The 142878-nt window shown below is 44.6% G+C and overlaps 2 protein-coding genes across 23 annotated transcripts; both read left to right on the forward strand.

Annotated features, from left to right (window-relative positions):
• The first annotated feature begins 439 nt into the window (after nt 1–439).
• On the forward strand, nt 440–36693 carry NOD2 (nucleotide binding oligomerization domain containing 2). 18 transcript variants are annotated; one of them, XM_023636953.2, is made up of 13 exons: nt 444–566; nt 5614–5785; nt 6941–7407; nt 14184–14289; nt 17277–19092; nt 22750–22833; nt 23039–23122; nt 25357–25440; nt 27321–27404; nt 27914–27997; nt 29821–29904; nt 33290–33373; nt 34834–36693. In XM_023636953.2, the coding sequence occupies exons 3-13, from the start codon at nt 6949–6951 to the stop codon at nt 34904–34906; spliced, it is 3042 nt and encodes a 1013-aa protein (XP_023492721.2). In that variant the 5' UTR covers nt 444–566; nt 5614–5785; nt 6941–6948; the 3' UTR covers nt 34907–36693. The 18 variants fall into 18 exon arrangements, 15 of the variants coding, with proteins under 15 accessions (XP_070117914.1, XP_023492721.2, XP_070117904.1 ...); XM_070261803.1 differs by having other exon boundaries at nt 450–566; nt 5614–5798; XM_070261804.1 differs by having other exon boundaries at nt 453–566; nt 5614–5758.
• A 7431-nt stretch (nt 36694–44124) lies between these two features.
• On the forward strand, nt 44125–114564 carry CYLD (CYLD lysine 63 deubiquitinase). Of its 5 annotated transcripts, none has more exons than XM_070261816.1 (18): nt 44130–44231; nt 44827–44906; nt 51070–51721; nt 52990–53292; nt 55613–55718; nt 85720–85818; nt 87383–87499; nt 94425–94804; nt 95672–95837; nt 96769–96910; nt 98193–98315; nt 100049–100140; nt 100968–101034; nt 105361–105493; nt 106282–106390; nt 107212–107330; nt 107605–107821; nt 109414–114564. In XM_070261816.1, exons 3-18 carry the CDS (start codon nt 51218–51220, stop codon nt 109596–109598), a joined length of 2862 nt encoding a protein of 953 aa, XP_070117917.1. In that variant the 5' UTR covers nt 44130–44231; nt 44827–44906; nt 51070–51217; the 3' UTR covers nt 109599–114564. The 5 variants fall into 5 exon arrangements, with proteins under 5 accessions (XP_070117916.1, XP_070117917.1, XP_070117920.1 ...); XM_070261817.1 differs by having other exon boundaries at nt 44221–44308; XM_070261815.1 differs by lacking the exon at nt 44827–44906 and having other exon boundaries at nt 44125–44231.
• Nucleotides 114565–142878: the final 28314 nt, after the last annotated feature.

The following is a 142878-nucleotide window of genomic DNA, read 5'->3' on the forward strand; positions in this document are numbered from 1 at the left end:
CAATGGAAAACCAGCGTCACTTGCTCGGAAGAATAAGAAATCATAAAACGAAGCGAACTTAATTTAAGGGGAAGGACTGGGCCGTTCAGCGTCGGTCGGACGTCGCGGCAGGTGGGCGCCCCTCCTGGACCGGCAGAGGTGCAGACAGGAGCCGCGGACGCCCCCTGCCCTGGCGGAACCGGTCCCGCCCGGGAGAGGCTGTTCGGGACCTCACAACAGCAAGGCTCTGGAGGCCCGCGGGCGCGCTGACCGGTGCTCGGAGGCTCTGGGTCCCCGCGGCTGGAGGGGGCTCTCGGGACGCGGCTCACCGGCCACGCGGGCCGGCCCCGCAGCAGCCCGGCGCTGCCTGCCCCTCGGCCGGGCCCGGGGCGGCTCGGGGCGCGGGGCGGGCGGTGGGGGTGTGGCCGCGGGCGCGGGGCGGGGAGCGGGGCGGCGCCCGGGGCAGGGCCAGTCCGCGGCCGGGGACGGCGGGGCGCGTCCAGCGCCAGCACGGCCGGGCCAGAGCGCAGTCCGAGCCGGAGTCGCGGCGCCGACCGCGTGGAGGACTCGGACGCTGGGGACCCGCGGTGAGTGCTCCTGCGCCTGGCGCGGGGACGGCGGGGAGAAGGCGCGAGTGCTCGGACACTTGGCTTCGGAGCCGTCCGGGCCGCCAGGCTTAGGAAGGGGCTGCCTCGGTTGCCCCTCGGGGAGTCCCAGGGTCTAGATGGGAGGTAGAACGAAAGGGGGCGTCGGCTTAGGGAGAGCCTGCCTCGGTTTCCCCGTGGGGAGTCCCGGGGTCTAGATGGAAGGCAGAAGGAAAGGGGGCGTCTTGAGGATGGGGAGCACCCTGGCAGGCTACGGCTCCGGAGAATGAGGTGGCTTGGGGATGCGGGCGGAACTCCCAGGCCCCAGGAGCCTTTGAGGTCAGGAGAGAGCTGTGATTTGGGGTGAGGGGCTGTGGAGGGAGAGCCTGCGGGATGAGAAGTCCTGAGGCACCTGGCCGGCCTGGGAACGAGGAGGCCAGGCTTCAGATCTCCCCCAAGGCTACTTGCTGTGGAGTCCCTTCCTCTCTCCGGGCCTCGGTTTCCTCATCTTTCCCATACCTGTGAATAGAAGGGTGTGAGAGACTGCCTGGATGACCTCTAACCCCATCAGCGACCTTGTAACTCCTGGCGGTCTCCTGCCTCCTCCTCCCCCTCCGTGGGTGCCCAGACCCCTCCTCGTCCCTCAAGCCAGACAGGCCCACACCAGGGGCTGCCCAGTGTCACATCCTCTGTGCCTTTGGCCCTCTTCTATGCCCGGCATGTTGAGAAGCAGCCGTCTGGTTCTCCTTGCTTTCTAGCAAATTAAAAACCCACCAAATCCCCTGGGGAGGGCCTCCCACAGCTGGACCCCTGGCACTGAGTCTGCTCTCGCTTCTCTCCCTCTTTCTGAGCCCTTAGCTTCTCCCTGCCAATGGCCTTGGTCTCCCTGTGGGCTGTTCCTGGCCATAGGGTGCTTGTTCCATAGAGGGCAAAAGCCTGTCGTATCACCCATCCCCGGCCCCGTGGTGAGGAGGACCTGAGTGACGTCCCATGGTCTCTGCTCTCCTGTCCCAGTCGCTCCACCCCTAAGTTTGTTGCTTACTCAGATCCCCTTTGCCAATCTGCACACTGGGATCTGAGACTGGAAGGGACCCCACCCAGCCCACCTCCTCCCCGCACAGTGCAGGACGCCTCTGCTGCATTTGCTCAGGGACAGCGAGCTTGTCTCCTTTGTGAGGTGGCTGTTCAGTGTCCTGTGGCTCTGGTTTCATCCAGCTAAAATCTGTGCCTTGCAGATTCCGCCCCTTGGCTGCATTTCTGCCTCCTGGGAACTGCAGAGTAAAGTCATTCTTTTATTCCTTCAAACAATCTTTATCAATGCACTGGGTGAGACACTGGGAATATTGCAATGAAAAAATCAGACCCAACTCCCTGCCCGCGTGGAGTTCTTACTCTAGAAAGGAGTGGGAAGCAGTCAAATAAGCAAATATATGATATGCCGGCTGGTGGGAGGTCCTATGGAGAAGAGTAAAGCAGGCAGGAAGGATGAGGTGTTGGGGTGGGTATTGCAATTTTATATCGCATAGTCAGGGCTGGCCTCCCTGAGATGGTGACAACTGAGCAAAGCCTTGAAGGGGGGCGTGAGCTGGGGGCAGGGGGACAGTGCACTTGCAGAGGGAAGAGCAATGCAGAGGCCTCCAGGCAGAAGCATGACGGACAGGAGCAGGTCTGGCTTGTTCTAGGAACAAGGAGGAGGACAGTGGTTGGAGCAGGGTGGGTGAGGAGCCCATGGGGGATCAGTAGGAAACGAGTGCAGAGAGAGAAGGGGGGATCTGGGGGTCAGTGCGTGGGACCTCGAAGGTCACAGTGAGGGTGGGGTTTTCACTGAGTGCGATGGCAGCAGATGGCAGCAGCGAGGAGCAGAGCCACCTGCTCTCACTCGGGGATAGCAGGCTCGGCTGGCTGTGGTGGGAGAGTAGACTGGAGGACGTGAGGGCAGAAAGCGGGGGCCAGCGAGGGGTTTGCTGTTGTCATTCTGGGGAGAGCCCATGGGGGCTTCTACCCGTGCCCATGGCACAGAGGTGGTGGAAACATCTCAGATTGTCAGATTTGGGGTATGTTTTGGAGATAGAATCCATGGATTTGGCTGCGAGAGAAGAGTGGAGTCAAGGTGGAGTCAAGGTGGAGTCAAGGACGACTCGGAGGGTTTTGGCCTGAGCGTCTGGAAGTTTTGAGCTGCCGTCAACTTCAGGCATCCACATGAAGAGGTCCAGTAGGAGCCGGGTGAGGTTTCGTGGAGAGGTTGGAGCCGGAAATAAATTTTGGGCGTCCTCGCCCTGTAGCTGATATTTAAGGCCGTAAGAGCCAGTGGGCTCACTTAGGGAGAGTGATACGGAGGAAAGCGGTCTGACCAGGGACTTACTCCCAGTGTGAGGAACCAGACAAGGAGACAGTCAGGGCAGCCAGTAGATGGGTGGAGAAATCAGAGGGCTGGGCTGTCCTGGATGCAGTGCGGAAAGTGCTCAGAGGAGGAGGGAGGGAGTGAGTATGACAGCTGCCTTTGACAGAGCAAGCAAGACGGGGGCTGAGGACGAAGCAAGGTGGACCTCACTGGTGACCCCGAGGGAAGCCACAGAGGCCGGGTTGGCAGGGGGTGGGAGGGGAGGTCTTGAGGACAGCAGTACAGACGACAGACAAGGAGTCCGGCTGTGAAGGGGGGCAGAGAAATGAGGTTAGGGCTGAAAGGGGAAGTGAGGGTAGAGAGAGGGCTTGACTTTTAGAATGGAGGGACGTCTGCTTGTATGCTGGTGGGAAATGCTTTCCCAGAGGGACTCTGGGTGAAGGGGGCGAGAATGGACATGGCTGCAGGAGGTCGGGGGATGGACCCAGTGCCCCAGGGAGGCTCGGCCCTGCTCAGCCGGGACAGTGCAAAAGCTGGCCGTCCCTGGGCCTCCCTCCGGCTCCTGTGTGCAGGCGCCCAGTGGACTGAGATTTCACCACTGAAGCACATTAACTGGCTCAGGGCCCCAGAGAAACCAGGCAGGCTGTGGTCTCAGGAAGGAAGGGAGTGTCAGGGCTTGGGGACAAGGGAGGACCCACGTGGGTGGCCCCTTCTGCTGGGCCCTCTCCTTCAGCAAGGAAGTGCCCCTTTCTTCGCATGGATGGGCTTCACCTTCCTGGAGGAGAGACTGTAATGGCTCCACAAGTGTAGTAACTGACGTGGAAAAGAGACGGCAAGGTGATAGACTGACGTATCTAGTCTGAAGAGGGGGGTTCTGAGCAGGCGATCAAGGGCAAGAGGCAGGATTTCAGGGACAGTTTTCATGAAATAGGTGATGAGTGGACATCTCTTTTCTCTCTTTCCCAATTTAAACTGAAGCAGGAGAAACTTAAGTTAGATATAATGAGGAACTTCCTGAGCAGGTTCGTGAGGCCAGCAACAAGGCCAGATCCTCCCCACTGGCTGTTTAAGATGAGAAGGGACAATGCCTGCTCAGAGACAGGGGCCTGGCCAAATTGGTCCTTGGGGATTCTCCTTGCTCTGAGGTTTCTGGGAGAAGGCCAGGGCAGAGATGGAACTTTCTAGCTGCTGCTAGGAAGACAGAGTTTCAAACCTTGTGGCTTGGGCCCGCCTCTCCCTCCTGGTGTCCACAGAACCCTGATGTCGCTGGCTTGGGTGTGTGGGGCCCGAGCATCCATTGGGCTGCCCCAGACTTGGTGTGTTCAGGAAGGGCCTGTTCACTCACAGCTCATCCCCTTGTGGGCGTGCACGTCTGTGGGCGTGTCTCAGGTCCCAGCCTGGTCTCTCAGTACAGGTCACAGTGGATGCACAAGGCTTTGTGCCAGAACTGCTGAGAATTACTTATGTCTGCACAGCTGGTTGGCCAGCTCTGGCTGCTGGCTCATCCTTCCGGGGTTTCCCCGGGCAGGAGGTAGGGTCTGTGGGCAGATCTAGGCCTGCCGGTCCTGCGCCTTTGCCTTCTTGCTCAAGGCCTGCCCGCCGATGACTTGGCCATCTTGCTCTGCCATGCCTAATGAGCTCTGCTGGAGGGCGGGATGCTCCAGGCTCTCCCAGTGCGGAGGAGAGAGCAGCTGTCGTCCTTAGGGATCCCCGGGGTGCGAGAAGCCAGCACAGTCCTGTCTCTTCCTAACTTTCAACCTCGTTAATTCCTGGCTATGCACATGCCCTCCGAGCGTTGGGTCAGAAGGAGAGGACTGACCCCATTTCTGGGCTGTTCCCGTTTCCGGGTGAGTGGTTCTTTTCCCCAGGACCTGGGTGGGGGGTGTGGTGGAGCCGGTGTTTCCACAGCTGAGAACCACTGCAGGGCCAAGCCCAGAGCTCCTGCTCCCCTTTCCTGTTCTCTCCTCCCTCCTCCCCACCTCTACCCTCTTGGCTCCTCGGCTTGGCGTGGGCACAGAAGGCAGCCTGCTTGGCTGGAGAGAACTATTTTAGTTCCTGGTTTAGAGTGCCGTCTGCATCGGGGATGCTCTCCCTCCCAAGCTGCCAGACACGCAGGTGACCTTGCTGCCTCCAATTCTTTTTGTTTTTTAAAGATTTTATTTTTCCGTTTTCTCCCAAAGCCCACCGGTACACAGTTGTGTATTTTTAGTTGTGGGTCCTTCTAGTTGTGGCATGTGGGATGCCGTTCCAGCGTGGCTTCATGAGCAGTGCCGTGTGTGCGCTGGGCCCCTGCCTCTGTCTCTTATCTGGCCAGCACAAGGCCTCCAGCCTGAGTGTTGGCAGCATCCTGAGTTGGAGATTTCCCCTTTCTCTTACCTTGGCCGGCATATGAGGGTGGCACAGAGTGTTCCAGCCTCTTCCCTTGCTCAGTGGATTTTTGATTCATGAACATTCCCGCTGTGCCTCCCCTGGGCCCAGCCCTGTGCCAAGCTTACGGATGCCAGGATGAATAAGACCCAGGCTTCCACTCGGGCCAGGAAGGGAGTGAGACACGTAAACAAGAAATAGGAAAGAGGCAAAATCCCCAAGCCTTTTGGCGTCTGCTCCCTTGAGTGTCTTGGAATGTCCCTGTTTTGTAAAAAGCGGCAGATGTTTCTCCTTTTTCCATGCCCACACTCTCACTTTCGTTTTCTCTGGGCGCCACACCAGCCCACATCCCTGGACCCTGTGACACTCGCAGAACAGAACCTGCTGAGCGACTCTCTGCTGCTTGGAACCCTCCCAGGGCTTGGAGCTCCGAGAGATCGAGTTCCCTCGAATCCCCAGAACCCGGAGTCTGACGGCTGAGGCCTGTGTGAGCCAGTGGCAGAGACGACAGCATGTAACGTGTGGTGGTGAGGGGGTGGGAGGGAGGTGACGCTGGGGGGCAGGTGGGAAGGGGCAGTGATAACTGGGGGCAACACACCTGCAGCTTTGAGACGGCTTAGCTTGCACGCAGACTTTTCTTTCACCTGGGTTGGGATCTTTATAGCCATGTCCTGGGTCTGCCCCTTGTGGTAGTGGTGGGTTCCTACACAGGCCTGGGCTCTGGGCCCCTGTGCCAACCCAAATATAAGGGAATTGAAGGCATGCATTCTGGTGTCACCCTGCTTGGGTTCAAATCCTAGCTCCACCTACTGTAGCTGTGAGCCTTTGTACAAGTCACTTAACCTCTCTGTGCCTCAGTTTCTTCATCTGTAGAATGGGCTGATGGTAGCACCTACTTCAGAGTGGGGGGCGAGTTGAATGAGTTCACATGTGAAAGCGCTTAGAGTGGTGCCTGGCACACTGTGTGCGCTAAGAAATGTAGCCATTATTGAAGAGAGAGCTGCTGTAGCCCCAATCCAGCCAGCAGGTTAAGGCCCCTCACAAGGCCTCAAAGAGAATTAATTCTCTGCTTCCTTGGGAGACATTGCTCCTAACGTTAGCTCCATATTTTGAGCTTCTTAACTTTTTAAACTTCTTAAGCCAGCGATGTAGCATGGATGTGGGAGCCAGGTCTTTTTTTTGTTTTTGAGGAAGATTAGCCCTGAGCTAACATCTGCCGCCAATCTTCCTCTCTTTTTTGTTTTTTTGCTGAGGAAGAGTGGCCCTGAGCTAATATCTATGCCCATCTTCCTCTATTTTTATATGTGGGATGCCACCACAGCATGGCTTGATAAGCAGTGCGTAGGTCTGCACCTGGGATCCAAACTGGTGAATCCCAGGCTGCCAAAGCAGAGTGTGCGAACTTAACCATGCGACACCAGGCTGACCCCGTGAGAGACAGGTCTTGATTTAACTCTTGGCTGCTTCAAATTTTCTGTGGGACCTTGAGGCAGTTTTTTGACTTCTCTGGGCCCCAGTGTGTACATGTGTACAATGGGGAGCTAGGGTTGTGTGATGTCTAAGGGGAGAGCTGTGGCCAGCTTGGGCTCAGGGTGGGGCTGACTTTCGGCCTCCACTGCCCCCGCCTGCTTCCGGAGCAGTCCTGCCCTGACCTCACTCTCCTCCCCAGGTTGTGAAATGTGCACGCAGGAGGCTTTCCAGGCGCAGAGGAGCCAGCTGGTGGGGCTGCTGGTCTCGGGGTCCCTGGAGGGCTTCGAGAGTGTCCTGGATTGGCTGCTTTCCTGGGACGTCCTCTCCTGGGAAGACTATGAGAGCCTCAGCCTCGTGGGCCAGCCCCTCTCCCACTTGGCCAGGCACCTCCTGGACACTGTCTGGAAGAAGGGTGCTTGGGGCTGTGAACAACTCGTCGCGGCTGTCCGGGAGGCCCAGGCCGACAGCCAGTCTCCCGAACTTCCTGGGCACTGGGACCCCCACTCACCCCAGCCAGCCCAGGACCTGCAGAGTCACCGGCCAGCCATTGTCAGGAGACTCTACAGCCATGTGGAGGGCGTGCTGGACCTGGCGCACGAGCGGGGCTTCATCAGCCGGTACGAATGTGATGAAATCAGGTTGCCCATCTTCACGTCATCCCAGCGGGTAAGGCACTTCTCTCTTGGGTAATCAGAATTCACCAGAAAACGGTGCTTAGTCACGAGACATGTTTGTCTTTGTGAAGTCAGCCCTGTCGGGAGACCTGGGTCATGCGATTCCTCCTCAAAAGGTAGCCAGGCCAGTAGAAGTTGCTCAGGACTTTTGGTATCTTACCTCTTGTGATGATAGAAGGTGTTGTGTGGGGGCCAAGCGTGGATTCTGGAGTCAGAATGACGTGGCTCAGGGCCTGCTCTGTGTGGCTGCTGGCTTCTCTAGGGACACTCTCCACCCTTCATCTTTCCTGTTCCAGTTTCCTCACATGTAAAACATCCATAAGGCTCTTGGGAGAATTCAGTGAGTTGATCTGTGGGACACTTAGAACAGTGCAGTGCACAGGGAGCTCTCCTCAGCGTGACCAGCGGCTGCTGTCAGTTCTGTTATCAGTGGCAGTCTGCTTGTACACTTGCATTGCCGTCTGTTCTAAAGTAACAGCTCAACAGATCATAACAATTCATTGAATTAGACCTGTATTCAGCAGTTGTTGTAGCGCCCCGTGTACTCCCATAGTTTGAACACCCGCATAGGATTTCCCATACGAAATCGCATTAGATCTTACACGTTCTGAGTTAGGATGTGACTGCCTCTGAAAACACCGTTCCATGAGAACGGAAAAGTGTCCACTGGGTATTTTTGAAACTCTTTGTTTTATTTTCCCCTAGACAATGACCCTCAGGCCTCCTGTGATGCAGCAGGAACGGTCATTAACATTCCACTTCATAGACTGGGAAATTGAGGCCCAGCAAGGTGGTTTGAGTAAGCTCACAGTAGTTAATGGGAAGGCCAGGGCTGGCCCTGGTGCCTTGGTTCATTCATTTATCATTAATTTCTTCATTCATTCATAGATGCCTTCTATGTGCCAGGCTCTGTCTTAAAGCTTATTGTGCTCTGAGTGCCTTGCACATAATAGGCACGCAATCAATACTTGTGGATGAAATACATGAATTACTGAGTGAATGAATGAATGGGAATTACATTGCAGTGTTAGGATGAGCTGGGTTGGGGGGCTTTCTAGTTTTTATTTTTGTCTGTTTTGAAAAAAATTTATTTACTGTCCAAGTGAGTTTAGGTAAGCCTAGGTTGAGACTGATGGAATAAGCCAGTCTGTCTTCAAGGCCATTTTAAAGCCAGCTCAAGGTGGCCAAGTAGTTAGAGAGCAGACATGGTGTGGTCTGCATGTGAAAGCTACAGTCACACACTGAGCACCATGTCTGTGAGCCTGGCCCTGTGGGGATTACAGAAGACGTGTTAGTTATTGTACCTACCTTGGTATCTTTTGTGATCTGTTGGTGGGAGCGAATCAGCCCACATGGGAAGTTAAAGGGTTGTGTCTTACCCTCTTTGGTCAAGGGCCCAACAGTGTGGTCTGGTCTGGATGCTCTAAGGGGTTTGGAGAAGATGGCCTGGAAGCCTGGGGCCCAGGGGAGCCAGGGCATGAATGGAGGAAGTGTTTGGATTGAGGAAGAAAAGAAAATAGGATGACTGATGAGTCAAAGAAGAAATCATAACAGAAATCAGAAAATATTCAGAACCAAACAGGAGTGAGAATATGATTTATAGAAATTACAGGATACAGCTAAAGTAGAACATAGAGGGAAATTTATAACCTTAAATGCTTATAGTAGGAAAGAAGAAGGGCTGTATTTTGATGAGCTAAGAATCCATCTTAAGAAAGGGCTAGGTAGACAGCAAAAGCGTTGAGGGCTGGGATGGAGCTGAGCACGTGGAGAGGATGGCAGACGACGTCTGAGGGTTATAGGGGTTTGTAAAGGGCCTGGGCTGCCTGAGGTTTGTGTCTGTAGAATCAGGGCTCGCCGAGCCTCCCTTGAGCTCTGGCGTTCTATGAGTCTCTAACTTAGTAGCTGAATTTCTGATTCACTGTGGGTGGCACTTGTGGTATACCCAAGTAACGTATCTCCCCAATCCAGGACTGCCATGTATATTCTCGTAATAATTTCCTATAAAGAGGTGATTGTCATGGATTGTGGGTTGGGGACTAAAAAATGTTGTGGAATGAAACAAAATGCAAGTAAAAGAACGGGATCCCTAAAATGCCCGTGGCTGCTGTTCACTGAGCAGCTGCCTCCTGCGTGCCAGGCCCCACGCTCAGCCCTTTCTCTCATTTAAGCCACACCTCAACCTGCCAGGGTGTCGTGTGGCTCCACTGTTTCTTAACCATGAAGAAGCTGCCCAGTCACCCATCGGGGAAGTGGCCCAGCTGGAATTTGAATCCAGGCCTGTTTGTCTCCATAGCTCGTCCTCTTCTCTCTCTGTCATGAAATGTGAGGACTTCATGGGGGTAAACTTGCTCTGCTGGGCATAACAGTTGTTAGCAAACCTGAGGCTCGAACACCAGCTGTAATACCAGCTGTCCATCTGACTCGTGCAACTGCTAAAGTTGATAGGACTGGGGTGTCAGACTGAATCGTTTGGCTCCTTCACTATATTAACCCAACAGGTTTAATGTGGGAAAGGTACTGTGCCTACAGAAAAGTGTATAATTTCATGTTATGGCAGAATCGTATTCCCATCACCCAGGTGAAGAAATAGAAAGTCACTAGTACCTTACTCAATTGAAACTACTAGTGTAACAAGTAGCCCAACTGTTATGTTAATCATTTGTTTGCTTTTCTTTATAGTTTTAACACATTATACAATAAATCCCCAAACAGTGTATTGTTTTGTTTTGAAAAACTGCACAGCAAGCACAAACATAGCTGTGTCCGGAAAGGGCAGTGTTGCCTTTCCTTCTTGGATGAAGGCTCCCAGGAACAGGGAAGCTGGACAGGGTCTCAGGGTCAAGGTCGGGCTTTACCTTCTCGGGGAGCTTATAAGGGCCCCTGCTGGGAAGTCAGTGGGCAAAGTCGATAGTGAGTCCTGGGAAACAGAGGGCTCCCCACAGCTGGAGGATCTGGTGGGGTGGGTGCGAGTCAGGGGCCGGATGTCGAGCAGGAATACGGTCAGAGGAAGTGGGCTGCTCTGTACGTTCAGCTGTAAGCTTGCCAAAGGCTCTTCCAGCTCCCAGGCATAGGGCAAAGCCAACCCTCTGTGGGGTGAAATGAGTGTCCTCAGCTGATCCAGGGAGCAGGGGTTGACAGAAAGAATGGTATTAGCCATGGTGCAGACAAGCCAAATACAGATAAAGCTTAGAGCCAGGCCTGTCTGGACATCTCATGGGTAACTGCCTTCAGCACGTCTGTGTCTTGGGTCACACTGGTCCAGTCTGTCTGGCCGGCGGCCCTCTACTTGTAGTACAGAGCTGTCATCCTGAGATTTCCCTTTCTAGTCCCCCTGCGTTGGTTCTCCTGTTTCCTGAATACCGTGTCTTCTTTCTTGGTTTGTTCCAGTTTGGTGGATCACGTCCTCCAGTCACTTCTTCAGAGTGAATGTATGGGAGTTAAAATGTCTGAGCTCTTACTTGAAAGGTTTCCTAAGGCTCAATCGATAGTTTGGCTGGGTATAAAATTATGGGTTGGTCATCATTTTCCTTCATAATGTTGAGAGTGTTACTCCCTTATCTTCTCTCTTGTAGAGAAGAATTGCTGGAAGGATTCCAAAACCATTTTGTAACTCTTTCCGGAAGCTTACAAAATTTTATTTTGGTCCCTAACATTCTGAAATTTCACAACTATGTGCGTGGTGTTCTTCCATTGTGCTGGGCACCCAAGAGGCACTTTGCACCTGGAAACTCATGTCTTCATGTTCTGGAAAATTTTTGTGATTAGTTTATTGATGATTTCTTCCTATTTCCTCTCTTCTATCTTTATGGAATTATTTGAATTTTGAACTCCTGGACTGATCATCTAATTTTCTCCTATTTCTCATCTGTTTTCCATCTCTGTGTCTTTTTGCTGTACTTTCTGTATGATGCCCTCAACTTTATTGTTAAACCCTTGAGTTTTTCATTTTGCTGTCATTCTTTTAATTCCAAAAGCTGTGTTTGAATGTTCCTTATTATAGCATCCTGTTCTTGTTTTATGGATGCAATATATTCTCTTACTTAAGGATCATAATGATAGGGTGTTTTCGTAATTGCTTTTCACCCTGCATAACCTTTTTATCCTACAAGTTGCTTTCCCCTCCCCTACTTGTTTGGCTTATATCTCCCATATTAGATGCTTTCTTTGGGCTTATGATAATCCTTCGTTGTCTGCTCATGACTGAAATAGAATACTTTAAAACTTACTGGAAACTCAGAGCACGCAGCTGAAGCTTGTCTACTTTGAGTTTCACTGTAGAAATCTTGGGAAATGGCAGTGTTTGTGTCTTTAGACCTTTCCTCCTGGGTTGGTCAAGTTCCCGGTGTAGACTTCCCAGCCCTCCCACCTAGAGGTAAAGGTCTGACTGCCAGAGCTGTGGAGCCAGTGAGTGGGAGAGCTGGGCAGTTACAGTCGTGGGATGCTCAGCATTCAGTATTCACTTTGCACATGGTCTTTGTTTTGGTGAGGAAAGTTGGCCCTGAGCTAACATCTGTTGCCAATCTTGCTCTTTTTGCTTGAGGAAGACTGTTGCTGAGCTAACATCTGTGCCCATATTCCTTTATTTTTTGTGGGACACCACCACAGCATAGCTTGATGAGCAGTGCTAGGTCTGTGCCTGGGATCCAAACCTGTGAACCCCGGGCTGCCGAAGCGGAGCATGCAAACCCGACCACTACGCCACCAGGGCAGCCCCCACACTTGGTCATTTAAAACCTCTGTTTGGGGTATGGTCCCCACCTCCTTCATCTGTACCTGGTACCTCACAGTCCAGGGGCTCTGTTTTAGCTTTTCCAGGATATAACTCTCCACGCTTTGCCATGGCAGGGCAAGCACAGTTGCTAGTGGCTTGGCGTGTGTAAGGGCAACTGGAGATCCGTTTCATCAGGCACTCTGACTCAGCCTTCCTTGGTTTAATCATTTCCTTGGTTCCAGAGGTCCCTGGTGCTCTTAGTTCTAGCAGGCTTTGCAGATTCTGAGACACAGATTGTGCGGTTTTCAGTTTTCCCATTGTTCCTTAGGATTGGGCGTCCTGGACTCTTCTAAATCTGTTACTATTCGTTCATTTGGCAAGTCCTGGATCACCAGTTCAGGCACTATTCTAGGCATGGGGGTTACAGCAGTGAACAAAACAGACAAAACTCCTTGTCCTGGAGATGCTAAGATGCCAGTAGGGAAGAGAGACAATAAGCCGGAGGAAGTGAATCACAGAGCGTGTTGGAAGGTGGCATGTGCTGTGAAATAAGTAGAGTGGGTTTGAGAGGCGCAGGGGCGGGGGTACGTGCTCGCCTATTAGAGCCGTCAGGGAGTTCAACCTGAGAAGGTGAACTCTGAGCAAAAACCTGAAGGAAGTGACGGAAGTAGTCATGTGGCTAGCTGGGGGAAGCGCATTCAAGGCAGAGGGGACAGCCAGGGCAAAGGCCCAGAGGTGGGGGCCTTCTTGATATTTTCAGGAAACAGGAGGCTGGTGTGCTGAGTGGCATGAACAAGGGGAAGAGGAGTGAGAGGTGAGGCCTGAGAAGTAACCAGGCTCCAGATGGTCGCAGGTGGGACTTGTCTGTTGGGGCCTTGTCGGCTACTGTTGGGCCTGGGTTTCTACTCTGAGAAATGAGGGAAACATTGGGACATATGTAGTAGGAGTGGTGTGATCGGGCTTTTATTTTTAAAGAATTACTCTCTAACTGTGGTGTTGAGAACAGATGGTGGGGACAGGGACAGGCACAGGCAGCCCGGTGATGCAGCCTTTGCAGTTTTCCAGGTGAGCCATGCTGGTGGTTTGGACCAGGACAGCAGTAAAGGAGATGATAGGAAGAGACAGGGCTCTCCTGCTGTGCATCCGCCGTGGTAGACACTGGTCACTTGTGGCTGTTGGGCACGTGAAATGTGGCCCGTCCACAATGACATTCTATTTCAAAGACTTAATACGAAATTACATGTTGATATGGTAATATTTTAGCTATGTTGGATTAAAGAAAATATATGATTAAAATTAATTTCATCTTTTTTTATCTTTAATAATGTGGCTATTAGAAGATTCAAAATTACACACGTCTTGCACGTATCTCGTTATATTTCTACCACGCAGTGCTGTTCTGGATCCACTCTGAAGGTGGAACCAGCAGGATTGGCTGGTGGCTTGCAGAGGAGAGGCTTCAACGATGACTCCGAAACTTTGGGGCTGAGCAACTGGAAGGATGGAGTTGCCATCAGCTGAGATGAGGAAGGCTGTAGGTTTGGGGTGTGTGTACACTTGGAGTTTAGTTTGGATATGTTAAGTGGTGGTGTTTATGAGACATCCAGGTGGAGGTGCCGAGTACACGGTTGGATGTGCACATCCAGGGTTCAGGGGCGTAGCTCAGGTTGGAGTTGGGAACACGGGAGTCCTGCGCAGAGATGGCGCTTCATCCAGGAGACTCAGTGAAATCACCTCTCTTCCAAATGATTTCCAGCTTCTAGGATTGTTTTCCCTACCCTCGTAGGTTTGTAGGTTTATGTCTTTTTTTTAAGTAATTTGCTCTTTCAGTGGGTTTTGGGAGGCAGCCTGACTGGATGTGTGTGTTTAAGTATTCATTTCACCCCCCAGTGCTGTATCAACTTCTTTAAACCCGTCCTGTTGTTTGGATGTTTTTCTGGTCTTTTATTGTGGTGGAAGAGAGAGGCCTATGAAATTGTGGTAATCAGTAGAAACCTTCCCACACCTCTCTATCATCTTTTCTGGAAAAATAATGGCTTTTGCTTTCCCCATAGGCAAGAAGGCTCCTCGATCTTGCCACAGTGAAGGCGAACGGACTGGCTGCCTTCCTTCTACAACATGTTCAGGAATTACCAGTCCTGTTAGCCCTGCCTTTCCAAGGTATATATATATGGTCTTCTCAGCTCATCAGAAAGGGAAAGAAAAGCCATATGGATTTATGGTTAAGAGCCAAAACTCCGGAGTGAGACGTGTCTGTTAGAATCCCGCTTACTGGCTGTGTGAGCCTCCGTTTCCTCATTTTAAGGATAACACCACTGCCGTCTCTCTGGGCTACTGGGAGGATTAAAAGGATGAACATGTGTGATAGGGGTTAGCTTTTATTACTTCCCACACTGCAGAGTGATCACTGAAGCTGCCTTGTTTTGAGGGCTAATACAGGAGTTCCTTACGAGCCAAACATTATCTGTACTGAAAAGATGTGCATACACCTTTTGAGACAGGGCTGGTATCTCTTGATCTCTGCAGTTCAGCTGCTCACTATCAGAAACGCAAGGACCGGGGCTGGCCCCGTGGCCGAGTGGTTAAGTTCGCGCGCTCCGCTGCAGGCGGCCCAGTGTTTCGTTGGTTCGAATCCTGGGCGCGGACATGGCACTGCTCATGAAACCACGCTGAGGCAGCGTCCCACATGCCACAACTAGAAGGACCCACAACAAAGAATATACAACTATGTACTGGGGGGCTTTGGGGAGAAAAAGGAAAAAATAAAAAATCTTTAAAAAAAAAAAAAAAAAGAAACGCAAGGACCAAATGGATTTAGATAATGTGGGATCTCTCATTGCACATGGTCACAGCCGGAGTCAGGACTGAGAGAGGTGGATGGCACAGCCTGGACATCCAGGCATCCTGCTGGGTGCTTTGTTTACGCTATCTGTCCTTTGCCTTGAGAAGTAGGTATTGTTTTCTCCACTTTGCAGACGTGAGAACTGAGGCGGGGAGGTTGAGTGACGAGGTAGGGGTGGGGGGGGTGGGTCTGGTTTTGGACTGTCTCCACCTCTGCTTTCTCTTTTCTTGGGAGGAGAGCTTGTCAGCTGTAAAGAGAGGACGCAAGCCTGGTGCTCTTCCAGTCTCGTTCCCATGTCACCGTAGGGAAAGCTCAGTTGCTGGGGGCCCGGACCTGTGCGGGTGCTAGCAGGTGGATTTCTCTCCCTGGGCCCTGCCCTCTGGGCAGTGGGCATACCTGTGGGAGGGATGGCTGGAAGCCAGTGCGCAGCGCCTGGGTGTGCACCCTCTCACCCGAGGACAGCACGCAGATGTCAGTGCAGGGCAGGGGTGCCCGGCCTGGCCCTTGGTTAATGTCCACTCTTGATCTCATTGAGCACACCTGGCCGTCCATGAGTCATAGCATCGTGCTGTGGTACCAGACTCCCCAGGGTGATGAGCTGAGCGGTGACGACTGACATATGTGTGTTTGTTTTCAAAATGAGAGACAATTTTTTTTTCTGGAGAATTTTGATATTATTAGTGATGGCTGGAAAACCTGCATTGGAAATCAGGATATTGGAGAGGAGACAAGCTATTTTGTGGTCTCCGTTCAGTGCTCCTGGTCTATCCAGAGGGCATTAAGAGCAATGAGCATTGTCAGCCCTGGGAGCAGGAGAGGAAATGCAAGCACAGGGCACGTCCTTTGTGTGACTGCAGATGCAGCTTCCGTGTGCGCAGAGCTCTCTGCAAGAGTTAGCTGTTCACCTTAGGGCTGAGAACAAATGTACAGAACTTGGTTGGGGGCAGTGAGACCGTGGTCATGAACCATGCTCTGAGGTCCCACCACCCTGGACTCTGGACTACCACTTCCCCATTTCCTAAAGGGGGAACCAACCCCTGACACAGGAAGTGGTTTGCTCATGTTGGCATTAGGGTGATAAAGGAAAAGCAGCAGCCCTGTGGACACACCCTCCTCATGAGAGCTCAGACTGCAGACGATTGTGTGAAGAGGATGGGGAAGGGGGTCTTGATCAGGGGACCTTGGCCAAGTGCCTGCCCTGGGCATCCCGGTGACCCTGAGGCCATCCAGTCCTGGCTCCACGCAGATAATCCAGGATAATCTCCCCATCTCAAGGTCTTCAGTTTAATCACCTCTGTCTAGTCCCTTTTGCAAGTAAGGTAACATATTCATAGATCATGAGGATTAAGATGTGGACATCTTTGAGGGGCCCCTGTTGTGCCTACCACACTCACTCATAATAATGGTAATAAACACCATTTTCTGAGAGTCTGCCATATATCAGACATTCTTCTAAACTCTATTTTATCTCATTTCCGCCTGAAACAATCCTTCAAGGTATGAATTGTCCCCATTTTTACAGATAAGAATCTGGGGGCAACTGGGGCTGGCCCAGTGGCATAGTGGTTAAGTTCGTGCTCTCCGCTCTGGAGGTGGCCCAGGGTTTGCCAGTTTGGATCCTGGGTGCAGACATGACTTATCAAGCCATGCAGGGGCAGCGTGCCACATACAAAATAGAGGAAGATTGGCACAGATGTTAGCTCAGGGGCAACCTTCCTCACCACCACCACCAACAAAAAGACTATGGAAGCCAGAAAGGCTTGCCTAAGCTAATGGCAGACCCAGGTTTCAGGCTCGGGTCTGTTTGCAGAAACTGGGCTCCTGAGCCCTTAAACCTCCTGTTTCCCTTTACAAAGATGCACCTGAGGCTGAGTGGACTTATCTAAGGCCATTTAGTCAATATGGCAGGACAGGCATCGGAATGCAGGTCTTGTGACCCCAGCCAGGTGCTCCTCCTCCTCTCCAGCCCTTCCTGATGTAGTAGTTACAACAATGCCAGCTAGCGTCTTTGGAGCGCACACTTTGTGTTGACACTGAATGAAGCATTGACATGCATTATCTTAATTGATCCATGTAGAAACCCTATAAGGTAGGGATTGCCATTTCTTTCACTTCACAGGGAAGGAAACTGAGGCATAGGAAGGTTACGTGACTGTCCTCAAAGTCCATGTGAGTGGAGAGCCAGACTGGCACCTGCTGGCTGTTCCCTCCCATCTGTATCATCACATTACCCCACGCAGCCCACTCTCTGGTCAGGTCCCATCTTCCCCCCGGTCCCACATCATCTCCCTCTTCTGTCTTCCAGATGCCGCATGTAAGAAATTCATGTCCAAGCTGAGGACCACGGTATCTGCTCAGTCTCGCTTTCTGAACACCTATGATGGGGCAGAAAATCTTTGCCTGGAGGAAATATACACAGAGAATGTTCTGGAGATCCGGACGGAGCTGGGCATGGCTGGACCCCCACAGCAGAGCCCTGCCACCCTGGGCCTAGAGGAGCTCTTCAGCACCCGTGGCCACCTCAACAAAGATGCGGACACCGTGCTGGTGGTGGGCGAGGCGGGCAGCGGCAAGAGCACGCTCCTGCAGCAGCTGCACCTGCTGTGGGCTGCGGGGCGGGACTTCCAGGAGTTTCTCTTTGTCTTCCCGTTCAGCTGCCGGCAGCTCCAGTGCCTGGCAAAACCACTGTCCGTGCGGGCACTGCTCTTTGAACACTGCTGTTGGCCTGACCTTGGCCAGCAGGACGTCTTCCAGTTTCTCCTTGACCACCCTGACCGCGTCCTCTTAACCTTCGATGGCTTTGACGAGTTCAGGTTCAGGTTCACGGATGGCGAGCGTCACTGCTCTCCGACCGACCCCACGTCTGTCCAGAATCTGCTCTTCAACCTTCTGCAGGGCAACCTGCTAAAGAACGCCCGCAAGGTGCTGACCAGCCGTCCGGATGCGGTGTCGGCATTACTCAGGAAGTACGTGCACACGGAATTCACCCTCAAGGGCTTCTCGGAAGAGGGCATCGAACTGTACCTGAGGAAGTGCCATCGCGAGCCTGGGTTGGCTGACCGCCTCATCTCCCTGCTCAGAGCGACCTCAGCCCTGCACGGTTTGTGCCACCTTCCTGTCTTCTCATGGATGGTATCCAAATGCCACCAGGAGCTGTTGCTGCAGGGTGGGGGGTCCCCAAAGACCACCACGGATATGTACCTGCTGATCCTGCAGCATTTTCTGCTGCATGCCTCCCCACCAGACTCAGCCCCCGGTGGTCTGGAACCTGGCCTGCTTCGAGGCAGGCTCCCCACCCTCCTGCACCTCGGCCAGCTGGCTCTCTGGGGCCTGGGCACGTGCTGCTATGTGTTCTCAGCCAAGCAGCTCCAGGCAGCACATGTCGACAGTGAGGACATTTCTCTTGGCTTCCTGGTGCGTGCCAAAAGGGCTGTGCCTGGGAGTGCGCCCCCCATGGAGTTCCTGCACATCACTTTCCAGTGCTTTTTTGCTGCATTCTACCTCGTCCTCAGTGCTGACGTGCCGCCATCCTCCCTCAGATACCTCTTCAGTTGTGGCAGGCCAGGCAGCTCGCTGCTGGCCCGGCTGCTGCCCGCCATGTGCGTGCAGGGCTCGAGGTGCAAGGAGGACAGCGTGGAAGCTCTGCTGCAGGAGGCCGAGCCTCACAACCTCCAGATCACAGCCGCCTTCCTGGCGGGACTGTTGTCCCAGGAGCACCGGGGCCTGCTGGCCAAGTGCCAGGGGTCTGAGACTGCCCTGCGCCAGCGCCAGGCCTGTGCCCGGTGGTGCCTGGCCCGCAGCCTCCACAAGCATTTCCACTCCATCCCACCAGCTGTGGCAGGTGAGGCCAAGAGCATGCATGCCATGCCCGGCTTCATCTGGCTCATCCGGAGCCTGTACGAGATGCAGGAGGAGCGGCTGGCACAGGAGGCTGTGCGTGGGCTGGATGTCGGGCACCTCAAGCTGACATTTTGCAGCGTGGGCCCAGCCGAGTGTGCTGCCATGGCCTTTGTGCTGCGGCACCTCCGGCGGCCTGTGGCCTTGCAGCTGGACCACAACTCTGTGGGCGACGTTGGCGTGGAGCAGCTGTTGCCTTGCCTCAGCGTCTGCACTGCTCTTTAGTGAGTGCTGCTGGGCGATGCCGGCTGGGCACGGTGGGGATGCCACCATGGAGGCGCCGGTGCAGGAGCACCATGCTGGGATGCCCTGCCACCCTTTCTGTGCAGCCCGGCCCGGGCCCCCTCTCCAGTGTGGGTGTTAGTTTAAACAAAGGATAATGATGGGCGTAACTCATTGAACGTCCTATGTGATGGTCGCTGCGCTGGACGCTTCCCGGAATTACCCCGTTCAATCCCCACAACCACTCTGGGCTGCAGCAGAGACATTCTTAACCCCATCATCTTAGATTTGAGGCTCAGAGAAGCGAAGTAGCTTGTCCAGGGTCACATAGAGCTGGGATTCACAAATTATGCCTTTCTGGTTAGAAGCCCTGCTCCCCCCAAGCAAACTGTCTATGGACGGGCTTCAGAGGCTCCGTGACAACCTTGAAGTCACGTGCACAGTTTTGTGTAATATGTGTCTGTATTAGGAACGACCCCACATCAGAGGTGACGAAGATCCCAATGAGATGGGAATTTCGGGACCCAAGAAAGAGAAGTGGCTGCAGAGTTTCGTCTGCACCTTTATTCCCTATGTAGCGCTGTGTCCAACGAAATCTTGGCATCACCCATGCTACTTTCTGCCCCCTGTTGGAAGGTGTGGGGTCCCCCCTCTGGAATGTCGGTGCCCAGCACTCGGGGGCCTCTTTCCATGTCTTGGGCCGGGTGAGGGCCGAGAGCGTGCCCAGGTGTGGCAGCCAGCTCGCCACAACCTCCCAACTTCTTGTCCAGCCTTGAAGGGGGATGTCCTGCTCCGTATTTGTAACCTCTGAGAAAGCAGAGGTTGTAGCTTAAGGTTAATGTCTACTCACAGCTTCCCAGGGCTTTTGGTCCTCTCCGGGTGACCTTATTTGACCCTAAGCAAGGGACTTATCTCTCCTGGAATATATTAGGATGACATACCTTCTCTAGGCCAAGGCAGCAAGCTTTCTTTTCTCAGTGAAGCAGACACGCAGATATCTACTAGAGACTGTGTGGTGACCTTTGTCATCTCTTACATAGGGACCGTGGCCATAAGTTTATAAATATGTAATAATAATAATATAATCTATAACATATAGCAAGTTAATGTGTCTATTATATGTAGTTAATACATATGACAAATATGAATATATCAGGGGAAACAGAAGATACACTTAAATCGGGTGATTTGAGAAGAGTTTAACAAAGGACTGTCTACAAAGGCCTGGGCAGGCATTAGGAAGAGCAGAGAGGACTGGGGCAGGGTGCTGGGGCGGGGTGGGCGGGGTTGTTCTCCTCCTGGGGCCTGGATGGGCAGGGAAGGAGTAGTCACTGGCTGCGAGGAAGGCATGGGGTGGCAGCCGCCCCGAAGCGGGGCCTGGGGGAGAAGCCTGGCCCCTGCTCTCGTCTCCCCTCCTGCCTCTGCCAGGGCCTTCTGCTGGCTTGACTAAGCAGGGGGCCAGAGTGGGTGCCTGTCGCTGCCGGTGACGGGAGTCCGCCCCCCAGGGCTGAGAGCCAGGCAGAGAAGACATTTGAATGTGCATTTTTCTGGATAGAGGATGCCTGGTTCTCATAGGGGTCCTTGAACCCCAAGAGGTCAGGAACCGCTGGCCTGGCTGCTCCTCACAGAGCCTTCCTGAGAATGAATGGATCCTTTCTCCTCGGTTAGGAAAGCCCACGGGACTCCCACGGCGTGTGGAGCTGAGGGCCTGTCTCTATTTTCAGAGAAATGCGAGGACGGTCTGGCTGTAGTGCTCAGAGTGTGGTGTGCAAAGGGGCTCGTGGAAGGCGGCTTCTTGGGCCTTTCCCAGCAATTCCCATCCTGTAGGCTGGGAGCCCAGGAATCTATGTTGTTAACCTAGTAATTCTGATACAAGTGGTTCAGAGGCCACGCTGTGAAGATGACTGGTCTGTGGGCACCAGCCTCCTGTTCCGTTAGCAGTTAAAGTCCTCGACCACGTTCCACTGCTCTTTACCCTGCGCTGTGGGGGAGGGGAGGCAACCGTGAGGCTGCTGAGTGGGCCTTTCCTGTGTGTGAGAGAGGGACGGAGACAGAGACAGACCAAGACTCAAGACAGACAGTGGTGGGGGGGCCGCACAGAGAGACTGTGGGAGGCGGGGAGGGAAGGAAAGGGGAAGGGGGGCTGGAGACAGGCCGCTCCTCACACACAGTCCCGCCCAGCTGCATCTCTCCCACTAGAAGTGTTTCCCTGACAACCGAAACCCTCAGCCTCCAGGAAGCCCCGGAGACAAAGTGTCCCTCTATAGGTTTCTTTAGACCCTGGCTCTGTCTCTAGGGGGATGGCGTTCAAAGTGTTGTGGCTGTGACCCATAGTGAGTAAGTAAGGCATGTAAAGCTGAAACAAAGGCTTCAGAGAATGACTTTCCCTTATTCACTCTGATACACTCTGCTCTCTTCTGTCCTTTTTCTGTTTTAAAAATGCTGCTCAATACCTTCAAAGTTGATTTCATGACCCATCGGTGGGTTATGAAATCTGACCTTAGAGCCCAGAGAAGGCCAGAAGGAGAGCCACACAATGCCATGGTTAAGAGTAAGCTTTGGGGCCGGACCACCTGGGCCCAAATCCTTTAGGCGCTGTGCAGCCTTGGGGAAGTCACTTCACTTGCCCTGCCTCAGTTTCCTTCTGTCTAGTGGACGTCTTCATAATCCCTACTTCATGGGCTTTGAGGATTAAATACTATTACTCTTGGGAAGTGCTTGGGACAGTGCCAGCACATCAGATGCGCTGTCCATGTGACCCATCATGGTTACAGGTAGCTTTTACCTGGTGCCACGTGCTCACTGGGTGCACTGTCCGGTGCACTGTCTCTAAATCCTCACCTGGCCGGTGAGGTCAGCAATGCCATCCTTCCCTTTCGGCAGATGAAGGGACCAGCAGATAGTATAAGTGGCCACTCAGGATGGGCACTTCCACTGAGGGAGTCCGAGCGAGCCTGAGCTGTCACCTTTATCACTTAAACCCCCCCCAAGTTTGCCTGAAGGGGAAGACCATGCGGACCCCACGAGACGGTATTTCAGGGGCACTTTCAGACAATCTTGTCATTGGGTGAGTTTTAGGAACGCTGCCCCAAGAGGAGCATCAGAGGGGACCTGCTGGGCGGGATCTGGCCTGCAAGAGTGATGTCATTGGAGTGAAGGGCTGGTCAGTGGGGCCTCACTAGCCGCAGCTTGCATGCTGGTTTTCCAGTTTTGGCTGCTCTCCTCTAGCTGGTCTGCCATGTGCTCGCCTGGACAGCGGTCACCACCACTGCCCCCAGGGGTCCCCTGCCTGGTTCCCTGGCACCTTCATGGGCATCAGGTGCTTCCCACCTCAGAACCTTCTGCGAGGCAGCTGTGATTCTCGTGTCCACTTTGCAGAGCTGGAAACTGCCTCGGATTGGGGCGCTGACTCCCGGGGGTTCCGTGTCTGTCAGCAGGGCTCTGGGTCCCCAATTCCTGAGCCGTCCCCCGTGTAGTGTGTGATGTCAGTACCCTGCCAGGGGTGGAGGGAGTCTCCCCTTTGCTGGGGTGCTCCGTCTTTGTGGTGTTTCCCAGAAGCACAGATGCTGGCACTTTGCAGACGAGTAAAAGTCTCTTTTGGGGTTTTGTTCAGGATCTCATCAGCTCGTTTTCAAATTTATTTATTTTGTCTCTTTTAGCTTGCGAGATAATAACATCTCAGACCGAGGCATCTGCCAGCTCATCGAACGTGCCCTTCACTGCGAGCAGCTGCAGAAGTTAGCGTAAGTCAGGCTGGCCATGGACCTGGGGCCCAGTGTCCCCAGCCTCACTCTCGGCCGTGCCTCCTGGGGTGGGGCATTCGGGAGGCTGGAGGGCTGGAGGGTGCCGGCTGACTCCTGTCCTGAGGGAACAGGCTACCAGGGGTTTGGGTGGTCACTCTCCTTGTCCATGCTATCTCCATGTCTCCTCTTTCATGGAACTTTCTAGTCTGTTCAACAACAAGCTGACGGATGGCTGTGCACACTCCATGGCCAGGCTCCTTATGTGCAAGCAGAACTTCCTGGCCCTCAGGTGAGCCCAGGGCTTCCCTGCTCCCGAGATTGTTTCCCACAGCCAAGCAGTCGCTCTGCTCTGGGCCCTGGCTTGCCACTGCTGGCTCCTGCTCTCCCAGCTGGATACTGGTGGGGTCTCCTTTTGAGCAGGGTTTGCAATGCTATGACTCCCCAGCAAACTCCCGGAGCGCTCTGCTGAGGGCTCCCTGCCCTTTGACCTTTAGTCTCCAGGGCTGAAGAGGGTTCTAGGCCCTTTTCCTTCCCTGTGTCTAGGAGTATCACAAACTCTCTGGGCTTCCCTGGTGTCCATGGAGCCCGTGCTGCGGGGGGAGGTACACGCCAGACACTTGCCACCTCAGCTGTGACAGCAGTGGCCGAAGAGCTCTCAGGAGGCCCCATCACTGCTGGCGGGTGCGGGGTTCCACGCAGCCTGGGAAGTCTGTGCTTCCGCTCCTCCTCACTCTCCTGGCCTCAGCGGGAGCCTCTCTCCTGTCTGACACCATTGCATCCCTGCTCCAGCGGGTCTCCACGTTGGCCTGGCTTCTCTTTCTCTCTGGGATATTCTTGCCTCCTGGATTCACGAGGCAGTAAAAGAAGACAAAGTGACGAGCTGCTTCCATCCATTCTTTCTACCCACGGGGCTGGGTTTGGGCATGGGAACCGCCATTTTTAAATTGTTGACCACGTAGCTCCGTCTCAGGCGGGGCTGCTAAGGCCAGTGCCAGAGGTGCCATTCTAACCAAGGACTCTCTTCTGCCGCCACCACCGGCTCCCCCAGACTCGCAGACCTGAGAGTGGCTGTGGCCAGACCTGGGCTAGCCCAGCCCCCTGGGAGGGCTGTGGGCAGCGGGAAGGTGCTGCACTGGGAATTCGAGGCCTGGGGTTTTGGCTAAGAGAGCATCGTGGTTGAGAGCATGGGGCTCTGGAGCCAGATGGAGCAAGGTTTGAATCCTCATTAGCTGTGTGACCTCGGGTCAGCCCAATGTCTCTGTGCCTCTGTTTTCCCTTCTGTAAAATGGAGACTAGTGGTAGCTACCTCACAGGTTGTTGTGATGATTAAGCCAGTTACTCTACGTATACACAATATAGTGGGTGCGTTACAGGGTGAGCTCAGTGGCTGAGAGAGCGAGAGTGAGTCACATACGTTCTCAGTGTGTTTATCCTATTTAGTCCAGCCTCCCAAGGAGGCCTTCGATGTGTAACACATTTATTGGGAAAATGCCTGTGAGGGGAAACAGGGAAGGGAGCCGCAGAGGTGGGGAGAGTCATCAGATTGCTGCGCAGGGCTGACCCTGAGCGAGGGAGAGAGGAAGGGAGCATCTGAGACTTCCCTGCCTTTCTGAGAGAGTATGGAAGGTTGCTGGGGAGGCCTCCAGCGAGTCTGCCCGGCGGAGGCATCGCCTGTCTCCTGGCACTGGCTGGGGGCAGGCTGTGGGAGGCAGGCCCTGGTGCAGAGGTGGCAGTGAAATTCCCAGCACTGCAGTCACGAAAGCTGGAGGTCTGAGGGGCTGACACACCCCTTCTGGAAGGGGATGATAATGCTGCCCTGTAGGAGTGTAGTGAGTGGGAGTGGCTTAAAGGATGTGAAAATTCTTTGAAAAGATGAAGGCGTGTTATTATTCCAGGAAGCCTGAGTTTGTGGGTGAGAGTTCTGGGGATCTCTCCGAAGCTCTCTGAGGTGTCTGGATTTTGCTGAAACCCCCTCCCCACCCCCCGCCGGAAGGCTCAGGAGGATCCCTGCCTGTCTCTGAGCCCCTGGGCCTGCCCCAGGCTCTTTCAGAACAGGTAAATGCTACCTACAGTGGCAGTGGATCCTGAAACGCTGCAGGGGGCATGCGGGAGTCTAGTGCCAACAGACCAGCGGACGCTGAGACAGGAAAAGATGTGACAGTGAGTCACTCGTGCTCCCCCGGGGGAACTGCCTCCCGGGACAGCTGCCCACTGTGCCTCCTGCTCTACTGGTCGCACTGCTTTGCAAAACAGGCTCCCCCACTCCTTTCCCTCTGCTGTGGAACACGAAGTCGCGGGAGCCAGTGCGTAGGCTCCCCGCAGCCCCCAGCACAAGCAGCACACACTGTGTCTGCTGGGCAGCGTGAGAGGAGCGGATGGCTCCTGTGTCCCAGAGAGGGCCTCCAAGCTTTGTTCCATGTTTCTCTGACCAGGCCACACCTTCCCCACCAGCCCAGGCCTTGAGAGCACTGATGGTCCTCATGTCCTGCCCCCTTTCTCAGCCTCCTCTGTCTTCCCTTCCAGGCTGGGGAATAACCACATCACTGCCGCGGGAGCCGTGGTGCTGGCCCAGGGGCTGAGAGCCAACACCTCCCTGCAGTTCCTGGGGTAGGTTGGATTCCGGGCAAAGGGGCCGCACAGAGGGGCTTGGCGCTTGTGACGATGTAGGGGCAGGTGAAACCCTTCCGCCAGAGGGCCCCAGAGGCAGCCCGGGCTGCAGTGAGGAGGGCAAGGCAGGGAGAGAGTGGGTGGCCCTTGGCTCCCTCGGTGCTTGCTTGTCACTCGATAAACAGGAAGTTCAGGATGTCTGGGTTGGGGGAGGGCAGTGCCCACGCAGTGGCAGGAAGCGTCTGGTCCTCGGGGTGCTGGCGCTGTGATTCTCACCTTTTTCTGTGCGTTCTAGCCACTTGGGAACTTCTGAAGAATGCCTTTGCCTGGGCCCCACCCCAGATGAAATAAATGAAATGCAAGGCCCAGGAATCAGTAACTTTGAAAAGCTCCCAGAGGCTGTGCAGCCAGGGGTGAGACAGGAGGGAAGAGGTGGAAGTGGGGAAGGCTGGAGACTGGAGCCAGGATGGGAGGGGGCTTTACCAGCCCCTTCCGAGCTCTTGCTTGCTGCAGGGCCTGACAGGGAGAGGAGGGGAGTCAGACACAGGTGGGAGGGTAGTCCGGCAGACCGCAGGGCCCCAGAGTGGGGCTTCCTCTGTTTGCTGGCCAGAGCAACTGCTCGCCAGGGTGCCTCCCATGCTGCCTCCTGCAGCCCCTCTCCTGTCCAGTCTTGCCCTCGTGTGAACTGGGATCCATTTGACAAGAACTGGGGGTTTCAGAACCCGAGACTCCAGGAAGACAGAATAACCATATGGCCCAGGTGTTCCAGCCCATTTCACAGGCAGGGAAGTTGCCCACAAGCTGAGTTTGAGCCAGGAGAGTGTTGCTGGAGAGATCAACACCTTTTCCCAGCTGCACTGGTAGCAGCAGAGTCTAGAACGAGGTGGGCCACAGCCTCACTGAGCACTTTCCTGCTTGAGGTCACATCTGGCAGACCTGGGTCTTTATCCTTAGTATTTATCAAGGCCCCTGTCTGGGCCAGGCACTGTGCTAAAACCCCAAACACTATCATGTGATACAAACTGTTCTGTAACTTGCAATTTTTTTCTTAACAATATATAGACATCTTTTCACACCATATGACCTCATTTTTCAAAGACTAGCTGCTTAGTGTTCCACTGGTTGGATGTCGTAATCTATTTAACTGGTCCCCTGTTGGTGCACACTTAGGACGTTGTTTGCTGTTACGGCATCATGTCCCTGGAGCACAGAGCTCAGTAAATATTTGCCTGATGGATGGGAGTGCAGGGAACGTCCTGGGTCAGCTCTCTCGCTCGCTCGTGCGCATACCTGTGCAGGCTAACTTCCCATATGGAAAATACCTGGTCCCACGGTGTGAACTGGGCTCCCCCTCTGAAAAGGGATGTTTCCAAATTACAGTAGGTCGGAGGAGGATGACCTCCAGGGTGAAGGAGCTGGATACCACGCAGGAACTGGGGATGTTAAGAAAGAGCAAGCAGTAAAGAGCCGGCCGTGGGAGAAGAGTTAGACTTCCGGGTGGTCCCAGAGGGTAGTTAAGGATTTGTGGGTGGCAGTTACCAGGAAGCCGATCTGACCTAAATGTGAGGAAGAATGTCACAACCATGTGAATTGCCACGGAGAGTGAGGTCCCCGTCCCTGAGGGTTTGTGCTGGGTGGGCCTCTACTATTCTGTAAATCTAATTTAAAGCAGTTAAAAACATCTGCGTGAAATTTGGCCATCCCTCCGAAAAAAAGGAGGCAGGTCTACTTTGCTGGGACCTAGGAGCCCCATTGAGACCTGTCTGGAATCGAGTGGTCCTGCCCCTCTGACTGGGACCCTAGAGAGGAAGGACATTGTTAGCGCCTGTCTAGAACATGTGCTCACGGATGCTCTCTGTTGACTCCGTTGGCCTTTTCAGGTTCTGGGGCAACAAGGTGGGTGATAAGGGAGCCCAAGCCTTGGCTGAAGCCTTGGGTAATCACCCCAGCTTGAAGTGGCTCAGGTAAGCGTCAGTGTCTGTCCTGTAATTGTCATGGGGGAGCCAGCATGAGGAGGGAGGGGCTTGAGGAGCTTGGGCCAGTTTCGAAGGTCCTTGAAGTTCAGTTTTACCCTCTGTGTTAGGCAGTGAGGTGAGAAAGAACGACCATGTCTTTGGAATTGGAGTCAGGACACTTGAGTCTTTGTGGGTGACTTTGGAGATGATGTCCCTTCAGCTCTCAAGAGTCTTGGTTCCCTATCTGTAAATTGCAGATCTTGGGCTGGATCAGATACATTTTATCTCAGTGACCAACTCCAGTCCATCAGAGGTGGCTGCCCAGTACACCATGTTGGGAAGGATGCTAAGCTGCTTCTGGGCTTAATGACAAAGAGCACTGTAATCAATTAGTGATGTCTGAAGTGGAGCAGCTGAGGACGTGGGGCTGTGTGCCGCGCATTTTGTGCTTCGTGGGTCAGCTTGTCTCTGAGGTCCCTCCCTGCTCTGGCACATTTTTGTTCCTTGGTTACATCCAGCCTGGTGGGGAACAGCATCGGCAGTGCGGGTGCCCAAGCCTTAGCAGTGATGTTGGAAAAGAACGTGGCGCTGGAAGAACTCTGGTGAGTTTGGGGGAACCCCTTCTCTGGGAGGCAGATAAGAGCCTTTCCTCCTCCCCTGGCCTCATCGCGGGAGCAGTTGTGTGGATAAGACAAGGGCGGGTGATGGAGCAGGTGGGTGATTAAGCTTGTCTGTCTGTGTCCTGAGTAGCACGAAGATTCTGGAGCTTGACATATAGGCGGTAACTCTTTTGATTTAATTCTGTGTATTAGTTTGTTGGTTTGTTTACTGCTTCCGTGTGGCATAACGGTTGAGAGCAAAGACTCTCGAATCAAGCAGGCTGAGCTTCAAGGCCTGCTGTGATCTTGGGCAAGTTAAATAACAATCTGAATCTCAGGTTTCTTTCCTGCAAGATGAGGGTATGAATGCTTCCAACTATAACACACTTCTGTGGAAATTAAATGAGGTAATGAGTGTAAAGAGCTTAATATAGTGCCTGGCGTATGAGTAAGCACTCCATAAATGTTAAATTGTAATAGTATGACTACAGCATTAGTGGTGTTACTACAGTATTGGTACTACAGTATTAATAGTACAGTACACGGCATGACTACAGCATTAGTCGTATTACTACAGTATTAGTACTACAGTATTAATAGTACTGTACACAGTATTACTCCTACTATTGCTGCTGCTGTTGGTACTACAGCTACTACTAGTACCATGACTGCTAGTAGTGTTTTACTATTTCAGAGTGAAGAGGATGGCCAAAGAACAGTGGGGATTAGAGTCAGGGTCACCTTGCAAGGTGGAGTGGAGCTTGGGGGAAGCTAAAAGATGAACCACGAGTCCTATTTACACTGTTGACCCAAAACTTATTCCAAGTTTTCCACGCTTCCGATGCCTCTAATCTAGTCTTCTTGTGACATGTTCTTGGCAGTTCCAAATTATATCAGGGAGATAAAATGCTGAGTTTTTCGGAAAGCAGAAGGGCCCTGAAACCTATGAGCACTGTCACCGATGGTGTTGTCCACGGGCCTTGGCTGTGGGCAGGGCTCACTAGCTCCGCTTTGACCGTTGATTGGATCCTGACTGGATTTTGCCACCTGAATTTCTTGTTAGAGGAGTACCCTGCTGTGAGCGTCTCAGCTATGACTAGAGTGGGCTGCATGTAACGGAACCTCTGTCTACAGTGGCTTAAGCCAGTCAGGATTTAGTTGCATGTACAGGCAGTCTGGAGGTAGGCAGCCTAGGGCCAGTGTGATGGCTACACAAGGCCAGCAGGGGTCTGGACTCTCTCTCTCTGTGCCATCACATCCTCAGTCTGTGGCTTCATCCTCATGGTTGGTTGCCTCATGATCACAAGGTGGCTGCTGCACTTGCAACACTACTTCTATATTCCAGGATTCAGTCTGTATATCCAGAAAGGGCAAAAGGCACAGGCCAGCTGGCTCTCTCTCACTTAAAGGGCAGTTGCTGGAGCCCCATCCGTCAGCTTCCCCTTTGTGTTAATGGATGTGGGTGTCGCTTGGCCAACCCTGGCTACAGGGGAGAGTGGGAAATGTAGTTTTTCACCAAGCACACGGCTGCCCCAAACAAAATTAGGCTTCTATTAATAAGAAAGAAAGGGAAAATGGATACCGAGTCACGGGGACATGAGGGAACTTCTTATGCAACGGAGCCCTGGGGCAAATTCTTTCCCAAAGATGTCCCTGGAATTGAGAACCCTGATACCGTGTTTTGTCTGTTCTCACTTTATTTGTAAATGTAGGGTTTCAGATGTGGGATTTTCTAAATGGGGGGTACGTGGGTTCATCTTGATTGACATCACCTTTTATAGTGGACATTCCCATATCCATTGGGCTTTCCCTCTTGTTTTTGCCAGTCTGGAGGAGAACCATCTCCAGGATGAAGGTGTGTGTTCCCTTGCTGAAGGACTTCAGAGAAATTCAAGTTTGAAGGTCCTGAAGTAAGGAACCGTAAGCAGGAGCCGGGACAGTGCTGACTGGCCTTGGGAGGGGGGTTTCTGCATCAGAGATCTGGGCAGCTCCCCAGCCTGCCAGCTCACACGCGGTGGCCTGGTGGAAAACAGCTGGTGTTGTCTGGGTTCCCCGAGCGCAGGCAGGGACGCCAGTGCAAGTTGTTTCCTTCGAAGGTGATTCCAGCCAGCACTGGTGAGAGACTAGTCAAATGAGGTGGGGAAGGGAAGGGAACCAAGAAAGCGGGTGTCATCAAGCCAGTTGTCACTGAGGGCAATGGACTCGTCCTGCTGGGGAAGCACAGGCGCCCCGGCCCAGCAGGGTGTTTATCCACCCACTGCCTGTCCTTCGCATGTTGAAGTATGCTTGTGGGGTTGTCAATTTTCCAGCACTTCCGGTTTGCCCTGTGAATGGCTGAGCATGCTCCCGGGGTCCATAGAAGGGTCTCAGGCAGAGAGTAGAAGTTTTCCCAGCAAGCAGCTCTCGGAGTTGGAGGTGCAAGCTGAGCGAACGTGTACAGGTTACGGACCCCCTCTGCTACAGGGCTTGCAGAAGAGCCCCTCCCCATTCCAGGGGCCTCTCTGGCTCGGGAAAAAGAGCTCCTCTTCTGGTCATCTCCAGTGGTTCCTGTTGTGCTATGCAGGAGTGCTTGCATTTATTCACGTGTGCATTCATTCGTTTGTCATGCGCTCATACATACATTCATCCATTTGTGTATTGATACAAGAAATGTTCCTGGAGCACCCACTCTGTGCCAGGCACTGACTGAGGCACCTGGATAGAGTGGTAGAAAAGACAGAGCAGGCCCCTCCTCTCATAGCTCTTGAATTCTAATGAGATACAGATAATGAACAAGTAAACAAATACACAGGTAATTTCTGTTAGTAAGTCATGCGTCGTGCAACAATGTTTTGGTCAACAACGGACCACATATACGATGGTGGTCCCATAAGATTAGTACCATATAGCCTGGGTATGTCATAGGCTATACCATCTAGGTTTGTGTAAGTGCACTCTATGATGTTTGCACAATGATGAAATCACCTAACAACACATTTCTCAGAACATGTCCCCGTCATTAAGCTGTAATAAGGGCTCTACAGAGAATTTGAGAAGGTGTGACAAGGAGGACTGGAGAGGGTGGGCTGGCTGCTGCTTGGGCAGGCCTCTCTGAGAAGGTGGCATTTGCTTTGGAAACTGAATGACAGGAAGGTTTCTGCCCTGCTGAAGTCTCAGGGAAGCGCATTCCTGCTGCACAGAGCAGCACATGCAGAGGCCCTATGGCAGAAACGAGTTTGGAGGTTTTGAGAACAGAAGGAGGGCCTGTGTAGTTGGACTGTAGTGGAGAGTGGAATGGGGCAGAGGTGGGGGACAGGCCACATGGGCCTCAGAGCCTTGGAAAGGATTTCAGGTCTATTCTAAGGGCATTGAGAAGCCTTTGGAGGGTTTTAATGAGGGCAGTGACATGATCTGATTTGCATCACAAGATCTTCCTTGCTGCTTTGTGCAGAACAGGTGGAAGAGGGGCAAGACGGAAGCAGGAAGACCAGTCAGAAGGCTCCCTCTGTCTTCCAAAGGAGAGAAGGCGGAGACTTGGCTCTGGCGGATGGCAGTGGAGAAAGCTGGTGGGAGGGGGCAGGAGCTCGTGAAGGTCCTGTGGGCCCAGGGGCTGCAGGGCTGGACAGTGGCAGTGTTGGTGAGGAAGTGATCCGGGACCACTGGTGGGGGACTCAGCGGGCAGGGACCCATTCCACGAGGAGAGGGATGGCTGATGTGAGCAGGAAACCAGCTAGTAACCCTCACAGGCTTGTGTCAATGCTCTTTGAGGCTGGCACCACACCAGCCACGGTGCCAGAGGTCCCATTTCACAGAGACATCATAGCATCATCAGATGGCTCCTTTTGCTAGAGGAGGCTGGCATTTGCCCTGGCAAATATGGCCCAAGGAAAACACCCTCCTTCAGAGGCAGGCAGACAACTGCCTCTGGGAGAGCATCTGCTTTGCTGCCAGCCTGCCATCCACTCTGGCAACACTTGTTTGTGCTGCTTTGCAGGGCCTAGGAAGTTGCCAAATGTTTGGGGAAAACACTTCCAGTCATCACATGGGTGACAGTGGGCCGAGAGGCCCGGGGGAGGCCGGGATTTGTCTGAGCTGGGATGCCAGGCTTGGTACACAGGGGGCCTTTGGCAATACTGGTTTATTATTGACCAGGCGTGGACGTGGTGAATTTGTCCTCCTTCATTGTCACAGATTTACCGCACCCGACCCCCATGGTTGCCAGGCAGTGGCAGCAGGAGTTGTCCCACGCTGCCTTCTTGAGAGTCTTATATTTCAGCATCACTGAACTATATCATCCCCCACTGTTTCCCCATAAAAATCGAGCTCCTCATATATCTTAAAAAAGAAAAAAAAAAAGATGCCTACGTGCTTCTTTTTCCAGGCATAGTCATTGCCAAGCATTGGTTATGAAGCAGGCTCTGGATCCTGGCGGCCTGGGTCTGCACCCGAGCCCCCCGTTACGTGTGCTTCTCCTTGGACTTATGCCTCAGTTGCCTTGAGTGTAAATGGGGATTCTAATGGGACCCTCCTCCCAGGGCTGTGCGCGTGCACCGAGGTGACGTAGGTGATGAGCTGGCACGTAGTAAGAACTCAACAAATATTGGCTGTTGTTATTGTCGGCATTGCTTTGTGGTCAGCTTTGGAGAAGTTCCTGGAATTGTGGAGGTGGAAGGCAGGGGGTAGGGATTATCTAGAAGCCCACGCTCTGAGCCAAAGAACAGCATGGGGAACTGCGGCTCTTCTGCTGCTGCCCGTGACAGTGTGCCATCTCCCTCCCATCCCAACTTCATATTCTCCCTAATCTGTGCCCCGAAGGCCTCCCAGATGAAAATGTTACTGATCGTGGACTGTTTTCTATCAAAGTACAGCGTCAAGTGCTTTCGAATAGGCCATTCTTTAATTCTTATACTCCATGACGTGGGTACCCTTTCAGGTCCATTTTACAGATGAGGAAATTGGGACTAATTTGCTTGAGATCAACAAGGAAGTGGTATAAGCAGGATCTGAACGCAGGACATCTGGCACCCAGGAAGTAAAATGCCTGTCCTTGCCCGCCATGCTGTATAACATCTTCCCAAGGGAATAGCTACTGAATTAGAGAAACACATCTGGTGAATGGAGGAGAAAGGGGTGCATTTCATCTTAGGCATTGAGCCTTGTGGACGAGCTCATTGGGAATCTCGGACAGGAGAGGGGCAGGCCGGGGGGCAGGTGGCGTGCAGTGGGCCAGTCAACTCCCAAAGCCTCCTTTAATTGGACAGGCTCAAGAGGAGAAGCGAGCATCCTTGAGGCTCACCATTCCATCTTCCTCTCCAGGCTGTCCAACAACTGTATCACCTACCGAGGGGCAGAAGCCCTCCTACAGACCCTTGAACGGAACGACACCATCCTGGAAGTCTGGTAAGGGCCCTGGGCAGGCCTCTTTACTTCTGTGAGCCTCAGTTTTCCCATCTGTAAAGTGCGGTGAGGAGAGAGAGGAAGTTGAGCATTTCTAAGACCCCTTCCAGCTCTGACATTCCGTGGTTTTCTGCATGTGATGGATCTTGTTCTCTGTCTGGGAAAGCTGTCTTCACATCTCTAAGCAGGGACCAATTCTTTTATTTTCAAATCATGAATTCAGAAACATCTCTGTTCTAGTCAATAGTGTGGGAAGAGGGATGTGGTTGAGGAGTGAAACAGAGAAAACTCAGCTCCTGCCCTCCTGGGCATTACATCCACCTTCACGGGTCGAGGCTGTTGTGTCAGACCGTCTGCAGTTCTGGATGGAGGCGACACGGTGGAAACGGTTGCACAGTGTTCCCAAATCTTTATAATTAAAAGCCATATTCCTTCGTGTATTTGAAAAAAGCTTTGAGTCACAACTTCAAAGATTTATCCTCCTTCTTTCCATCACTCAGATGATAAGTAGAAATTTTTCCGTTGGTTTAACATGGTATGAGTGAATGTCACTATATGTGTTTCAGGCACTGGGCTAGAAAGCAGTATTTTAAAACTGGGAGATTCCCTATAAAAATCTATATTTTAGGATTTTCTCAGAAAAACTGGCAACTCTGGACCACCATTCAAAATGCCAGTAATTAAGTAGAGGAAGGCCTGACTCCGCTGAGCTGGGCAAACCGGCTCAGGCTGACCACAGACCTGCCCAGCTGATTGTTTTGGTCCAGGTCCCGTTGGCTGCTGTCTCTGACCTGCCTCATCCCTGGAAGCTTGCGTCCCCTGCTATAAATACGCAGACTTGTCCCTCCCTCAGAAAGCATATCAAGGCAGCAGATATCAAATAGGTAGATATCAAATGATGAAGTCAAAAATAAAGACTTCTAAAAATCTGTCCTGTGATGGAGAGATGTTTCTCTGTACAGTTGTGTAATCCCTGTACCCTGTGAGATCCTCAGGTCCTGGGCAGAGTCAGGATATTTTTTTAAATCCATTGCACAGTCCTGAGGAATGTCACCTTCTGTATCCGGGCGGAGGAAGCCAGCATCGGGTTGATATTTTAAGGGTTCTGATGTTATTTGCTGCCTGTTGGTGGAGCTTGGGAGGCATCAGGACTTGCTCATTGCATTCTTGACAGATTCTGCTGTTGCCTGAAAAAGAATCACCGGCCTTGGGGAGTCGGGGCCGACTGGGCCACTGTGGACTCTTTGTGCCGAGTCACGGAGCCTTGTTTCATCCTGCACGATGATTCATGAGCCGCCCCAGCCGGCAGAGGGTAAAATGAGCACAGACTTCCCTTGCAGGAGGGCCGCAGCTGGGCCCAGGGTCGAGCCGTCCAGGCACGGGTTTAGAAAGCAGCAGTGTCCATTTGAAAGCGCTGCTCTGATTCTGCCCTCACTCCCAGCTCTTTGCTTCATTCCCTTTAGGCTCCGAGGAAACACTTTCTCTCCGGAGGAAATTGAGAAGCTCAGCCACAGGGACGCCAGACTCCTGCTTTGATGTCTCTGGGCCAGTGTTCCTCTCACTTTGTTTGCAAGCAGGCCGGGGGTTTGGAGCCCAGCGGCTGGATTCCATCTGGCAGCAGCCGGTTCTGGCAGAGGAAGGAGCATCGGCGCCCTTCGGAATAGACTTTTCCACAGCCTACCTTTGCCATCGAGTTCTTCCCGAGATTCCATCCATGGGAAATAGCAGAGGGGCAGCCCCGGCTACGTCATGGGCTAGCCTCCTGCTGATCTGGCATGGGTCCGTGGGCCACGCATGGTACTGAGCACCTCCTGGGGTAGAGCCCTGGGTCCACGTGAGAGGCTCCTTCCTACTTCCTTCACAAGGAAGCGGGATTCAGGAAGAAACTTTCTGCCATGTCTCAACTCATGGTCATCCCTCACAGCTGTTCCCCACATATGGTTCCTCCACTCATCCTGGACCCCGCACATGGCACTTCCTCTGTGGTTGAGGATTCAAAATATTGGTGTCTTCGGCTTTGTTATTTCCCTAATAGCCACGCCCTACCCCCTACCCTTGTTACCCAGAGTGGGAGGGGCTATAATTTACCCTGCTTTCCTTCCTGGTATTTAAGACATTATTGGAAGGGGACACGCGGCAGCCATTTATTCCCCAAGATAGTCTAGATTTGCAGGAAAAATATGACCACACTACAGCTGGTATCACACGTGGACTTTTATTTCCAGTAAAATCAATTACTCTTTGGTTAAGCCTTTGGAAGCCAACCCTGGTGGTCTAGTGGTTAAGATTCGGTGCTCTCACTGCCGTGGCCTGGGTTTCCCAGTCAGGGAACCACACCATCTGTCTGTTGGTTGTCACACTGTGGTGGCTGCGTGTTGCTGTGATGCTGAAAGCTGGGCCACTGATATTTCAAATACCAGCCGGGTCATCCAAGTGGACAGGTTTCAGTGGAGCTTCCAGACTAAGACAGACTAGGAAGAAGGACCTGGCCACCACTTCTGAAAAAATTGTCCATGAGAACCCTGTGAATGGCAGTGGACCACTCTGATACGGCGCCGGAAGGTGAGAGGATGGCGTAGAAAGACCGGGCAGGGTTCTGCTGTGCTGTCCAGAGGGGCGCCAGGAGTCAGAATCGACTCACTGGCATGACTACAATAAGCCTTTGGAAACAACTTCCCTCCAAATGTAGGCGTTCAAAATTAATCTGGGTCAGAATCTTTTTTTTTTTTAAACATTAGCACCTGAGCTAACATCTCTTGCCAATCTTCATTTTTTTTTTTCTTTTTCTTCTCTCCAAAGTCCCACAGTACATAGTTATATATTCTAGTTGTAGGTCCTTCTGGTTGTGGCATGTGGGACGCTGGCTTAGCATGGCCTGATGAGCGGTGCCATGTCCGTGCCCAGGATCCGAACTGGCAAAACCCTGGGCCACCGCAGCGGAGTGCGCGAACTTAACCCCTTGGCCACGGGGCTGGCCCCTGGGCCAGAATTTTGAATGGCTTCACCAGCTCTCTGGTGGATGCCTGTGAGCTGAACTCTGACAGCAGATTTCAAAATATATTCATAAGAGACACTTCAGTTTTATTTGTGCCAGAATGTTTTAGGATATAAAGTTATGGATCAAAAGTTTACAGGGGCAAATTGAAGGCCCTCCTTTATAAAACAACTATTTTTCTGGATTTTTCAAAATGATGCATGTTGAAGCCTTTGTAAACTGTCAAATGCTGTACAAGTGTTATTATTTTAAACATTATTCATGAAAACTGGTTAATGTTTATAAACCACTGTTTTATTCTCCCAAGATTATATTTTTATAAAAAACACGACTATGAATTTTGTGCTGTAAATAATCACAGACGAGAAAACCACTGAGTCACCCAAGCTATCTTCATTGTGACCGAACATTTTAAAATATTATTGAAACGTGTCAAATCTTAGAGCACAATTTTCTACTTGAAGGGAGAAAAATGATGTTTTCGACCAGATAATTTATTGCTTAAGGCAAAAGCAGTTCTTAGAAATAGGCTTGCAATCAGAACACGTTTGGCTTCTGCTTAGAAAAGTCTGACCTAGCGTGATGTTTTGAGCTGTGCTGGAGCCGCATGTTGCCCAGGCCAAAAGGCTGCAGTAAATGGGAACAGGCCCCTGGGCCTCCCCTGACTCTCCAAGTGGCTCAAGGAGTCTTTTACCAGAAAGATGGAGACGATTTGGGAAAGCTTTCCTCAGCAAGCAGCCTCCTGTGTAGGCCTTGTTGAAATAATTCTTAGCTGCATTTAATGAGCAACGGCTCAGGTGGCTGCTTACCTTGAAAGGTTTCATGTGTGCCTGGCTCCCTAAACGGCGTGGCATCTCCCCGGGCTCCTGCGTGTGACCATGTCTATGCGGTCTCTTTGTTGGTGGTGTGAGGTTCTGTGCAGACCGTTGCTCCCGATAGAGAAGATCAGGAGGAAGACGGAGAGGCTTCCTGTGAGGAGTAAACACAGAAGCCTATTTGCATGGCACCATCTCGGATTGTAAATTCATCTTCCTTAAATTCAGTCAGCAATCTTGTGTTAGCCAGTTATGTGAGGATAATCGGTAGATGAACAAAACAGACACGGCCCCTGGGCTCAAGGCATTTATGGTGAGGGGAGAGGGAGAGGCAGGCAGAGAACAAGTAAACTGGAAAATATATGAAATAAGGTCCACTGTGGTAAACGCTAAGAAGGAAATCAAGAGAGAGGGAGACCTTCAGATTGAGGGTTGGTCAGAGACAGGTTCTGTGAGGAGGTGACAGGTGAGCTCTCAAGGATGAGAAGGGGCTGGCTGTGTGAAGAATGACAGGGAGGGGAAGAAGCTGTGTGAGGACCGGTCACAGGAAAGAGCCTGGTGCGTGTGGTAGGCTGGATAACGGCGTCCAAAGATATCCAGGGCCTAGTCTCTGGAACCTGTGAATGTTGCCTTATATGGCAAAAGGGACTTTAAAGATGTGATTAAGTTAACGATCTTGAGATGAGGAGATTATCCTAGATTCTCTGGATAGACCCTAAATGCCACCACAAGCGTCCTTATAAGAGAGAGGCAGAGGGAGATTTGACACAGAAGAAGGTAATGTGGCCACTGGGCTGAGATGCTACCCTGAGGGCTTTGAAGGTAGAGCGAGGGGCCCATGGGCCAAGGAATGCAGCTCTAGAAGTCGGAAAAGGTGAGGACACAGGTTTTCCCCTAGAACCTCTGGACGGAGTGCAGTCGTGCTGCCACCTTGGTTCCAGCCCATTTTGGACTTCTAGCCTCCAGGACTGTAAGAGAATAAATTTGGGTCATTTTAAGCCACCAAGTTTGTGGCAATTTGTTACGGTAGCATAGCCAACAAATGCGTTTGAGGAGAGCTAAGGGGAGAGTGTTGCCAGATGGGTCTGAAGAGGTAGGTGGGGCCAGTCACGAGGGGCCTAGTTGGCCATGGCAAGAGTTTGCTCTTGATCTTAAAATAATGGCAAGCCATTGGAGAGTTCTAAGCAAGGGGGATGCAACCCAATTACATTTAAAGAAGATCTTTTTTGTCCTGAGTGGAGAAGGGACTGGAATGCATAGGGGTAGGGGTAGGGGGAGAGAAAGTAGGGAGACCACGTAGGACCACCTAGGAGCTACTGCAGGTGAGAGGCAGTTGGTGGCCTAAGGTGGCATCGGTGGAGGTGGAGAGAAAAAGACAGACTCCAGAGACAGTCTAGAGGTAGATTCCCAAGGGTTTACAAATGGATTGGATGGGACGGAGGAGGGAAAGGGAGGAACCAAGGATGACGCTTAGATTTCTGACTTGAGTAACTGGGAGACTGGAGAAGACAGGGAGGAAACTAGTTTGGAAGTGGGAGGGACTTCTGTTTAAGATTGTCAAACTTGAGACACCTAAGTGGAACTAACAAGTTATGGTGTGAGTCTGGAGCCCATGAGAAGTCACCACCGGATACAATAGCATGGGTGTCCTCAGCATCGAAAGAGGAATGGGGTCCTTGGGCTTGGAGGACATAATCCAGGGGGAGATTATGGAGAAAATAGTTCAAGAGGGCCCAGGTGAGAGGGCTGCTGAGATTCTGATATGTGAGGAACACAGGTTTCCTAACTTGGGGAAGTCCAGCAGATCCACTGAGAGCATTCTAGGCCTGTGCAGGTAGCCCGTGACCCAGGACTCTTAAGCTTAAACTTCTCTGATAGAGAGGTTTTCTGGAAGGTGTGTGTTCAGGGCCAGTGGCTTATCTGGGAGCAGACAGACCCTAGATTTGTGGCTAAGAATATATGCAGGAAAAAAGGTATCAGAGCAGAAGAATTTTTTAAAGAGCCTCATACTTTGATTACATTCACCATCATCCTAGAAGGAAAAAAAAATGTCAGTCTGAGTGTTTTCCCCCCGTAGCGTCCAAACCAGATGCTGAAATGAATACACCCCACAGAAATGTGGGAGGTGAATCGTATTCCGAGCAAGCTGAGTTGAGACTACAGCATCATTTCCTTATTGCACCAACACATCTTACCGCCTCCCTCCCCACTCAGGGGATTGGCGCAGCCCAGGGGGTGAAGCACACAGAAGTCAGGGTACACACTCTGGAATGCCCACACATGAGAGAGTGCGTGGCCTTGGGCCTGGGTGGCAGGTTACAGGTGAACAGCAAGGACATGAAGGACATCGGGGACTGGTCTGAGCATTTGGAGAATTACATGGGGAGAGACAGCAGCTGTGCAGACTGGCAATCCAAGTCTTGGGATTCCCCAAGATACCGTTTTTCTTTTTGCTCTAAATTTAACCCCAACCTATCATCGCTTCCAGAAAAATCCACAAATCCAATCCCCTAAACGTCACCCCTCCCCCATCAATTCCCCTGAAAATCCTTCCTCTCAGGAGGGCAGCAGCTCTTTTTCATTTGCAACTTCTTTCTTGGCACCTTCAGTTCCACCTCTCCCTCCTCCTCACCTGCTCTCCCCCACCCCCAGGAAGCAAGCGGCTCCTTTGGGGCCCACCCCTGCCTGGATTACTGCATCAGCATCCTGACTGATCTCCCTGCTTCTGCCCTTGACCCTTGGACTGAGCCTGTTAAAACATAAATCAGATCAGCCACTGCTCTGATCTAGGCTCTCCAGGACTTCCCATCTGGCGCACAGTGAAAGTCAAGCTTCCATGCAGGCCTGGACCACCCCTGTGTTTTCTCTGGCCTCCCCTTTGCCACTCACACCCCCATTCTCTGCAGTCTGGCCACACTGCTCCTTGGCTGTTCCTTGACAATGCCAAGCACACTGCTGCTTCCAGACCTTTGCGCCCGCCTATTGCCTCTTATGGGAACACTCTTCTCTAGATAGCGGTATGGCTGGCTTCCTCATTTCCTTCAGGTCTTTGCTCAAATGTCACCTCATTGACGGAGTCCTTCCCCAAACAATCTACTTAAAATAGCAGTCCCGACCACTCTCCTCTCCGCAGCCCTGCTTCATGTTTTCTTCTCAGCATGCACTACGTGATGTACATGTGTTTCTTCCTTCATCTAGAATGTCAGCTCCAGGAGAACAGAGGCCATGCTCACTGCAGTGTCCTCAGGGTCTCGCAGTGCCTAGGGCATGGTAGGTGCCCAAATATTTGTCGACTGAATGGTAGGTGCCCCTACTTAAAGGGGGCAGATTATAATAATGGATCATCTCTTTCCTGACACTGGTATCATCTCCTTCCTAAGGGGGGAAGGTTTCCTGGGATGTGGGGTCATTCCTAACGTATCTACTGCCCAAAATGGGATTCCAGATGTGGCGCAATGGTCCCAAGGAAGAGCATTAGACCCTTTTTCTGTGTGTGTGTGTTTTTCAAATCACATAGAAATCATTTGTCATTGATAACAGCAAATAAACAGGAGAGCATGGATTTATAGTTCAGTGGGATTAGTTTAAAGATGATTAAGGTAATCTCTTTTATCTTATCAAAAAGAGCTTTTAGGTGGCTGGAGGCAAAGCTCCCAGACAGAATGTTCAGTTGCACCTGGAATTTTCCCTCACTAAGAGATAAGCCCGCCCTGGAGACAGAGGACTCTCAACTCACCCATTGATTGATGCACTGGGCTGGACTGGAGAAAGCCCTGGTATGGTGCCCCGGCCTGCGGGGATGCTGGCCACTTAGCCCCGTGGTTTAGAGTTCACTCGGAATGTGCCCATTCTCAGGAGTGCTGGGAAAATGGTGGGAAGCATGGGAGACTGGATGACCAACTGGAAGTTGCCATTTACTGAGACGGGGAGGGCAGAAGGACAGCAGTGGGAGTGGGGAATATCAGGAATCCACTTTGGCTGTGTGCAGTGGAGGTGCTGAGTAGGCAGTAGGGTATAAAATAAACTGAATTTGGTGAGGCGGGAAGTAGGAGGGGGCCTGTGGTAGCCATTTGAGAAACGGGGGGCAGGGTCTGATTAATAACCATGACCAGTGCTACTGAGAAGGATTTGTTGAGTCCTGACTAGGTGTAAGTTGTGGGTCCCCACAGGCTCCCAGGAGGTTCCCAGCTCCTGGGGGAGAGAGCTCCATTCCATTCAATGGCTTTTGGTTGGGCTCCTGCTTCTGCAATGAGAGAACTATGCCACACGGTTTAGAATTGCAATTAGCTACCCTGCCTACAATCCTTCAAACGGTTCTCACCACTCTTGGGATCAAGACCAGCACTTGGCCGTGGCTCACAAGGCCGTGCCTGACCGGCCCTTTTGCACCCCCATTTTCTGTGCTCTGCCTCTTTCAGTTCCTTCAACGTGTCACGCATGTTCCTGTTCCCTCTGCCTGGAGTGCTCCCCCTCACCCTAGACCACCAGCCACCTTTCCTACCTCCTCTTAAAGGTGACTTCCTCAGACAGGCCTCCCTGAGTGCCCAGCCTCCCCCTGTGTGTGCTCAGAACAGCACTCCTTCTGAGGCTAACTCTAACCTCAGTAATTAAGCAGGGGATCGGGTCATTAGTTGTTTAAGGTCTGCCTTCCTTGCCAGAGGGCAAGGGGGCATCTGTCTTATAGCTGCTGTTTCCTGGTACCTGCTCAGTAACTCAACCACCGGTCATGTGAACACAGGGCCAGGCAGAGTGGAACAGGCTGTGGAGTGGTGGGCACACAGAGGTGAGCAGCGGGGCCTGGAAGCATCTGGAAAGCCCCTTGGAAGAGGGTGGACTTTGGCTGGGCCTTAAATGAAGGGAGGATTTGGAAGGCAGAGAGGATGTGCGTTTCACTTGGAGAATCCATTTGAAGAGCCGTGGCTTGAAATCAGGAGAATCAGGGTCTCGGCTCATCTCCTGGGTGAATGGGGACAAGTTATTTTGCCTGTCTGGCCCTTAGTCTCTGATCTGTAAAATGAGAAGCTGGCTTATCAGGGACTGCAAATAATAGCACCATGACACTGTTCCCCCATCGCACCCCCTGGCAGACATCTCTCTTCCCCGTGAGCCTGAATACAGCTTCAGAATTGTTTTCAACACAGTGTTCTAGGCAGCCATTACCAATTGATAGGAGACGGTGATTGACACAAGCCCTGTTTATCAGGCCTGGCTTAGAAGAATATCTCTTGGATGAAGTCAGGCCCTGACACTGTCTGAATCAGGGAATGCGTGACAGGAGGACTGAGCAAGGGATCTGATCACCGCTCAGCAGCACCAAACGTCATCATCAGAAAGTACAGAAAGTTGTTTTAGATCAAGGGTGGCAAATTCAAATACCTTCAGGGGTCAGTAGACAATGTAAATGAGAGAAGTGGGCCAGGAGGATAAAATAGGGAATGGTGAGGAGTGTGGCAAACCAGAGAGAGGAGAGTACTGACCTAGTCTAAAAGGATTCAAAATCTTCCTCTCCCACTCTGTTCTTCTCATTCCTCCTCCTTACTGTGTGCGTTAAGGAAAAAAAAGGTTTCAGGCTGAATTTTTCTCCTTGACAGCCGGACTGTGACCTCAGAGTCCCACTGACTTTATTGGAGAATCCAGATCCCGAAGAGACAGTGTTGCCCAAGGCCACACTGCCAGCCACGCCTGCTGATGCCCACTTTATTGCTTTCCACTGCAGTATGGTCAGGAGGCTTGGGAAATGGGATAAGGATGGACTAAGGAGGGACAAGAGCGGATTGAGGCTGAGGTTTTCAGAAGATGTCCATTTCATTCTGGGTGCTTATAGAGAGAGGTGGTCTGTTTACTACCACTGTTAGTAATCACTCGTGTCGTGTTTTACATACTCACTGGTTTAAATTCCCCAGATCTTCGGAAATGTCACTTTCCACTGGGGAAGTTTTCCCTCTCGTGATTAAACACACACACACACCCCTCTTCCTCCCTCAGTATTAATCACCTTCTCCTATAATTGGTACTTAAAATGTCAAAAGAGAAGGAATTAATTAACGGGAGTATCCAGTGCAGCAAGGCATGCTGCAAGGCTCTGGGACCGATTATAAAAAGCACTTCCTTAAATATTTTGAGCACTTTTGGGAATCAGAAACCTCCCTTCTAATTGAAAGATCCTTAACTACACCCCAAGTTCTGGCTGGTGGCCAGGGGTGCACAGCTGAACGAGGCGGTGGTTTGAAATCCCTTCTTCACCACCCCAGGGAGACCTCCCTCGGAACCGGGATGGGAAGCAACAGAGGGCCAGAAACAGCAGGGTTCCCAGGCCAGATCTGAGAAAGAGAAAGAGATTTAACACGTCTGTGCTGCTGCTGTGTGTCAGGAGCCTTACACTCGGTATTTCACAACAATCCTGTAAGATAGGTGATTCCATTATCTCCATTTTACGGATGACAAAATCGAGGCTCAGCGTGGTTCTGAGTTCTCTACGTCACGCGGTTACTAATTGGAAGCGCAAAGACTTCAAACTTAGGTCTGATTCTAAAGCTTTGCTTTTTCATGGAATCCTGAAATCCTATTCCCAGCTCGAGTCTGGACTGCTCCCCAGCCCAGCCCCAAACTCAGTCTGCGCGGGTTTGACAGCTAAGCCGAGAGCTGAGCCCGGCCCCGGAGGCGCAGCGGCGAGCAACCGAGCGCCCCGCCCCGCTCGGGCGTCGACCAATGGTACGCGGCCCCCGCAGTCGGCCGTCCAATCAGCCAGAGCTCTCCGCCCCCACCCCCGCGCCGCCTCCCCGCCCCTCCGCTTTCCCTTTGGCTCGACCGAGCTTGACCGAGCGGAAAGTCCCTTCAGTCCGCTCCGGGCCGGCAGCCATTGGAGGAAGGTCTGTCACAGGGCGGCCCAATCAGAGCGTGCGCAGGAACGCAGCTCGGGCTGCGATTGGGTGGCTCGATGGGTTGCCCCTCCGCCCACGCTCCCTCCCTCCCCGCGGGGCGGCTCGGAGGCGGGGCAGGTGGGGGCGGGCCCAGGTAGCAGGTTCGGCTGCGCGGGGAACGCGCATCGGAGGTAAGTAGTAGGGCGGAGGTTGTGGGGCGCCGGACGCGGGCTAGCGAGGCCGGGAAGGGGCGACGGCCGCCCCCGAGGTGAGCGAGCGAGCGAGCGGGCGGCGCAGCCGGCGACCGGCGGCGGCTCGGGTTCCGCGGGCGCCCCCAACCCCGGCCCTCGGAGCCTGGAGCCTGGAGCCGCGGCGCGGCCGCCGGGCCCTCAGCGCCGGCCCGTTAGCTGCGCCGGCCCCAAGGCGGCCCGGCCCGCGGGGCCCGAGCCCGCTGACGTCAGCCGGGCTTCCCCCGGGCGTCCCCACCCCCGGCCTGCCCGGAGGGCTCCCGAGTCGGGGAGCGGGGGCGCCGCCGCCGGACCTGCGCGCAAGAGGGACGCAGAAGAGAGCCCTGTCTCTCCTCGGCCCCCTACAGCTGGGGAAACTGAGGCACGGGCCGCTGGCCGGCCGCCGACGGCCCGGGATGGCGTCAAGAGCCGCGGCCGCAGTGTGTCACCTCGGTGCCGGGGGCGCATCGACCGGGCGGTTTGGGGTGTTGGCGGCTCCGGTCCAGGAAGAGCTCGGGGCTCTGGCCGCGTTAATGGCGCGTTCTGCTTTTTCTTTCAGTTTCCCCTTCCCGGGGTGAGGATGGCTTTACGCGACAGCCGGGAGTCCTTTAGTTGAAAGGTGCTCTCTGTTCACATAAGGTACTCTTTCTTTTCCTTCTTGTTTTCTTTATTGCCATATTAACGATCTGTGGGGAGATCGCGAAGTCTGGGCGGAAGACAGTGTTTCTGAGTTTGGTTCTGCGCTGGGTCAGCCGCCCGGTTCTTCGTGTTCTTGGCGTCTTTTCTGTTCCACGCCGCGCATTTACAGGTTTCAGGATGGTGGTCACCTTCCAGCCGCCCAGCCCTCCAGCCTCGGCCCCGTCGCTCCTGCCCCTTGCTCTCCCCGGTCTCCCGGAAAAGTTGGATCCTTAGCTGGGCTGAGGAGCGTTCCCTGCGTTGCTTTTATTCCGGCTAATAGGGATCTTAATAAGATTGTTCCCTCTGCAGTCATTGGCTCCCAGAGGAAAAATCCAGGCCTTGAGAGAGGGTGTTCATTCAAATGTTGCTTTTCTGCACACCCCCTCACGCCCCGAGTGCATTGAATGGCCCTAAGAATTTAGCCTGCCAGTTCCCAACGGGGAGTGGGTGGGTTTGAACTAGAACAGTATTAGGAGAAAATGATTTGCTGGAAATTCTTGTTAAAGTTCATGTGCTGTGAATGTTGATAACACCCAGAACGTTCTCTGATGTTCTGCTGCAGAATTATACAGTATCCATGCGAAGAAGTCTTCCTTTGGATGGTTACTTTTGTGAAGAGCTGATAAGACCAGGGCACTTGTTATATAAAACAGCAGACGTTCAGCAGCAATGATTTCTTGTTGGCATGCCCGACGGAGCTGTGATTTTGTTTGATTTAAGGACGTCTTTAACACAAGAAGAGAAACAGGAGTAATCATCATATTCATCAAACTATTAGTATTTCGTTCCTGATTTTCACACTGTGTTCTTAACTTTGTTGAGGTATTTTCATTGGTTGTACAGAATTTATAGGCATCAGACATGGTTTGAGGATCTAGGGAGCCAGTTTCAAATGAATCTCAAATTGTTTTCATAATTGTGAAGTTTTCCTTATTTGTTTCTTCTTATATATGTAACGATGAAGTGGTGTAGAAATTGACCATGATTTATTTCATCCAGAGAATTAGAATTAGTATTTATCCAGAGAATTAGGTAAAAAATCATTAAGTACTGTCAACTTCTGAGTCTTTTTCTTTTCTCTTTTTCTCCTTTTAACTTGCAAGAAGCTTTTGGTCACTTAAACAGTTGGGATAGGAAATGAAATTATGGCTTTCACTGTTGTCACCTGAGTTCAGCAAGTCATTCATTGGTTTCTCCTGAACTGATGGCCTACCATATTGTCAGGCACCGGTGTGGGCGCTGGAAACAAAGATTAAGGCCTTGGGGAATTCACAGTTTGGAAGTGTAGTGGCCAGGTTTAGCTTTATCGAGACAGCAGTGTTCATAATTTTCTTCTGACATGAATATGCAGATACGGGAGCAGATTTTTTTTTTTAACCTCATACATCCCACTTGTTTCAGGGACTGAATACTCATGTACTTGGGTCACAAGTTAATCTATGAGGAAAATTAAAACTGTCTCTTTTCTGGTCATGGATTCTCTGTATTTCTATTCTTCAGCTTTTTAGGAATATGACAAATTGCTTTTTTAGTAAGAGATATTCTTTCTTAAAATGGTAATTGTGCCAGCTCTCTAGAAGCGTTGGGAAAAAGTCCCCCTGTGTCTTCTTTCTTTGGTATTCACACTGACCTTCCTACCTCTTTGACATTTATAATTAGGGGCAGTATTTTAGTATTGTCATTTTTATTCTGAGTTAGATAGCCTCCTTTGATTTTTAGAACAAGTCAGATTATCTCAGGAGATGCAAAACATTTTTGAATTAGATCTTTGTTTTCTGTATTGAAGTTCTTTGAACAGTATCTTGAGAATCAAAATGGCATTTATCTTCTAGATAGTTAACTGTTGTCAATTTTATGTATCTAATACTGTTCCATTGTACTGTAATCTTTTAGAACATAATTCTGACCTTTAATATTTTTGTATCAAACTTATTTCTTGATCGTCTTCTTTTCTTTGCACTGGCAGGAAACTGGTATTTGTTCCTTCAACACTCATCTTGGTTTAATGACTTTATTTTAATACAATTAAATTCTCCTTTACTCATAATCCAGACCATCAACAAGCTCAGATAACCAGATATATTTTCAAATCTATGTGACCCTGAACTGTTCCCTCATCTCTAATGTGCTCAAAAGAAAGGCCTTCTGTTCAATATGGTTTTAGGGTTAAATATGTTATTGTATTCCCACTCTTTGGTAATCTTCATTTAGTACTTATAATAATTATCAGGATATTCATAACCAGTCAATCTTCCAACCTAAAATAAGTAGGATGGTATTTAGTTGAATCATAAAGTGAAGTATATTATTAGAGGCAATTTTTAAACAATGACCTGAAAAGTAGTAAGAGAACACAAATGAGGGCAGCCATCGTATCTTAAATCTTCTGTATTTTTCAGTGTCTTACGCTGTGCTGAGTGCATAAAAATGCTAAACAAAATGATAAACCTTCTTGATTGATAAAGAACTCATTGACAGTTGATATAAATCTTTCCCATGTAGTCTGCAGTCAGTTTTTACTGCTTGGGGCTCTTAAGACTTAGTTTACCTGTTGTGTCTATCCCAGTGAAAGAAGAATGTTGGCATTATATTCATTTCTGCTGTGGGAGGAAAGTCTCTTTATTCTGCTGTATCGTCAGTATATTGAAATATTAGTGATCATTAAATTTAATGTCTTGTATACGTCTAGTAGAGCCATGAAGTTCCCCATTCAGCTTTCTCTGTCAGTTGCAATGAAGAGCATCAGTTGTTAATATGGTAGTTCCAAACCTATTCTTTCTAAGAGAAGAAAGACCACATCCTTTTTATTTTTGGACAATGCTTTTTAAATATTTTATAACTCTTGCTCTGGCTGTTGTAGTTGTCTCACGTGATCCATCCTGTTATTGAGTTTAAGCTCTCTCCCTCTTGTGCTATTGCGGGTTAGAAAAAGGTTACTGCTCCTTGTAGAGTTCACTTTAAAATACGGTTTTTGATAACTATTGTTAAATTGCTCTCTATCTTTTTATAAACCAAAGTAGTTAGATCAGATTTTGTTGTGGACTCTCTCTTGGATGACTTGCAAAAAGCACTTTGGTAGTCCAATTCATTTAAAATACAGTGACCTAATGCATGACACAGAGTAATTTGGTTTTGTCTTGGTAATATTTCATTAGCACTGGTTGTTCTTATTGTAAGTTGTGACGTGAATTGTTAAGCTGGAGAACCAATAGAGTAGGAGTTCTTGGCATATAATAATTATTAAGATGTAAGGAAGTTATTAATTTTAACATTTGAAGGTATAATTTTTAGGAATTAAAAAATTTTTTATTTTCAAAATAGAATTGCCATACTTTAAAAACAATTTTTGGCCAAAAATATTTAAATAAATTTTAAAGAGAACAAAACATCAACTCAATTTTTTAGAAGCTGCTTTTTGACCATCTCAACCTGCCGGGAGCAACCAAAGGAATGTCTATGCCGTAAAGTCTGTGTGCTTACTCCCCAAAGACCTGTTCAGAATTTATGGATTCCTCTTTTTGTTGTTAGTTATTGTTATTGTTGTTTTGTTTGTTTTTCTAAACACTCAAACGTGTTGTCATCACCTGGCTTCTCAGAACTGGTTAGAAGCAGTCGGTTGGAAGGCCGCAAGGTCATAAAAGGAGTCAGATGCACACTGCAGGGAACTGCGAAAATGGCTGAGTGCAGGGGAAACTACGGGTGGAAAACCTACAGAAAGCAGACACCAGAACTCAGAAAGCACAACGGAAAGCCTTTTAACCAAGTACCAAACACCTTTACATACTGAGAGTCATACATAATAATTTATATCTATATGGATAATTCAGTGATCAAGAAAAAAATGAAGCTATTTCCTTGTTGAGAGATGTTGACATTTAGAAAGAATTTTATTCAGAAATAGCAGACAGTTCATTTTGGTATTTTAAAGAGAGAGAGCCAAATTGAGGGTTTGGGTCTGTTTGGGTAGCCCTCATAAGGGGTTTTGCTTATATGGTACCAAGATAGAGGTTTCCACAGGTGTCTTGTGTAAGTGGCAAATATAAATTGATCCTATTCCTGCCGAAGTAGACAGTGCCCTCAAGTGGAATTAAGACAAACATATTATAAAAAACGAAAAAAAAAAACCCAGAGAACCACTTTATGCTAGCTCTGCCCCTGCCCTCGCTAAATGGTGCTGGTGCGCAGATATTTCAGTAAGGGTCGTGCGAAGGGGTGCCAGACTCTTTACCCTGTCTTTGGTGATCTCCATGTCTCAGTTTGGCTTGTCGAGGGACGGACTTTTAAAAACTGCGCCTTTACAGGGTACCTCATTATCAAGCAGCGCATTCTAAAAGAAATGCTGTTCTCTGTATAGGTTTGCCAGATTATTTAATTATTAATTTAAATGGTTAAACTGAAAATTTGGTTCTTTAGTTTTAGAAGTAATTGTTTTTTAATTCCAAGAATAAGATAGATAAATATGATAGTGCGATCAACTGCTGCTGTTACCCAGAATAATGGAAATGGATACCTCTGCCTCCAAGAAGGATGGAATAAGTACCGTATTTTGAAACCAGATAGCCACAGTTCGGTGGCTGTTGCATAGGAACTCTTGTTTTCAGTGAGATAATTAATTAATGAATTTTAAAGTCTTAATTTGAATTAATGAAATTGTATAGTGTTTTTCCTTAAAGATTGGCACCTGAGCTGACAATTGTTGCCAATCTTCTTCTTTTCTTTCTTTCTGCTTTTTCTCCCCACATCCCCCCAGTACATAGTTGTATATTTTAGTTGTGGATCCTTCTAGTTGTGGCATGTAGGACGCCGCCTCAGCATGGCCTAAGGAGTGGTGCCACGTCCTTGCCCGGGATCCAAACCGGTGAAACCTTGGGCTGCTGAAGTGGAGCTCGTGAACTTAACCACTCGGCACCGGGCCGGCCCCTGAAATTGTATAGTTTTTAACCATCAATTAAAGTAGGGTTGAGAAGGCTATTTTAATTGTGAAAGATTAGTATTCTTGTAAAAATTTTAAATAAAAATTTGAAACTGAAAAAGAAATCATCTTTTGTACATTCCTTTCTAGTATACATGGTTAAAATTGTGGTATGAAAACATTTTGTTCCATACTATACTGCAATTCTATTTCCTTGTTACATAGTGTGAGTTTTGATGGCTACAAAATTGATATTTAAAGATATCTTTAGTATAATCAGATTTCCAATATCTGATATTTATGATTGTAAGAATTTTTTTTTTTTAAAAGATTGGCGCCTGAGCTAACAACTGTTGCCAAGCTTCTTTTTTTTTCCTGCTTTTTCTCCCCAAATCCTCCCAGTACATAGTTGTATATTTTAGTTGTGGGTCCTTCTAGTTGTGGCATGTGGGACACTGCCTCAGCGTGGCCTGACGAGCGGTGCCATGTCTGCGCCCAGGATCTGGGCCACGGAAACCCTGGGCCGCCGAATCAGAGCACGCGAACTTAACCATTCGGCCATGGGGCCGGCTTCTGATTCTGAGAAATTAAATGATAGCTATGATTGATGTGATTAACATTTGCCTATCTTAAGGAAAAAATGTATAAGATTAAGGAAATGAAACTGAGTCAGAGATAAAATGTTCCATTTTCAAAATATGGCGCACAGATAAATGAATTGTGGTTAACGTTTCAGAATGTGATTTTATGATATTATTGATAAAGATGTTTAACATAATAATTATAAGTTTTTACTTAAACTGCATGTACAGAAACAATAGCCTTTTTGATGTATGTGTGTTTTGCCCAAACACAGCAGCTTATCCATTTAAGTTAGACAAGGATCTATTACAAATGCTACTGTTTAAGGTTTAAAAATGTCAGAATATGTATATAAGGTTATGTTTTACTAGAATTTGACTTTATAAATTTTGGTGCCTTGGGAACAAACATTAGTGTATTGTCTTTGAAGATACTTTACAATTGGATCTCCTTAACTGAACATGCAAAATTATAGTAGATACAAGTAATATTTATCTTTTAACCTTTTTAGATATTTTTGGAAGTATTTCATTTGTGTGTTTTTGCTAGTCGAATGAGATTTTCGAAAGTCTTTAACCTTAATTGTAGCTCATGAATGAAGTGTAAAGTTTCTGTTTGCTTGTCCTCCAGGCGTTTTGATTTGCTGGTTTTTTACAGCATGGACACCAAATTGCTAAAAACTTGCTTTGGAACTGCCAGTGAATTTGTCTTTTGCGGTTTTACTACAAACTTAGTAGTTCCCTTTTTTTTGAGTTAATATTTTGGAGTTAATATCACAATGAGTTCGGGTTTATGGAGCCAAGAAAAAGTTACGTCACCCTACTGGGAAGAGCGGAGTTTTTATTTGCTTCTTCAAGAATGCAGTGTTACAGACAAACAAACACAAAAGCTCCTTAAAGTACCCAAGGGGAGTATAGGACAGTATATCCAAGATCGTTCTGTGGGACATTCGAGGATTCCTTCTGCAAAAGCCAAGAAAAATCAGATCGGATTAAAAATTCTAGAGCAGCCACATGCAGTTCTCTTTGTTGATGAAAAGGATGTTGTAGAAATAAATGAAAAATTCACAGAGTTGCTTTTGGCAATTACCAATTGTGAAGAGAGGTTCAGCCTGTTTAAAAACAGAAACAGACTAAGTAAAGGCCTCCAAATAGATGTGGGCTGCCCTGTGAAAGTGCAGCTGAGATCTGGGGAAGAAAAGTTTCCTGGAGTTGTGCGCTTCAGAGGACCCTTATTAGCAGAGAGGACAATATCGGGAATATTCTTTGGAGTAGAATTACTGGTAAGTTCGATAAACCATTTTAGTGAGCTGTGTGTCTTTGTGTTTGTGTGTATTTGTATCTGCACATTTTTTCCCCTTTTAAATACAAAATAAATTTTCCCAGAAATCGTCTGTAAGTTTTATAATATTCATCATCCTTAGGATTTACTTTCTAATGATAAATTGAGATGATCCAAAGATGACGCATTGAAATCTTTTGAAAAACTACCCACCACAGTAGGAAGTACAAATAGATCACGTAATTATTGAAGACTTTCGTGTCTTAGAAATTTTAACATTGTCTATGTTAAAAATGAACTCTACCTATTGTAAACTAATTAATCACTTCACAAAATTGCTAATTGTCTTGTGACATTATCATCTGCATGTTTCTCAGTTTTTCTTAATGTGTGCTATTGGGTAATACAATTTGGATGTAAGATTTTTTTTTAATGAGTAGCATCAATTTTGACTTGCTTTTAGTTGTCCCTGATAATATATGTGAAAATCATCTTAGAATTTATTCCTACTGAAAAGAGAACCAAGAACTCTGTGATACGTTTCCAAAATTAATATTAATTCTCAAGAACTTAAATGTCAGTTACATTTTGACGTTCTTGCAAATAGAATGTCATGCCTTGTTTGCATCTTGGTTTAAATTTAAAGCAATAATTGTAAAACAAGTGGAGATTTGAATCCCAGCGAGTCCCTTTACTAGCTGGGTTGCCAGGTTAGTTAACCAAGCTGCTTCTCTAAATCTGCTTCCTCATCTGTAAGATAGTGATACTAGTACACGGCTTGCAGTGTTTTTGTGATCCATTGATTCAGGTTCAGCACGGTGGCTGGCTCAGAGAAAGTGCTTACCAAATGGAGCTATCATTACTGTCTTTTAAAGTAAAGTTTTCTTTTTATGACAGAATTACTGTTAAAACACAAATTAGAATCCAGCCCAGCTCTCTCACAGTGGAATTATATTTGAAATTATCAAGTAATTTTACTTCAACATCAGATACAACTTCTTCCTTATTTTTTAAACACCCTAAATCCAAAAGCAACTGCTAATAATTATATTTCTTGTGTGTCATTTAGAATTTTTCCAGTGATTTCCCTGAAATTCCCTGAGTAGATATTTTATCTTATGGATCATCTTTATCTGTCTGTCTGTCTTATCTATCAATTGATATTTCTCTCTCTCTTCCTCTCTCTCTCTCTCTGTCTCTCTCTCTCTCTGTCTCTTTCTCTTTCTCTCTCTCCCTTTCCCCTCCCTCTCTCTCTCATTTGAAAACTAGGACGAAGGTCGTGGCCAAGGTTTCACTGATGGGGTGTATCAAGGAAAGCAGCTTTTTCAGTGTGATGAAGATTGTGGAGTATTTGTTGCGTTGGACAAGCTGGAAATCATAGAAGATGATGACAATGGATTGGAAAGTGACTATGCAGGTCCAGTGGACACAATGCAGGTTGAACTCCCCCCTCTGGAAATAAACTCCAGAGTCTCTTTGAAGCTTGGAGAAACTATAGAATCTGGAACAGTTATATTTTGTGATGTTTTGCCGGGAAAAGAAAGCTTAGGATATTTTGTTGGTGTGGACATGGTAAGAAACTTTTGTATTATATTATCTTTGTGACTATATCTCTTAGTTTTATGGCCAATTTAGATACAAATTAAACACTTTGAATATTTAAAATGGACTAATTTGGAGTATGTAAAGAATATGTTCTAATTTATCTTTAGTGAAGGAACACTGCTACGGGACAAGAGTCTAGATGTAGAATTACATTTCTTCTTTTTTCCAGTTTGAATAAACTGGAATAATGTTTTCAGTCTTTAAATTTGCTGTGTGATAGCTGACCAGTAGACAGAAAAAAACCCACCCAAATACATTACATGATGTCTTATTTTTCTTTATTTTGAAAGGCTTTTTTCTTTTTTTGGTAATCTGTGTTTCTCTTTTTGTAATATTTTGCAAAATTTTATTGACTGATCTGATTTTAATGAGTAGTGTAAAAATCATATGCAGAAAATACCTGAGCAGAGGAAAAGCACATTGCTTTACAGGAAAAGACAATTTGAATATTTTCTTAGGATGTAACTCACTCAAAAATATATTTTTTTTACTGTGGTAAATTATATGTAACATAAAATTTGTCATTTTAACCATTTTTAAGTTTACAGTTCAGTGACATGACGTACATTCACATTATTCTGCAACCATTACCCATCCATCTCCAGAACTTTCTCCTCATACCAAACTGAAGCTCTGTCCCCATTAAACCCTAGCTCCCCATTATTCCTCCCTCAGCCGGCAGTCTGCTGGAACCAGTATTCTGCTTCTTGTCTCTGGGAATTTCCCTATTCTAGGTATCTCATATAAGTGGAATCATCCAATATTTGTTCTTTTGTGTCACTCATTTTTAATGTTACCTTATAATCATATTTGTTAATAATGGATACATTCCTATATGGCATGTTGAATGATACCTGTGGAGTTAAGAGAAGGAGAAGGAAAAAACTGAGAACATTATAGATTATAATTATAGATTGGAAATATGGACAAGAACTTGTTAGATATAAAGAAGGAGATTCACACAGAATTATTAAACACTACAATGAGTTAGGAGAGGATGTGAGTAATAGACTCTTGTCCTCACGATGTTTTCAGTGAGTACTCACATCATTTTAGTACATTTAGTTTTATCTATTCAGTTATACTTTTTGACAGGGTCTGAACGTTCTAGCATAAGTTTCTGTTATCCTGTGCTTGGAAATTCTATTTGATACCCATTAGTTAGACAAACATCGCTATGTTGTTCAGACAAACATCTACCATGTGAAAAGTTAGAGCCAGAGTAAAACATGTGAGTCCCTCAGGATAGCGAACAATAGAGCACACCTTGAAACCACTCTTCTTTAAATATTCAGTATTTGTTTAGAGGAGAGATTGTGGGCTGGTAGAGGGATTGGAGAAAGAGGACCACTAGCCATTGGGGTTAGTTTCCCCTTGCCGCAGGTCGTTTGGGCCCTAAACTTGGTTAAAGCCAGGTGGGCCTTCCCTTCCTAAGCTGATAGACTGGGGATCATGTTGTTTACTGGGGCAGGCTGCCTAGAGGTTTGCCCCAGCAGCCCCTTCCATGCCTCTGTCTGTCTGCCAGCTAGCTTGTGCAAGTATTCATTCCAAACCTTTCTACTGTACTCCTGGAAAGGAATGTTCTGGCAAATGCAATATTCTTCATCTTCTCTTTCCAAAGACATTTAGCATGTTGTACTTGGTGGTGCTTAGGGCAGTTGTCTGACTGTCACATCTCTTAATCTTGCTCCAAGAAAAGCACTGTGCTAGTTGGTGCTACATTGGAATATAAGATAGTTAAATATAAAAATCTCCATTTTGGAGGGAATTCTTACAGACCCATAAAATGACGAACAATTAAAAAATGGACTTTCCAAGTATAGAAAGGCGTACAGGAATTCAAATTGAAGATTTAAGAGCTCGGGGAATATAAAGGAATGATTAGAGCAAGCTAGGGTTAATTAGGGTCAGGTTTCTGGGTGAAATAATGTATTATTAATAAATCTTCCCATGCAGATGGATGTTATTATATAGACTGATATTTGTTGTCCAGTAAAGTATGACAAATACTTTTGACTCCTTGCTCATCTGTGGGTTTACTGTAGTTGGTTATTCTTGGATCTCATTTTTCCAAAAACAAAAACAAAAACAGAGATGAATAAACATAAACAAAACCCCTTATTACTGTGGCAATTATTCCTGATATATTCTTTTTTTCTTTTAGGAAAAATGGTTAAAATTTACCAATGTAAATGTTTTGGAGGATCCTTTTATGGAAAATACAGACTTTTATATTTATGCTTTATTGGAGAGGGTTTTAAAGTTTATTCTATTGCTTAACTTGTAGGATAACCCTATTGGCAACTGGGATGGAAGGTTTGATGGCGTGCAGCTTTGTAGTTTTGCAAGTGTTGAAAGTACAATTCTCTTGCATATCAATGATATCATCCCAGGTATGTTTTCTTTGTGTTTTATATATTAATAAGGCAGAGTTTCTAGGATGTGTTTTGTTATGAGGGTGTAAATATAAGCTTCAAATTGCGTTTTTGGAACTTTTCTATTATGGAAATGTTATTAAATAGAATATCCTTTCTTACCCCCAAATGAAAACAATACTTAAAGATTTTTATTTCCAAAAGTATGTGAGTATGGGTTAGTATTTATACCTTTTCATTCACTTTTTCATCACCTGTCCATTCTAAGTGGGGAAAAACCCCTTTCTGATAATTCGAAGGGTCAAACAATGTGATGAGCTGCCCCCTGTGTGAGTGAAAGCCTGGTGGGGACTGGGAGCCCTTAAGCAGACGCTGGTCGGTCAGTAGAATCTAATGCACTGTGGGCAGGATTCTTGCTGGATGCCCTACGAGATCCCTTCCAGTTTCGAGACAGTGTAATTCATCAGCCTTCATGACTCTAGTCAGAAACAGATCATTTCAACTTTACATCTTAAAACAAGTCAGAAGCAACCTTTTGTTTTACCTCAAACAAGAGCACCTATTGGCTGCTGTCAACTAATGAAGAAATTCCTATTGGTAGCCACATCAACAGTACCTTCCCCCTGCTCTCAGTAGAATTCTAATTATAGGCTAGTCAATTAATATTATGTTAGTCATAAAACTAACAGAGGCAACCAGAGGTGGTGATTCGTATTAAGCATTATACAATTATGAGTAAATGTCAGAAAGCTTGCATTCAGTAGCCACAAATATATGAATCCTTGAATTAGATAACATCTACTTTTTTACATTCTTGACAGACTTATTAGGAATGTCTTAATTATCCCCATCTTGCTGATAAGAAACTGGGGCTTAGATAGGGCTAAGATTGCCTAGGATCAAGTAAGTGGTGGAGCCAGAATTCAGATGCAGACCTGTCTGATTATCAAGCTCTGCTCTTTTCAGTACCTCCTCACCCCACATCCCGTGTGTGTACATAGGTTGTGAAGACCTGCATAGAAAAACATCCTTCTCAGCCTCGCATGTATACTTGGGAATATTGTTTCCATGGAGATGTATTTTGTCTCTAATTCTATAAAAGCTGAATTTTACTATAGCAGGGATCACAGCTGAACAGAATGATTTTTTTCTTCCAGTGTTTTTCCGTTATTGCTAATTTTGACACAACACTTTTCGGTTCCCCACAGGTCGTTTCAGATCCTCAGTTTCTTTTTTTTGTAAAAATAAAGAGGCTAATACTAGATGATCCTTAAGGTTTCTTCTAGCTTGCACTGTTTGCTCTTCCTGTTTTCCTGTTGGCTTGGCAAGTAAGAAATGCTTGTTTTGCTGAGTTAGTAAATGCTTTCTACTTTAGCTTGTAGCTTTACAGAAAGAGTACATTAATTTAATTGGAGGCATGGGATCAAATTACTTAGACTTTGTAAAAGTCTAACATACTTTGCTTTTCTTGATTTCTTTAAAATGAGTTTTTAATTTCTTGCAAATTGGATTCATAAGTATTTCTTTGCTTCCTTTTGGGAACTAATGGTTTACATTTAGGGGAAAGCATATCTGTGCTTGATGTTTTATCTAGTAATATTTAGTTTACCTTTTCATGCTTGTTTTTGGAAAAACACAATTTATGATTTTATGTATCAGAATACTTTTTGGTGTTATAACAAATGCTTATTGTTTAAAAAGCAGCTTTCGAAAAGGTTGTTCCTTCATTCAAGTATTATAAAGCCCTTACTTAGGCTTCTTTTGGGTGTTGAGGATGTATATGGTAGAAAGCAAAGTAGATAAAAATTCTCCCCGCATCGAGCTTTCATTCTAGTGAGCGGAGGCAGCCAATAAATAGGTAAAATATATGGTCAATTAGATGGTGGTTGATGGAGAATGATAAACAAGGTAAGGGGGAAAACGGGGTGCTGGTTTGGGGGATGGGATTTCCTGTTTTCTCTTGTGTAGTCCCAGTGAGCCTCTCATGTGGTGGCATTTGAACTCCTGAGAGGAAGGAGATTTGAGAGTGAACCACGTGGATTCCGAGGGAAGGCCTGAGGCTGCACCTAGCTTGGCTAGTTTGAGAAGTAGCAAGGGATTCCTTGTGGCTGGAGCAGGTCGAGCGAGGGACAGGTAGTGGGAGCTGGACCAGGCAGGGCCAAGGGGGCTGGTGTATGGATTCCTGGCTTTTGCTCTGCGGGAGATGGGGAGCTAGAGGTGGGTTGCGAGCTAAGGACGTGTTACCTTAATTGACGTTTGAAAATGATCCCTCGGGCTGTATGTCAGAGGGCAGGAGCCGGGAGACCAGGGAGGAGGCTGTTGCAGTTATCCGTGCGCTAGATGATGTGGCTTGATGGGGGGTGTCTAATATGTTGTTTAGGTTAACCTGTTTTTAAACCTGATGTAAATAGAATCATACTGACTGTCTTCTCTAATTACTTGCATCGTTTACTTAAAATGTATTTTGAGATTCTTTCCTGTGGATGAAGGTATTAATGGTTTATTCACCCTCTCTGCTTCATACTATATTTCATTGTGTGAATATCTCACGATTTAATAGCCCATTGTATTGTTAATGGGCATTTGGGTTTTGGGTTATTTCCATAATCGTCTTCAACACTGGTGCTGATTAAATTTTTTGCCAATATGATGCCTGAGAAATGGTGTCTCAAGGTGGTTTTAATTTGTAGTTCCCTGATTAAAAGTAGGATTGAATAACTTTTCATATGTTTATGGAACATTTGCGTCTTCTATTGAATAGCCGTTTGTGTCTTTCTCATTTTCCTGTTTATTGATTCATGAGTTCTCTATTTTAAAATTTCAATAAAATATTTTTCAACATTTTATTATGAAAAGTTGAAAGAATTTTGTACTCAATATTCCTATTTCTACCACCTAGTACAATAAACATTTAATTGTACTTTATCATATATCTATCCATCCGTTATCCTTGCACTAATCCATCTTGTTTTTTTATGCATTTCAAAGTAAGTTACAGGCATCAGTACACTTCCTCCTAAATACTTCAGCATGCATATCATTAACTTGAGATAAGTATTTAGGTTTTTTTTCTTTGAGATAAAAAACATTTCATAAAATGAAATGCACATTGTATCATTTGAGTTTTGACTAATGCATATACCCTTGGATTTAGTAACTATTAAGTTACTAAAATAAGTTTTAATAAGAAATACATTCACATATCTCAAATCAAAATAATAAAACATACAGTGGAATGTCTTGTTTCCATTCTTATCCCGCTACCTCATTGCCCCCCACTCCGTCCCTTGCCTCCCAGTAGTAACTTTGTAGTAGTTTCTTGTATATCTTTCCAGAGTGTCTTTTTACAATATAAATACGTATTCTCCCTCCCTTTTTATGCATAAAGCATAGTATTTACGCTATTCTGCACCTTGCTTTCTTCTCTTTATATCTTGGAGCTCTTTGTGTGTCTGAATAGAGGGGTTCTTGTTTTTTTACAGTGTATAATTTTCCGTTGTACTGTAGTTCCATAATTTATTTAACCAGATTCCTATTGATGGGTTTTTGGATTGTTTCTAACTTTTTACTATTACAAACAATGCTGCAGTAACCTGTACGTATGTATTTCCCACATGTGCTAGCATATTTATAGGATAAAGTCCCAGAAGTGAGTTGTTTGGTTAAGAAGTGCATGCGTTTGTATCGCTCTAGATATTGCTAAATTGCCTTCAATAGTGAATATAACAATTTATATTCCTACAAGCAGAATATGAGGGTGACTTTTTTAATAATCTTGCCGTGAGAGTATGTTGTTAAATTTTTTTCCCAGTCTGAAGGTGAAAAATGTATTTCAGTATAGTTTTAATTTGCATTTCTCTGATGAATGAGGTATGAACATCTTTTCATGTGATTAAGGGCAATTTGTATTTTTCTTTCTGTGAACTGTTTATTCATATCATATGTGTTATCTGTTTTTTGAATTGGGTTATTGTTCTTTATTCTTACCAATTCTTTATGTGTTGAGGAGGTAAACTTTTGTGGTATGGGGTGCAAATGTTCCCCACTACTCAGTCTTCATTTGTCATTAGTTTTCTGTCATTTTTTAAATTGTTTATCTGGTTGTCCTCATGTTTTAAAATTGTGGCAAAATATACGTAACAAGATGTACCATTTGAACTATTTTTAAGTGTACAATTCAGTGGCATTAAGTACATTTACGATGAAGTGCGGCCGTCACCACTGTCTCTTTCCAGACTTTTTCATCATCTCATGCAGAGACTCTATACCCATTGAGAAATAACTGCCCGTTCCTCCCTTCCCTCAGTCCCGCTAACTTCTGTTCTCTAATTTCTGTCTTAAAAATTTGCCTGTTATGGACACCTCATATAAATGTAATCCATACAATATTTGTCCTTTGTATATGGCTTGTTTCATGCCATCTTTTCACTTTGCTTTAGGTGTTTTCTGTCATGCAGGACTTTTTTGTTTTTTTGTAGTTGAACTTATCAAATTTGTTAATGGCATCTGGGTTTTGAGTCACTCCAAGGTTATAAAGGAATTTCTCCATATTTTCTTAGTACTCTTGTGGTTTTATTTTTTACAAATATATCTTTGATCCACTTTTATATGTCATATGATGTGAAATACGCATCTAATTTAGCTTCCACGCCCCTGCCCAGATAGTTACGTAGTTGTTCCAACATCATTTATTAAAAGTCCATCTTTTTCCGAGTCCTTTGAGATGCCATTTTCATCCTAGGAAACTTCCACGTGTCCTTTGGTGTTTTTCTGGACTTTGTTTTTGTCTGCTCGTGCTTCAGTGCCACATTGTTTTAATGATTCTTCACAACACGTGTTAATATGAGTACCAGTCCCAGCTCGTTGCTCTCAATTTCCCTGCTGTTCTACATTGTCTTGTGAAAGTCTAATAGTTTTGCCTTTCACGTTTGGTCTGTAGTCCATCCGGATTTGATTTTGTGTGTGGTATGAGGTGTACATACCCAGTTTGATCGACCGTGCTTGCTGTGCGTAAGTCAGGTTTCAGCATATGTAGTCTGCATCTCTTTCCGGGCTCTGTGCTTCCCTGCACTATGACCTAGAGGTCTTCATTATCAGGGCTCCAGAAGTCGTCTTGATAGTCGTCAGAGTACATTTCCCTTCTGGTTCTTTTTCTTAATGTCCTGGCTGTTGTTGGCCCTTGACTCTTCATTGTAAATTTAACAATCACTTCTGAAATATTATTAGAGTTCCTTTGGGATTTTAATTGGAATTGCAGTTAATCTGTAGAACAGTTTGAGGAGAATTGCCATTTCTATTATGTTGTAACCTCGAATACATGAAAACAGTATAGCCTTTCATTTATTTAATCTCTTTTTAGTAAAATTTCATACTTTTCTCCATTTCTTGCCTGTGTTCTGATACATTTAAAGTAAAACATATTTTCTAATAGTTTTTTTATAATATATAGAAACTGACTTTTTTAAAGAAACAGCTGTTTTGGGATCTAATTCACATACCATATAGTTCCCTCACTTAAGCTGTATGATTCAGTGTATTTTAGTATATTTGCAGATATGTGCAATCATCATTCCAGTCAATTTTAGAACATTTTCTTCTCTTCAGAAAGAAACTCTGTACTTTTTAGCTATCGCTCCACTATCCCTCTACCCTCCTTAGTCCTAGGCAACCACTAATCTGTTGGCTGAGGAAAAAATCACTGCAATTTAAACAGCAGATATTTCTTCGGGCAGTTGGAATTTGGGAGACACAGATTCGGGTAGAAACCTAAAATGTGCTCTGGGAAGACACAGGTGGCAAGGGTTTATAAAGGAAAAGAGCGAGACGTTACCCAGGTTGTTCTGCTAGATTCGTGATTGGTGCCGGCAACAACTGTGACTTCTTGGCTGTACGTGGTTGGTCACTGAGGCCATCTCTAAGGCAAAGGTTCTTATCTATGGGAGTAAGCACATTTCTTGAAAGAAGGTCAGGGTGACAGTAAAGCACAGTTTAACAGTTACATTTCATCTGGATAGAGACATGCGTAAGCCCCGCTTCCTTAATGGCCTCCCAGCTCCATTTTAGAAGTCTTAATATATGTTACTCCATTTTGCTATCACTGTCCACACTACTTTCTGTCTCTGTATGTTTGCCTATTCTGGAATGTATAAATAGAATCACATAATATGTGGTCTTTTGTGACTGGCTTCTTTCACTTAGCGTAATCTTTTCAAGGTTCATCCATGTTGTAGCATATGTCAGTACTTCATTCCTTTTTATGCCTGAATAATATTCCCTTGTATGAATATATCATATTTTGTTCATTCATCTGTTGATGGATACTTGAGTTCTTTCCCTATTTTGGCTATAATATATAATGCTGCTACAGACATTCATGTACAAACTTTTGTGTGGATGTGTGCTTTTGTTTCTTCTGGGTATATATCTTGGAGTGGAATTGTTGGGTCTTACGGTAAATTCTGTGTTTAATCATTTGTGGTACTGCCAGACTTTTTTCCACAACTGCTGTTCCCACCAGCAGTGTAGGAGGGTTCTGATGTCTTCACATCCTTGCCACCGCTTGTTATTATCTGACTTGTTGATTTTAGCCGTCCTAGGGGATGTGAGGTGATATCTCAGTTGACTTTTTTTGTGGGCTGGGTTTTGTTATAAACAATTTTATTAAAATCTTTTATTCACAGTTTGTCTGTAGATTACTTTTTAAGTGACCAGTCATATCATCTGCAGATACTAACAGTTTTGCCGCTTCCTTTTAATTCTTCTATTTTAAAAATGTAGTTTCTTATCTTACTGTCCTAGCTAGAACTTCTAAATATAACATTGAATAGAAGTGGTGATCACAGGCATGTTGGTCTTGCTCCTGATCTTAAAGGGAATGCCTTCACTAGCAAGTATGAGGTTTGTCATAGCATTTTATTGTTGCAGCTGTCATTGGTCAGGTTAGAGAAGTTACCTACTGTTCCCCATTTTCCAAGAGTTTTATCACGCTGTTTTTGTTTTGCCAAGCTGTTTTTCTTTATCTATTGAGATAATCCTCTATATTTATTTTCTTTTAATCTTCTAATTTTCTAATATTAAATCAACCTTACGTTACATATACATATATATATATATATGTATATATAAATCCAACTTCATCATGATTCATATGCTGCTTTGTCTGGTTTGCTAATTTTTGCATGTTAAAAGTTTTTTTTTGATTTAAAAATTGCATATATTTAAATTTAAAAAGTCTTTTTCTTGTGATAAAATACACATAACATAAAATTTACTATCTCAACCATTTTATTTATTTATTTATTTTTTGTGAGGAAGATTCCCCCTGAGCTAACATCTGTTGCAGTCCTCCTGTTTTTTTAAAATTTTGCTTGAGGAGGATTAGCCCTGAGCTAATATCCGTGCCACTCTTCCTCCGCTTTCTATGCAGGATTCCTCCACTGATGAGTGGAGTAGGTCCGCACCCAGGATCTGAACTCGCGAACCTGGGCTACCCAAGCACAGTGCATGGAACTTTAACCACTTGGCCACGGGGCTGCCCCCTCATCTCAGCCATTTTTAAGTGTACAGTTCATTGGTATGAAATGCATTCGTAATGTACAACCATCCATATCCATAACTCTTTTCATATTGTGAAACTGAAACTATACCCGTTAAACAATACGTGCCCCTCCCCAACCTCCAACCTCTGGCAACCACTATTCTACTTTCTGTCTCGATGATTTAGACTACGCTAAGTACCTCATATAAGTGGAGTCATACAGTGTTTGTCCTTTGATGACTGGCTTATTTCACTTAACGTAATGTCCTCAGGGTTCATCCATGTTGTAGTATATGTCAGAATTTCCTTCCTTTTTAAGACTGAATAATATTCCATTGTGTGTGTATACCACATTTTATTTATCCGTTCATCTGTTGATGGACTCTTGAGTTGCTTCCATGTTTCAGCTATTGTGAATAATGCTGCTATGAACCTAGGTGTACAAATATCTCTTTGACCCTGCTTTCAGTTCTTTTGGGTATAGACCCAGAAGTGGAATTGTTGAATTCTGTGGTAACTCTGCTTTTAATTTCTTGAGGAGCTGCTGTACTGTTTTCCTGGTGGCTGCCCCCGTTTGCGTTCCCATCAGCAGTGCACAAGGGCTCCCTTTATCTACGCCCTCACCAGTAGTTATCATTTCTTGTCTTTTTGATGATAGCCATTCTAACTGATGTGAAGTGATATCTCATTGTGGTTTTGATTTGTATTTCCCTGATGATTAGTGATGCTGAGCACTTTTTCACGTGTCTGTTGGCTCTTTCTGTGTCTTCTTTAGAAAACTGTTCAGGGGCCGGCCTGGTGGCACAGCGGTTAAGTTCGCACGTTCCACTTCTGCGGGCTGGGGGTTCGCCAGTTCAGATCCTGGGTGCGGACATGGCACCGCTTGGCAAGCCATGCTGTGGTAGGCGTCCCACATATAAAGTAGAGGAAGATGGGCATGGATGTTAGCTCAGGGCCAGTCTTCCTCAGAAAAAAGAGGAGGATTGGCAGCAGTTACCTCAGGGCTAATCGTCCTCAAAAAAAAAAAAAAAGGAGGAAAACTGTTCAGTTCCTCTGCCCATGTTTTAATTAAATTGTTAGATTTTATTTGCTATTCAGTTGTATAAGTTCTTTATATATTTTGGATATTAACCCCTTAATTTGTAAATATTTTATTCCGTTCTGTAGGTTGCCTTTTTGTTTTAATGATGGTTTCCTTTGCTATGCAGAAGCTTTTTAGTTTGGTGCAGTCCCACTTGTTTATTTTTGCTTTTGTTGCTTGTGCTTTTTCTGTCATATTCAGGAAATCACTACTGAGACCAACGTTAAGGAGCTTTTCCTCTGTGTTGTTTTCTACGAGTTTTACAGAGTCAGGTCTTAAATTTAAGTCTTTAGTCCATTTCAAGTTTGTTTTTGTGAGTGGTGTAAGATAGGAGTCCAATTTCATTCTTCTGCATGTTGTTATCCAGTTTTTCCAACACCATTTATTGAAGAGACTATCTTTTCTCCATTGAGTTTTCTTGGCTCCCTTGTCAAATATTAGTTGACCGTATATGTGGGGCTTTATTTCTGGGCTGTCAATTCTGTTTCATTAATCTGTGTGTTTATTTTCCTGTCAATACCCTACTCTATTGATTACTGTAGCTTTGTTGTATAATTTAATTGGGAAGTGTGATGCCTTTGGTTCTCTTGTTCTTTCTCAGGATTGCTTTGGCTATTTGGGGTGTTGTTGTGGAAGTTTTATTTTGTTAATGAATGTTTCCATTTAATCTTTGTTTTCAAAGTTTTTGGTGTACAGTTACACCTTGGAGGTACTGCCCCTTCAGTTCCAGACCACCACGGTAAAGTGAATATTGTAATAAAGAGAGTCACGTGAATTTTTTTGTTTACCAGTGTGGATAAAAGTTATGTTTACACATGGTAAAGTCTGTTAAGTGTGCAATAGCATTGTGTCTAAAAATACCATGTACATAGCTTAATTAAAAATAGGCTAACCGTCATCTGAGCCTTCAGGGAGTCACAATCTTTTTGCTGGTGGAGGGACTTGCCTCGATGTTGGTGGCTGCTGACCGATCAGGGTGGTGGTTGCTGAAGGTTGAGGTGGCTGTGACAACTTCTTAAAATAAAACAACAGTGAAATTTGCTGCATCAATAGACTCTTCCTTTCATGAACGATTTCTCTGTAGCAAGTGCTGCTGTTTGATAGCATTTTGCCTACAGTAGGACTTCTTTCAAAATTGGACTCAGTCCTCTCAAACCCTGCTGCTGCTTTGTCAACTAAGTTATGGAATATTCTAACGTTCTAAATCCTTTGTTGTCACTTCAGCAGTCTTCACAGCATCTTCACCAGGAGTAGATTCAATCTCAAGAAACCTCTTTCTTTGCTCATTGAAAATAAGCAGCTCCTCGTCCATTAAAGTTTGATCGCAGATTGCAGCAATTCAGTCTTATCCTCAGGCTCTGCTTCTAATTCTGGTTCTCTTACTGTCTCCACCACATCTGCGGTTACCTCCTCCGCTGAAGTCTGGAACCCCTCAAAGTCATCCATGAGGGTTGGAATCAGCTTTTTCCAAACTCTTGTTAATGTTGATGTTTTGTCCTCTTCCCATGAATCATAAATGTTCTTAATGCATCTGGAATGGTGAATCCTTTCCAGAAGGTTTTCAATCAACTTTGCCACAAACCTTCAATTTATAGAAAACAAAGTATCTGTGAAGCACAGTAAACGAGGTATGCCTGTAGCGTTGTTCATAAAATCCTCTCATTTTGTGTTAAGTATCTGCAGCATCTGCAGTTATGTCCCTGTTTTCATCCAAAGAATTGTGCCCTTCTATTTGCTTCAACAGTCTTCAAAGTGAGAAACCTATTTCTCACTTTCATTTCTTCATAAAACTGTCTTTTGGCTTTCTAATCCTTTCTAGATATATTTGTTTTCTATTTTAGTAATTTGATTTTTTAATTATTTTTCCTTTGTCTTTTTATGGATTTATTCTATTTTTTCTAACTCCTTAAGTTTGAGAGCTTAGCTTATTTTTAATCTTTTTTCTAGTATAAAGCATCTAAGGCTATAGATTCTGTTTATGTGCCCACTTACACAATATTTGAAATGTATTTATCTTATCACTAAATTTGAAGCCTTTTATAAAAGTTTCATGATTTTTTAATGTAACTTGAGCTGTTTTAAAATGTGCTTTTAAATTTTCAGGTGTCTGGTTTTCTTTTTTGTCATTATTAATTTTCAGTTAATTCGCAGAATGGTCAGAGAATATGATACCATCCTTTGACATTTGTTGAGGCTGGCTGTACGACCTAGTACAGGATCAGTTTTCAGAAGTGTCTGTGTATACATGAAGAGAATGTGTTTTCTCCAATTGTGGTTTCATGCATTGAATGCATATTTTATGTGTCCCTTAGGTCAATTTGATTTATTTATGCTATTCAAATTTTATGTATCATTACTGAGTTTTTAATTGCTAGATCTATCAGTTACTGGACAAGGTATGGTAAAGCTTCCCAATATGATGATGGATTTGTTAATTTTTTCTTAATTCTTTAAGTATTTGCTTTAATTTTGAAATTGTTGTTTACTGCATCTAAGTCTAGAACTTTTAGATACCTAGAGTTTGGAATTGTTATATTTTCAAGGTGATTTGAACTGGTTTTCATTATGTAATGACCATCTCCATCTCTAGTAATGCTTTTTGCCTTAAATTCTGTTTTGTATGATATAGATAGGTTTTCTTTGATTAGTATTTTCCAGGTATTTCTCTCATTCATCATTTATGTTTTATGTATGTCTCTTATGACAGCATATAGTTGGTATTCTTTCTTAGTCTAGTTTATCAATCTTCATATTTTAACTGAAGATTTTAATCTGTTAATCTTTATAATTATTGATAACTGGATTTATTTCTAACATCTCATGTGTTTTCTATTTGTCCTACTTTTTCTGCCCTATCACTAATGTGCTTTTGGATTGAGGTGTTTTTCCCCCTTCCTCATTCCATTTTCCCATTGTATTCTACATCATTTTTTTTAGACAGTATATAATTTTTTAATCCATTCTAATGATCTGTGTCTTTTCAATGTTGTGTTTAATTTATTAATGTTTAATGTAATTTGTTACCATTATTGGGTTTAGAACTATCTTTTTATTATCTCTTTCCTATTTGTCCCTCTGTTTTTCATTCCTTTTATACTCCTTTTATGCCTTTTCTGTAGATTATTGAAAAATTTTAATTGTATGGTAATCTGTTGGTTTTTTAGCTACGTTTCACGGTGTTGTTACTTTTAGTGGTTTGCAGTATATATCCTTAACGTTTCGGTCTAGAGTTAATATTGTCCTGCTTTATGTAAAGTGTAGAAACCTTCCAGCCGTGTAAGTCTAGTTACCTCTTCCCCGTTCTTTTTGCTATTGTCACATACATTACACCTATGTACATTAAAAACCTACAAGAAGATGTTATATTTTTTTGCTGAAATAGTCGTATATTTTTTAAAGAAATTAAAAGATCCAAGTATCCACCTGTTATCATTTCCCTTCCTCTGGAAGAACTCTGTGTGGTGGTTATTGAGTGCAGGTCTCCTAGAGATGAATTTCTTTAAATTTCTTCTGTCTGAAAATGTCTATTTTCCTTTCATATTTGGAGGGTATTTTGGGTGTATATAGAATTCTGGGTTAGTATGTTTTCTTTTCTTTCTACTTCAACGTTGGTTTTCTAGTACTTTCTGGCCTCCATAGTTTCTGATGAAAAGTCAGCAGTCCTTTGAATTGTTGTTCTCCTGTATGTAACGTAACATGTTGTTTTTCTCTGGGTGCTTTGAAGATTTTCTCTTTATGTTCGGTTTACAGCAGTTTCACTGTGATGTGCGTAGCATGGTTTTCTTCATTTATCCTGCTTGGAGTTTGCTCAGCTTCTTGGATTTGTAAATTTGTATCTTTCAACAGAGCAGGAAACATTCTAACCATTATTCCTTCGAATACTTTTTCTATCCCTTTCAGTCTTCTCTCTTTCTGTGACTTTAATTAGATAGATGTCAGGATTTTTGATATTGTCCCTTAAATCCTTGAGGCTCTGGTAATTTTTTTCAAAGATTTATCATCCTGTTCTTTAGGTAATTTTTATTCTTCTATCTTCAATTTTAACTGATTTTATTCTCTTTTATCCCCATTGTGGTGTTTAGCCTATCCAGTGAATTATTTTTCAGATATTGTCTTTTTAAGTTTTTAAAAGTATTTTTAAGATTTTCTATCTGGTTCTTTGTTAGTTTCTTTAAATAATTTTTATTTCTCTAATGAGATACTGCTGCCTTCTCCTTCACTGTGAGCATATTTTCTTTTACCTCATGAAGCATAGTTATAAAAGCCTCTTTAAAGTTCTTCTCTGCCAATTCCAGCATCATCATCTATGGCGTTTTCTTTTGAGACTGGGTCACAGCTTTCTTTTCTTTTGGTATGTTGAGCAATTTTGGACTATATCCTTGTATTGTTTTCTTCTTCCAAATTTTGACTCTTCTCCATAATCTGCCTGCTTTTTTCCCCACTCTCCAGTGCCTGTAGGTAATTGTTTTTAGTGTTTTGTTAAAGTTTTTATCTGTTATTTCAGGAGAAATGGTCTGGTATGAGCTTACTCCATCATAACAGTTATATTTTTTTAATATGTATTTTGGAATATGGGGAACATTTATTCAGGAAAAAAAGAGGGATTTCTCTGGGTGAGTATGATGGCTTTTATGATTAGATGTTATTTTTATAGTTTTTGGTTGAAATATGGTATTGTTTCACACTGTAACTATTGCATTTTTAAGGTTTTTTTCTTTCTTTTTTTAAGCATTAGTACAAAACCTTTATAAGAAGATCATTTCAGTTCTAAGCCAGTAGTTCTCAATCTGGGGTAATTTTAGCCCCAGGGAATATTTGGCCATGTCTAGAGACATTTTTTTTCTTTTTTTATTATTATTTTTTATTGAGTTAATGATAGGTTACAATCTTGTGAGATTTCAGTTGTACATTATTGTCTGTCAGTCCTGTTGTCGGTGCTCTAGAGACATTTTGATGGTTACCTCTGGGGTGGGAGTACTTGAATCTAGTGGTAGAGACAGAGATGCTGCTACACATCCTACAATGCAGAGAGCAGCCCCTCACAACAAAAAATGATTTGGTTCAAAACGTCAATATTACTGAGATGAAGAAACCCTGTCTTAAATAAATTCTGTGAGTTATACTAATTTTATAATGTTAACTTGCTGTGTGGCTAAGGGGAATGCCATGTAAAATAAAATTTCTTTAATTATATATTCTTACGGGGGTAATCAATTCTGTGCTAATACTGTTTCTGCAAAGTCACATGGATAAATATAATTTCACTTGTCTTTCCAAATAAAATATGTTTGTGAGTTTCCTTTTTCTTTTCTTTTTTTTGAAATTTCCAAAGGGTACTTTTGAAAGCTCGAAACCTTATTAGTTTAACCATCCTTTTACCTACCTTAATTGAATTTCTTTGAATATTGCATTTTACAGCTGAGTATAATGCATTATATTGAGTAAGTTGGGAGACTAGGGAAATCATTAGCTTAGATAATAATTTAAGACAGAAAAAGATACCTGAAATATGAAATTGGCTTATGTATAATTGATTGTGTTTCTTTTTAGTCTGCAGTAGAATGAAGATTTGAAATGCTTTTCTATTTTTTCAAATCCAGAGCTGTGTTTCTTTCTGTATATTTTTTCCACATCTCAATTTGGTTTGAAATGTAAATGATCTCGGGTTCTACAGTGGCACATAAAAAGAAAAGGAAAGAAAAAGCTACCATTTCTGTTATTCCTGTGATGGAATTGTATATAACCTGACAGGGAATTCTTCTTTAGTAGTATTTATCTTCAAAAACATTTACAATTATATTTTATTTAAATAGTGATGTAGGATTAAAATAATAAAAATTAGTTACATGAATCTCTTGGGAATCACTTGTCAGGCACATTTGATCTTATAGATCAGTGGCTGTCATTGTCATTATTACAGCCCTCAGAACAGTGACAAGAAAGGAAAATAATGCTTTTCTTTCTTTTAAAACTTGATTTTCATAAAGCCCGAATAGAAGATAATTAAAAATGATACCAACTTCTATAACATAATACACACATTATACTTTTTTGCCAACAAAATAAAGCTTGTAAATAGACTTTTAACAAGTAATGGTGTCTAAACGAAATTAATTTAGTTTATTTGAATGGGTCTTCATCTGTATTTCATGTCATCATTAACATCCTTTTTCTTGGGAGAAAAAAAGAATCATAGTGTCTCCTTTAGTTCCTTCATTTCTTTTTCTTGCCAAATTTTCTTCATTTGTAGGACAAAATTAATATTTCCATCTTTTAAAACATTTTTTTGAAGGAGTTGAACAGCTGGTGAGATTAGGAAGGAATTCAGTGAATTGCTTGTCGCAGTGGGCTTCTGAAGCATACCCTTAACTCAAAGGCATTGAGGGGGAGTCTTGAACCTGTTACAACATTTTTCCTCTCTTCGTTTTTGTTTCAAATGTTTAAAAGCTCTAATGTGTCTAATTTGACATTATGTTGAGGTTATTAAAACTGTTGTGATGAAGCGTATCATTTAGTGTCACCCCTACATTATGCATCTCTCCTTTTTCTAGTCCAGTGTGTCTTCTGTTTTAGTTTTGGAGGTTGGAAATGTAAGGCTAATTTTGTTTTTTAGACTCTGCAGTGCATCCACATTTGCACAGAATTTCAGCAGGGTATATGAGAACTTTCCCTCCTAACAGTGACCCCCCCAACTTCCTAATTTCCTTTTGTGTCCTTCTTGATTAATTTTTTCTTTGTGTTATTCAATGTTTGCATGTTTTTTATGCTTTTTGCACCTTCTTTAAAAATTTTTAACGGTTTTGGTGAGATATAATTGACATACAACACGCTGCACATGTTAAAGTATATAATTTGATATGTTTTAACATGTATGCGCACATGAGACCATCACCACAATCAAGATAGTGAGCATATGCCCTTTGTCATCACTCTCTCCCGCTTCTGCTTCCTCCCCTAAATCCAGGCAACCACTGATCATCTTTGTGTCAGTATACATTTCACATTTTCTAGAATTTTCTATAAATGAAGTAACTTGAGATGTACTCTTTTTTGTCTGACTTATTTCACTGAACATAATTATTTTTTGACTCATCCATGTGTCGTTTTTATTGCTGAGAAGTATTCCATTCTGTGGTGTGAAATAATATACATATTTCATATATGTATAAATATATATATGCCTCTGTCCCCGATTTTTGCTGATATTTGGTCTTTGACCTAGATTCCTGACACGGAGCTCCTAAAGCCCTGTAATATCCTGAGTGATGAGAGGGTCTGACACAGAGCTCCTAAATCCCTTGGAATTTCCTGGGTGATAGGAATGTCTTTTGTTCTAATGAGGTGGCTCTTGGTGGGCTCCTGGATGAGGGCTGATCCCTAGAAAGACCAAACTAGGATTAGAAGCTTGAACTTTAGTCCCAGATCCCATCCTCTGGGGAAGACAGGGGCCTGGAAATGGAGTTTGTATCATTTATTATATCCTTGATAATAAGCTGGTAAACATAAATGTTTCCCTGAGTTTGTGAGTCATTCTAGCAAATTATTGGACCCAAGGAGGGGGTCTTGGCAAACCTGATTTATAGCTGGTCGGTCAGAAGTACTGGGAACAACCTGGGGCTGCAGTTAGTGTCTGAAGTGGGGTCTGAGCCCTTAACTTGTGGGATTTGTTGCTAATTCCACGTAGATAGTATCAGAACTGAATTGAATTGTACGACACCCAGCTGATGTCACAGTTTGGTGTGGGAAAACTCCCAACACATTTGGTGACCAGAAGTGTCAAAAGTGTTGTTAAGTGTGAGAGTAAAGGAAAACAGTGTGTTTTCCCTATAAACATATGGATATACCAGTTTGTTTATCCATTCATTTGTTGATGGACATCTGGGTTGTTTCTAGTTTTTGGCTATTATGAATAATGCTGCTACGAAAATTCTCATGCTAGTCTTTGTGTGGACATAGGCTTTCATTACTCTTCGGTAAATACCTAGATGTAGAATGGCTGGTATTATTAGAGGTGATTAACTTAAAGAAAAGCAAACCTGCCAAACTGTCCCTCCAAAGTGGTTGTACTGTTTACATTCCCACCAACAGTGCATGCGCATTCTAGTTCTTCCACAGCCCTGTAACACTTGGAGTGGTCAGTCTTATAAATTTTAGTTATATCTAATTGTGGTTTTAATTTGTATTCTCTGACGACCACTCATGTTGAACATCTTTTTATGTGCTCATTTGTCATCTTGTGTATCTTCCTTGGTAGAGTTTCTGTGTAACTCTTTTGCCAATTTTTTTACTGGTTTTTTTTTGTTATTGAGTTTTGAGAAGTTTTTATAAATTCTGACTATAGGCCCTTTATTACATATATGATTTGAAAATACTTGAGATTATTATAATTTGCATGTGGTTGTAAGAAATAATACAGAGAGATCCTGTGTGCCCTTTACACAGTTTTCTCCAATGGTAACGTCTTGTGAAACTAGAGTACAGTATCACAACCAGCATCTTGACATTGACACAGTCTGGATACAGGACTTTGCCATCACCACAAAGATCCTTCATGTTGCCCTTTATCGCCGCATCCTTCTCTCATACCCCCCCCCCCCTTACCCTCTGGCAACCAGTAATGTGTTTTCCATTTCTATAATTCTGTCACTTCAAGAATGTTATATAAATGGAATTGTGCAATATGGAACCTTTTGAGATTGGCTTTTTCAACTCGGCATAATTCTCTAGATTCATCCATGTTGTGTGTATCACTGATTTATTCTTTTTTATTGCTGAGTGATATTCCATGCTGTGGTTGTACCACTGTTTACGCTTCACAGATATTGTGTTTTTTACAAGATCCACCTGCAGAAAGAATATGATTCACTGAAGGCTCAGATGATGATTAGCCTTTTTTAGCATTAAAATATTTTTAATTAAGTTATGTACATTGTTTTTTTAGACATAGTGCTATTGCATACTTAATAGACTACAGTAGAGTGTAAACATAACTTTTGTATGCACTGGGAAACCAAAAAAATTCGTATACCTTGCTTTATTGCAGTATTCGCTTTCCTGTTTAACTGGTTTATTTCCAGTTTTTTGGCTGTTATAAATAATGGTTTTTATAAATATTTGTGTACAGTGAACACAGGGGACATAAGTCTTCATTTCTCTGGCATAAATGTCCAGGTGTGCAATTGTTGGTCATATGGTACTTGCCTGTTTAGTCTTTTAAGAAACTGCTAAACTTTTCCAGAGTGGCTGTACCATTTTACATTGCCACCAGTAATTTATAAGTGATCAGTTTTTCCACATCCTCACAGCATTTGGTGTTCGCTATTTTATATTTTGGCCATTCCGAGATGTGTGTAATGGTGTCTCATTGTGATTTTAGTTTGAGTTTCCCTGGGTGGCTCACGATGTTGAACATCTTTTTATATGCCTGTTGCCATCTGTAATAGCAAGTGAAATGTCTCTTCCTCTCTTTTGCCCATGTTTTAATTGGATTGTTTGCTTTTTTACTGTTGAGTTTTGAGAATTCTTTGCATAGTCTAGATACTAGTCCCTCGTTAGATATGTGGTATGCAGATATTTTCTCCCAGTCTGTAGTGTGTCTTTTCATCCTCTTATCAGGGTCTTTCACAAAGCCAAAGATTTTGATTTTTATGAAGTCCAACGTACAAATTTTTCTTTTATGGAGTGTGCTTTTGGTGTTAGGTCTAACAACTTTTGCCAAGCTCTGGATATGGAAGATTTTCTCCTAAATTTATTAAAATTGAGACATAATTCACGTCGTAATATTCACCCCTTTAAAAGGTACAATTCAGTGACATTAGGAACATTCACAGTGTTGTGCAATCATTGTCACTGTCTAGTTCCAGAGTTTTTTCATCACCCCAAATGGAGACTCTGTACCCATTAAGCAGTCACTCCTCATGCCCTCCTCCCAGGAGCAGCAACCAGTGATCTTCCCTCTCTCTCTGCATTTGCCTATGGACGTATGGACATATGCTATATGGACACTTCATATCCAGGCATACCTTGGAGATATTGTGAGTTTGGTTCCAGATCACTGCAGTAAAGCAAGTATTGCAATAGAGAGAGTCACATAACTTTTTGGTTTCCCAGTGCATGTAAAAATTGTGTTTACACTCGGCTGTAGTCTATTAAGTGTTCAATAGCTTTATGTTTAAAAAAACCATGGGGGCTGGCCCCATGGCCGAGTGGTTAAGTTCACACGCTCCGCTTTGGCGGCTTGGGGTTCGCCGGTTCGGATCCTGGGCACAGACCTAGCACCACTCGTCAGGCCATGCTGAGGCGGTATCCCACATGCCACAACCAGAAGGACCTACAACTAGAATATACAACCATGTACTGGGGGGCTTTGGGGAGAAGAAGCAGGAAGAAAAAAAGAAAAGAAGATTGGCAACAGATGTTAGCTCAGGTGCTAATCTTAAAATAAAATAAAATAAAAAAATAAAAAACAATGTACATAACTTAGTTAAAATACCTTACTGCTAAGAAAGGCTAACCATCATCTGAGCCTTCAGTTAGTCATACCCTTTCTGCTGGTGGAGGGTCTTGTAAAAACACAGTATCTGTGAAGTGTGATAAAATGAAGCACAATGAAATGAGGTATGCCTATAAATGGGATCAAAAATATATATGGTCTTTTGTGTCAGGCTTCTTTCATTTAAACATTATCTTTTGAAGGTTTATCCATGTTGTAACATGAATCAGTCCTTCAGTCCTTGTTATGGCTGAATAATATTCCATTGTATGGATATGCTATGTTTTATTTATCCATTCATCAGTTGATGGACATTTGGGTTGTTTCCAGCTTTTGGCTATTTATGAAAAATGCTGCTATGAACATTCATGTACAAGTTTTTGTGTGGACATATGTTTTCCGTTCTCTTGGGTATGTGCCTGGGAACAAAATTGCTGGGTCATATGGTAGCTGGAGGTTTAATCATCTGTGGAACTGCCAGAGTGTTTTCCAGAGTGGCAGCACATTTTACATTCCTACCAGCGATGTATAAGAGTTCTGATTTCTTCACATCCTTGTTCTTCTATTATTTAACGGTTTGATAGTCTTTCATTTTACATTTAAGTCCATGATTCATTTTGAGTTAATTTTTATGAGGTATAAGACTTAAGTAGAGGTTCTTTTTTTTCTGTTTTTAACCTCTGGATGTCTAATTGCTGCACTAGTGTTTGTTGAAAAGATGTCTTTCTTCCATTGAGTTGCTTTTGTTCCTTTGTGGGAGATCAGTTGGGCACTTTGTACGGTCTGTTTCTTGGTTCTTGGTTCTGTCCCATTGGCCTGTGTGTCTGCCTCACTTCCAGTCCAGCACAGTCTCAGTTACTGGAGCCGAAGAATAAGTTCTGCAATCTGGTGAACTGGGTTCCTCCTGCTTTATTCTTCTCTTTCAAAATTATTTTAGCTCTTGTAGAGGTTTTGCCTTTCCATATTAGTTTTAGAAGAATTCTAGGTACATCTCCACAAAATCTTGCTTGGATTTTGATAGAAATTGCATTAAACCTATATATAAATGTGAGGAGAGTTGACAACTTTGTTATCTTGAGTCTTCCAATCCATAAAAGATGGTGCGTCTCTTCATTTATTAGATTTGGTTTTTTATTTCTTTCGTCAGTGTTGCGTAAATTTAGCATAGAAGTCCTTTACGTGTCTTGTTAGAGTTACACCTAAATATTTCGTTGCTTTGAGTGATTGTAAATGTATTTTAAATTTTGGATTCTCCCTGTTCATTGCTGGTATATAGAAATACAGGTAACTTTTGTCTTGCATCTTGCTGATGTTAGTCCAAGGAGGTTTTTTTTTTTTTTGTAGATTCTTTGGGACTTTCTACATAGATAATCATGTTATCTGTAGATAGAGACGGTTTTATTTCTTCCTTTCTGATCGGTATGCCTTTTATTTCCTTTTTTTGGCTTTATTGCACTGGATGGCACTTCCAGCACTACGTTAAGTAAGAGTGGCGAGGGCAGAGATCATTGCCTGGTCTCTGATCTTAAGGGAGAAAGCATTCAGTCTTTTCCTATTAAGTAAGTAGTTAGCTGTAGGTTTTTTGTAGATGCTTTTGTCAAGTTCAAGAAGTTCCCCGCTATTCCTATTTTTCTGAGAGTTTTTGTCGTGAATGGGAATTGAATTTTTTCAAATGCTTTTTTTTTTTGCATTCATTGATATGATCATGTGATTTTTCTTTAACCTGTTAATGTGATATATTGCTTTGGTTGATTTTCAAATGTTGAAACAGTTTTGCATCTCTTGAATAATCTCCTCTTGGTCATAGTGTATAACTTTTTATTTGCTAATATTTTGTTACGAATTATTGTGTTTATTTTTATGGGAGATATTAGACTGTAGTTTCTCTTTTTTGTACTGTCTTTGGTTTTGGTATCAAAGTAATAGTAGCTTTGTATGAATGAATTGGGAAGCTATGCTAAATTGAAATGAATTGGGAGATGTTCTCTCCTGTTCTGTTTTCTGGAAGAGATTGTGTAGAATTGGTGTTAATTCTTTAAAATTTAGTAGAATTATCCAATTAAACCATCTATGTCTGAAGATTTTTTTTCTGTGTGTGTGAGTTTTAAAATTATAAGTCACTTTTCTTAATAATTACATAATTTTCAAATTATTATCTCATATTGAGTTAGTGCTGGTAGCTTATGTTTTCAAGGAATTGGTCTGTGTTATCTAAGCTGTCAAGTTTCTGTATGTTAGTTTTTCATTGTATTCCTTTATTATTCTTTGGATGTCTGCAAGGTTTCTAGTGATAATCCCCTGTTTCATTCCTGATAGTGGTAATGTGTCTTCTCTCTTCTTTGTCAATCTGGCTAAAGGGTTGTCAATTTTATTGATCTTTTCAGAGACCCAGAATTTGGTTTCACTGATTTTTCTCTGTCTTTCTATTTTTAATTTTATTGATTTTTGCTCTTTATTATTTTCTTCTTTCTGCTTGCTTCAGGTTTATTTTGCTCTTTGTCCAGGTTCTTCAGCTGAGAGCTTAGATTATTGATTTGAGACTTTTCCCTTTTTTTGGTGAGGAAGCTTGGCCCTGAGCTAACGTCTGTTGCCAGTCTTCCTCTTTTTGCCTGAGGAAGATTGTCGCTGAGCTAACATCTGTGCCAATCTTCCTCTACTTTATGTGGGATGCTGCCACAGCATGGCTTGACCAGCGATGCTAGGTCTGTGCCTGGGTCAGAACCTGCAAGCCTCGGGCTGCTGAAGCGGAGCACTTGAACTTAACCACTATGCCACTGGGCCAGCCCCTCTTCTTTCTTAAAAATTTTATTGAGGTTATGATAGTTTACAACGTTGTGAAGTTTCGGTTGTACATTATTATTTGTCAGTCATCTTATAGGTGTGCCCCTTCCCCCTTTGTGCCCACCTCTATCCCCTTTCCCCCGGTAACCACTAAATAGTTCTCTTTGTCCATGTGTTTGTTTATCTTCCACATATGAGTGAAATCATACAGTGTTTGTCTTTCTCTGTCTGGCGTATTTCGCTTAATATAATACCTTCAAGGTCCATCCATGTTGTTGTGAATGGGACGATTTTATCCTTTTTTATGGCTGAGTAGTATTCCATTGTATATACATACCACATCTTCTTTACCCAGTCATGAGTTGATGGGCACTTAGGTTGCTTACACGTCTTGGCTGTTGTGAATAATGCTGCAATGAACATAGGGGTGCATAAGTCTCTTTGAATTGCTGATTTCAAGTTCTTTGGATAGATAATAGCTGGGTCATACCCCTCATCTTGTTTAATGTAAGCATTTAGGATTGTAAATTTCTGTCAGCACTGCTTTAGCTGTGTCCCAAACATTTTGCTAGGTTGTGTTTTCATTTTCAACAAGTTCAGTATATTTTTTGGTTAACCTTGAGGCTTCCGTTTTAACGCATGAATTATTTAGAAGTGTTGTTTTGTTTCCAAGTGTTTGAAAATTTTCCTGTTATCTTACGGTTACTGATTTCTAGTTTGTTTTCTTTGTGATTAGAGAATATACTCTGTATAATTTCAAATATTTTAAATTCGTTTTATGGCCCAGCCCAGTATATGGTCCAACTTGGTATATGTCCCATGGGCACTTGAAAAGAATGTGTGTTTTGCTGTTATTTGTTGGAATGTTTTATCAATGTTGGTTAGATCTTGTTGGTTAGTGGGAGTGTTGAGTTCTTCTATATTCTTGCTAACTTTTTGTCTACTTGTTATGTCAATTGTTGAGACGGTAATGGTGAAGTCTCCAACTATAATGGTAGTATTAGTCTTTTTCTTCTTTCAGATCTATCAATTTTTGCTTTACATATTTTGCAGGTCTTTTGTTTGGTGTGCATACATTTAGGATTGTTATGTCTTCTTGGTAGAGTGACCCTTTTATCATTATATAATGTCCCGTCTGTATCTAGTAATTTTTTTTGCTCTGAAATCTACTTTATAATAGGTTAATATAGCCACTCCTGTCTTTTTTGTATTAATATTTACAATATATCATTTTCCAACCTTTTACTTTGAACTTGCTATGTTATTATATTTGAAATGAATTTCTTATAAACAACATATAGTTGGGTCATGTTTTTTAATCTACTCTGCCAATTTCTGTCTTTTAATTAGTCTATTTAGACTATTTACATTTAACGTAATTATTGGCATGTTAGGACTTTGACATTTTGTTTTCTGTTTATTCTCTCTCTCTTTCATCTCTGTATTTTTTTCTGCCATCCTCTGGGTCACTTCAACATTATTTAGAATTCCATTTTGACTTATCTGAGGTATTTTTGAGTGTACCTTTTTGTATAGCTTTTTAAGTTATCCCTCTAGGTATGACATAATGTATACCAATCTAATCACATTTACTGGTGTCATGATTTTGCCAGTTTGAGTAAAGTATAGAAACCTTATCTTCCTCCTTTATATCCCTTTACTCTTTTCCATTTGTTATTGTCTCACATATTTCCTTCATGTACATTTAAAACCACACCAGACAGTGTTTTAATTTTTGCTTCAACCAGTAAGCATAATTTAGAATACTTGAGAGAAGGGAAGCCTATTATATTTAATCATATTTTTCTCTTTCTGTTGTTCTTTCTTCCTTTCTAATGTTCCAAGATTCCCTTTTTTTTTTTTGGTGAGGAAGATTGTCCCTGAGCTAACATCTTGCCAATCTTCCTAAGTTTTGTATGTGGGATGTCACTGTAGCATGGCTTGATGAGCAGTGTGTAGGTCCATGCCTGGAATCTGACCCTGCAAACCCTGGGCTGCCAAAGCAGAGCACATGAGCTTAACCACTACGCCACCAGCCCAGCTGCCCAAGATTCCCTTTTTGATCATTTCCTTTTTCTTTAGAGAACTTTCTTTAGCCATTCTTTGAAGATCGATCTACTGATGACAGAGTATCTTAGTTTTCCTTCTTCTGAGAAGTCTTGATCTCCCCTTCGTCCCTGAAGGATGTTTTCACTGCTTATAGGCTTGTGGGTTAACAGTTCTTTTCTCTCTGCACATGAAGAATATTGTGCTGCTTCCTTTGCTCCTCCCTGGTTTCTGATGAGAAATCTGTCATTCAAATGTTTCTTTCTCCTACAGGTTTTGTTTTTCTCTGGCTACTTTCAGGAGTTGTTCTTTGCCTTTAGTTTTCAAAGTTTAATTATGCTGTGTCTTGGCAAGAATTTCTTTGGGTTTATCCTGTGTGGTGTTCACTCAGCTTCTCGAATTGAGAAGTTTGTGTCTCTTGCCACATTTGGTCAGTTTCAGCCATTCCTTCTTTGAGCACTTTTTCAGCCCTGCCCCGTTCTCCTCTCCTAAGATTCTTATGACATCAATGTTAGATCTTTGTGAAGCCGTGCAGGTCACTGAGTCTCTCCTCTGTCTCCTCCATTTTACTGTTGAGCATATCCACTGAGCCTTTTATTTTGGTCATTGTATTTTTCAGTTCTAAAATTTCCATTTCATTCTTCTTTATATCTTCTTTTTCTTCGCTCAGACAGTATTTCTTTGATGATGTTTCTCTTCTTTCATTTTTTTCCAAGTGTGTTTGTAATTGCTTATCGAAGCATTTTTATCATGGTTGCTTTAAAATCTTTGTCAGAGAATTCTAACATCTCTGTCTTCTCAGTTTTGGCATATATTGACTGTCTTTTAAAATTCTTCTTGGGCTCTTCCTAGTTCTTGGTATAATGAGTGATTTTTGTTGAAATCTGGACGGTTGGGTATTATGTTCTGAGCCTCTAGATCTTATTTAAAGCATGGTTGTAGCCAGCTGTCTGTGACACTGCTTTCACCAGGGTGGGCCGGGTGCGCACCATCTCATTATTGCCAGGTGGAGGTGGAAGCCTAGGCTCCTCACTTGGCCTCTCTTGAGCAAGCTGAGGGGGTAGCTTCTCATTACTGCTGGGTAGAGGTGTGTGCTGTGGCTCTCCACGTGGACTGACACTGTGATGGGTGTGGCCTCATGGCTGCTGGGCTGTGATAAAAGTCCTGACTCTCCACTGGACCTCCTCTGGTACCACTCCAGCAGGTAGGCAAAGCTGGAGGGCTAGGCTCTCCACATGGTCTCCACTGCCACCATGACCATGAGGGAGGGCGAACTTCGTTGTCAGCTGAGGGGATGAAGTCTAGCCTCTCTACTTGGCTTTCTCTGACATCAGCCAACTGGGGTATTGGAGCACTTTGTAGCACCCTCACATGAGTAGAAGTCTAGGCTCCCTACTTGGCCTTGGTTGGAGTGGTGGGGCCTCTGTTTTTTTGTGGTGTTTGGCAGGAGTAGAATGATTATGGTCTAAAAGTTTTTTGTCTTACTAGTTTTCCCCTCTTCTCATTCTTTGACTAGAGAGAGCTGACTTTTGCTGGCGCTTTCTTTTGTCTGTGCCTGTTGGCGTTTCCAGGTCGTCAGCTTCTTCAGATCTAAGTCTGGGATGTATGAGGCAAGAAGAAAACCCGGGGAGATCTCCACCATGTCGGTCCTGAGGTCCCGAGTCCCCAGCTGATATGCCTTCACCTCTCCACCTAGTCTTCTAATTTTTGTTCTATATGTTACGTTCAGTTTTTAGTTGTATTTATCAGGAGGAATAGGAAAAAGTATTTCTACTCCTCTTCCCAGAAGTGGAAGTTGCACTTTTTTTTTTTAAAGTTAACAATAGGTCTTAGGGATTACTTCATATTAGTACATAAATTGCATACCTAATCCTTTGTTTAAATTATGCATTGTATTTCATTTTATGAATGTACCGTAAATTTTTTAACCAGTCCCCTACTTATAGACATTTAGGTAGTTTTCAGTCTTTTGTTATTGTAAATAATGCTTCAGTGAATAACATCATATATGTGTATCACTTTGCATGTGCACCAGTATAGCTAAAAGATAAGGTCCTATCTTATTATCCATATCTTCTTTTTTTTTAAAATTTTATTTATTTATTTATTTTGACGAAGATTAGCCCTGAGCTAACTACTGCCAATCTTCCTCTTTTTGCTGAGGAAGACTGGTCCTGAGCTAACATCCGTGCCCATCTTCCTCTATTTTATACATGGGACGCCTACTACAGCATGGCTTTTGCCAAGTGGTGCCATATCCGCACCCAGGGTCCGAACCGGCGAACCCCGGGCTGCTGAGAAGCGGAACATGCGCACTTAACCACTGCGCCACCGGGCTGGCCCCTATTCATATCTTCTTAGGGAGTTATGTTTTCCTTTGATAGAAGAGTCATTATCTCCTAAAGGAAATGAAAGTCTTTCATTTTAGACAGATCTCATTGTGAGAAAGTCACTTCTCTGTGATGTGTACCTATATTTACCTTCCTACAACTTCCCTCATTGATTCTGGCTCTGAATGGGGATGAAGATAGGACAGATGCAGCCCCTCTTCCTTACGACAACCCTCAGATATTCCAGGATGAGTGTCTCTGACACCTGCATCTTCTGTTCTCCAGCCTGCACGGTTTGAGCCATTGTAGCCGTCTTTCCTATGGCGTGGTTTCCAGCTGTCCTGAGGGCGGCCTGGTTTGTTGGAGATAGCTTTGCACTTGGACGCCTAGAGGGGAACAGAATACTGTCCTCCATCTGTGGGCTAATGGCTGCTATAGAACAGGGCATTGACAGAAAACATTTGGGACAGCCCTGTCACAGTCTGAATTAGATTCCCAGAGACTGTTGTAGTGCCTTCCCAGCATGGAGTAGCTAGTATTTCTTGACTGAATGAATGCACTTATAAACCAACGAATTAATGAATACTGAGCTTACTCTTGACTTAAATCCCCAATTTGGTTCACATGTACTTCTGCTTCTACACTTGTATGGTTGATTTGGGGGACATAAGGCAGGACTTTACATTTGTCCTTGTTAAGCTTTATGTCACTAGAGCTATCTAGTTTTCCAGCATTTTCAGATCATTTTGGATACTAATTCTGTCCTTTCATGTATTGTCTCTCCCTCTCAACACATGGCATCTGTAGATTTTTCCTGTGTGCCATCAGGATACTCATCTGAATATTTAAATGGGCTATGTTTTGTTCATATTCCTATAAAATATTCATAAGATCTTAAAAAAAGGTAACTTCCTGGAAGTAGTTTCTGGGCCGAACGGTATGTGTATTTACATTTTGATAGATGGTGCTATATGGCCTTCCATAGAGATTGATTGGCAGTCGGAATCACCCTGAGTTTTGTCTCTATAGGCAGGATTCCTGCTCACATGAAACTCGTAGAGCCCAAAGGTTATTTGAAGTACTGCATCTCAGTATGCACCTCGGGTGTTATCTGATGGGATCTTCCAGCATTTCTGGAACAGTTTTTCATATAAAATTGTCTAAAATATAATGAAAGTATTTATTTCGATCAGTGATCTTGCCTTACAGAGATTTCTGGATAGTTGCTCTGTATACTATCTTGGTATCAGGTTTTATAAGATCTCATTCTACCCAAGTAAACGTATGTTTTCTTCAGTAGATTTCTCTATGGATATTAAATTCTCATTTGCACCTGAATTATGCTCTTGTGGCTAATAATGTTAAGCAGTATATCAATTAAGCAGTTTTTCTCAATTTAAATTTTTCTCAATTCATATTCACAGACATTTCTTGTGGTTTGATTGTTCTTCTCTAGTTTATTGTTATGATTTCTAACCCAAGATTCTCCAAGGGGGTGTTCTTTTTTGATTAAACCAGCAAGAGTGACGGGTGAGCTGCTGCTTTTATCATTTTGAGTGCAGTCCTGCTGGGTATATATAATGGGTACTTTTGATGTAGTTCCTTTCACTCAACACTGTCTGTGTTGTGTATACCAGTAGTTTATTCTTTTTTATGGCTGTGTAGTATTCTGTTGTATGACCAGATCATAACTTGTTTATCCATTTTCTCAGAGAATGGATTGTTGCAGCTTTTGGTTATCATGAATAAGTTTTTGTGCATGCCATTTGGTGGACATATCATACTGTCTTTTTTAATATCTCTTAATCTCACAAAATTCTCTGATGAATTTATTCCTTGTCCTGTTTACTTTCCCATACGTACCTTTTCCTGAGATGGTAACCTCTTAAAATTCGTTCAAAGTAGAAGGCTTTGGTTTTGGATCATGAACATAGTTGTGACAAAGAAACAAGACGTATTTGGTGTATAATTGCTGGAGGGCAAGATAGATGTGGCATGTGACCCTTTATCTGCATAGAATTCTGTAGGAATGTCCTGTTCCTCAAAATTGATATTTGACCCCCTCTCAGATGAAGTCTTTGGCAGAAGATAACCACTGTTTCCAACTCCAGTGCCCTCCATATTCCCAATCTTTGGAGCCCTCGTCTAGCATCACCAGCAGCTCCGTCACAACTGGCTCATCCATTTGGCCCTCTGGTACTGCCAGGCTGCCTTAGCGAAGATCGTTTGCTGCCTTTTTTATAATCACCACTAACTCTATAATGTATATAGATTATAGTGTGTTTGTGAATATCTTTTTAAAATGGACATACATGCAATTAATTTCAGTTAATGGTGGAAATTAGTTTTCTTTAGTCAGTTTACATGCTGTTATTTGGAAACTTTTACCCTTCACAGTAACTCTCATATATGACATTTGGAGATATTTGAATGGTAACATCACAAAAGTATTAATCAACAGCTTTTTCTTTACTATATCACTTGACTGAAATCATGGTTATTCAGTATAATTTTTGAATTAAAATAATCCATTTGATCATATTCTGAAATGTTTAAGATAGAGTATAACAATGCAATCCCCTCTCCTTCCAACCATGGAAAAAAGTTACCAAGCATCACTTATATATAATTAATTCAGTATTATTTCCTTTTTTTTTTTTAAATGGCCTTTTCCTTGTGTTTAAATATAAACATTTCCTATTTTTCTTTCTGTTCTCAAAAATCCACTGTGGGTGATACTGTTTTTGCTGATACGCAGATTTATCAGGTATGGTTCTTAAGTGTCGTGTTGGACTCCACAGATGTGTTGTTGAACTTTCCAGGGGAAAAACTTTCCAGACGGACTTTTCTACATTTACTTAATTAGTATTTGTGAATATCTTATGAAAATTGCTGGCCTTTCAGGTTTAGAGTGGTCTTTGTATCAAAAACAAGTTTGCCAAATTTATTATACCTACATTTCAAAAAGAAGTTTTGAGTGTTTTCCTCAAAAATGTTATTGATATTTGTCTCTGGCTTTCTGCATTGTTAATCTGTGCATGATTCTCTGTGTTTTTCCTATTTATATGTATATGTGTTCGTATACACATTGGCGTTATTCTTAACATATGTATATTTTTAAAAACTGATGCATATTCCTAACAAGAAGTTTTTCCAAACTGTGTTGCATGAAATACATTATTCTGAGATGCTAAGTAGAGTGGCACAAAAAATATTGTCAAATCAGTTGACTGTATCTCTTTCTGAGAGGTTCACAGTGCGCATCATTGTATTAAAGGTTCTGGTGGTATGCAGTAAGGAAGTCTGTTTATCTTTGTTGTTCTCAGCATCTTCTAGAAATAGTTGAGTGTGGAACGCTTGCTAACACACACAGGTGTTCTGGGATACCAATTTGGGAAATCTCGCAAAAAACTGAGTAAGGGTTTCTTTGTAGTGTTTTAATACATCAAATAAAATTGACTAAAAGTGATTAAATTTTCAAGAAGTTAAAACATTTAGCTGAATTGTATTTGGGGACTGTATTTTCTTGTAGAAATTACATTTTGGAGTACAGCATTGATTTTTTTTTTCAGTATTATCTCTTTCGGTACTTTGGATGGCTTTTGAGAATCTGTAAAACTACTCCAGAAATGCTGCTTTTTTGTTGGAAAGAGATTCTTTGTTGTTGTTGTTGTTGTCGTCGTCATGGATTGCTCGATTGTTTCTCTTCCATGAGAATTTGCCCATCTTCAAAAACATGTTTGCTGTTTCAGATAGCGTGACACAGGAAAGGAGGCCTCCTAAACTTGCCTTTACATCAAGAGGTGTTGGGGACAAGGGTTCATCCAGTCATAATAAACCAAAGGCTACAGGTATGGACTAATAGAATATAATTCTTATTTATGTAAATCTGATTTGCCACGGCATTGAAAAATTGTTAAAAGGTATTACTCCTTAATGTATATGTTAACTGTCTTCTTTCAAACATTTTTAGTAGTTTACTAAAAATTTTTTATAGATGCTGTTGCTTAAGCCAAAAGTTCCCAACCTTTTTCAGTTGATGAAGTTTCCCGTGAGGTCCTGTCTCTTTTCCTGTCCATATCCAGCTGCTTTTTGGAACCCCCTACCTGTAACATTTGTATACATAGAGTTGCAACTGTACAAAATAATCATATATGGATAATTTTGTATAGGATAAAGTATACTAGAGATTAATTATGTGGATTTCGCTAACTAGATGTGGTGCAAATTGAATTCCACATTGTTAAGCAAGAATTTTTGTCTTTCTTCCAGAAACCTCCTTCACAACACATGTAGAGTTCTTAGCTCGTTTTTTTTTTTTAGCGTCCACGTATTTCGTAAATTTATAGGGTGGTAGTTATACAAGCTGAACAGCTCATTTAAAAAACTAAGAATTTTTGTTAGCTCAAATGTGGGTTAGGGGAAGAATATTTTTTCTTCAAGCTTGTTTGAAAGGAAATTGTTCTTTAAGAGCTATTTTATGTGACTTTGGACCCTGCCGCACTTAGAATTAAAGGGGATATAAAGGTAATAGTATTTTTATGTTCACCTATAGATCTAGATAGGATAGCTGAAACTTGCTGCTGTCACGGAAATAGAAATAGCCCGAAGATTTTCTTAGGACACGCGTGTTACTTGTGTTGTAGCAGATCTTACTTATTGGTGTAAAGTATAGAACTATCTGCTTTAAATTGGAAAAAAAAGTCGGATTTTGTATGGGTTCTGAAGACCTGGTGCACTGTTCTCAACTGTGGCGTTTCCTCCTCATACTGAGGCTGGGTAATGTCTTGAAATGTCTGTGACATACCTACACTAACTCTTTCTTATATTTAATAAATCTAATATATAAGAAATAATACTGCTTCACTTTTTCAAAGACATGAGGAAATTAAGCAAGGAATTTGATGACCAACACTTCCAAAACGTTTAAATCTTTTAAAATTTTAAACTTAAACTTTTAAACTTAAATCTTTTAAACTTAATTTGTGCACTGATTGTAAACAACATGTGAAGATTACCTTCTTCTGAAAGCAGCTGTTTTAAAATAATAGATTACATTTGTGAACCAACAGATTCATCAACTGAAATTGGGGAATGGTGATTCTGACGTTTGGAAATAAGCATAGTACCTGAAATGATTTTTTCAAGCAGTTTGTTTAAAAAAAAAAAAAGAGCTTTTCCTAACTTACTCCTGTTCCCCTCTTATCTTGACTCTTGGGTGGAAGACTCTTTTTGACGTTGCCAAAATGGTGACAAAAGTTTTAAAAGCTGAAGACACTAAAATTAAATTGCGTTTGTATACATCTGATGGTTGCGTAAATAGTTTTTAACATGATATGCATATTAATTTCTCTTATGGAAAAACTTCAGACTATATTGACTTTATTTTTAAAAGGAACTTTTCTTGTTCCATAGGATCTACCTCAGACCCTGGAAATAGAAACAGATCTGAATTGTTTTATACCTTAAATGGGTCTTCTGTTGACTCACAACCACAATCCAAATCAAAAAATACCTGGTACATTGATGAAGGTAATCTGTAATTTTAGTGTTCTTTATAATGATCCTCTCCTTTTAACTCATCAGAAAAAGTTTTTTCACCAGTATATATAGCTTTTGGAAACAAAATGAGTAGAGCATTCTTTGTTAATATTGCTGAACTAAAATATTGTACACAACTTGAACTGCACTGCTGTTAAGATTAATAAAACATTTAGAAAATGTATTAGCAGCTTGTTCTCTTCCCTTCACTGATCTGTTTAGGGTAGATCTCTAGAATCAACTGAATCATTTAAAGACTTTTCTGTCTGGGTCTTTGTTGATCTTTAAAGCGCTCACTTTTTTTTTTTTTTTAATTAAGATTATGATAGTTTACAACCTTGTGAAATTTCAGTTGTATATTATCAGTAGTCACATTGTAGGTGCACCACTTCACCATTTGTGCCCTCCCCGCCTTTTCCCTGGTAACCACCGATCAGTTCTCTTTGTCTATATGTTAACTTCCACCTATGAGTGGAATCATACAGAGTTCGTCTTTCTCTGTCTGGCTTATTTCACTCAAGATAATACCCTAAAGGTCTATCCATGTTGTTGTGAATGGGACGATCTTGTCCTTTTTTATGGCTGAGTAGTATTCCATTGTATATATATATACCATATCTTCTTTATCCAATCATCAGTTAAAGCACTCACTTTTAAAACTCTACCTTCCCTTGGTTCTGGGACATCATTTTCTTCTGGTTTGTTCTTTTCTTTGTTCATCCAGTCAACAAATCTTTATCAAGTACTTACTATGTGCCAGGCATTCTTCTAGGCACCGAGGTCACAATGGTGAGAAAAAATAGACATGGTCATGTCCTTTCTGAGTTTATGATAGACTTTAATAAAGAATCACAGACACACATGCAGAACTGCAGTTGTGTTGAGTGCAGAGAAGGCACATGATGCTCTGAGAGTATATTAAAGGGTATTTACTTAGGGGGCTCAGGGATGTTTCTCTGAGGAAGTGGCATGAGCTTAGATTTACCGAGGAGTGGTAGGCACCAGTGAAAGGGACAGAAGAGCCTTTGTAGGCAGAGGGAATAACACAAAAGCCTCCTGGGAAAATGGAGCCTGGTGTTTCAAGGACTAAGAAGAGCTGGAGAAGTTAGAACAGAGAGAGGTATAACATTTTATGAGATGAGAATGGAAAGGCAAACAGGGCCAGGCCATGTGGAGCCTGGTGTGCCCTGTTAAAAGGAAATGGGAAGCCACTGAAGGATTTTCAGCAAAAGGTGACATGACCAAGTTTGTCTTTTGAAAAGATCATTCTGGCTGCAGAGTAGACAAGGGTTGAAGCAGGGACTGTGTGAATGCAAGAACACCATTGAAGGCTGTTGGAAGGCTCAGTCATAGATTGTAGCAGCTGGGACTAGACTTGTTGGGGAAGAGATGGGGAGAAGCTGATGGCTGTAAGAGATTTTTAGGAAGTAAATGGGTAGAACTTACAGAATGGAAGTGAGAGCTGGGGAGGAAAGAAATGTCAGTGATGACTCCTGGTTTTCTGGCTTGCGTACTTAAATGACTATGGAGGAAGGTAATGAATTTGACTTTGAATATGTTGAGTTTGGGGGGCTTTTTAAACTTCCTAGAGCTGATTTGTCAAGTAGACAGTTGTATATACAGCTCTGGAGCTTAGAAGAGAGATAAGAGCTGGAGAAACAAATTGGTAGATTGCCCTCACATATTTGGTGATTAAAGTCTGTGAATAATACTACCCGAAGAGAGAGTGGGGATGGAGGGTGTGGGTTAAGACTGAGCCTTGAGGAACTTAAGGGCTGGGAGGAGGAGCAGTCTTCAAAGGAGACAGAGAAAAAATGACCAAAGGGATGTGGGGAAAACTAGTAGGTTGTCGGAGTGTTGGGTCCAATAGTGGATGGACAGCACTGATGAATGTTCCTGAGAAGGCATAAGATGAAGACCACACAAATACCTCTTGGATTTAGTCAATGGAAGTTATCAGTGACCTTAGTGAGTTGTTTTTATGTAGCAAGGAAATGGAGAAGTGAGTCCAGTTGCCTGAAATAGAAGCTTGGGCTTCATCCTGGACTTCCTCTGTTTCTCTCGTTAGTCACATCCAGTTGTCACCAAGTCCTCTGGATTTCCTCCTTTTCCACATCACTAGAATCTTCCCCCTTTTCTTTATTTCTGCCTTAGTTCAGACCCTTTCTTTGTTGCTGTCTGGACTAATACAGAGACCTTCTAATTGGTTTGTCTGCCTCAGTCTTGCGTCTTTTAAATTTGTTCTGAACGATAGCAGCCATCATCATCATTGACCTCTTCACCATCACTGCAGCTGACATTTCTTTAATACTTACTCCATGCTAGGCATTGTGCTAGGCACTTTATATGCATTATTTTATCCTCATAACAACCTTATAAAGTAGATATTTTTACTTTCTCTGTTGTCACAGTGGTTAAACAACTTGCTCAGGGTCACACAGCTGGTAATAGTGATGCCAGGATTCCAGCTCAGATCTCTTTGACACCAGAGCTCATGCTTTTGATCACCACACTGTGTTTCTCTTCACATTACTCTCCGAGTGATTTTTCTGAAGATATATGTGTTCATGTCTCTCCTTCGCTTAATATCTATTGATGTTTCCCTAGCCCTTGATGATAAAAGTCCAGATTCCTTACTTTGGCCTGTTGGACTCTTTCTGGCTGACCTCTTACTCATCTGTGTTGTTTCCCTTGCAATCCTGCTCCAGCCATGCTGGACCAGGACCTTTTTTGAAACGGGCTGTGCTTTCTCTTTTCTTGGCGCATGTTGTTTCTGCTGCCTGGAAAACCTTTTTCCTGTTCCTCCTCCTTCATGATCTGGTTTACTTCTGTCCATCTGTTAAATCTCAGCTTGAGCATTAGTTTTTCCTGAATGCCTTTCCTTTCCTCTCCCACTTCTCCCAGATTAGGTGAAGTGTCATCGTAACTGTTTTGTTTACTTGTCTGTCTCTTCTGCCAGACTGTGAGTTCCTAGTGCCTAGCACAGGGCTTGGCATACCCCAGACTGAATAATTGTGTGCAAATTAAGTGAACAAAAGAATTTAAGAGTACTCTAGAACTCTATAATGACTTTTTAGCTGTCATATGGGCTTAGTTATAGTATCCATCCACAGATGTTACAGTACAAGTCTACTGTTACATATATGAGGTCAGATACTCACATGGGAAATTACTAGAGTGAACTCTCTTTGATTTTCTCTTCTCCATGCCTTCATTTCTGCTTCGGTAGGTGTTGTGAAGATAGGCAGTCAGGGCCTTTGATCCCAAGAAGTCTTGCTAGGCACAGAGCAGGAAGCTTATTTAAGTGATGCTTCTCCAGGAGGTCCTGTCTCCTGATAGACTACTTTCATTAAGATTTGGCCCATATGTTAGCAGTTAGCAATTTTCTAAAAATTCTTCTGGAGAGTTCTGAAGCACAAAGGACAGGCAGGTTCCTTTGGTGAGTCACCGCCCTGCTGGCCTCTAGATGTGTGTAGGGACTGTCCAGGGCGGTTATGGTACAGCCCCACTCTCTTCCCCTGTAGTTACTGGCAGATATGCTAATGCTTTTCCTATGTGCTGATTTCTTTCCAAGGAAAGGGAACTAGTAAAACCATAGTTTTTTCATAATCTAGGTAACATTAATTCTTCAAATTTCTATAATTTTATCATTCTTAGACATTTTCTGTATTGTGGTAGAATATTCCTAACTTCTTGATTCTACTAGAGTCTGGTCTAACGTGTAATTTCATGTAGGAATGTTGGTCATAAAGACCTAGATGGGACATATAAAGTAAAGAAATTTGTATGGAGTAGGCATTCATCCTTAAAGTAAAAACAAAAGTAATTTAGGTGTAAAAGAGCATTGTTTCTGTACTTAATTTCACTTACAGTTTTAAAAGAATTTTCTCTGTAACATTTGATTCATATATTCACTTTTTTTTCTTTACAAATATTGAGTATTTTCTTGTGTTAGTGGGTATACAAAGTGCTATGGATTCAAGCATGGAAAAGATTAACAAAAATCCTGTTCTTTTTTTTTTTTTTTTCCTGAGGAAGATTCATCCTGAGCTAACATCCATTGCCAATCTTCCTCTTTTTGCTTGAGGAAGATTAGCCCTGAGCTAACATCTGTGCCAGTCTTCTTCTGCTTTGTAGGTGGGTTGCTGCCACAGTCTGGCTTGATGAGTGGTGTAGATCTGCGCCTGGGTGCTGAACCCATGAACCTGGGCCGAAGTGGAACTTTAACCACTTGGCCGTGGGTCTGGCCCCCCGAAATCCGATCTTATGGAGCTTATATTCTAGTTGGTATGACAGACAGTAAATGTATAGATGGACAAGATAATAATTGCTTGTGACATATGCGATGAAGGAAATGAACAAGGTGATTAGTGACTGGTAGGAAGCAGCTACCATAGAGGGGTTTAGAAAATACTCTTTGAGGAAAGCGTATTTGGGGTTGAGGTCTGGATCGTGAGAATGAACCTGGGAAGAGCATTCCAGGCAGAGGAAATAGTAAGGGCAAAGGCCCTGAGGTGAGAAAGTGCATTTGAGGAACAGGAAGTAGGCCAGAGTGGCTACAGCATAGTAAGCAAAGAAACGAGGTATGTGAAATGAGTTTGGATATGTAGATAGGAGCTACATCATCTAGGACCTTATAGGTCTTGGTAAGAAATTAAGTATTTATTGTAAGAATTCTGGAAAGACATAAAAAGGTTTTAAATAGGGGAGTGATGTGAGATCTTTAAATTTTAAAAATATCTCCCTTAGTTGTTTTATGGTGAATAGATTGGAGAGGAGCAAGAAGGGGACAGAGAAGCCAGGTGACAGACGGGTGACAGGGTGAAAGGCGCTGGCGGCTTGGATTAGGAGATGACGGCAGAGGCGAGGAGAAGTGCATGAATTCGAGAAATATTTTGCAGATAGAACCAACAGAACTTGCTTTATGGATTTGGGTTTGGGGTTGGGAGTTGAGAATTTCGGAAAGAAAAGAATAACTTTTAAAAATCTTAGATTAAATATCACTACCGAAGAGTCTTAACTGGGTAAGTTATAAAGAACAATGAGGTATATAGTACAATGAACACCTATGTAGTCTCTACTCACTTTAAGAAAAAACATTATCATTACCTTTGAAATCCCCTCAGCCCCTCTTCCTAGTGCCATTCTCTTCATTCTATCCTCTGAGCTACCATCATCTTTAATTTAGTGTTTATTGTTCTCTTGCTTTTCATTGCATAGTTAGTTCTGCGTGTTTTTGAGCTTTATATACAAAGAATCAGATGTGTGCGTGCTATGTAACAGCCACCCCTGACATTGTTCCTAAGATTCATCCAAGGTGTAGAATGTGATTACAGTTTATTCATTTTCATTGCTGTAGAGTAAATGGAATTCTATTGCATTCCATTTCATCGCTGTGAAATATATGCATATACCACGATGTAATTATCCATTCGACCATTGATGGATATTTGAATTGTTTTTATTTTCCTGCTATTATTAACAGCTTTGCTCTTAACATTCTTACACATGTGTAGGGTATATAAGTAGGAGTGGGATTACTGGGTCATGGGATATGCACATTTTCCTTTACTATATAATGCTAAATTGTTTCCCAAGACAGTTAACCCAGGTTACATGCCCATCGGCACTGTGTAAGGGTGTTGTTTGCTCCTCATCCTCACCAACAGTTAATGTGTTAAGACCTCTAGCTTTTGAAATGTTATCTCATGTTGGTTTTGACTTTCTTTTATCTATTTACTACTAGTGTGGATAAGAGTCTTTTCATTGATTTGTTGGTGATTTGGGTTTATTCTTCTGTACGTTGCCCTTCCAGTACTTGGTCCATTTTTTCTAGTTTGATTTTTTTGGTCTCTTTCTTATTGACTTCTAGACCTTTTTAAAATCTAATCCTTTGTCAGATATACTTTGCAAGTATTTTCTCGTTGATTGTAGCTCATAGTTTCACTCTCCCTATGATGCCTTTTAATGAACAAGTAACTTAATTTTAATGTGGTCATGTTTGTCAGTCTTTTCCTTTATGGTTTGTGAATGTGTGTTTAAGAGATTTCCCTCTACCCTCAAGTTGTAAAGAACATTCTTCTACACTGTCTTCCAACAGTTTATAGTTTTGCCTTTCACATTTGTCTTTAAGCCACCTCGAAATTATTTTTGTGTAGAGTCTGAGGTAGGAATCCAATTTAATTTTTTAAAAAATACAGATGGTTGGTTATCTCAACAGTGTGTATTAAGGAGTTCATTCCTTCCCGACAGAGCTGCAGTGCCGACCTGGCAAGTGTGTCAGTCACTTTAAGGAAACAGCTCTGGCTCTGCTTCTCTTTGTTCTATGTTTGTTTTCGCTTCATTAACTTCCAGTTTTGTATTTATTCTCTCTCTTGATTTCTTTTTGGGAAGCTCTTCTGTTCTGACTTCTTAAGTTGTATGTGGAGTTCATTAATATTACCTTTTTTTCCCTAAAATAAACTATTAAGTCTATAAATTTCCTTTATCAAAATAAATTTAGCTGTGTTCCACAAGTGTTCATTCTTTCTTTCTCTTTTTCCTTTATTTTTAAAACTTACATTGTCATTTCTTCTTTGATTCATTAGTTGTTTAGAAGCATCTTTCATAAGTTTTTGGTATTGGTTTCTAACTTAATTGTATTATGGACAAAGAATATAACCTATATGGTACCAATCAATAATAGATTTTTTTGGTTTGAACAGTTGAGTGCCATTTACTGAGGTGGATAAATTTGGAGGTGGGGAGGAGAATCAAGAACACTGTTGTGGAGGTATTAAGTTTGTGATGCTTTCGAGAATCCTACTGCAGAGCTCAAGAAGGCAGTTAGACTAGATAGATATATTAATTTTTAGCGATGTAAGGCATATTTAATATTCTTGAATAAATTTCTCTAATTAAGAATGATTTTTTATAGTTGCTGAAGACCCTGCAAAATCGCTTACAGAGATATCTCCAGACTTTGGCCATGCGTCACCACCACTGCAGCCTCCTTCCATGAACTCGTTATCCAGTGAGAACAGATTTCACTCTTTACCGTTCAGTCTGACGAAGATGCCCAACACGAATGGAAGTATTGGCCACAGTCCGCTGTCTCTGTCAGTTCAGTCTGTGATGGGAGAGCTAAACAATGCACCTGTCCAGGAGAGTCCCCCACTGGCCGTGTCTTCTGGGAACTCACATGGTCTGGAAGTGGGCTCACTGGCTGAAGTTAAAGAGAACCCTCCTTTCTATGGGGTCATCCGTTGGATTGGTCAGCCACCAGGACTCAATGAAGTACTAGCTGGGCTGGAACTGGTAATTTCATTTGACCGAAAACTTGCAATTCTCTCTCTGGGTTTTGTGCAGGTTTTTCTCTACTATATGCTTTTGGGCAAAGTGTTATATTTGTCAAAAAAGCCATCACTGGAGAAAAAATTTATTATCATGTTGCTCAACTTCCTTTGCCACCCATTAAACATCTCACCCACTTGTTCTAATGTTAGTTGATCTTTGTTCAAGGAGTGAAAGTAGATTTTTAGGCTAAATGTTTAGGCTCATTATATTAAACAGAATACTGGAAGAAAACAAATCTGTTATCAGCTTTTCTTTTTCTTTCTCAGCCTCTCTCCCTCAGCCTGTTCCAATATTCATATGGGCTTTAAGATCAATCGCCGTTTTTAGAGATCTTTTGAGATCTTTGGTATGGGGAAAGATTTTCCCTTTGGAGATTAGGAAAGCGTGTTGTCTGGCATTCCATAATCAGGAAAGGAGAATTTGAGTACATTTAGCTTTTATTTAAATTTAGCTCTTGGTTTTTTTTATTTGTTTGCATGCTAGTGAATGCTGTTTTTCTCTTTGGGTTGTTAACATAAATAGCCTCCCCCCCCCGCCCCTAGTTTTGAAACTCGTGGAAATGGTGCAGAGAGTTAGTTAAAGGGAAGTTTAAGTGTGCATCCTGAGAGGAAGCACAGCGAGGACTTCATGCTGGAGAAGCAAATTAATTCGTAAATCGTTAGCTGTGGGCTGCAGCACCGATCAGTCAGCTCATTTTCCAGATGGAGTTCTCAGGACAGGCGAATTCTGAGAAAGGGTGAACTGGGAACAAATCTTAGAAACCTTAGTTCTTTGTGTACCGTCTTTGCAGTGTGCAGAATGACGCTTATGGAAGCATTTCGTTTTCAGGAAGACGAATGTGCAGGCTGTACAGACGGGACCTTCCGGGGCACTCGGTACTTCACCTGTGCCCTGAAGAAGGCGCTGTTCGTTAAGCTGAAGAGCTGCAGGCCCGACTCCCGCTTCGCGTCCCTGCAGCCGGTCTCCAATCAGATCGAGCGCTGTAACTCGCTAGGTATCTGGGCGCTTCTCACTTCTCCAGCAGGCTGGCATCACTCTAATTCTCGTCTCACGCCATTTTACAGCAGATGGCAGTGACGCAGTTTAAACATGTTTCCTGCCAATGTTCATCAAGCTTTTAAATTAGTGAAAATTGTTATTTGGTGTATAACAAAGTTACACTTACCCTAAGAGGAGACATTTAAAAAAAGTATTAGGAGAGTGTGTTCGAGACTTAAAAAGTGAAAAATACTGGGATTTCTTCTTCTCTTCCTGTTGATGCCGACGTTTAATGTTCAGCAGCATGGGAAGCAGAAGTTGGAATTTGGCCTTTGCTTGGCACTGATCCCCCCTCAGTGTGCTGCTCAAGTACGTCAGTGAGCGTGTCTTCTCCAGGAGGCAGGACTCTTATAGGTGGCTCTACCGCGATTGACGAGGGACAGCTCTCCCCATCACGGGTAGTAGGTGGCAGTTTCCTGATGCTGTCCCTTTCTGGTTGTGATTAATGATGGTGAAGCATCCTGAGGGTTAAGCAGGTATGCATAGGAAAGCCATCTTTAAGGAAAACATTTTTCATTACAGTTGAAATAGTACTTTAGAATTTTTTGTTTTCTTTTCCAACTTGAAAGTGAAACGTCTTCAGACAAATGATAGAGTATTTGGGGAACAAAATATTTTACTTGGCAGATGCTTCTTACACATTACTTAATACTCTAAAATGTTTTTTAAATTGTGGAGGAGGTGAGGTTGAAAATGAACAGTAGCATTTTTTACAAGCCAAGCTGAATAACAATTAACCAAAACCTACTTTTAACTTAGTTCTAAGTTGAGAAACAAATTTTGCATCAAAATACAAAAATACACTTTTAAAATGCAGAAATATATATGGGAATACATACTGTAGTAGTTGGAAAGAATTCTTTTCGTTTTCATTTTTATCTTTTCAGCATTTGGCGGCTACTTAAGTGAAGTAGTAGAAGAAAATACTCCACCAAAGATGGAAAAAGAGGGCTTAGAGATAATGATCGGAAAGAAGAAAGGTATCCAGGGGCATTACAATTCTTGTTACTTAGACTCGACCTTATTCTGGTGAGTTTAAAACGAATGCAGTAGGTATAGCTAGTGCCATGGGGCAGGGACACCTGTGTGTGTGTGTGTGTGTGTGTGTGTGTGTGTGAGAGAGAAAGCAACTGCTAACTACCTCCGAATAGAGAAACTGAGTGGCTGGGGATTGTCTGGGAAGGAAAGCGATTTGCGTTTCATTATATACTCCTTGGAACGTATTGAATGTTGTCTCATGTGCCTATATCCAAAAATTTAATATAGAAAAGTAGTGAATGACGAGTGAGAGGTGAATGACAGCATTACAAGTGAAACAGATATTCTGAGGGTATCTGGGAAATCATATAACAGAAGAGAATAAGTACAGTATCTTCGTGGACATATCAAATAACATGATTTGCAATAAGCCCTCGGTTGGTGTGTGTTTGTTTTACTGGATAGAGGCAATCATAGAATTACTTTATTTTAAAGAATTATTTCAGTGGAAGCACAGTTGCTCTCGTATATATAATTTATTCCAAAGTGGAACAACTTAACATGGCAAGAAGTTTTACACTCTGAAGTTTGAACCAAGTACATTGCCAGTTAAAATGAGTGTAACCTGCCAGCCCTGTACAGCCATGTCATAAGAATGAGGAAGTTAATGGGATGTTAAAATTTTAAAAGTAGGGAGAAGAAAAAATTGGTGAGCCTTTTTTCTTTTTTGGCAGAATATACTTTCAGTCTCTCAGATGTGTTGACAAAAACAAGCCTTACAAAATTGATGTCATATTCTTTAGAGTTCCTGATAAAAATCTCTATTAGCCAAGTTTTCTTTTTCTTTAATACCAGCAAGTTACCACTGGTAGTCACTCACAAGTGATTTTGGCATTTAAAGAAATCGAGCTCTCCGCAAAGGGGCGTGGGGAGAGAGAAGTACACACCTCCAGTGGTCCTGGCTTGGGTGTATGTTTGCCTTGGGAGGTGTTCCCAAACGTCCTCCTCGGCTGTCTGTGGTAGTTTGACTCAGATTTGTAGGCCCTCTTTCAACTTTTGTGCAGAAGTTTTCTTGTATACTCTACGCAGGTTTTTATCCTGTGGCTTGCCTTCTCGATATTAGTATTCTCCTTGACCTGGAAGGACCTCTAGGCCCTGATGATTGAACTCTAGGAACCTTAATAGGGGTCTTGGGTACCTGTGTTAATGAAAATCACTAATTTGTATGTTATTTTTCTCCAGACTTTGCATTTTTTCTCTTCACATTCTTTTTAGTATTTGTTTCTCAAAAAAATATGTTTGTAACATGAGGAAAAATATCCTTATTTTGCAGCTTGTTTGCTTTTAGTTCTGTTCTGGACACTGTGTTACTTAGACCCAAAGAAAAGAATGATGTAGAATATTACAGTGAAACTCAAGAGCTGCTGAGGACAGAAATTGTCAACCCTCTGAGAATGTAAGTGGAAGATACATAGTTATTCTGCCTTTGGATGTTGTCCTATTTGCTTTTTTTTGGTACAGTAATAATTGATACCTTGCTTTCATTTAGTAAGAAATGGGTGAAAATTAGTTCTCTTGATTAAGTATTAACAATTTTTTTAGCCTTTTGGTCTTTGTACTGTCTTAGCTTATTTAATTTATTAAATCTGGCCAAGGTGTAGCACATAGTGTATGCCATGAAATGATTACAACATTTGGTAGACGTATACTACCATTTAGCAATTGCAATAGGTTTAGGAAAGCTGATGTGAGGTACTTGGGATTCTTATCTTCGGAAATAGTTTATTCCAATAGCACCCCTAACAGTCATCATGTTTATTAGTCCAGTTGGTACTGGCTTCTTAAACAGAATTTTTTCAGAAAGAAAAGGAGCAAGGGGAGTTTTATGTATAGAATAGCTAGTATTTAATCCTTTTGTGTTAGAAACAGATGAGATGTATTTTATTAACATATTTTTTGGTTAAAGGAATATATTTAGGCCTCCCTCCACCTTCCTTACACAGGTGATGTTTTGGTCATTTCCTAGTTTAAGAATTATAAATATCTTTCTTTGGCCACAGGAGGCAATTTGTAATGGTATAATCATAAGGGACAAGACAGCTAGTAAAGATTTTTGATAAGTGATAGTAGTTATGGTATGATAATGTCACACTATAAAATTTAAGTTCTGAAGAGTAGGGCGATAGACCATAACACAAATCTGTTCATTCAGGAATACAGAGAAAAAATTACGTAATTTAAAGTCCATATTCAGATGAATTTAAATTTTGTGACATACTTTTCTCATTTAACAATTAAAATTTAAAAATAGTTTGATATAAGATTTTGACCAAAAAATGCAGAATACTTGAACTGTAGCGGGCATTCAGAATGACCTAATATAACATGACCTGGAAAGTAAATTTTAAGGGAATAAACTTTCCCACTTCTATCTTTTATTTTCCTTAAATTCTGAAAATGATGAAAACGACTGTAGTTTTTACCCTTTAAGATAATTATGAGTCTTGATTTTTACTTCAACTATTTTGTCTTATGCAAATTTTTAAACTTATTGTCTATTTCCCCCCAAATAATTGATGTTAGAACAAGACAAATCAAATCCAAAACTCTCAGACGTGTTGCCACTTCCTTCTTTGTCTCCCAAATACCATAAGTCTGTTAATGAACATTATTTGGATACTATTGTCCAACTGTGTTGGACAGTACTGTGTCCTGTATTCAGACAAAAATGAGAGAAAGTATCATAATTATGATTGGTTTGATTGCATATTTTAGATTTTCAGTTTCTTAGCAATGCTTTTTCCATTCCTCTTGGTGGCTGTTTTATCCTTTAGAATTAAAAAGACTCTGTCAAAATTGTATATTCTCTTTATAAAGTAAATGCTTTAATTTCTTAAGGAAATAATATTAAAAAACCAGTCATCATAAATTTAAAATATTTTTTCTTGTATTAATATGTGACAGTTATTTTTATGGTATAATAATGTGTCTGGGATAATTCTGATTTTAGATTTTTAATTTTTCAAACCTCAAGAAGAAACCTATAATTGTATTTTTCAAAATAATTGTCTAGCCTATTGATTTATGACATGTTGGAGTTATAGAAGAAATGTGTGATTATAGAAATGTGTTATATTAATTAAATATATATGCCAGTATTAATTAATTAATAGTTTTTTACTAACGTAGATATGGATATGTGTGTGCAACAAAGATTATGAAATTGAGGAAAATACTTGAAAAAGTTGAGGCTGCATCAGGATTTACCTCTGAAGAAAAAGGTGACTGTCTTAATTTATAGGATATGCATTAAAAATAACTTGAAAGCATATGCTAAATTACTGGCTGAAATGTGTGTCTGTGTAGTTTTAGGGGTTTTATTTTAAATTAGAAATTTCTTTCTATATGACGTACAATTTTCTCCCCTTTCTGTAAATGTTTTCTCTCTTCTAAAAGTGATGATGTGGAATAATAAATTCCTTTAAAAAGCTGGCTGGTTCCTGTATATTGGATGAATACGTAAGGGGTTCTTTCCTGTCCGTCTGGCAGTGATATTCGGAATTGTTTCCGTTTCCGGGGTGAAGGGTGGCATTGAGTCATCTGCATCTTCCCACTTAGCTTCCCTTGCTGTAAAGGGAGTCACAAAAGAGCTGGCTTACCTTTCAGAGGCAGTGTTTTATCTAGTCATTGCTGATGGGTTATTTACTCAGAGAGTCAACTCCTGACTTTGGATGTGTTAGCAGCATAGTGTATCTAGCTATAATGTTTAGAGACTTGATAATTATTTAAATAGCAGGAAAAAACAAGGTCATACTTCAGGTTTTATTCCACTTATCTTAAACCTCTCAAGAATTTAAAATTATTTCACTATATGTGAATTATTATACCCTTTCAAATGCAATGTTATAACAAAATTGGAACATAATACTTTATCATAACTTTTAAGTATCATTTGTATTTTCTTTAGGAAAACTTGAGAGCTATGATTTTAATTGAAATAATATTGATCATGAAATTGAATTCAGTATAGGAATATGACTGTTATAAATAAAAAATGGAGGATTTGAAAATTTTATCTGTGGCTTTATGATTTTCTGTTTTTTCCTAGATCCTGAAGAATTCTTGAATATCCTGTTTCATCATATTTTAAGGGTAGAACCATTGTTAAAAATAAGGTAACTTTTAAATTGTTACAGAAGTCTTGGAAAAATAGTCATTATCTCCACATCCATCATTCAGTAGAAACGATCTCCTTAGTGATTACTTAATATCGTATTTGCTTAGGGATCTTAATACGTTAGGTTCCTACACTGCAAATTAATTTAATTTGTTAAACTAAATTGGATTTGTTCTTCTTAGTATCATACTTAACTTGAAAAACGAATCCAATGTAAACTTGTGCTTTTAATTTTAACCATAGTAATGACTGCTATTGCAAATCATTTTATTGTAAAACTTTATGTAAATTTTTAATTTAAATTCATGAACCCTTTAAGAGAATCTTATTCTAACCTAATCAAACACCGTGACAACACTAATTTTGACTACCTAGCACTCAAAGAATTAATTACCTTAATTAACTCCCGTGTTCCCAGTTTTGTAACTTGGTCTTTTCTCCTCCCTGAGGCTGAATGAAAGCCTTGAATCTAATGCAGTAAAGTTCTTGGTGAGATGTTTTAATGGGTGAACTTTCCAGCTAGTTTAATTTTCACAGTTTAAATGCTGCGAAGGCTTCTAGGTTTACATTTCAGTCTAGGTTTCTCTCTTGGGAATCTTGCTAATATCCTATTTACTTCCCTAAAAGCTAACCACAGACAAGTGCTCTTACTCATCTCCGTTTTAAGTGATGTCCTTTGATGCCAGTGTCGAATTGGTGGATGAGAAGAAGGAGCGGTAGATAATACCACCGTTATAATTTGATATTGTTTTGGAAGTTTTAATGAGTGAAATATGACATGATATGTAAACATCAAGAATAGATATTTATTATCTATTCAAAGATGGTAATAGCCACATGTACACCTAGAAAGTCCTAGAAAATTGTTTTGAAATTGCTAGAATTAAAAGAATTTTTAATTTGGCCATATAGAAATTAACCATAGAAATTAATATCATTTCTGTATATCTTCTACCAAATATAGAAAAGGGATAATTTTATACTTCATGAAAGTATAAAATGTCAAGAGGTCAATTTAATAAAATTTAAAAAACTTGTTGAGAGCTAAAAATGATTTGATTAATTAGTGAGAAAGATTGTGTTCCAGGTAGGAATATTAAATAACTTAAATATATTAATTTTTTACATAATTTGCACATAAGCAAGATCTTAACCTTTTTTTGGAATTCAGTAAAGAGATTTTAAAGTTCTCTACAAGATGAAATAGGTGAAAATATTGAAGTTTTTAAAAAGAGTTCTATTATAAGCTATAAAGGCAAAGCAGTAGACATTAAAACAGTGTGATACTGGTATAAAATTAGAAATATGGATCAATAGAACTGAATAGAAAGCTCAGAAATAGAATTGACTGTATGTAGTATTTCAGGGTAAGTCAGCCTTCAAACACAAATGGGGACAGAAAGATATATGTTTAATACTTGATGTAGGGAATCTAGTAGTCAATTTGGAGAAAAAAAGGCCTTTTGGTTTTCATTTTGAAGAGATAAATTCCAGATGATTAAAACAGTTGTCATTCTTTTTTTTCCAAGCCCACCACACCATAGGGATGTAATCCACCCCCAGTAGTAACATAGGATGAGTACTGCAGTGGTTCCCACAGGGGTGGGGACGGCTCAGATACATCTGGGAACACGTCTCAGTGTCTGGAGGTCTTGTCGAGTTTGGAGGAGGCCCTGGGAAGTTCTGGCACCCCCTGAGAGGTGCACTGCCTCCCCTCACCCTTCAGCAGCCTCTTCATACTGAGAATCACTGGCTTCAAGATTATAAAAAGACACTTTGAAAGTTAGCCTTTTGTGTGTGTGTCATTCTTCCCCTCCACAGACCTTTCTTTTTGACTGAGGGAGAGTCAGCTGATGCAACAAGTAGGATCATGAGTACCTGAAAAATCTGAAATAGGAAAACGGTCTAAAAGAGACTATAAAATATTCTTAAATGATTGAAGAGACAAAAGGACTTAGATGCCTATGGAGGATAAATGCAGATTGGGTAACAAAGAAAATCAAATAAACAAAAATAGAATTCCCAGAAATAGAATAAAAAATATATCTCCATATGTATAATATATGGATGGGAGGGTACAGGTACCTCACTGGATGCAGTATGCACAACTGAAGAGAGAATTGCTCATTTGGAAGACAGGTCTAAAGAAAGTATCCAGAATTTAGCCCAAAGGAATAAAGAATTGGAATATAAGGGAAGATAAGAGACATGGAAGATAGATTCTAATTATAGTTTTGGAAGGAGACATTAAAGAGAGTAGGGAAATAAGTAATATTTTGAGAGATAATAGCTGATATTTTTCAGAATTTTTGACAGACTTAAATTCTAAGAATAAAGATGCACACAATTCCTGAGCAGGAGGAACCAGGACTGAATTACCACTCAGAGACTTATTACAGGATATACTTTAGTAAGACAGAACTGAATTTAGAATAAAGGAGTTATATGCAAGAAATAAGGGAAAATCAAGATATTGGTAAATGTGGGTAAATTAAGCCTTCATATTTAAAAAACAGTAACAATGAAGGTAATAGTAATAATAATGACTAATCATGTGTGAAGTGTGAAAGATAAGATGAAACTGAAGTCATAGTCACTAACGAGAGGGTAGTGAACAGAGGCAAAGCGTTCCACGAAAAATGATGGGATAAAATCAGCAATCGAGGAGCACAGGCATGGGGCAATCTTCAAACTGTGCTACTGAGGACCTCTCCTTGTAGAACATGGTCTGGGTGTTCTTATTACACAGATGTGTTATATTCCATAGTGCTAGATAACCCAGAATCTGTAGCGAATTTTAGTGGCCGCCCATTATGGTCTGTGTTATGAAAGTAGATAAACCAATATTGTACAAATACATGAACGTTTTTATCTTTTCTGTAGATGTTTGTTTTTTCCTAAAGTAATGCAACATTTGTACCCTTCTCTTAGATTTTCTTAGTGGCAAATGGCAATCTAAATTGTACAGTTTTGGACAACAGCACCAACTTTGTTGAGATTCTTGTATATGTGTGTCTTAGTGAGCAGCTAATTCCTCTAGGGTTTTAGGCTTCGGAAGCTTTAGTGATGGGGTTTGAGTGGTGGTTGTCCGCCCAGCCTCCCAATTCTTCTGCCGCAGTATCACAAAGCCATTTGTCTCACATCCTCACTTCTGGCTCTCAGTGTGCGCCACTGGGTGCTCCCTTCAATCACCATCCCCTCCTCCGTCACCCTTATTATTTCTAATCATTGCAACTATTGACCTCTACTACTTTCTGCTTTCTTAGTTTCTGTTTTTTTTTTTTGGTGTTACCTACTAATTTTTTTCATGCTTTTGGCTTTCATAGAAAAATGCTGGCCTTATATAGTATCAACAACCAATTAAAATATTGATATGGCATAACCTTCAGGTTTCTTCTTTATAATTTGTTTTTATTTGTTGTGGGTTCTCAAGAATGTCCTACTTTATCACCAGACAAGTTTTGTTTATTTAAGGGTATAAGTTCCTTTGGGAAGCTGAGGGTTTCTGAAGGTTGGACTCTGAGTAGCTGAGGTTTTATTATGAAAACTAAAATGTCTTGAAATCTAGCTATAAATAGTCTGATTCTATACCCAAAAATTCTGCTAAAAGGGTAAATAGTAAACTTAAAGATCACTAATCCTTTTGGTAGAGTTAGTCTTAAAAATAATGGCATTCTATAGTTAAATATTTAGATGGGAAAGTGTTCAATAACACCGTGATTGGCATAAGTAGGCGCTCACTTGGTCTTTGTGGAATAAACGAGTGGCCATCTAAAGAGGCAGCTTTCATGGAAAGACTCGTAAGTGGTTGTTAGGACGCGCTCTGCCTTGAGATGCTGGGAAGTGATTCTTCTTCCCGAGATCTGAGGGCCTTCATTTAGAACTGAAAAGTTTGGCCTGAAGGTCTCTAAGGGCCTGTCCACTCAGGCATAGAAGAATTTATTGTCCCATTTCAAGCATTACGTGCAGTTTGCTGCTCTCTAGATTTGGACAGTTAAGTTGAACCAAGTGATTTTAACTTCTGGTTATTACTGTTCACACAGTGCTGCCTGATTGTGGGTGTTACTCCATTATTTTTTTTGCTGATCACTAAGGGAATTTTCAGTATGAAAACTAAAATAAGAAATCATTTTTAAGGTCTTATGCGCAAGTATGTTTAGTTATTGAATCTAAATTATTTTCTTTCTCCTGTTGCTCTGACTATCCAAAGTTGCACCATCAACTTCATAGCTTTTCTGTTCTCAAATACTGCTGGTACAACTTCATGTTTTGATTTAAGCATTTCATAAATAAATTATATGTGTTTTTTCCTGCATATTTTTAGATCAGCAGGTCAAAAAGTACAAGATTGTTACTTCTATCAAATTTTTATGGAAAAAAATGAGAAAGTTGGAGTTCCTACAATTCAGCAGTTGTTAGAATGGTCTTTTATCAACAGTAACCTGAAATTTGCAGAGGTTAGTGATAATTATATTTTTTATGAAAGTCCTTAGTATTCTTAAGACTACTCTTAAGATAACTATTAAGACTACTCAGTAACTGTTAATTTTATTGCACTGGGAACAGTTAGAAACAAACTGTTAACAAAACACAAATTTAAAAAATAGAGTGTTTTAGCTGTGTCCTTAGAGAAAATGACTTAGAATTAAGCTTGAATCTTTTGGATTTTTGATGCCAAAGAAAATAGCAAGCTGGTTGGTATCTTGAAAATTTTAAATTAGTATTCAAAGCAAAAGGAAAGGATTTTTCTTTTACTGTTTACTGAGTGTCTTCATGATCTTAGTAGTACATGCCTGTGGTTTGTTTTTATTGTATTCATTTTTGAAGGAATGTTGCAGTAAAACCCTAAGAGCCACAGTTATTTATTTACTGAAATTTCAGGAATAGTGTTGTTCACACTATTGACAGTTTCTTATACTTGCACACACAGTTTTTTCAAAACCTTTGTTAAATATAAGCCCAAAGTAGACTGTCACTCTGGATCGCTGTCGTCTCATTAGAGGCCCACGGCTGTGGACCTGCTGCGCCTCTGGGTGTTTGTATGTCCATGGGTTTGGAATGTTTGAAGACTGGTGGGTTTTGGAGCCCGGCCTCCACACTCCACTTTCACGTGTGGGTCCTGTCGTACAGGCCATCAAGGTTGTGGTGAAACCACTGCTTGGTCTGACAGCCACACCTGTTTCAGTTTTATTGGGAAAAATTTTTTCAGCACATTGTTTCTAAAAATATATATATATTTTTTTAGGCACCATCATGTCTGATTATTCAGATGCCTCGATTTGGAAAAGACTTTAAACTATTTAAAAAAATTTTTCCTTCTCTGGAATTAAATATAACGGATTTACTTGAAGATAGTAAGTATAAGATTTTTTAGTTTGTTTTGTTCGTTTTTCCAAAATAGTCTGTCAGGTCATTCTCATTAATTGTCAGAGTCCAACAGGATCCAAGTCTTCTAAAAGGCAATTCAGTAACTGAGGAGCCTGGAAATATTAAGCTAATACTTTCAGTTCTAGGAATTTATTCTGAGAAAATAATCAGACATGCAAATAAATATTTGGTATGTAAATATGTTTATTGTTACATGACTAAGAAATTAGAAACAATCTATGTATTAAAAGAAGAGAGTAGTTAAATGAATTATGACGTAGTTGTACAACAAAACTGCTGCCATTAAAGCTCATGTTTTTGAAGACCAGTGTGTGTGGAAGCAGTCATGATGTAACAGTGAGTGAAAAGGTGTGTTGATGCTCTCTACACAAGGAGCTGCACACAATGTGGACACACACACAGAGTTCTGTAAATATGCAGATATAAAATTATTGGAGAAAATTCACGATAGTATTGACAGTGGTTATCTCTTGCTAACTGAAAGTGTAGATGCTTTCAGTTTTCTTCTTTATACTTTCTTGTGTCTTGGAGTTTTCATCAATAGACATTATTTCATTGGGAGGAAATACTCTTGAGTCTATTATTTTACAAAATTGTCATTTGGTCAGAGAAAATGTCTTTAAAGATATCCTGAATCCAACATAAAGTTTATGGAGATGGGAAGGGGTAGACTTCTTTGAGTCCATGAACATTATCTTTTTTAAAGCTTGACTTTTCTCTTGAATGTTTTTAATGAAAGAATGGGTCTTTGAAAGGCCCCTAACCACCCTCCGCTCCCACCGTTTAGCCCCCAGGCAGTGCCGCATCTGTGGAGGGCTCGCCATGTACGAGTGTAGAGAGTGCTACGATGATCCTGACATCTCTGCTGGAAAAATCAAGCAGTTTTGTAAAACCTGCAACACTCAAGTAAGTTTGACTTTGTTGGATGGTTGTTCTTTTAGTAAAAAGTCAATTATTTTTGGTTGAAAACAGATTTAAGATTTTGAAAGGCTGTCAAAATCATAATTAAGTTTAAAAAATTCGTAATTAAGTGATATTGTTTATGCGTCTTCTGTTCACTTAGACTTCTCTGAAGTACTTGGTATTTACAGGGACGTATTCAGCTAGACTGAGTGGAGGCGGTTCACTTGAAACATGGAGTTTGGCTCATTAATGGCATTATCTTCATGTTCCATTTTAGGTCCACCTTCATCCCAAGAGACTGAATCACCAGTATAACCCGGTGTCACTTCCCAAAGATCTGCCCGACTGGGACTGGAGACACGGCTGCATCCCCTGCCAGAAGATGGAGTTATTTGCTGTCCTCTGCATAGAAACGAGCCACTATGTTGCGTTCGTGAAGTACGGGAAAGACGACTCTGCCTGGCTCTTCTTCGACAGCATGGCCGACCGGGATGGTATTTAGAAACCTTTCTTCTCTACGCTGCGCCATTTGCGTTTGTCGTGGGACAGTTCGTAGCGGGGTGGCCTGTTCTGAGTCATCAAGTAGGTTGTGTGAAAAGCCCTTCAGGAATATCTTGGTGACACAGTCTTAAATCTAGAAGTGCAAACAGCCCTGCTACCAAACTGAGGAGTAATAGTGTTGTGGTATGTTGACATGCGTATGTATGGTCTTTGCTAAAAAAAAATCCTAAAATTCATATTTTAGGGCTGAGCGGTTTTATTTTGGGCTTTAGCTTCTGTTCCTTTCAGGCTCCTCTCATTTTCTGTACAAGCCGTAGCGGCTGTTTACTGAGTGCTTACGTGCCAAGCTCTCTGGGAAGTACATTAAGTCGTTAGACCTAAACCCTTACTCGGGGAATTATTCCTGGTTTCCTGTTACTAAAGCTGAGGTTTCAGGTGCCTGAGGTCACGTAGCCTGTGTTTAGTTCAGTCTTCCGGACTTCAGTGCTCATGTTTTTATACTAAACCATGTTGTCTTCCAAACGATAAAGCTAAGAATAGAAGTAAATATCTTCTTTGGTAAAATAAACTATTCTGTGTGTAATCCTTCCTGAGATGGGGAATATACTGAAGCTTCTGGGGCATTTTCTAGGATGCTTAGACATTATTTAACACATACCTGATGAGTGCGTGTGAGGTGCTGGGGCTCTCCTAGGTCTCGGGAATGAAACGGTTGTCAAACAGCCCGCCCCTGCCTGTCCGGAGGTGCAGATGAGGACCAGCCCTGGGCAGGGGTGCAAGGTGTGACTTCACATTCCTGCCTTCTTCTCATGGCCCGGTTTTTCTTTCAGCCACTCTCTCAAGCTCCAGTCTCCTAAGGACACCCCCTTGTGGCAGCCTCTTGACCAGAGGCCCAAGCTCTTCACCAAGTGTTCTCAACATTTTCTCGGCTCCCAGACACTTGAGGGACACAGCACAGCCCCGTCTGTAGACGTGTCCCTACCTCACTGAGCATTTGCCTCAGACAGGGGGCCTCCAAAGCATAGGGGTTGCAGATGTTTGGGAAAGCTGTTAGGAGGCTACACCAGAACAGCCTTTCCTGGGCTTCCGAAAACCGCCCCGCACCATCTTCGTTCAGTCTAATGATACGTAAAACAAAACCTGCACAAGTTGCACAGATACATTTTTAAAACTGAGGGAAGTGAAATAGTGTTCATTTTACTAGATGTGCTCTGAACTGGACAGTCTCATGGTGGAGTGTGTGGGGCGCTTGCTTCTGGGCTGGGCTGTGGGAATGTGGGGAGCTGAATGTTGTGTGCATCTGTTTGTGTAACATTATTCCCTAATTGGATACGGAGAGAAGCCTGCAAAGTAGGTTTTGGACTTTGCTAAGGATATGTGTGCTTTTACCAATTTTGTTCACTATTGGTCCCAGAATTCTTTCAGAAATCAGAAAATGAGAAAACGGTTAAAAAGAGGCTCAAGTAAAATAAGGTCTTTCACATCCTCAAAAGTAGCCTTCACTGGGTTATAGAATTGTGGATTGCTGTGGTGGGGGGTTAGAACTGTACGCTGCCCTGAGTACAGCTCTTCCTCTTCTCCGTAGGTGGGCAGAATGGCTTCAACATTCCTCAAGTGACCCCATGCCCAGAAGTAGGAGAGTACTTGAAAATGTCCCTGGAAGACCTGCACTCCTTGGACTCCAGAAGAATCCAAGGCTGTGCGCGAAGACTTCTTTGTGATGCGTACATGTGCATGTACCAGAGTCCGACAATGAGTTTGTACAAATAAACCGGGTCGTCTGGGCAGGCGCAGAAGCCGCACGCCAAATTCTACTGCTGCGTTTTCCCCGAGCTGGGGGTTCTGGTCACCGTCCATTGCCGGCAATGGACATCTTGGTGGTGATGATCCTTGGGCAAAAGATTCCTGTGTTTAAAGACAAATCGCTTCTGTGTTACTGAAGTATTTAATAAGAAGCATTTTGCACTCTAGAAAGTATGTTTGTGTTGGTTTTTTAAGGAGTCTAAATGAAGTTATTAATACCCGAAGCTTTAAGTTAAGCGCATTGATCATATAGATATTTTTGGAAGCATAAAGTTTTAATTGTGACAGTTTAAAACCTCTTTTAGTCCATTGAGAATGTAAATAAATGTGTATTCTTTATGGACCAAGGATATGAAGTCATTTTTCCTTTGTAGCTAACAGTTGCCTTGAGGAAGAAATATTTTGGTTTTAGAGTCTACTTTCAATCCAGTTATTAAAGTTGTACTGAGTTTGATTTGTTAATTCTTTCCTATCTATTGCTGATTCCTGCATGGCTGTAGTCTGCTGAGTTTGTATGTTTCTGCAGTAGTGGTCAGAAAAGTACTTACATTCTCTTAATGATGTTGTTTTCTATTTGTTTTGGTTTTGAGATAAATGAGTGATTTTGTCATAAAAACCTCCATTTTTGGTGTAACCTTCCTGGGGGATTAGAGTGTACAGCAACTGAAACTCTTCTTTCATAGCAGTAACTGTCAGCTAACGGTTTTTTTAAATTTTATTTTAAAGCTCTCTATGTTGTAGAGATGGGCACGGTAAATTTTATTAAAGGAGTGGGGTTATAAATATGATATATTCCTACTCAAATATATGGTCCATAAGAAAGTAAATTTGGCATATAGAATTACTCATTAAAATGTCCCTGAAGAGGTGTGTTGGACATCTGAACCGCTACTATTTTAAATAAAACTGTCCAGAATTGATGTTCGGTCAGTCAGTCAGTCAGTCAGTCCCCTGACTAAATTCGGTTTGATTTCACTTGAGATAATGACAGTTATGAATCTGTTATGAATCTGATATTGTACTGCAGTGTTAGCAGCAGCTTAATCGTCCTTCTGGTTAAATAAGTAGAAAATGGGTGTTTCCTTCGCTAATGTTGGTAGTGTGCGTCTAGATCACAAGCGGCTGTTTAGACGAGGACCGCAGACTGTAAGTGTCAGTGCTGTGCACCGTGTATTCTCTGAGTGTTGTTTTGTGGTATCGTCTCTTTGGAATGACTTCTTCACCATGCAGAAAGACAGGAAAGTTGTCATATGTATATAGCATATGACTTCATAAAACATTTAATTTTTTAAAAATGGAAAGAATCTTTACAAACCCTGCGTTACATTTTTTAAGGTACGTTTACCCTTTGGTTCTACCATTCCATTTTGCAATATTTATTAGCTTTATAAATCATAATGTAGAAAAGTTATTTCATCTTGTATTTTTTTCATTTGTGAAATGAAAAAGTGCATACATTTTGCATGAGGTTTTGCTAAATGCTTGGGTGGGGTGGTGAGCAGGATAGATCAGGGTTGGGGGTGAGGAGCCCTGGGCTGTAGGGCTGGCCCTGCCTCACTCGCCCTCGGGGAAACGAGGGGCGCGGGATGCAGGATGTCTGAGGGCTCTTCTAGTCTCGCCATCTGCAGGTCCAGTCACCCCTTCATAAATATGGGCGAATGAGTAAACGGATCAACGAGCTTATCAGTGTGATTTTAAGAGATTATCTGGAGGGATGATTAGGGATCTGTGTCTAGGAAGGCTGGAATTAACAGTTAAAAGAAAAAAGAAGAGAAGACAGTTCCTCTTCTGTAAAGATTAGAACAAAGTTCAAGCTGAGGAAGGTCCATCCTGCTGGCCGCTTGTGGCCGCCCTTGAAGAAAATGGGTTCACGTGCACGCACGGCTTCGCTGCGGTGTGGGGGCTCGCATGGAGAGGGGCCCCATCCATACATTATTTCTAAGGACGTTTTCTTCAGGAGAGCTTTAGTGTCACCTGGAGAGGGAGTTCTCAGTAAGGGGTGCCGGGCCAGCTGGGGGCGGGGAGTTCCTGTGGAGGCCTGGCTCCTTCCCCTGGCCCTCGGGGTCCTTCTGGCAGGCCCTCCTTGTCCCTGCTCCAGCACAGCTCTGTGTGTCAAGTGGGCACAGACAGGGCTGGGCTGTGTGGCACCAGTGGCCCATGTGCCAGTTGAATATTTTTAACCTTAAATTTTCTTTACTATTTTCCTGTGAGCTTTTTAAATGTTTTGGTTATCCTTTTTTCCATGTCATATCTACAATCAAGATGGCAATATGGTAGAATTATCTTATTTATAACATGGTTCATGATTCATAGCTACAAGTAGAAAATATAACAAGTCGTGTTCCCCCACCTCTAAACGAATGCACATACGGAAGTGTGTGTGTGTGTGAATATGTAGATATGGGGGAGGGGAGGGGGAGAGAGAGAGAGAGGAGCCGCCATGTTGTAGCACAGATGCTGCGTGTTTTGTCGCTCACTATCAGCTTTATAAAGGAGGTGACTCCACCCACAAAAGAATGTTTTATAAGACTGGGGAAACACATTGAAAACCAAGAGAAATGTAACAGAACTCAAAAAAATATAGTTGTTACAATTGCTAAGGATTATCTCCTTAGAATAGCTTAGGATTTTTATAATTCATATTTGCCAGACCTTCTAGGTAAATGGCTTCTTTCTATCCCTTGGATTCATTTATCTTTTCATTAGGTCATATAATTTAGGAACAAGCGGAAGACATGGCAATTAATCGTATGGAACCTGTATTGTCATTGAAATTCCTGTTGTCTGAACCTGGCAGCTTTATAAATCCAGGAGTTACTACCCCTCTCAGGTGGATCTCGATATCCAGCTAGACAATTCTGCATCTGCTTGGAGGACTGTAGACAGAGATGTGAGCAGCGAATACAGTATTAGGCCTTAGATGAGTGACTGCCAGCCAGCAAGTATTTATTAGACATTTATCACCCGGAATTGTGTAAGGAGGAATTTGAGACATGGTCCGTGCCCTCGAATAGCTTGCCACCTACTTCTAACGACAGAATGTCTACTAATGGCTGCTTGGCTGAAGTGTCATGGGGCCAGGGCCGGGGACAGCTGTGGGAGGCGTGTGGCGTGACACAGGAGACCTGGGTCTGGTGGTCTGACAGCCTTTGATGACATCCTGACGTGTTAGGACCTCTGTCCTCCTCTGTATAACAAGGGGGTTGGAACATCAAATTTTATAGGGAAAAAAATGAAAATTTCTGGGTCCCAGGCCATGCCTGCTGGGTCTGCCTCTTCGTGGACGGGGCCTAGGGGACGTGTTAGTGCAAAGCTCCGCCAGGTCAGCCCGATGCTCAGCCAGGTCTGAAAACCACTGACTGAAGTACAAGACCCCCAAACTGTCTTTCTTTATGTAACTGTGTGATCATATAGTGTTATGGTATTAATTACTCTGCATAAACGGGGGTAATTGGATGTTTATCAAACTGTTTATCTGTGTTGACGTATGAATTTATGTAAGAAATGCATTTCAGTGTATATACCTCAGCATGCTGTTTCTTAGAGATGTTAGCATTCTTTGGAACACATACAAGTCTTAAGAGGACACTTGATGTTATTCACCCGGACATTGACCTTCCATTTTATTTCTTCAGGGGAAATTGAGGCCCTGAGAACCAAAGAAATGGGAAAACAAAATTGTCATGCAAAGTTAAAGAAAAAACTTCAGTTATTTCTTACTACCTGCTACTTTATGATGAAAATTTTAACGTTATATGAGAAGATTCTCTGCCGGGGTAATAGGTCCTCTTATAAAGTAAAAAGACCTTGTTAAAGTAGGACTGTAAGGCTTATAGTTAAAAGTAAGACCACCTTCTCTAGGGGTTGATGGTGTTAGCAACACACCCAGGACCCTCCTTCAGTGAAAATAGTACTTGAATTCCCCAAGGCAAGTGGGGGCGTGGAGGAGGAGAGCACGTTCAAATGGGAACCAGTGCGCAGAAGGGGCGAAGGGAGAAGGGCAGCTCCCCGAAAACGTGTGCCTGGGGCTCTGAAGGCAGGGGTGTCTGTGTCTCAGGGGGTCGTGTCACTTGTCAGAGACTAGGATTTTAGAGGGAGAGGCTGCCTGCGGGGAGCTAGCATTGGACTTGTCGATTTACCTCGAAGATGCTTTTTTGGAGGAAAAAGAAAAAAAAGACTCCCGTATTTTAAATCCTGGAGCAGCTGAAGGCCCTCTCGAGTCAGAAAGCAGTGGTGAAAGCTAGCCAGCAGATACGGCCAAGGGTGCCGACGCGGCGGGAAGGAAAGACGGCCCCCCTCCCGGCCGGCCGCTGGAGTCGGCGCTCAGGAGCCTCTGTCTTCACAGGCAGTGGTGCCATTTTGCTGCGCGGCGTTCGAAAGGTCCTGCCTGCAGGTCAGGAAAGGCCGTGGCGGCAGGATCGGCCTTCCCAGCCCCGCAGCCTCCGATGTGAGTCTCCCGCACTTGTAGACACCGTCCACTTCCGCTTTTTATTTTTTCTAGAGAGATTGTTGGAGACTCAGCTGTCCTTGGTTTTATTCCCTAAAATAAATGGCCTATGGTACTGTGGAATTTTAGCTCCAGAAAGTCTTAGCATCCTGTCATAAACATTCATTTTTTAAAAAAATTCTCATTTGAAACTTCCTAGGGAAGTTGTGGTTATTAGTAAATGAGTATAGAGGAGCACATTTTGTACTGTATTTCCCAGGTCTGGTATCTTGTTCAACATTTTTTTAAAGTTTTTGCCTGATGAGCATCCTATATTTATGAAGACATTCTTTAAAAATAGCATCATATGAAACATCCCTTTACTGTCAGATCGCTCTGATTTAGCCTTAATTTTGTTAAATTTTTTAGAGATGAATGAAGTGCTGCTGTGGAAAGAAATGTACTATATACTATTTCTCTATCATTAAAATTAAATTTTTATGGTTCCTTTTCCTTGATTTCTTTGGGGAGGGGTTTTGGGTTATGGGCAAACTGGAATGGAGAACAATTTCTTAAATTTTGCAGTGGTGCCAGGAAAGAAGGTTCCTTTAGGAAAATGCTGGACCTGGACACACCTGTTTCTTTGTCGAGCCTGTGCCATCGTTATGATTGTTTTAGAAAACCTCAGACTTTGCTTGTTCTGGGAGATGTGCCAGTGGTCTTGGGGTTGCCTCCTGGCCTCGTGACTCTGTGTAGCTTCTGAAGTAACTTGGCATCTCTGAGCTCTTATCCTAGCTAAAGCTCAGCTCTTCCAGTCTGTAAGCAACTCCAACCAGAAATTGTTCCTCCTGTGCTTCATGTCATCATCTCTACACATGAGCTCAAAGCTATTTACTATGGAATAGTGTGTCCTGCTATCCCACAGCTGCCGGGGAGGCAATTCAATGCTTTACTTTTCTGTATAATGCAGAAGAATGATTATGGGCTTTATGGAAAAGTTTTATACTCTCTCTCTCTTTTTTTTTTTTTGCTGAGGAAGATTCGCCCTGAGCTAACATCTGTGCCAACTTCCTCTATTTTGTATGTGAGTTGCCACCTCAGCATGGCTGCCGACGAGTGGTGGACCAAACCCAGGCCGCTGAAGTGGAGCACGCCAAACTAAACCAAACAGGCCACAGGGCCGGCCCCTAAAAGTTTTGCTTTTATCTTCTTTTGGGTAACTGATATAACAAGTCTTCCACAGGAGTTACTTGGCGTTTCAGTCACTTCTTATGCCAAAGTAGGAAAGCTAGAATGGTCTGTGTTGGTAATATTAGTACTAATAGCACATTCAAGAACTTTCCTGTTTCAAAAATCCGTAGTGGGATGAACACATGGGTGAAAAAGAAACCATGTCATGTTAGCACCACTCCGACTTTCCTTCCGTCAGACTCAAGGGTTTGCACACTTTTTCATAAACCCCATTCTTGCTGACTCTGGGGGCATATTAGTGTGACCGTTACAGTAGACAAGTGTCAGAGGAGAGCTAAGCTGGCAGAGGAACCCCTGGCCCAGCTCTAAGCCTCTCTTCCTGGGGCCTGGCTCGTGCTCTTGTCCTGACTCACTGAGGCACGTTGTCCATCATGAAAACCTGAAGAATGCATGCGCCGCCTGGAAGAGGTGTCCTTGGTGGTGGCTGGACGTTGACTTCCCATGTGGAGACTGTCAAGAGCCTGAAGCCTGTGCCCGCCCACTCCTGTCAGAAGCTCTGCCACGGGGCCAGGTGCTTGGAATCCACAAAGCTCGGGATGTTAGTCCAACATGCAGCCGGGAGTGGGAGCCACTTGTCAGGAGGGGTGGGGCTTTTTGAGGGCGACATGGTCTACTTGTGGTTCCTGGTGGAACTTCCTGCTCGGGTAAAAGACAGAGGATTGTGGACTTGGACAAGCTCCAAGAGGAAGTAGAAAATCTGTCGGGCTCGTGGCCCAGACTCTTGAGGAGGAGCCTTGAAAATGCACGTTGGACATGATCCGGAGGCAGGAGGAGGCGTTTGGAAGCAGGAAGAATTTCTCCTTCTGAAGGGACTTGAATGAAGACTTCCTTAAAGAGCTGTGATGAAGGTGCTATGTTCTTTATTCAGGAAATATTCCAAAGTGTGTATAAACTTAGATGTTGTAAAAAAGAACCAGCACCAGGTCGATGAGGTAAGGAGCAAGAGAGCCCTCGCGGAAGGACTCGGTGTTCCGGGCAGCCTTCACCCTGCACTGTGGCGGGTCGGGTCTGTGAGAGCTGCCAGTTCCGCAGGGCTGTTTGCAGTGCTGCATTTTATTGGAGAGGGGGAGTATTTTCTGAGGTCTAATTAATCAGGTGAGCGAAGACTGAACTGGACATCATGAAAACAGAGTAATTCATCAGTGACCATCACAAAAAGCACAACCGAAATTTGCACATTTTGTCCACTACTTTGGCCTTGCCCATTTTCTAGGAGTTTATGAAAACTCTTAAATTTCATGCTTCAAATAGTCACTTTACAAATAACACCCAGGTCTGTTTTACATTTGCCTTTTCCAAAGTAGTTCGAGGTTGCGCTCGGGTTTAAAGAGCTGGAGTGGGAGTTGACTTTGCCGGTGACGCCTTCCTGAGCCCCTCTCCTCCATCCCTCGCACTGCGTGAGACCTTGAATGGGACCTCTGAGGTCTGACTTTGGGGGTTCCATTTGGTGGCAGGCGGGGTCTCACCAGCCTGTGGAATAGACGAGGTCAGGCCTTGGGCCCCGAGGCTTGGCTTCTCAGCCGTGCATTCTAAACGGCTAGTGAGAGGCGCGCTGCTCCGTGGCGGGTGGCCTGGTAGAGTGATGTGTTGGGATCTATTTTAAACACATGCGCATTTTGCTCTTTCTGGCCACCTCTGCAAACTTGAGGCTCTTTTGTTCAGGTGTTTCACTGTGCCCTGCAGGTCGCCCAGTGGGTGCAGTGGGCAGCTGCCGGAGGGACCGACCCCCTGCGGTTTCAGCTTTCTGCTAGAGCTCACCTCCTCAAAGAGGCCTTCGCAGACCACCTTAGCCAGTGACGTGCCCGCTAATGTTTAACCACCCGCTCTCCAGGGTCCGAAACAGCCCTGATCCATAGCCTTTGCTGATTTTGTGGTGTAAATACTCTAACCATGGCCAGTTGCAAGCTACCAGTATGACGTCCCTGAGGGTGGAGTGAGAAGAGACGCAGGCAGGATCAGCACAGGAGTATCAGAGACGATGGAGATAAACACCGGGCAGAGGCCAGGGGTCGGCACATTATGGCCGAGAACCACACCCAGCCCACTGCCTGTTTCTGTAAATAGCATTTTATTGGAACAGTCATGTCCATTCATACCGCACATCTATGGCTGCTTTTGCGCTACAACGGTGGAGTTGAGCAGCTGCGACAGAAGCTGTATGACCTGCACAGCCTAAAATCTTTACCATCTGGTCCTTTACAGAAAAGGTTTGCTTACCCCTGGCATAGATAATTGCAAAATGTTCAATAATTAGGAAATGATGAGTTTTGAGTATTTATTACCTTTGTTTTAAATGTAACATTTAATTATAGTTAATTATAACTTTTAAATATAACATTTACTTGTAAATTTATATAGTTTAACTTTAAAAATGGGTGTATTTAAGAACTGACTCACAAAATTCCAGAAAAGTTAACAATTGGCTCTTGCGAGCCGGTGGGAGCCAGCTCCAGTTGCCCACTGACATCGTCATACACCTGCCGGCACGTTTTGGCCCCGGTTCTCTTCATTTTCTGCACAGCACCTCCCCCCAGGCCTGATGACTCCTTGTGCTTTCTTTGCACTAGATGCAGGGACTTCCTCTGGGTCCTTCAATTATCTCTCCTTAGTGCCTTGAACAGTGCCTGGCACAAGGTAGATGCTCAAATATTTGCTGAATGAAGAAGGAACTTTCAGCCTTTTATGCTCAGAAGCCACCCATTCACTATTGTTGATGTGGCCAGAATTAGAGCATTGTCCCCATTTCTTTTGAGAAAGCACAAGAGGTCCCAGCCTCTTGGTTCCCACATAATGCTTCCTCTCAGAAGTGGAGACCTCGTCGAACTTCCTTTACACGGCTTTATGAGCTCGAAATGAAACCACATTTGCAAAGTGCTTATCACAGCCTGGCACTCAGCAACCCCTCAACAAATGGTAGCCTCTAGGAGAGCGGCAGCAGTGGTGGTGTTATAATCATGAATTAGAAGGACAGGTTGCAAGCTCGATCAACATGTCTGTTTCCACCTCTCTTTCCCCCGCACAGTCTTATTTTCAGGTCATACTCTGAAGTCTTTAAACTGCTTTGAAAGATTTAGATTTCTTAAGCATCCTGTCGCTCTGGAGCAGCAGCGCCATCTTGTGGTCATAATAGGAAATGGCACTGTCCTAGATCTTAACTTCCAACTAGCTACCAGCAGACAGTTCCCAGGGTTGGGAAGCAGCAGGTGATTTTTGAAACAAATGCAGCAATTAGTCAGGGCTACACCCTGGATTACAAATCACACACAGGAGGGTTTAAGCTCCCTCTACATCGTTTCAGCAGATTAGTGGTGGACATTTCTGCTTGTGATTGTCCTTTCACTGTCTCTGTCTTGCCCTTTCTCTGTCTCTCCACCTCTTGAGCTTTCAGCCTTTTACAAATGGTATTTAAGAAGAGTTAGTGCCACCTACTGGGCAAATGCTGTAAGGTCCGATGTGAGGTCTCAGGGATCTATGGAGGAATGAAGTACAGATCTTTAGCTTTATGGGAAGAAAGTAAGCAAGTGATAGGATCCCGATGTCAGGCCCCTTAATTGGTGCGCATTTCTCCCTTTATTAGAAACATTCTTGTGGGGAAATGAGGTGTGGAGAAGACTGTCAGTGTGAGCCTAATATCTACTGTAAAACTTGTTAGGGTCTCAGTATGAAAATCAACAACATTCTCATGAATGACCACCTGCATCTGAGTCATCGGAGGTTTTAAGAATGCAGGCTCAGCGGCCCCGCACAAAACCAACAGGATCAAACTCTGAGAGTGGGGCCCTGGAATCTGCATTTTGAACACCTCTCCTTCTCCCCCTACCAAGTGTATCTTACTCACACTGAAGTTTGAAAACCACTGCCCTAGACCCTGCCACTGTGGAAAAGACTTTTTTCTTTCAGCAAAATCCAGAAAGAATTTGCGTTTGGATTGAGGCTTGCATAAACCGCGTTTTGTGCATGTAAGAGCAGGAATCATAGTTCCCACCTTCACTCATTTTGGGGTGGGGATTAAGTGATGACGGATCCAGAGCCCTTGGACCAAGCTCTGGCACGTGGCAGGAGCCCACATTGATTGCCGCTGCTGCTGCTGCGAGCCACGTCTCCCCCACCCACTGCTCCCACTCTGGCTCTGCAGGGAGCAGTCCACACCCCCATTCCGAGGCTTGGCCTGCCCGTCGCCTGCTCCTCCTGAGGGGGGCTCGCTTTAAAGAGGGCATGATCTATATGGGAAAGACTCCAGAGCTGGAGGTCACCAGCTTCCTCGGTGGCCTCTCTCTCAGCTTCAGCATCTCCATCCTTAGCACAGGTGGTCGGACTCGAGTCTCCACTGCCCTCTGCCACGCAGGGGCTCCGCTGCTGTCTAAGCACCAACCCCGCATTGTTGCACTCCCGTGGGGTTGGGCCTGGCAGGTGCCAGAGCCCTCGTCAGACCACTGACTTCTCTCGCTTTGGTTCTTCCTCAGCCCCCCGACCCTAAACAATTACACACAAATTGTGAGTCACGTGGGTGTTCAATGCACGTGTGCTTACTTTTCAAAAGCCTTAATGTTTTATATACCTTATACCTGCCAATTCTATTGCTAGGACGTGATGATCACAGGGTGCCCAAGACTAGCTGCAAGGCTGCAGGCAGCGCTGGCTATAATGTGGCTGAACGTGAAAAACATAAATGAGCAGCACTGACCAATTCATGGTGCAGCTAGGCTACGGAGTCCTCGGCAGCCATTAAAGATCCTTCCAGAACATCGTTTTTTAATGACATGAGCAAAGGTCCACAATATATTAGGTGAAGAAAAGTGGGTTATAAAAACTTATGTATCAGAATAGGTCTAATTTTGTTTATAGAAGTTTTGTGTGAGGGCACTGAAAAGCTTGTTGGCAATGACAACACTGAGTGCATAGGTTACAGTGACCACAAATGATTTTTCTCGTTTTATTCTTTTCCTTGCCAGTATTATCCAAAGTGAACCCTGTGGTTGACTGAATGACAGGATGTGCAGGATGCAGGGGGGCGACAGGGCAGGGGCCATTTATCAGAAGGAGACCACGGACGTGAGAAGTTTTGTGAGCTATAAATCAAACACTGTTGGGACGCTGGCAGTTTGGAGTCAGAGTTCTGGAGGTCATTTAGCATGATAAAGACCCAGGTGCATTTCCACCGGCTTCGGAGGCAGATGTCCCCATCTCCTGGCAGTCCCGGGGAGAAAAGACTGCTTTGGGGAAAAGGAAAGGACGGCTGGAGGGCCGTGGAGATCAGGGGGCTTGTACGACCCCAGGAAGGGAGGGAATTGCAGCTGGCACGGAGGGCGAGGCGACCAAGACCTCACCGCATCAAAGGTGGGGGCGCGCTGGCGGGAGCGGGGCTCCAGAGTGCCGCGCTGCCGATGGCGGGATCAAAACAGAAGCCGTTCCCAGACCAGGAGGACCATTCTGAGTGAGGGATCTCCGAGGGGCAGCATAAACCGTCGGGATCGCGCTGGGGAAACTGAGGCAGCCGAGCAGTCGTCAGGCATGATGAAAGAAAGAGGAGGACTGTGTGCTTGGGGTTTGGTGTTAAACCTACTCGACCGACCGCCCGGGGGCCCTGGCCGCGCCGCTCTCTGCCGGGTGCTCAGCTCTCCGGGAGCCTGAAGCCACGATGCCACCCTCACCCACCCGCTCCGAGCGCGGAGGGAGCCGCTCGCCTTGCAGGTGGAGAAACCGGGGTGAAGGAGCGGGCTTTGGCCGGAGCTCCAGGTGGGCCGGACTTGGGCCGTGCTGCTCTCGGAAGACGTCACCCCGCCTTCCCGGGCGGCGGGACCTGAGCGCCGGGCAACGGGCCGCCTGCTTCCCGGGAGAACGGAGGAGGGAACGCGGGCCCAGCGTCGCCGCCCTGCCCGCCTCGGGCGGGGATGCTGCACACGGGGCTCCTACCGAGGAGCGCTGGGGAGGAGGGAGGGAGGCCTGAGAGGCCAGGTGGTTTGGGCCAACATGAGGGGCACCGGTGGGTAGGAGCGTGTGTCCTGGGCACCCAGAGCGGGGACGGGAAGGAACGTGCTCCTGCGGGCGTGGCTGGAGGAGCAAGCACAGAGCTCTGCAGCCACAGCTGCGGTGGGCGCCATGCACACTGGCCCGTGAGCGAGGCGTGTCTCTCTGCTCCCCGAGTCTGTTTCCCAATTTGGTGACCATCAGGCCACAAGGTTAGGTGTTTCCTATATGTGCTCTCTCATTCTTATAAGAACCTCATCTTCAATTCCCAGATGAGGAAACTGAGGCCCAGGCAGAGCCAGTAGGACTTGAATTCAGGGCCACCTGGCTCAAGAGGCCTGGCCTTGACCTTAAAATGGGAGTGGGGGGTGATTAGCCCAAGATAGTTCCCTCGGGTCCCACTAGCTTCTGCTGTATTTCTGGACACAGCTGCAGGACCCTGCTCCATTCAGGACCCCTCTAGCAGGGAGCCATGGGCAGGATCACTCCTGCCCGCCAGGTAAGTGTCCAGACTGATGCTGATGGTGTGGCCTGGTGTTTGGAGCCATTCTCTGTCCCACACACAGAGAGCATGACATCACCCCACCAGCGAGGGCGCCTGTATGCGGCATTGCTCAGCTAGGGTAATACTTAGGGATCCTCTGCTCATCGCAGAGCAAGCCCCTGGACTGTGCTGGAGCCTGGGAGTGGCACAGCTCTGTGCCTGTGATGTTCACCATTGGCGTCCATCCGTAGTCCTATTTCACTGCTGTATGGTGCTCTATTCTGGAAATATACCATAATCTGTTATCAGTTCCCCTGCCGATGCACGTTGGGTTGTTTCCACGTGGGGCTATTACGAGTAAGGCTGCTCTGAGACTTCCAGAGCGAGCGCAGCCCTTCTCCCGGGAGCACCAGGAGCGGATCTGCTGGGTCACAGGAGAGGCGTGGCTCTAACTTCTGGAGACACAGCCACTCCATTCTCCAAAGCGGTTTTCCAATAATACTCCCTCCTTTTTGTTTTTAAACCAAACTTAAATTAATTAAACCACGAGGCCATTGGACTGGGGCGGCGGTAATGCCTTGGTGGCCTAAGTCAGCAAACCAAGATCTCAGCCACAGTCAGGCCATCAAATCCGAGAAAATGAAATGAAGAGCAAGGGAGCACAGGCAGCACCCAGGCTTTCCCAAGTGAGGAGTGGCTCCAGTTGCGGCCATCAGGTCCCCTCCTTGCTCTGCTTCGCGACCTCTCTGTGAACCCTCTCCCCAGCTGGTCTGCCCTGTCCAGTGGAGGACCTGCCGCCTGTGATTTGGTGCTGTGGATTCCAATCCATGTCGGCTCAAAGAAGCTCTTGAAAATGTAATGTGCCTCAGTTTCTCTCTTAACACCCACTTCACTGAGGTATAATTTACATACAATATTTTAAGTCAACACTATAATGACTTTTGACAAACTTTCTATTTGCATTAAAGTTCAGTGACTTTGATTAGTTACCTCCAGCTCAAGGTGTGTGCGTGTGTGTGTGAGTGTGTGTATGTATGTGAATGTGTGCGTGTGTGTCCCCTCTGTTTCTTTTTAAAACACAGGCCCAGCGCAGGATGAGAAAACTCTCCAGAAAGTCAAGTGTGCAGGCAGGCCTTGTCTGCAGCACTGTTAGCCTCAGGGCCCCCGGTCAGCGGAGGGTGGAGATTGGGTGCAACCCTTTATTTTAAAGCTGGAGACCTGCAGCCTAGGCCTGTGGAGCAAGGGCCTGCTGGGCTGGGGCCCTTCTCTCCTGGGGGCGTTGTCTGCAGAGCAGCCCACTTGCAGTGTCAAGCTGTGGGAGAACAGCTGAGTGGGGCTGGTGGTCCTGTGCCCTGCAGGTTTTCCTAGGTGGAGGTGGGCCTGCTCCCGCGTGTGATGGGGGCTGGGCCTCCCCGCAGTTGCAGGGGTGGGGTGGCCCAAATGCTGACCTTCCTTGGGCTTCTTGGGCTGTAGGGAAGCCTGACAGAGGTGGCCTCAGACACTCGCTCCTCAGCCAGAGCGTTCGTCTCTAGATCCTGGTTTGACAAGTCACCCGTGTCTTCCCAGTGCCCTCATGAACATGGCCTCCCCGGCCTCAGACCCTCTCCACCCCACTTCTCCTGCTCACCAACCTGCACTGCCTGCCTCAGGTTAACACGGGAAGGATTCAAGACTTTCCCCATCGAAATGCTCTTCTCACTTTCCTGAGTGCAGAGGAAAGCCTGGGCTCACCTCTGGATCCTTATCCCCAAGATGACCCCTGCCCCAGAGACCCCAAGACTCCTTGGACTTCCACAATGCCTTCCACTTATCTGTTGGCTCCAGTAGGGGGCGACCAGAAGCCGAACGCCTTGTTGTCCCTGTCTCCTCAGCATCCACCGCAAGATGCCCCAACCAGGGGCGCTCCGCGCTCATGGGAAGACTGAACGATTCACAGAAAGGTCATCTTTCAAGGACATTTCCAAGTTGAATGTTCTTTCGTGCCCGTGCTATTTCAGTTGTGAGCACTTCTCTCTTCTGGTGCCCTCCGACCTCCTGCCTCAGAGAGCCCGTGTGCAGGTACGGGAGAATTTCCCCCACGCTTCTCCAGCCCGACGGAAACGTTTGGGCTCGGCAGGACTCAGCCTGTTGTTTCCAGTTGCAAATATCCAACACGTTGGTTTTGGTCCATCCTGCCCAGCGTTTCAGCCTCGACCATCAGTTCACGGCACACAGCCTCCTCCTGCCAGGCCTCACCCACTCCACAGCAGGGACAGGGGCCACTCACAGACAGGGCCACCTCCCCTCGGGCCCCCAACTCGGCCTGGATGCTCTGTGAAACCAGCCACACCCGGACTGCTTGGCGCCTGGTCACCATGTACTCCCTGGTGAGACTCTCTCTCTGGGCCTCAGTTTCTCCACTGACAAGTGAGGAGGTGCTCTCAAGTTCCCACAGCTACAGGGACCAGGCAGGTGGTGGTAGGGGAGAGGAGCGCAGGTGTGGCGAAGAGAGTGGGGGATGCAGGCTGTGCCTTCTGCCTTTTCAAAGGCAGGAACTTCCTAGAGAAGTGAGATCTCCCAATTTGTAAAATTCTGGCAAACATCGCATTTTTTGTTTGTTTTTAAACACCATATGGGCCACCGATTCATGAGCTATGGCCTAAACATTCTGTCCTCGTCCCTCCCTTCTGCTTCTCTGAGTCTGTATACCTTCCGTCGTCAGGGGCGTTGGCTGGCGGTGGCCGAGTAGGAACCCCAGAAACTCCTGGGGTTGAATTCTGCCTGCAGCTCACCCCTCCCCAGCTTGCCAGCTGTCCCACCACAGGCGCCCTCTGCAGCCCGGTCCCCTCCCTTCGGGGCGCCCGAGCTAACATATGAATTTTTGATCAGATTGCCTTTTGAATGAGTTGACTGTCATGAATAATAGGGCAAAGGGCGCCAGCATTGTGTCTTTAACTATAACTGTTCCAATTAATTATGGGTTTAATTAGCATACATCGAGAGCAGCCCTGGAAAATAATACTTCATGGGTTACAGATGCCCTGGCAGCTGTTACATGAAGTGTGATACCGGGCTGGGGTAGAGATAGTTATTAATAAATTACTCCCATTGTCAGAGACCCTTATTTATACAAATTAGCAGGGGATACATAATCAACTTTAACTGTATAATTTATAATAATTGATTTCATTTTGACTGACCACTAGTCGCTTACCAAATACCCTCGGAAGAAAAATTGCCCTATTAGGATAAGTTTAATCCTAAACATAGCTAATGAATCCTATTACTTTAAGGTCATATTTGAAGCTTTTGTTAATTGTCAGAACCATTTTAAATTGATTAGAGTTAAATTAAATCAATGTAATGTTTAGAAAAACAATATTTCTAATGGATGAGGCCAGGCTGACCTCGAATAAACATATTTATCAACCGATTCCTGGTGACGAGAAAGGGAACAGCTGGGCCCATAATTCACATTTGTCTATAATATGGGAAATGTCACCAGGCAATTAGTTATGTCAGGTAATGAATAGGGAGCATGAGGACTCCCCTCTGGCAGCTGGGGTGGATGGGGGTAGAATGTTCTGGACACAAGTGGCTGCTCACCTCCTGACGGCTTCCCTTTCCCCAGCCTCAGCTCAGAGCTTCCAAGCTCCCTCATTCGCCCATCCCCCAGAGCTCACCTGCGCTCCCTCCACCCTCCACTCTCTCAGGTGCCCTGGCTTTCCTCCGGGGGCTGGGATGCTGCCCCTTGGCATCACCCCTCAGGTTTCCTTGAGCATCACTGGCATGGGGAAGCCTCGCTTGACCCCACTGGCTCCATCAAGCCCCCCAAGTATAGGCTCTCAGGACAGCACGGTACCCATCCCAGCTGTCCTTTTACGTCCGTGTGACTCTGCCGGCCATCTGGCTTCCGCACCAGGCTACAAGCTCTGTGTGCGCCGCCGTGTTGCTTTACTTTGCACTGTGTTCCAGGGTTCTGAGGCGTAACAGGGACTCAGGAAGACTTGCTGAAGGAACGAAGAAGGGAATGGTACTGGAGATCATGCTGCTCTGCAAGTTCCGGCTGGAGGGAGAAGACGGCCATCTTCCACTTTCTGAACATTCACCAAGGCAAGTGGCTTCCAGACGTCCTGCTAGTTTTGCGACACTCCTACGAGGTGGGCATTGGAACCTCCATTTTACAAAGTAGGCATTCACCCAGGATGTCTCAGCTAAGCAACGATGGAGCCAGAATTCCAACTCGGGTCCAAGAGAATCCAGAGCCCTTTCCGGGGCCTTCGTCTGCTCAGTGGGGCTTCCAGCAGCGGGTCGTGTGGGGAGCCTTGAAGAAAGGTTTGGATTTCCCGAGGGGACCAGGCGGATGCTCTAGGCTAACTCCCGAGGGAACAGACCAGGGCAGGAAGCGCAGACGTGGAGGGGAGGAAGGAGGCGGTTCATTCCAGCGGCCTCCTGCTCTTTCCCCGGCCCAGAGGGATGAGAGCTGCGGTGGGGTGGTGGCCAGGGTGGGACTTCCGGGGGGGCCTAGACCTGGGCCGAGTCCTCACCCAGACACTTACTCATGTGTTGACTTGGGCGGTTCACTCTGGCCTCAGTTTCCAGGGCTGCGAAATGAGCTCCCAGACACTCACTGCTCCAAGGAAGGCCGGGAGCACAGCCCTGAGTCCACCACCCTGGCCAGGCAGACCCCAGCCACAGGAGAAGTGGGTTAGCTGTGGGGGATGGTGATCTCTCACTTCATCCAGCTTCTGCTTGAGACCCTGGGGGTGGAATAAAGGAGGCAGGCAGGCTGGGGTCTTCCCGGCCTGCTGACGCCTGAAAGAGGCCCCCTCCGAGAGACTGGGACACCCAGGATAGGAAAGACGTCTGGACCGCCTGCCTGGGAGACCGCTCTGAGAATCAACTGGACGCAACTTCATCATGTCCCCCGAACTCAGTAGCTTCCAAAGCTCTTACGTCTCCACCCCTGAGAAAGGAGGACCGCAGCTTCAGGAGCCCGCCTCACTGATGAGGACACTCAGGCCTGGAAGGGGACACAGCTTGCCCCCAGTGGCAGAGCCAGAGGTGGGCCGCCCATGAAGTCAGGCCTCCTGCCTCCGACCTGACTACTTCTGCCAGGCCTGGCCCTTCCTCTGGGGTGGGGCCGACCCTCTGCTGCTCTCGCTGATGACCAGAACCGATGGGGGGAGGTGGGTGTGCAGAAACCTGGAACCCGCCCAGTGCCCAGCAAGCAAATGACAACCACAGCTTATGGGTACCAGGTGCTCTCCTGTGCCAAGCGTTCTAAATGCTTCCAGATACTGTCATAATCAAAACTTACAACAATTTTGCGGTAGGAGGTGTTATTATTTATCATAATCATCTCATTTTTTGGCTGTTTCAACGAGGCACTCAGAGGTTAACACCTTGCCCAAGGTTGTACACCTTGTAGGTGGCAGAGCTGGGCTTTGAACCGTGGTCTCCCCTGGGGCCTGAGCCCATCATCACTGCCCAGTACCTTCTCCTCTAGCATTGAAGACTGAGGCCCGGGAAGAATTTCTGCTGATCTCAAGCGACCGCATCCCTGAGCACAGCCTCCTTAAATAGTTGTAGGTTTTTTCATTAAAAACCATTTCAAAAAATATATATAGCCAAAGCCGGAATAATCTGGGCAACAAAATAAATAGCTGCAGTGTTGGACTATAACCCAAAGAATAGAATAAATACCCATAAGGCTATATTTATATAAATACATGATTGAATAAATAAAACAGTGGGGGAGAAGGGACAAATCTCTTTCAGGAAATTGCAAACGACAGATGGCCCCAGCTCGAGGAGGTGGAGCCCCTTGTCCTTGAGTGTTGACTGGACTCAGGGACTCGCTTCTGCAGAACAGGGTGTGGAAAGGAAAGGAGGGCAGCGTTGGTGGAGAAACTGGCAGACACCCACCAGGTGATGGCCGGCGGGCAGTCGCGTGGCGCTCACACCGCGGTGTGATGAGAAGGGCGCGTCAGGTCCGTGCTTCTCCTCCCCACACCCGTACCTCCAGTGTGATCACAAGAAAACAGACCAACCCAAACCGAGGGGCTCTCAGCAGGACAACTGACCCCCTTGCCAAGAGGGTGAGGTCATGAACGCAAGGAAAGTCTGAGAACCTGTCCCCCACTTGGGGGACGAAGGAGACGTGGCGACTCAGTGCGTTCCTGGATGGGAACCCGGAAGAGAAGGAGGCCGTTGTGTATGACCCGGTGAGAGCCAGATAAGGCCTGTACCCATGTCAGTTTTTAGCTTTGACAAATGTACCATAGTGACACTAACGTTAAGGGAAACCAGATGAAGGGGAGATGGGAACTCCATTATCTTCGCAAACCTGTAAATCTAAAAATATTCCAAACAGAACAAGTTGATTAAAATCTCACTAATATAACCATATGGTTAAACTGACGTCAAACAGTATAAACATGAAAAGCAAACTGCCCACCCGCCTGCCCCCAGGCCCAGTTCCCTTCCCTGGAGTTAAACCTGTGACCAGTCTCTTCCTTTCTTCAGAACACTCTTTTCATGAACAGACACGGGCAAATAAACGGGCACCGAACGGGCCCCTCTCTGCACTTGGCTCTGGGCTCTCCCTGCCCCTCTGTGCGCATCCCAGGGCGCCTTGGTCTCGGTGTGCAGCCGCGGCGTGTTCTGTCGTTGGCCGTGCCATCACTTACTGAGCGTTTAGGTTGTTTCCAGGCTGTGGCTTTTTCTTCCTCTTCCTTTTTTAAGGATTGGCAGGCGGCAGGACAGAAACTGCTGTGCTAGGCGCTTTTATCCTGTCACAGGCCCTCTCCCAGCTGCCTTGAAAGCCACCCAGATGCCAGTGGCCGTGGGGGGAAGAGCTTGTCTTTATCAACGCCAAGGCCTTCCATCCCCACACCAGCGTCACTGGAGGGACCCACGCATCCCTTCGAGCAGAGGTGGCTGTGGTGGGTGGGAGCGAGGCTGGTAGAGGGGCTGGCCAGCCAGTGGGCAGCTGGCAGGGCAGCGGGGCCTTGGGAGGACAGTCCCATTACTGTAAGTGGCCCCTGCCTGTGTCAGGTGCCTGCTGGCCCCGTATTGGTCTTTGTCTCCAGCAGAGAAAGGGCACCTTGATCGACACACCCCAGAGGCAGAGAAAGTTGGGTTCTGACCTTTATGACGTGGGAGGGCGGGCGTGGGAGTGGGGGCGGAGCTAATAAGCCTGCACTTGGGAACTGAGGAGACTGGTGGGTATGGAATGTGGCCCAGGCCGCCGTGGGGTGGGCTGGCCGGCCTTTAAGGACCAGATTGGTCTGTGTCTCCAAAATTTCTACCCCTGCTGGGGGAAGCGATGGAGCCTGTGAACTGTAGTCTTTTCTCCGCTGTGTGGAGGTTGCCAACTTGAAGCCTTCACAGTATTTGGAAATAAATGGCAAAAGTTACCAGAGTTTAAAAAATGGAGTCCACATAAAATTTGGATCTTCAGCTTTCCTTGAAAAACTGGAAGAGTTGGCGTGTTGGGGCCTGTTTTCTTGAAGGACAGCCAGGAGCTGCAGCTGGCAGCAGAGGACCCCTGTGGCAAGCCCTGTGCTCTGCCATCCTGCCTGGCCGCCTTGCCCAAGGCCTGGACACCAGAGACAAGTGAGTTTTCAACCCCTGGCATAAAGAGAGGGGCCCCAGGCTCCACGTACCCTATCTCCAGGAAAGGTTGACACTGGTCTTACTTTAAGGGGAAGGAAATCTCATAGCCTCATGTGCTAATGGGAAGGAGCAGAGATGTGACTTTTTCTGAACACTGACTCTGTGCCTGGCACTGTAAAGGGCACTTCATAGATACACAGCTTATTCTTCCAGTAACGTGTTGGTGGGTTCTAGTTCCATTGCACAGATGGGAAAACAAAGGCTGTGAGAGATCAAGACTGCGTGCCTGACATCTGGCCCATCGCTAGACCTTCAGTAAATACTTTTCAGGACGAATGAATGAATGAATGAATGAGAGCGTGAATTGTGTGACAGTTGAATATGTGAATATCAAAGATGGGCTGAACTCTGCGTGTGGGGAGGGGTTGTCCCACGTGGAGTAGAGAAGTTTGCTCTTGCGTCTCAGTTAGAATCTCCACCCACCCACCCAGCCCTCTCCCTGCTGGCGTCCCGCTCTCCTTGGACCTCAGTGGGTTGCCAGGTAACCTGATTTTGCTGAGGTGTTAGTGGGTGACTCCGGCTCCCTGGGTCCCCTGCCAGGTGGTAGGCTTGCATTTTAGAGGGTTGTGGCTTCTGGCTTTTCAGGGGCCCCTTCCGTTGTGCGAGTTTAGAGGGTCGGGGCAGATTCAGACAAGTGGAAACTGATTCCTGTCCGGTTAAGCAGCTGTAACTAAAAACTCTGCCCTAATAATAATGTTTTATACATATTCTTATTTCGGATTAATAACAATTCTATGGCCAGGTATTATTAACACCATTTTACAGATGAGGAAATTGAAGTGCAGAGATCTTAACTACTTGCCTGGCACCTGTTCACATTTGTAGCTAGTTCGTGGTGGGGTGAGAACTCCATAAGAGGTGTGTTTGACTCCACAGTTGACATCCTTAACCATTTTATGCTAATGAGAGTGTTTTAGGCCCACGAAAGAGGGAAGATTCATTTTGCGGGGATAGGCAGTGTATTAATTTGCTAGGGCTGTCATAACTAAGTGTCATCAAGTGGCTGGTTTAAGCCACAGAAATGTATCGTCTCACACTTCTGGAGGCTGGAAGTCCAAGCTCAAGGTGTCCGCGGGGCTGATTCCTTCAGAGGGCCATGAGGAAGGACCTGCTCCAGGCCTCTCCCGCTGGCTTGTGGGTGCCTATCTTCTCCCTGGGTGTCTTCACATGGCCTTCCCTCCATGCGCGTCTGTCTCTGTGTTCAGTGTCCCCTTTTTTTACAGACACCACTCTAATGACCTCATTTTAACCTTTTTACCTCTGTAAAAACACATCATCTCCAAATATGGTCACATTCTGAGATATGAGGGGTTAGGACTCTAACAAATCTCTTTTTGGAGGACACAATTCAACTCATAATGTGTGACTTTAGGAGCCAACTTCATTTGGCCAAATGAGTGACAGTTATCTTGCTTTCTCCTCAGTGCCACATAATTCCATTGAGGGGGGACTTGTACATCACTGTCCCCCTTTCCCGCGTCTATAGCAGACATCAGTAACTGATCACAGAACTTCTTCATTGAGCTTGGCTGTGGCCTCAATCCCTCTCAACACAGCTCTCCTGGCACCTTCTTCTAATCTGTTCATCGCATCGGACCAAGGTCGCATTCTGCCTGCCTCAGTTCTGTCCCCTGTGCTTGGAGTGCTCTCAAAGCCCAGTTCGGGTGTCTACTTTCTCCCTCTGCAAAGCATTCCCTGGATATCCAAGCAAAGACTATCTCTTCTTCCATGTGCCCCAACAGCACTAGTTCTGGAATTTTCCCTGTAGGAAGGGTTCTCATTGGAAGGAAGGGACCTGGGGATGTATTGATATAAACTTTGCCCAGGAGTCAGAAAAACTCAATTGTTCACCTCAGAGTAAGGGAGATGGGCTGATGGGGTTGGGGGGCAATGCCCCTGCTCTTTCGTCACCCTCTGTCACCCTTGGTACCTAGGATTCACCTCATTTATCTCATTCGTTGTATCCTGACAATAACCTGTTATCTGTGTAGATGATGAGAACTTCTGGTCAGATGGAAAATGACACATTAACCTGTTTTGCCTGTGAAGGAGGCCTGTGGCCTGTTCCTGGGGTGATCTGATGGAGCGTGGGCCTTCCCCGGGCTGAAGGGGAGCATCCTCCTCTCCTTCGGGCACTAGGGAGCCAGCAGCGGTGTTTTTAAGACCAGGCCGCCCAGCTCTCAAGAAATGGGGATCTCAGTCTTTGGCTTGCTAACAACTTGTGCTCTGGGTTTTAGTATCAGAAGGCGATTCTTCTGGAACGGCCGTGAAGGGGCGGGGCTGTGAAGGGGCGGGGCCGTGAAGGGGTGGGGCCACGAAGGGGAGACAGGCAGGTCCCTCCAAGCTCAGTCACTAGCTCAGTCACTAGAGGTAGCGCCTGGACGAGGTGGGTTGATTGTGGCTTCCAGAAGATGTGTCCACTCCGGACCTCAGAACCAGACTTTATTTGGAAAAAGTGTCTTTGTAGATGTAATTAAGGTAAGGCTCCTGAGATGAGATTATCTTGGATTCCGGTGGGCCCTCAATTTAATTGTGTGCTCTTATAAGAGAGAGAAAAAAGAAGACACAGAGTCACACAGGAGAGAAGGTTATGTGAAGACAGAGGCAGGATCAGGGTGATGAGTCCGCAAGCCAAGGACGCCAAGGAACGCCTGCTGCCGCCGGAAGCTGGAAGAGGCAGGGAAGGATGCTGCCTCAGAGCCTCAGAAGGAGCGTGGCCCTGCCCGCACCTTGATTTAGGACTTCTGGCCTCCAGGACTGTGAGAGAATCTGTTTTTCCTGTATTAAGCCACTAAGCTGGTGGTAATTTGTTGCCACAGCCCCGGGACACCAATACACTGGTGACAAATTTTGTTGACCTGACAGTTGTTAAGACCGTGATGAAAAGACCCCATGTGAGACAGGACCGTGAAGCTCACAGCAAAGGGGGGTGCATTTTTTTGTGCTCCTTCACAGCTTCCCGAGACCTGCGCCCCATCTTCTGTCAAGCCTTCTCTGGGATCCTGGTGTGGCCTCAGGCTGAGGGCCTTTGTGAGAGAACACAAAAGGACACACCTTTGGCGGGAGGCTGAGGGCTGTGGGGTGGGTCAGGGCATTGGTGGGAAGGAGCAGATTAGGTGGTTGGGAAGAAAAAGCCAAGGAGGCTGGAGCCCTAAAGCCTGGGGCCTCCAAAAGTGAGGCTGCTGTCTCAGGCAGAGAGAAGGCCTTGAGGGGTGCTGCTGAAACACCCCAAAGCTGGTTGGGTTGGAGCCCTTGGCACCTGACTACAGATAGCTCCTGTAGGTCAGCAGCAGTCCCTGAAATTTCGCTGTGCAGTCCTCCTGGCAGAGCGGGGAGGGGTGTCCCGCAGCAGTCACACCTCAGTGCTGTCTGCTGTTTATAAATCGCAGCCGTGATGCATGGTCGGCTCCCTCTGACTTCAGTTTTCTAGAGACGCAGTGAGGATTTAAAGACACTTGCAAACAATCTGAATACCTGAGCTGACGTTTCCAGGATATTTTCTCTTAATGTTTTATAGTTCCCTTGCCCACACCTATTTCCACAGCAAGGTTTAAAGCAAATTACCCTTATGGAGTCTTCAAATTAGATGCACTCAAATTACTTTCAAAATTTTTCGTATTCATATTTCACGGATTGAATACTATTTAATTCATTTACAGGAACACTGGCGTAAATGGGTTTGAGGACGTACACAATTGATTCTCTGTCATCATCCATCTCAAATGGGGGGGGTGGAAGCCGAAGTGAGCTTGTGACTAGACCAGAGCTTCTCAAGCTTTCGTGTGCCCAGGAATTATCTGGGGGTCTGGTAAAACGCAGGTTCTGACTCAGCGGTCGTGAGCTGGGGTGTGAAGGTTTGTATTTCTAATCCCTCCGGGCGATGCTGAGCCTGTTGGTCTGGGGACCACACCTTGAGGTAGGAGGCCGAGAGCAGCGTCTCATCCCGGCGACAGCCACCATGTTCCCTGGTGGGGAGGGAGAGCCTCGGTTCACCAGGAGTTATGGTTAGGAGGACGGCTGCGTTGAGCGATTTCTGTGTTCCCATCCTTTGTCCCTTGCTTTCAGCCCTGGTCTTGGAACCCTGAAGAATAAATCGCTAAGTGACTCTAAACTTCTTGAGAACAGTGTTAGCTCAGTGCGTGGCATGTAGTTGGAGCTCCTTAAATTTTTTATTTTCATCAGGTTTATTGAGGCATAATTTACATACAGTAAAAATCACTTTAAAAAGTGTGGCGTTCGACAAGTTTTGACGATATACACAGTCACGTAACAGGCATAGTTAGGATACAGGACATTTTCTGCAACCAAAAATATTCCCTCCTGTCCTTTTGCAGTCAATTCCCTCTCTCCAACCATAGTTTTGTCCACCACTGATTTGGTTTCTGTTCTTATAGTTTTGCCTTTTCTTGAATATTATGTAAATGAAATCATGGAAATTGAGTGTGGCTTCTTTTACTTCCCATAATCGTTTTGAGATTCATTCTATCGCTGCATGCGTCTGTGGTTCGCTCTTTTTATAGCCAAGCAGTATTCCAGCCCATCCATTTCATTGGCCAAATCTTTGAGTGGTTTCTAGTTAAGGTTAATATAAATAACGTTGCCACAAACACTTGAATATTAAAACTTTGTGTGAGCATATGTTTTCATTTCTCTTGGGTAAATACCTAGGAATAGAATTGCTGGGTCATAAGATAGGCATAAGTATGACTTTATCAAAGAGTGGCAAAATGTTTTCCAAGAGAGTTCCGGCTACTCCACATTCTCGTCAACACTTGGATTGTCTGTTTAATTTTAGCCATTCTAGGAGGTGTGCAGGGGTCTGACATTGTGGTTTTATTTTGCATTTCTTTAATGACTAATAGTGTTGAGCATCTTTTCATGTGCTTATTTTCCAAACATATATCTTTCTTGGTGTTGTATCTGTTCAGATTCTTGCCCATTTTTAAACTGGATTCTTTGTCTATTATTGAGTTGTAAGAGAGCTCTTTATGAATTCTAGATATGAGATTTCTATCTGATGTTTCTCAATGTATTTTGTAAATATTACCTTTTCCCCTAAGGAGGCTTTTTAGACATTTTTTCCTAACGCCCCCCCATGAAATTTAATACCATGGGTATACTGTGTATCTATGCCTTTTTGGAGGGCCACACACCATTGTAATGTTTAAGATTTTTTAGTCCCCTGAGAACCAATTTTTGACCTCTTGAGAGTGATATCACCTCCATTAAGAATACATACCTTAATCAGATATGTGTTTTGCAAATATTTGCTCTCAATCTGTGGCTTCTCTTTTCATTTTCTTAACGATATCTTTTTAAGAAGAGAGTTTTTAATTTTGATGAAGTCCAATGATTTCTTCTATGGTTTGAGCGTTTTTGTTTTCCGTCTAAAAATTATTTGTCTAAACCCAAATCACAAACATTTCTCTTATGTTTTCTTCCAGAAGTTTTATATTTTTAGCTCTTGCGTTTAGGTTTATGATCCATTTTGACTTACTTTTTGTATATGGTACAACATAAGGGTGGAAGTTCTCTTTCTTTAGAAATGAATGGCCAATTTTTTAGCACTATTTGTTGAAAATACTATGATTTCCTCAATCCATTACCTTTGGCACATTGTTAAAAATAAATTGATCATGTATATGTGGGTCTACTTTTGGACTTTTAACTCTGTTCCATTGATCCATATGGCGATCACTATGCAAACACCACACCATCATGGTTACAGTAGATAACTTTATAGTGAGTCTGAAATTAGTGTGATTCCTCCAGTTTTCCTCTTCTTTTTAAAAAATTATTTTGGCTATTCTGGGTCCTTCGTTGTCCGTGTAAATATAGAATCAGCTTGACAATTTTCACAAAAAGCCTGCTGGAATTTTGACTGGCATTGAATTGAATATTTGGGGAATTGACATTTTAACAATATTGAGTCTTCTGATCCATGAACATGGTTTGTCTCTGCATTTATTTTGGTTTAAAATTTTTTTTTCTTTCAGTAATGTTTTATAGTTTTCAGCACATGAATCCTGCACATATCTTATTATATTTATCCATAACTATTTCAAGTTCATTGAAGCTATTGCACATGGTATTTTAAAATTCCAATCCCAGTTGTTCATTTCCAGCACATGGAAATATCATTGAGCTTTTGCATTTTGATCTGGCATCCTGTGGCTTTGGTAAACTCATATACTAGTTCTAATAACTTCTTGGTAGATTTGATGGTAGAAGAAGTCTATGGTAGAATTTTTTTATGTAGATGATATTATTGAGTGTAAACAAAGACAGTTTTATTTCTTCCTTTCCAATATGTATGCTCTTTATTTCTTTTGCTTCCCTTGTTGCATGGGCTGGGACCTCCAGTAAATGCTGAATAGAAGTGGTGTGAGTGGACATTCTTTGAATCTGTTACTAGATCTATTGAGATGACCATTTCATTTTTCTTTTTTCAGTCTGTTAATGTGGTGAATTGACACATTTTTTAATGCTAATACAATTTTGCATGTCTGGTATAAACCCCACTTAGTCATGATGTTATATTCTTTTCATACATTGCTGAAGTTTTCTTTTTTTTGGTAAGCAATATTGGCCCTGAGCTAACATCTGTTGCCAAACTTCCTCTCTTTTTTGCTTGAGGAAGATTGTCCTTGAGCTAACATCTGTGCCAATCTTCCTCTATTTTGTACATGGGATGCTGCCACAGCATGGCTTGATGAGCGGTGCCATGTCCGCGCCCAGGATCCAGACCTGTGAACCCTGGGCTGCCGAAGTGGAGCACGCCAACTTAACCACTATGCGATCAGGCCAGCCTCTACATGTTGCTGAATTTTATTTGTTCATATTTTTAAAAGTATTTTTGAGTCTGTGTTCATGATGGACACTAATCTATAGTTTTCTTCTAATATCTTTGTCTGGTTTTGGGATCAAGGTAATATTGGCCTCGAAAAGTGAGGTGGAAAGTACTACCTCTTCTATTTTCTGGAGGAGTATTATTTCTTCCTTAAATGTTCAGCAGAATTCACCAGTGAAGCCCTCTGGGCTTGGATTCTTGTTTATGGGAAGATTTTAAAGTGAGTATCAAATTTCTTTATGGAAAGTTATCCATTTCTTTCCAGATAAGCTTGGGAATTTGCGCTTCTTAAGGCATGCGTGTGTTTCATCTGAGTCATCAGCTTTATTGGCATAAAGTTGCTCTTGATTTTTTTTTTTTTTAAGGATTGGCACCTGGGTTAACAACTGTTGCCAACCTTTTTTTTTTTTCTGCTTTATTTCCCAACCCCCACCCCCCCCACCCCCCGGGTACATAGTTGTATATCTTAGTTGCAGGTCCTTCTAGTTGTGGGATGTGGGACGCCACCTCAACGTGGCCTGACGAGCGGTGCCATGTCCACGCCCAGGATCCGAACCCTGGGCCGCCGCAGCGGAGTGTGCAAACTTAACCACTCGGTCACAGAGCCGGCCCCAGTTGCTCTTAATATTAGCTTATCATTCTAATTTCCATGGGGTCTGTACTTACATCTCTGCTTTCATTCCTAATATTGGCAATTTGTAGTCTCTCTTTTTTCTTGATCATTCTGCCTAGAGGTTTATTGGTTTTATGGATCTTTTCAAAGGAACAGATTTTTGTTTCCTTGATTTTTTTCTACTGTTTGTCTATTTTCTATTTATTGATTTCTGCCTTAATCTTTACTATTTCCTTTCTTCTACTTTGGTTTAATTTTCTCTCCTTTTTTTAGTTTTTAGGGTAGAAGCTGAGATCATTAATTTGAGACCTTTCTTCTTTTGTAATGTCAGCACCATGGGGTTTACCGAGCCAGTGGCCCAAAGTGCAGGACCTGCAGTCCAGCTGGACCTGCTGTAGAACCCTTCTTGCTTTGGGCTCACTTAAGACTAGCATCCTTCCACCTGACTCAATGCGTGGGCGGGAGCAGTCTTCCCAAGTGTGGGAGCACGCTGCCTCCAAAATCCAAACAGGTCCACCAGCCACTCAGCTTCTTTCTTACTGGCAGGAGGTGCACAGTACAACCTTGTGCCTTATTTTGGAGGGAACCTGCCATGACTTCAGATAACTGGACCCTTCAAGCCTTTGCTGATGCGCATCTCTACACCCTTTACTTCCCGTGCTTTGGAGAGCATGTATCTAACCAGGGCATCCAGAAGACTTGCCTCTTCTTGCTCATCTGGTCCAATAGCCATGATGCCATTGAGACAGGGAACTAATGTCAGGTTCTGTAAAGAGCCCAGATGGTCCAGGTCACTTCAGATTACATTATGACACAAATCAGAACTTCCACATTCCAGGGCCGGTTGTAAATGGATGCTATTTTCCACTGGATGTAAATGCAAATAGCTTCTGATCCTCATTTGTGATGGGTACATGTAGTGGGTTGAATGGTGGGACCCCTCCATCCCCAAAGATATGTCCATCTGGAACCTATAAATGTGACCTTATTTGGGATAAGGGTCTTTTCAGACGTAATTAAGTTAAGGATTTCAAGATGAGATCATCTTGGATTAGAATGGGCCCTAAGTGTCCTTAGAAGACAAGAGAAGATGACACACAGGGGAGAAGGTGATGTGAGGATGGAGGCAGAGATTGGAGTGATGTGTCTACCAGCCAAGGAGCACCAGGGATTGCTGGCAGCCACCAGCAGCTGGGAGAGGCAAGAAGGGATTCTCCCCTCGAATCTTCAGAGGGAGCACGGCCCTGCCGACACCTTGATTTCAGAGTTCTGGGCTCCAGAACTGGGAGAGAATAAATTTCTATTGTTTTAAGCAACCAAGTGTGTGGTAACTTGTTAGGGCAGCCACAGGAAACTAACGCCGTGTGGAACAGGACACCTTTGCCGGATCAGAAGCTGCGAGCTGGCTGCCTGAGGCCATGTCACGTTGCTCTAGCAGCACATTTGGCGCAAGAACTGCAGTGCGGCTGCCACGTGGTTGATCCTTTCCTCCACCTTCCGCAATGATGGTTCCAGCATCTCGACTTCATTTCATGTGAGCAATCACTTTTTCCAAGCTTTTAGGAGCCATCCCGGCTGGGTGTTAGGTCTATTTCCTGGGTGTTAAATCCTGTGTCAAAGGAGAGGGTTCCGTTATCAACAAGCCTTCCCTTATCCAGCATTGTGCTCTGTCCAGCTTGACCCAGCCCCCTCCGGATCCTCCTGGGCATCATCTCCCGGTCCTGCCGGCACATGCTGACCACGTCCTGCAGCTGCTCTGGCTTTGAACCTCCAGTCCCTCAGCAGGCCTGGCACAGTTGACTCTGCTGAGATTTAACCCTCGACACTTGTCTGGTGGCCAGGAGGGGAGGTGGCAGTGGACTCTGAGGAGGGCTGACACAGTCTTATAAGTCTCATCTGAGGCTTCTCGGATAGTCTTCTCACAAGGCAGGTGGGCCACTTCTGCTGACCCAGGGGACTCAGAGTTCTTGAGTGCGTGAACTTGGATGACCCTATCCCAAGTTTCAGAGTCCTCTGCCTTCCTTACCAGGGTCCCGACTTTGGTGTGGAAAGCGTGCCTCGGCTGAGAATTGATTCCTCTGCAGTGCTGTTCCTGGCGGGCAGCGCCGTCTGGTGGTCAGTGCTGTTCCTGGCGGGCAGCGCCGTCCGCCTCTAGCTGCAGGAGGTGAGGGGCTCTTGACTGCTGCCGCGGGGCTCTCAGCGTCTTATGGCCACATCGCCTCATGATTGATGCCCGGAGCCTGCCTTTTCCTCTTTGTAAGGCATCTGCGGTGTTCATCAACAGGCACCTGGTTCTAGGTCCTTTTTCTCCCCTACTTTGCAGCGGCAGAGCTCTTGCATAAGGCAGTGCACCGCCTCGCCTGTAGCCCATGCTGCAGGTGGACCACAGGTGGAAGTCTTAGCAGGTGCGCTGCTACTGCAAGCCACGGACCATTCTCCACTACCACCGGTGATGGCGTCGTCATTTCTAGCAAGCTGGTGACTTCAGAATCCCATCCCTTGAGTCTGTTTCCTGCCAGCACTCCTGGTACCAACTACATTAGCTCAGCTTCCTAGAAGCAGAGCCCGAGGCAAGGATTCAGGAGCACATAACTAACCAAGAGGGCTCTCCTCCAGAAAAGCCTGTAAGGGAGGGAGTCAAGCAGGATAAGGAGAGAAAGAGCAGGGCAAGGTGGTACCCTCAGGAAAGTCCAATCTCGTCTGAACTATGACGACGGTCACGCTGCGGCTGTCCCCCCTCGAGGCCAGAGTCTTTTGTCCCTCCTGACCAGCCATCACTGGCTGTGGGCTGCCCTTGCTGCCTGCTGGGGTTTGACTTCCAAGGCAAAGTACCTCCCATCCGCTGAGGGCAATTCACCAGAGAAGGGGCAGCTGGAGGCCAGGAGGTGCTCTGGGAGGGGACAACAGCATCCTGAAGACCCCATATAATTCAAAGCCAGCACAGTTCAAGACTGACTGTTCCATGAGGTGGTGTGTGTTGTATTCTTGGGACGCAAACAATACAATGATAGTGAATTTTTTTCAGCAATGTTTCTGACATTTTACAGAGCGTGGACTCCTAAAATCACAGCATATCATGGCGGTTGTTTGGTCTTCTTCAAAATAACGTTATCCTCTCCATTCTCTAGCCCAGACTTACCGATGTTTAGCGGGGGGTGTGTGTGTGTGTGTGTCTGTTTTAGCACAAACTCTAGCACTGCTACCACCCTTTAATAAATGCTTGAGTAATGTTGTTAAAAGACTAAAATATCTTTTGAATCATAAGATCAGTTAATGTTAATGATAATGCACATTAGTCCCCAAACTTACTGTCAGAAGTTGTGATGGGGGAACAACTGCATGGGTGACACAGTAATGACAGAGGATGGCAGGTCCTTCTTTCCACCAGCTAAAGAGACATCACCATGATGTAATTACATTTATATGTAATCACCATATAAATGTAGTTTCAGCTCCTATGGCCTACTAATTTTGAAATTACACAATTCTCAATGAGTTGTTTTACTTTGGGGGGATTTCAAATTTTGCATGTAACATGGAGACTATTATTTTTATATAATGTGATTTCAAAATCACATCATTCAAATTCACATCAAATATAACACATGGTGTCTTCTAATACTTTTCTAGATTTGCTTTTTACAGTTAGCTTCATAATCTGGTAGGAATTTATTTTAATATATGATGTGAGGTAGGGGTCGGGCCTTTTTTCAAATGGAAAACCAGATGTCACGATCTCATGTATTGAAAACTCCATCATTCCCCTGATTGTGCCTAAAACATGTGTCTATTTCTGGACCTTCTATTCGACTTTTCTTGGTTTCTTTGCCTAATTTCATCTGTTTCGTGCTCTTTTAAATACTTTATGGTCTATTTTAATATTTAGTAGAACAAATGCCCAAACAATTGTTTTTCTCTCTCAAATGATATTTAGCGCCAGCTTGTCTGGTTCCATAAAAAATTCTGTAGAGATGGTGCTTGGGCTGGGAGTGAATTTATGGTTTGGTTTGGGGAGACCTGACATCTTTACAATATTGAGTGCCTCCATCCAAGTCTACGCTTGTGTCTTTCCATTTATTTGGGTCTTTTTTTATGTCCCTCAGTAAATTTTTAAGGTTTTCTTCTCATAAGTCCTGAACATTTCTTAGTGATGTTTTTTCCCAGGTATTTTATATTTTTTGTTTTCATTGTGAACGAGCCTGGGGGTTTCTGGGCTTATACTTACATCATGGCCCAATTCTTTAGGCTTGGATGAAAAGAAACGTTTCTAGGTCCTGAGTGCAAGTGGCTGTCCCCCACTTGGCAAATCAGAAGGTAAAACTGACCGCAGAGGCGGGCTCAGTTTCTCCAGTGTGCAGTCCTTGGCTTTGACCTGGACTAAAATGCCTCTGCGCTCCCGTCTTGGGTACGGGGACAGTTCGCTGCATCTGCTCCAGTGAAGATGGGTTCTGAACATAGTTATGTTACTCATTTCTCTGATTGCCCTACCCTCTGCTCTCCCTATTTGTTTCCTCAGACACAAGGTTGCTTTGGTCTTCTCTTGCTTTCTCAGTGGCTCTGGTGGTTGTCACTGTGGTTTCCTCTGCTCCTGCCGACCTCATTCCATGTGCTTCCCATCTTCCAGGAATTGTGGACAGGTTCTTGTTTCTCCAATGTGGATTCACTCTTCCTCTTTTAAATACAGCTCTGCTTTTCAAGGTTTGGGGCAGGAGGACAGGGAGATGGGAACGCCTAGATTGTCCTCCCGATCCTGTTTTGTGTATCCATCATTCTTAAGCCAGGAGAATCTTAGATATGTTTCCATGGTGGCACGGGAGCCCGCAGAGCTGGGAACGTTGCACATACTACAGGGAAGAGGCAATAACCGATGTGATGCGGTCCCTTGGGGACCACGAGGGGCAGGGTTCAAAGGTCAGTGGCTTTAGACAGGCAGCATGGGTCCAGGGTAGGCACAGGTTCGCAGGTTTGCTGGTGAACATGAGCTGTGTTCTCATTTGTTCCTTCTGTGTTCGCTGTGAGACAGGACGTGAGGTTATCATGGGGAGAGGGAGAGTGTTGAAGAGAGGAGCCAAGGGGTCCTGGCAAGGGGCAAATGGCTGGAACCATCGCTGCGGAGAGTGTGAGAGGGAGCTGGTGGGGAAGCAGGCTTCCCGGGGTGCGCAGAGAGCCAGCCCTCGGAGCTGACGTCCAGCCCCCAGGGGCCGCCCCGGCCCAGTCCTCAGCCACTCTGAGAAGCGTGCTGGTTTGGAAGCTGGAGAGCTTGGCAGGCTCTGGTTGACCCTTCCCGCCTGCGATTCTCTCTACGGACCCAGGTGGACCAGGCTCAAGCTCTCACGCTACGCTTGGAAGCTGTGGGACGCTGGGAAAATTGCCCCCCTTTCTAAGCCTCTTGTTCTCTCCTGTTCGGAGGCAATGGTGACATTGGCTTCATGGGGTGTCTTTGAACGACACAGGGCACGACGTGGCATGTTCAAAAATTCGGGGGACATTGTAATGAATTGGGCTGTACTGATACCTATGGCTGACCATTCCTTTCTAGGATAGAAAAGCATTGCTGAGGTCAAATCTGGGAGGAAAGAGAGAGATTGAGACGGATAATAACGTCACCCTCTGGTTATATTTTGACACTGACCCTTATTTCCACCCCACTCTGAGGCCTTTTCCCTCAATTCTGTGGTGTCCCCTCGACTCTGTCATGTCCAATTTCTCCTCCTCCTCTGCTCGCAGATGAGAGCTGGGATCAGGCACCTGCATCTCAGGGGCAGTTTCTCTGACGCTTGGTCTGGGGGGCAGACAGAGGGTCTCCCTGCTGATACTGATGCTCTAATTGCTCCCCTGGCCCCAGCATCCAGCTTCGACGTGGAAGTCTCTTGGGGCTGGGTTCCTTTGGAGGGTAAGCTGAGCACATTCAACCCACGCAGAGGACCATGCTGCCTTGTAAATGGCATTTCTGTTCCAGGGACGGCGGCCTCTCCCTACACGCGCTAACCAGGCAAC

The sequence above is a fragment of the Equus caballus genome, chromosome 3, assembly GCF_041296265.1.
Source record: "Equus caballus isolate H_3958 breed thoroughbred chromosome 3, TB-T2T, whole genome shotgun sequence".
Taxonomy (NCBI): domain Eukaryota; kingdom Metazoa; phylum Chordata; class Mammalia; order Perissodactyla; family Equidae; genus Equus; species Equus caballus.

Bases quoted from the DNA above. Each gene is read 5' to 3' on its own strand.
- NOD2 (XM_023636953.2), top strand. From the start codon at position 6,949: ATGTGCACGCAGGAGGCTTTCCAGGCGCAGAGGAGCCAGCTGGTGGGG. The intron at 19,093-22,749 runs GTGAGTGCTGCT...TGTCTCTTTTAG, and splicing joins AGCGTCTGCACTGCTCTTTA to CTTGCGAGATAATAACATCT. The intron at 25,441-27,320 runs GTAGGTTGGATT...TGGCCTTTTCAG, and splicing joins ACCTCCCTGCAGTTCCTGGG to GTTCTGGGGCAACAAGGTGG.
- CYLD (XM_070261815.1), top strand. From the start codon at position 51,218: ATGAGTTCGGGTTTATGGAGCCAAGAAAAAGTTACGTCACCCTACTGG. The intron at 101,035-105,360 runs GTAACTTTTAAA...GCATATTTTTAG, and splicing joins GAACCATTGTTAAAAATAAG to ATCAGCAGGTCAAAAAGTAC. The intron at 105,494-106,281 runs GTTAGTGATAAT...ATATTTTTTTAG, and splicing joins GTAACCTGAAATTTGCAGAG to GCACCATCATGTCTGATTAT.